Source organism: Carcharhinus amblyrhynchos, chromosome 3 (assembly GCF_965287045.1).
Source record: "Carcharhinus amblyrhynchos chromosome 3, sCarAmb.v2.hapA, whole genome shotgun sequence".
Classification (NCBI taxonomy): domain Eukaryota; kingdom Metazoa; phylum Chordata; class Chondrichthyes; order Carcharhiniformes; family Carcharhinidae; genus Carcharhinus; species Carcharhinus amblyrhynchos.
Genome location: NC_137326.1, coordinates 104,083,876 through 104,228,054, shown reverse-complemented (window position 1 = coordinate 104,228,054; position 144,179 = coordinate 104,083,876). Strand labels below are relative to the sequence as shown.

General features: G+C 41.5%; 1 protein-coding gene across 1 annotated transcript; it reads right to left on the bottom strand.

Annotated features, from left to right (window-relative positions):
• Positions 1-46,190: 46,190 nt before the first annotated feature.
• pde6d (phosphodiesterase 6D, cGMP-specific, rod, delta) lies at positions 46,191-104,250 on the bottom strand. Its single transcript, XM_080185635.1, has 5 exons — positions 104,045-104,250; positions 73,977-74,065; positions 66,005-66,130; positions 61,759-61,864; positions 46,191-48,781 (listed from the first exon to the last, which is right to left on the bottom strand). Exons 1-5 carry the CDS (start codon positions 104,092-104,094, stop codon positions 48,700-48,702), a joined length of 453 nt encoding a protein of 150 aa, XP_080041761.1. The 5' UTR covers positions 104,095-104,250; the 3' UTR covers positions 46,191-48,699.
• Positions 104,251-144,179: the final 39,929 nt, after the last annotated feature.

The window sequence follows — 144,179 nt, the reverse complement described above, 5'->3', positions numbered from 1 at the left end:
AGATGGCCTGCAGCATTCAAGAAAGCAGTTCACCGCCCTCACAAGGGCAATGAGGAAAAATTGACAAATGCTGGCCTTGCCAGTGACAGTCACATGCCATGAAAGAATAGAAATGATTGTTATTTCATTGAAAGCAATGAGAGCATCCAAGATCGAGTAATTTATACAATGCACTGTGACAGAAGGAAAAGGTGTGAGCACTGAGAGTATGTATAATTTGAAGGAAACTGAAAAATAGTCAATGCAATTATCAGCTGAAAGGCAGACAGAGTTGAATGACAAGTGGAAGCCATTGATATAAAGAAATGCATAGAGAAATCTATGTGTCAGTGGGAAAGGAGCCAGACGATAAATTATCAGCAGAGTCAAACAGCAGAGTTAGAAGTGAGTTAAAAGAAAACTAAGTTTTCAAATTAGTTTCTTTATTGTAATTTATTGAGCGATATTCTGTACCAGATGCTTTGGAGATGTCCAGAACATTGTTGATTTACCAGAATGTTTATAGCACAGTTCCAGAAGAATATAAAGAAACTAAATATGCATTCACGTGTGTCAGTGGAATATGAAAGAACCATATTAAAATGTTAAGGACTACAACTGATTTGTGTAATGGTTGGTTAGTAGTCAGTCTGTACATGTTACCAGAACAGTTTCACTCTGGATGTCAAGCGCAAAAATAATCATTTTTCCGCTGTATCCAGAATGCTTTGCTTGGATCTATTCAAGTTGCTGAAAATGACGCTGTTATTTTTCTTGACTGTTGTACCATTAGAAAGTTCTAAGGCACATTGTTAAAACATATTGACAGCATATTTTATTTACACTGGCAGATCAAAAGGATTATATTTTCTAACAGGCATGCATAGATACAAAATTTTAGCGACCACTACAGTGTAAATGGGGTTAGAACTACAATGTTGGCTTGATGTGGGTTTCTCACTACTTTCATGCCACATTACCCTGGTAAAGATGTTTGGGCAATGCGAAGGCAACATTAATGCAGAATTTGAATTTGATAGGAAAAGCAGCATTTCATCATGAAAGTTCATGATCTTGAACCTTTGTTTACCTGTCAAGAGAGCTATCCTATATCGTAAACAATACACTTATTTTATTATAGTAACTTACCCATTAATGAGTTTATAATGGAAGCTATGTTTCAGTAAATGTCTAATTGTTGATGTGCTTTTGGACACTCATTTAATATTGTATTAAATGGAATCACAGAATGGCATAGTGCAATTATGGATCCTGTAATCATTCCACATGTAAAATAACCTTGAAAAATAGGATCATGACCATTTAGTGCAGAAAAAGACTGAAGGCCATATTTTTGAAATGTTATAGTTGAAAGGATGTATGTCGCTACAACAATATTGTAGTGTTTCCTTAATTTGTTTCCATGGGACCATTATTGAGGACATAGATGAATGAGCAAACCTATTGTTCAGTAATATTTACTGAAAGCAATAAAAACTCATTTTTCCACAAAATGGTCAATGGCCATTTTAATATGTTATCGACTGGTTAGTTTGACTGAATTAGGGATGGCTGAATGTATATACACAAAGTATTACCAAAAATATTTATATACAGACAAAAATGGGAATAAAATGTATCTGAAAGTGAAAAGGGGAAATAACACAATGTTTAAATGTGCCATTTAGTGTGGCATGTACCGTACTGACTTGTAAGGTCCCATGACTGTGTGGCTGGGACAGGAAACAGAGAGTACTGTTGATTATCAAACTGGGGGAAGATATGTGGGATTCCCCAGGGGTCAGTATTAGATTCACTGCCTTTCTTGATCTATAGTAATGACCTAGTCTTGGGTATGCAGAGTACAATTTCAAAATTTGTGGATGACATAAAACTTGCATGTATTGTGAACTATGAGGAGGTTAGTAATAGACTTCAAGAGGGCATAGGTAGGCCAGTGGAATGGGTGGACACTTAGCAAATGAAATTCACTGCAGAAAAAGGTGAAGTTATACATTTTGGTAAAAAGAACTAAAAGAACCAATATAAAAAAAGGATACAATTCTAAAGGGAATGCAGAGGCAAAGGAGCTTGGAGGTTTATGCACCCAAACCTTTGAAGATGGTGAGGCAGGTTGGGAATGTGGTTAAACAGGCAAACGGGATCATAGTTTTTGCAAATAAAGGCATAGAATATCAAAACAAGAAAGTTATGCACAACCTCCCTAAAACACCTCAGCCTCATTTGGAGCATTGTGTTCCATTCTGGGCCCCACGTTTTAGGTAGGATTTGAAAGCATTACAGAAGGTGCAGGAAAGATTTACAAAAATGATTCCAGGGATGAGGGACCTCAGTTACATGGACAGATTGGAGAAATATGTAGTCTTCTTTTGAGACAATAGAAGATTCAGAGTAGATTTGACAGGGGTATCACTGACAAAGCTACTAGACTGGGACTGCAGCAGGTGGTGAGGGAACCAACAAGAGGGAAAAAAACATACCTGACTACATCCTCACCAAGCTGACTGCTGCAGACGTATCTGTCCATGATAATATTGATTGGAATGATCACCACATAGTCTTTGTGGAGTCAAAGGCCTGTCTTCACATTGAAGATACCCTCCATCATGCTGTGTGGCACTACCACCACGCTAAATGGGAAAGACTTCTAACAGATCTAGCACTGCAAGACTTGATTTCCATGAGGCGCTGAGGGCCATCAGCAGGAACAGAATTGTACTCAACCACAATCCATAACTTCATGACCTAGAATATCCATCACTCTACCATCAGCACTGATTCAGGGGATCAATCCTGGTTCCGTGAGAAGTGTAGAAGGGCATGCCAGGAGCAACGCCAGGTATATCAGAAAAAAATGAGATGCCAACCTGGTGAAGCCACAACACAGGACTACTTGCATGTCAAACAGCATAAGTGGCAAGTAATAGAGCTCAGCAATTCCACTGCCAATGGGTTAGATCTAACCTCTGCAGTCCTGTCATGTCCAGCCATAAATGGTGGTGGACAATTAAAAAACTCACTGGAGAGTAGGCTCCACAAATAACCTCAACCTCAATTTTGGAGGATCTGTGCAAAAGATACGGCTGAAGCATTCGCAACAACTTACATGGCGAAAAACTGCAGCATGCGACAGTGCAGAGGGACCTCGGGGTCCTTGTGCATGAGTCGCAAAAACCCAGCTTGCAGGTGCAGCAGGTGGTCAGGAAGGCGAATGGGATGCTGGCCTTCATAGCGAGGGGGATTGAATATAAAAGTAGGGAGGTCTTGCTGCAGCTGTATAGGGCACTGGTGAGGCCGCAGCTGGAGTACTGCGTGCAGTTTTGGTCGCCGTACTTACGCAAGGATATTTTGGCCTTGGAGGGAGTGCAGAGGAGGTTTACTAGGCTGATACCAGAGTTGAGGGGGTTGAACTATGAGGAGAGGCTGAATAAACTAGGCTTGTACTCGTTAGAGTTTAGAAGAATGAGGGGAGATCTCATTGAGACATATAAGATGATGAATGGGATGGATAGGATAGAGGTGGAGAGGCTTTTCCCGCTCAGAAAAGACAGTAGGACTAGAGGGCACAGCCTCAGGATAAGGGGGGGAGCGGTTTAGAATGGAGTTGAGGAGAAACTTCTTCACTCAAAGGGTGGTGAATCTCTGGAATTCTCTGCCCATTGAAGTGGTGGAGGCTGCCTCACTAAATATATTTAAGACGCGGGTTGATAGGTTTTTGATAGGCAAGGGGATTAAGGGTTATGGGGAGAGGGCGGGAATGTGGAACTGAGCAGCGACAGATCAGCCATAATCTTGTTGAATGGCGGGGCAGGCTCGAGGGGCTAGATGGCCTACTCCTGCTCCTATTTCTTATGTTCTTATTAACAACTTTAGTCAGAGGTGCCAAGCGGATGATTCATCTCGGCCTTCTCCAGAAATCCCTGGCATCGTAACTGTCAATCTTCAAAAGAACTGAATTCCAGAGGGAAGGTGAGAGTGAATGCAAGACTGCATTCAACCAAGTTGGCATCAAGGAGCCCTGGCAAAACTAGGAACAATGGGTATCAGGGACAAACTCTCCGCTGGCTGGAGTCATACATGGCACATAGGAAAGTGGTTGTGGTTGTTAAGCCGGGGTGTAGGGGGGTTGGGCTGGTGTGGGAGAGTGGGTAATAAATGCTGGCCAGCCAGTGACACCTATGTCCCACAACTGAAATCTTAAAAAAAAGTTTTGGTCTTATCTAAGGAAGGATATATTTACCCTAGAAGGAGTGCAATGAAGATTCACTGGACTAATGCCTGAAATGGCAGGATTGTCCAATGAAAAGAGATTGAGGAGACATGGCCTATATTCTTTCATGTTTACAAGAATAAGAGGTGATCAAGGCTTGACAGTGCAGATACAGAAAAGATGAGTCTGGAGTTGTCTAGAATCAAGGAACACGGTGTCAGAATTACGGTTAGAACATTTGGGACTGAGCTGAGGAGGAGTTTCTTCACTCAGAGGGTGATGAACCTTTGAATTCTCTGCCCCAGAAGTCTGTAGCAGCTCCTTCATCGTGTCTATTCAAGCTAAAGATCGAGAGATTTGAAAATTTTTTAAAAATTTGGTTAGCCAAGATCTCGCTGAATGGTTGGGCAGGGTCACAAGGCCAAATAGCTACTCCTGCTCTATGTTCCTAAGCCACTCAGTTAACTGGTAATTAATAATATGCAACAAATGCTGACCTTGCCAGTATTACCAACATCTCATGAAAGAATAACTAAAATATCCTGCTGTTGACTAATACATTTCTGCACTGTTCACCCACTGCAAGACTTCCTTCCAATTGCTCACATATTCAACTTTCACTCAGTCATTTTGACTGCTGCTAGACTTCCTTCCTGTTCCTAATCTTAGCAAAGGTTAACCGTGTGAGCAGTCATTTTGCCTGCTGTGCTACTGTATGATCTTGTTGGTTGCTATCCATCACAATGGTATAGAGTTCAGTAGGGTGGAAATAGAGATGTTTCCACATGCAGGGAGAGCAAAACCATGAGAGATCGATATACAGGAGGAACTTATTTAGCCAGAGAATGGTGTGAATGTGGAACTTATTTCCATCAGCAATTGAGGCAAGTAGGATAGATGCATTTAAGAAGGAAGAGGGAAAATGGAATATTAGACTGTCCTCATGTGGTCAAATGAAGATGAGAAAAGGTGCACAAGTAACAGCATTGACTAGTTGGGCTAAATGTCCTATTTCCATGTTATTTATTCTATTCTTTATAACCATCAGATATAGAATCCCTATAATATGGAAGGAGGCTATTCGGCTCATCGAGTTTGCACCAACTATAATCTCATCCAGGCTCTATTCCTGTAATCCCATATATTTAGCCTGCTAATCCCCCTATCACTAGGGTCACAATCAACCTAACCCACACATCTTTGGACTGTGGGAGGCAACCGGAGCACCCAGAGGAAACCCATGCAGACATGGGGAGCATGTGCAAACTCCACACAGTGACCTGAGGCTGGAATTGAACTAGGGTTCCTGGTGCTGTGAGACAGCAACGCTAACCACTGTGCTACGCCTAAGTGTACCGAAGGACTTGTCTTTCAAGCAATAAAGAGGAAACTTCTGTGTCCACAGTCATGAGATTAATCGGAACAAATTGTAAGTAAATTAAACGTGTCTTTGGAAATTAAACCATAAACTCTCAGATCAGTGTCAATGATTTCAAATCCTTTCATTATATTGACTCAGTATTGATTGATATTGTAAAAAAAAGTCAGTATTTATATACTATAAAGGGTAATATTCATGCAACAGCTCCTAATTCCTGCGACTAAGAATCGCTGGTCAATGACGCTCTTTTGTCTTCATCCCTTTAAAACGGTTGGTGAGAAATGTGAACTGCAAAGCAAGTACATAGGGAAGAATTAATAAGCAATAGTCAGCGCTTGCAAGTCCCAAGTTCAAAAAGAGTCTTTCTACCCCGCCCAAATGCTGGTTCATCGAAGACAAATGCTTATGATGAGACCAAAGTGAACACAATATGTACCAACACATTGAAAAAGAACATAGCGTTGCACCAGATAAAACTCGTTTGAACCCCCGGTGCAAAGGAGCGACTCTCAAAGGTTTCTCTGACTGAATGACACACAGAGGCCGTCATTTGTTCATCCTGAAGGGGGAAGGGGGAGGCGCAGATAGCAGTATTCATGCATGCGATTTTAACTCCCAATATAGTTATTTAATACACGGGAACACCAGGTCAAGTGGCTGCTAACTCGGCATTGAAAGCAAAAATTAAAAGGCTTTTGAAAAAAAATCACGTTGTAGCTATATTCCTGCATGTCCATTCAGCCATATAATCTCAGAGCTTCAACGTTAACATTTGAAAGGTTCTAGGAGATCAATGGGAGTCTGCGACGGACATGTCCTTTCAGTGTTAATACTGGATTGACTTTGTGCATTCAAGTGGCCGCCTTCGCATCTTGCAGCACTGGTGAATTTCTTGCCTCGCTTGACGTTTAAAGAAAGGTTAAATTACTGCTGTGGCTTTCTATAATGGTGTTTACTGTCTGGCTGCAATATGTATGGATACACAAGAGACATGAGGGTGTAATAACCGGAAGGTTTTACATTGATCGTGGGTGGGTGCGATTGCTCGGGAAATCAGCACGATTGTTACAACACGCTGCAATTTCAATAAATTATTAAACCACGCAGCTTTATATATATATTTTTTAATCCCGTCAATATAACGCAAAGTTACACTGTGAAACGTTGGTACTATCTTTCACCTAGAACATTGTAAAAAATGGTCCACTTCGAAAACGTAGGCAAGTGTCACCATTTTAACAAACTGCTACGAATCTAACAATGGAATCAAGTTATTTGAAAGACATGCATTCACCGAGAAAATAAAATCTGTTAACGTACATATGCATTACTCTGCAATTTACCAATATTTTCAAAATGAAAAACAGCCATTTCATCTTTTAAAAAAATGTTATTAATTCAGTTCCAGACTGGTTTATGGAGATCTGGACAAACAAAAAGCAAGTTTTTCATATAAGATCCTCGGCTGATGTAGAAAGGTTTTTAAGTTCCATTGTTTTTAAAAAAAAACTTTTGACTGCAGGTTTTTTTAAAAAAAGCTTTTCTTGTGTGGCAACATGTAATCACGTTGAGACCTTCTAGAATGTTCTCTCAAACTGCCAGCTCACACGGGCAGGAAATAAGTAGCCAATAAGTGTTCACGTCTGGCTGCTATTTGCAAAGAAAAAAGCTTCTCCCCGAATATTTGCATAACCAGCTCAGCTCGGGCTCCACCATTAGAGAAAGGGGACAGGAGGGAGGGAGAGACAGACAGGATTATCGTGTTAATGGTTAACCAGTTGCCTTTTCTATATATAAAAAAGATCAGACTTTACACTCAGAACTTCTCATAGCTAGGGATGGTCAGAGTGTGAACAGAGTGCACTTTTCTTGGTGCTAATGATAACTAGAACAGTCACTGGAACATCTGCAGCCGGTGACATTGTTCCTTTTGCGCGAACAAAGCGTCCCCCAGTCACCGCCTGCAGTGCAGCTGCTACAGAGAACCACCCATGAAGATAATCCGCATTATCTAAAACTACCGGCAGAAGCCATCTTGCCCCCATCTATTGCGAGCTGAAATGGTCTTGGTCTTTTATTAATCAATATGGAATGAAATAAGATGAGATTCGATATTTGGATGTTAAGAATGAGGGGGCACTGAGCTCTTTCACTGCGGAATAAAAGTGAGATTTTACCAAGAGATGTAACAATGCAGTTGTGTGAATTCTGTTTTTATGATGCGTATCGAAGGGAAAATGAATGCAGCTATCTGGTACTAAGAGGGGTATTTTAAAACGATGTTATAACTTGGAATAAAATTGATTCAAACTTAAACCCCGATGGGTGGTTAAGCAAGTTGCTATTTCCTCCAGCTATCCATAACATATGTCCTCATTTAATGTTCCCTCTTAACGTTCTTGGCAGCCCCAAATCGACGCATTTAATCTTCTAACCTCGCGAGAAACAGCAGCGATTTATTCCTTACCTTGCCCCCTGCACCTAACCCGAGACTCCTTTGTCTGCGGAATTACATTTACGACCCTCTCAGAAACAAAAGTTAAACGTATGTTACAATAGCAAACTTCATTTCTGGAGAGACTTTGTCCTTCACTGGACAGGACAAGATTTACTTCCAAGCCCCCCGCCCCCTTAAAAAAAAGACACAAAAGAGTTGGGAAAGAGACAATCGCATTTCTTCCCTCGTGTAGCGTCCCCACCACCGAATAAAACACAAGGAGTTGGGAAAGAAAGAGACACATTTCTTCCCTCGTGTAGCGTCCCCGCCACTCAAACTGAAATACAGGGGGTTTTAAGAAAGAGAATCACATCTCTTCCTTCATGTCGCATCCCCACCACTTAAAATCCCTGCATGTGTGCACAAATAATTGGGAGGAATATTGGTGCAAGAGAGGCATCTCAACATTCACTGCCTTATTGCCTGCGATCAGAGTAATGTACATTGGTTCTTCCATATAGAGGCTAGGGCGAGTTTACGCCCTGTTTTGTCAAGGTGAAAGAACCGGACAAGGAGGACGGCTTTGCCCCGGCGCCAGTGTTGTTTATTTGCTAAAGGAGTCAGTGTTGGGGAGAGGTGAGACAGACAGCATGAAGAGGACTGGAGTGAACAGCATTTGTCCTTCAGCTCCGCTCCGCCTAGCGCAACCTCTCCGCGATGTTGACTGCCGCAGAGACATTTAATAGCTGAAAAGTCAGGAGGTGGGCTGTCATGGTAACGGGTTGCAGGTTTTGATGTCACGGGCAGTTTCCATAGCAATGAGCCTGGATTTCATGTCACAGCATGAGGTCAATGTTTCCATGGAGATGTGCTGGGTGTGCGCTGATCCGACCCTTTCTGCATTGTGTGCATTTTGCGCGGAAGGGGGGAGGGTGAGGGAGGGAGGCGCATCATTAATATTTATCCTGTAAAAGCAGATGCCTTTTTTTGTGTGTGTGAAATTTAGCTTGTTTTAATGGAGGGAGAACCGAACTGCCCTCTGCGTGGAAGAGCCAGGTTTTCGTGAAGAAACACAGATTTTACTAAAGAAAGAGGTTCCAGCAAACAGTCATCATTTTGCACATGATGCCTGGCTTCCTCACCGCAAACAACAAAGTCCCCAAGCACTTCCCTTAGCTGATCCTTCTCACATCTGTTTACTCTTCAAATAAAACCGTTTACATGAAAACATTTCAGTATTGAGGCTTTAGGTGTATGTGTGCACATATCCTGCAATGAAGGAGTCATCCGGGCGGATGTCAGTGCGATCCTGCAAGTCTGTGTTGAAAGCACTAGTTGGCCAAAGCTATGTACACAAGGCGCTATCTCGTTGCTATCTTTGACTCTGAATGTAATCTGTGGAATGCAGATAATTTAACCTAGCCGAAAACACGAGGAAAACGTACAGAGCAGTGTTCTTTGTTTCGCTGAAGGAAGCTGCCAGCGTGTTTAAAACTGCCTGTATTTGCTGCCACCTGGTGTCTAAGACACTTGCATGGATTACATGCGTACCGACATTGGTTTAATTAATCGCATTTTTGAATGGGCGGGTTCCTGGGTTGCGACAAAGAATGATTTTACCAAAGGGCATTGCAGTCAATTAATTACTTTTGAAGTAGTTGCTTTTTTTTGGACAAAAATAGAAACTTGCTCATAGCATCAAGATAATTGGAATCAGATTCCCCTTTCAAATTTATACATTCTCGGCATGTCTGGCAAGGCAAGATCAGAATTCATTCCCCTTCCAAACTGACCCTTGAGGAGGTAATGTTGAGAAGCCTTTTTGAACTGTTGCACTACATATGGTGTCATTACACCACAATGATAGTAGGGAGGGAGTTACAGATTTTTGTCCCATGGACTATGAAGGAACAGAGATATATTTTCAAGTAGGGATAGTGTGTGATTCGGACAGGAAGCTACTAGCATGCCCGTGAGCCTACTACGCTGTCCACCTAAACATGATGTGGAGATCAGTGTTGGACTGGGATAAACACAGTAAGAAGTCTCACAACACCATAAGAACATAAGAAATAGGAGCAGGAGTAGGCCATCTAGCCCTTCGAGCCTGCCCCGTCATTCAATAAGATCATGGCTGATCTGTCGTGGCTCAGTTCCACATTCCCGCCCTCTCCCCATAACCCTTAATCCCCTCGCTTATCAAAAACCCATCAACCCGCATCTTAAAAATATTTAGCGAGGCAGCCTCCACCACCTCAACGGGCAGAGAATTCCAGAGATTCACCACCCTTTGAGTGAAGAAGTTCCTCCTCAACTCCGTTCTAAACCGCCCCCCCTTTATCTTGAGGCTGTGCCCCCTAGTCCTACTGTCCTTTCTGAGCGGGAAGAGTCTCTCCACCTCTATCCTATCCATCCCATTCATCATCTTATGTGTCTCAATGAGATCTCCCCTCATTCTTCTAAACTCTAACGAGTACAAGCCTAGTTTATTTAGCCTCTCCTCATAGCTCAAGCCCCTCAACTCCGGTATCAGCCTAGTAAACCTCCTCTGCACTCCCTCCAAGGCCAAAATATCCTTGCGTAGGTACGGCGAACAAAACTGCACACAGTACTCCAGCTGCGGCTGCACCAATGCCCTATACAGCCGCAGCAAGACCTCCCTACTTTTATATTCAACCCCCCTCGCTATGAAGGCCAGCATCCCATTTGCCTTCCTGACCACCTGCTGCACCTGCAGGCTGGGTTTTTGCGACTCATGCACAAGGACCCCGAGGTCCCTCTGCACCGTCGCCTGCTGCAGTTTTTCGCCACGTAAGTAATAGTCCTTCCTACCATTATTCCCACCAAAGTGGACCACCTCGCACTTGCCAACATTAAATTCCATTTGCCATTTCCTGGCCCATTCGCCCAGCCTATCTAGATCCTTCTGCAGACTCTCCACACCCTCCGCGCAATTTGCCGTTCCACCAATCTTGGTGTCATCAGCAAATTTCGACACCATACACTTGGTTCCCTCCTCCAGATCATCTATATAAATGGTAAATAGCTGAGGCCCCAGCACTGACCCCACTCCACCTGTCAAAGTCCAACCAATTTATTTGATAGTAAACTCACAAGCTTTCAGGGTTTGCTCCTTCGTCAAGTGAATGGTGAGTTCTGTCTAAGGCCAAAACTCTCCATTCACCTGTGAGCTTACTATCAAATAAATTGGTTGGACTTTAACCTGGTGTTGTGAGACTTCTTACTGTCCATCTATCCAGCAGTGTTGTTGGAACTATACTCATTCAGGCAACTTAAGAGTATTCCATCACATTTTTAAAAAATACTCTGTTCTTAAAGTTACAAAGTCAATGCTCAGAATGCACCAGGCAATCTCAAATCCATTTCTTGCTTTCTCCAAAACCAAGTTCAAAATTCAATTGAATCCAATTCATGGTTCTCACAGGAGAGACAAACAAGATCCAAGCTAACAAGGTAAAGCACTGCACCCCATCTTGGGCTTGATCTAAAATTTGATCCAAAAGGCCCAGGATCACATTCCTTGCTTATGCCTTGTAGATGATGGACAGGTTTTGGGGAGTCAGGACATGAACGACTGGCTGTTAGCCCATCTCTTTTATGTGATTTTAGCCACTATTTATGTGGATGCAGCAATTAGGTTTCAGGTCGATGTTAACACCTCGCCCCCATACTTCCCAGGATTTGGTTTGATGTATTATTATTGTCACATGTATACAGTGAAAAATATTGTTTCTTGCGTGCTATACAGACAAAGCATACCGATCTCAGAATACATAAGCAAGAAAGAGAGATGGTAGAATCTTAATCAGTTGTACTTAGGATGTAGAGAAAGATCAATTTAATATAAGGTGGATCCATTCAAAGGTTTGATAGCACAGGGAAGAAGCTATTCTTGAGTCAGTTGGTACATAGCCTCAGACTTTTGTATCTTTATCCAGATGTAAGAAGGTGGAAGACAGTATGCCCAGGGTGCATGGGATACTTGATTATGCCAGCTGCTTTTCTGAGGCAGCAAGAAGTGTAGACAGAGCCAATGGTTGGGAGGCTGGTTTGTGTGATGGACTGGGCTACGTTCACAACCCTTTGTAGTTTCTTGTGATCTTGGACAGAGCAGGAGCCATATCAAGCTGTGATACATCCAGAAAGGATGCTTCCTATGGTACATATATAAAAGTTGGTGAGAGTTGTAGCGGACATGCTGAATTTCTTTAGCCTCCTGAGAAAGTAGGATGGAGATGGTGGGAGATTCAACAATGGTAATGCCTTGAAAGGTTGGGGGAGGTGATTATGCTTACTGAAAGTTGTAGTTGCCAGGCACTTGTATGGCGTGAATGTTATTATCCCAATCTGCTGTCCAATCTGCAGATAGAATCTGCAACATTATCTGAAGAATTGTGAATGGAACTCAATATTGAAATCATCAGCTAACATTTCCACTACTGGCCTTATAAGAAAATAAGGCTTGGGGCAGAATTAGGCCACTCGGTCCATCAAGTCTGCTCCACCATTCAGTCATGGCTGATATTTTTCTAATCTCCATTCCCCGTAACCCTGGTCCCCTCTATTAATAAAGAACCTATGCGTCTCTGTCTTAAAGACACTCACTCAATGACCCGGCCTCTATAGCCTTCTGCGGCAAAGAGTTCCACAGATTCACCACTCTCTGGCTGAAGAAATTCCTCCTCATCTCTGTTTTAAAGAATCGTCCATTTAACCTGAGGTTGTACCCTCTGGTTCTAGTCTTTCCCATGAGTGAGAACATTCTCTCCACGTCCATTCTATCAAAGCTTTGCAATATCCTGTAAGTTTCAATAAGAACGCCCCCTCCTTCTAAACTCCAATGAGTACAGACCCAGAGTCCTCAACCATTCCTCGCACAATACAATCTTCATTCCAGGAATCATTCTTGTGAATCTGCTGTGGACCCTTTCCAAGGCCAGCACCTCCTTCCTTAGCTGCTCACAATACACCAAATGGGGTCTGACCAGAGCCTTATACAGCCTCAGAGGTACATCCCTGCTCTTGTATTCTAGCCCTCTCGACATGCATGCTAACATTGCATTTGCCTTCCTAACTGCCGACTGAACCTGCACATTAACCTTAAGAGAACCTTGAACTAGGACTCCCAAGTCCCTTAGTGTTTCTGATTTCCTATGTATTTCCCCATTTAGAAAATAATCTATGCCTCCACGCCTCCTTCCAAACACTTTTCCACATTGTATTCCATCTGCCACTTCTTTGCCCACTCTCCTAACCTGTCCAAGTCCTTCTGCAGCCCCCCACTTCCTCAATACTACTTGTCCCTCTACATATCTTTGTATCATCTGCAAACTTAGCAACAATGCCTTCAATTCCTTCTTCCAAATTGTTAGTGTAAATTGTGAAAAGTTGTGGTCCCAGCACTGACCACTGACACCACTAGTCACCACTGCCATTCTGGAAAAGACCCCTTTATCCCCACTCTGCCTTCTGCCTGTCAGCCAACCTCTATCCATGCCAGGATCCTACCCTTAACACCATGGGGTCTTAATTTATTTAATAGTCTCCTATGCAGCACCTTGTTAAAGGCCTTTTGGAAGTCTAAATAAATCATGTCATTGGTTCTCCTTTAGCTAACTTCCTTGTTACTTCCTCAAAGAACTCTAACAGATTTGTCAGACATGACCTCGCCTTGACAAAGCCCTGCTGACTCACTCCTATTTTGTCATGCACTTCCAAGTACTCTGCGATCTCATCTTTAATACTGGACTCTAAAATCTTGCCAGTGACTGAAGTCAGGCTAACTGGTCTATAATTTCCAGTCTGCTGCCTCCCTTCCTCCTTAAACAGCGGTGTTACATTAGCTACCTTCCAATCCTCTGGGACTCTCCCTGTCATGGAGATGCCAGCGTTGGACTGGGGTAATCACGGTAAGAAGTCTCACAACACCAGTTTAAAGTCCAACAGGTTTATTTGGTAGCAAAAGCCATTAGCTTTTGGAGCGCTGCTCCTTCATCAGGTATGTGGGAGTTCTGTTTACAAACGGGGATATAGAGACAGAAACTCAATTTACAAAATAATGGTTGGAATGCAAGTCTTTATAGGTAATCAAGTCTTAAAGGTACAGTCAATGTGAGTGGAGAGAGCATTCAGCACAGGTTAAAGAGATGTGTATTGTCTCTAGATAGGACAGTTAGTGAGATTTTGCAAGCCCAGGCATGTCATGGGGGTACTGATAGTGTGACATGAAGCCAAGATCCCTGTTGAGGCCATCCTCATGTGTGCAGAACTTGGCTATCAGTCTCTGCTCAGCGACTCTGTATTGTCGTGTGTCGTGAAGGCCACCTTGGAGAACACTTACCCGAAGATCAGAGGCTGAATGCCCATGACTGCTGGAGTGTTACCCAACAGGAAGAGAACAGTCTTGTCTGGCGATTGTCGAGCGATATTCATTCATCCATTGTCATAGCATCTGCATGGTCTCCCCAATGTACCATGCCTCAGGACATCCTTTCCTGCAACATATCAGATAGACAACGTTGGCCAAGTTGCAAGAGTATGTACCGTGTACCTGGTGGATGATGTTTTCACATAAGATGATGGCATTTGTGTCAATGATCCGGCATGTCTTGCAGAGGTTGCTGTGGCAAGGTTGAGTGGTGTCGTGGTCACTGTTCTCCTGAAGGCTGGGTAGTTTGCTGCGGACAATGGTCTGTTTGAGGTTGTGCAGTTGTTTGAAGGCAAGAAATGGGGGTATGGGGATGGCCTTGGTGAGATGTTCGTCTTCATCAATGACATGTTGAAGGCTCCAGAGAAGATGTTGTAGCTTCTCTGCTCTGGGGAAGTACTGGACGATGACGGGTATTCTGTCAGCCGTGTCCCATGTTTGTCTTCTGAGGAGGTCGGTGCGGTTTTTCACTGTGGCGCATTGGAACTGTCGATCGATGAGTCAAGCACCATTTCCTATTATGAGGATGTCTTTCAGTGTCTGGTGGTGTCTGTTGTGATCCTCCTCAACTGAGCAGATCCTGTGTATACGGAGGGCTTGTCCGTAGGGGATGGCTTCTTTAATGTGTTTAGTGTGGAAGCTGGAGAAGTGGAGCATCGTGAGGTTATCCGTGGGCTTGCGGTACAGTGAAGTGCTGATGTGATCATTCTTGATGGAGATGCGTGTGTCCAAGAATGCAACTGATTCCAGAGGGTAGTCCATGGTGAGTCTGATGGTGGGGTGGAATTTGTTGATGTCATCATATAGTTGTTTCAGTGATTGTTCACCATGAGTCCAAAAAAAGAAAATGTCATCGATGTATTTAGTGTATAGCGTCAGTTGAAGGTCCTGTGCAGTGAAGACGTCTTGTTCAAACCTGTGCATGATTCAGATGAAGACTGTCCCATCGGAACAGGTCCCTTCTTCCCCAATAATGATGCCAATGTCCCATGAATCTAAGCCCATTCCTCCCACACCAATCTGTGAGCCATGCATTTATCTCCTTAATCTTATTCACCCTGTGCCAATTAACTCGTGGCTCAGATAGTAATCCAGAGATTATTACCTTTTTGGTTCTGCTTTTTAATTTAGCTCCTACTTGTTCATACTTCCTTAGCAGAACCTTTGTTCCTGTTTTACCTATGTTATTGGTGCCTACATGGACCATGACAACTGGATCTTTACCCTCCCACTCCAAATTCCTCTGCAGTCCAGATGAGATATCTCAAACCTGAGCACCAGACAGGCAACACAACCTTCGGAATTCACGATCCTGATCACAGAGAACAGTGTCAATGCCCCTAACTATACTATCCCCAATTACAACTATATTTCTTTTTCCTCCCCACGGTACCGCGGTCAATTTGTTCCCTGCAGTACCTGTTCCCGTCAACACAAGGAGCAAGAATCTTGAACCTGTTGGACAAGTTCAGAGACTGAGGCTCCTGCAACCCTATCTCCTGGATCTCTCTACCTGCCTCACTTGCAGCCACATCCTCCTGTTCCTGACCACTGGCCAAATTCAAGGTATTTAATCTATGGGTGTGACTGCCTCCTGGAACATAGCGTCCAGGTATTTCTCCTCGTCCCTGATGTGTCACAATGTCAGAGGCTAAGAATCCAGCTCATCCACTCTGAGGCGGAGTTCCTCAAGCAAACAACATTAATGACAGACATGCTCACTGGGAACCACAATGGGGTCCACCAGTTCCCACATTATGCATGAACAACACATCACCTGACCCTCCATCTCTGTTTTATTTGATTAGTTTTTAATTTGAGTTTTAAATTCTTTATTTAAACTTTTAAAAAGTTATATATCTCCTTATTACCTCAGTCTCAACGCAATTTCTAATCAGTAATTTAAATGAATTTTCAAATTTAGCACAGCTCCCAGTTGGCCAATCAAATCACAGCCCTCCTGTGATATCATTTTTATGATGGATGCTGGTCACTGATGGAGTAGCTGGAAGTGTTTGGGTCTAGGACACTGCCTCTGGGAGACTTCACAGCAATGTCCTGAGATGAGATAACTGACTTCTAATAAAGATAACAATCTTCTTTTATGCTAAGCATGATTCTAGCCATGCTCAAACAATGTTTCACTTTCAAGTATTTATCCAATTCCCTTTTGAAAGTTATTACTGAGGTTCTTCCACCACCCTTTCAGGCAGTGCATTCCAGATCACATACAATCTCACATGTGTGAATAAAAATTTCCTCACTGCGCCTCTGGTTCTTTTGTCAGTGATCTGAAATCTGTATCACTCTTGTGTCACTGAGAGCAGTTTGTCCTTGTTTAAACACCTCAATTAACACTTCCATTAAACCTCTCTGCTCTCAAGAGAACAGTCTGGTTTCTGATCCACATAACTAAAGTCCAGCATTCCTTATACCATTCTAGTAAACCTCCTTTGCAAACCTACTAAGCTCTTGGAAGTCTTTCCTGAAGTGTGCTTCCATTCTCCGGTTAGGGCTTAGTGATTTATTAAGATTTGGTCCTTCTGCCCAATTCTCCTGACACCTGAATCATCAGGCCTCCTCCAATAGGCTCTATTAAAATCTATTCTATATCTGTTTATAAGGCCAAGTTTTAACTCATTCTGCTACCTTAAAATACTTGTGTAGTGCTATGGTTTCTTGCTGCTCCTTCCTCCCAAGAAGTTGTACCCTTATTTTATATCCCATTTCATCTTGTTCCTACTAAAACGCAGCACTTCACACTATCGTCTAATGGCTCTCACATCGATCATTATGAAGTACTTTGAAAGGTTAGTCATAGTACAAATTTCTGTCTACCAGACTGCCTGGATCCACTACAGTTCGCCTATCATCGCAACAGGCCATCTCCCTGGCCCCATAACACATAGATAACAAAGACACTTACGTCAGACTCCTAGTCATAGACTACAGCTCAGCCTTTAAAACCATTATTCCTATGAGACTCAGTTCCAAAGTTCATGGCCTGGGGCTCGGCTCCTCCTTCTGCAACTGGATCCTAGACTTCATAACCCACAGACCACAGTCAGTAAGGATAGGCAACAACAACTCCTCCACAATCATTCTCAACGCCGGTGCCCCACAAGACTGTGTCCTCAGCTCTTTACTAAACTCCTTATACACCTTTGACAGTATGATCAAATTACCCTCAAATTTGATTTTCAAGTTTGCTGATGACACCACAGTAGTGGATCGGATCTCAAACAATGACAGGACACAGCATAGGAAAGAGATAGAGAATCTGGTGTACTGGTGCGACGACAATAATCTCTCCCTCAATGTCAAAAAAAGGAGATAGTCCTCAACTTCAGGAAGTGTAGTGGAGGGCATGTCCCTGCCTACATCAATGGGGATGAAATAGAAATGGTCAAGAGCTTCAAGATTTTTGGTGTCCAGGTCACCAACAACCTGTTGTAGTTCCTCCAGCCAACGCTATAGTTAAGAAAGACCCCCAGTGCCTCTGCTTTCTCAGGAGACTAAAGAAATTTGGCATGTCCGCTACAATTATCACCAACTTCTACAGATGCAACATAAAAAGCATTCTTTCTGGTTGTATCACAGCTTGGTATGGCTCCTGCTCTGTCCAAGATTGCAATAAACTACAAAGGGTCACGAATGAAATCCAAACCATCACGCAAACCAGCCTCCCATCCATTGATTCTGTCAATACTTCCTACTGCCTCAGAAAAGGAGTCAGCATATTCAAGCCCACTACGCACCCCAGACATACTCTCTTCACCTTCTTCCATCAGGAAAATGGTACAAAAGTCTGAAGTCACATAGCAGCCGACTCAAAAACAGCTTCTTCCCTCATGCCATCATTTTGAATGGAGTACCTTGCATTAAGTTGATCTTTCTCTATGCCTTAGCTAAGACTGTAACACTACTTTCTGTACTCGCTCCTTTCCTTCTCTATGACAATAATAAATCAAATCAAATTTCTGCTGTAAATTTGATTTGATTTATTATTGTGACATGTATTAGTATACAGTTAAAAGCATACCAACCAACTTTTTCTCACCAACTTTTATAGATGCGCCATAGCAAGCATTCCTAAAAACGTTATGTGTTGTCTGTGTAGCTTGCAAGAAACAATATTTTTCACAGTATGTTAATACATGTGACAATAATAAATCAAATCAAATCATTGTTTCTTGCATGCTATACAAAGCATACCGCACATAGGGAAGGAAAGGAGAGAGTGCAGCATGTAGCGTTACAGTCAAAGCTACGGTGTAGAGAAAGATCAACTTCATATAAAGTAGGTCCATTCAAAAGGCTGATTGCAGCAGGAAAGAAGCTGTTCTTGAGTCAGTTGGTGTGTGTCTTCAGACTTATGTACTTCTTTCTGATGGAAGAAGGTGAAAGAAAGAGAGAATTTCCGGGGTGTGTGAGACCTTTGATTATGCTAGCTACTTTTCCAAGGCAGCAGGAAGTATAGACAGAGTCAATGGATGGGAGGCAGGTTTGCGTGATGCACTGGACTTCGTTCATGACCCTTTGTAGTCTCTTGCGTTCTTGGGCAGAGCAGGAGCTATACCAAGTTGTGATACAACCAGAAAGAATGCTTTCTATGGTATATCTGTAAACAGTGGTGAGAGTCATCAGCCATGCATCTGCCCATTTCTCCAGTCTATCAATGACCTCCTGAACTCTGTTACCATCAACCTGACTCTTTACTACATTTCCAAGTTTCACATCATCTGCAAACTCTGAAGTTATGCTCCAGATACCCAAGTTTATGCCATTAATATCAAATGCTGGAAAATCTCAGCAGGTCTGGTAGTATTAAGGAGCGAAAAGAGCTGACATTTCGAGTCCAGATGATCCTTTGTCAAAGCTTGTCAATTTGCTTTTATCTATTAATATCAACATTCCAGTCTGAAAAACCGCTATTCACCACTGATATATGTTTTCTGTTCCTGAGCCAGTTCCATATCCAAGCTGCCACTACCCCTTTAATTCCACAGGTTTCAATTTTACTGACAGGTCTGTTATGTGGTACTTTACTTGAAAGTCCTTATTCACAGTTTCAACTGCACTACTTTCACCAACCCTTTCCATGACTTTTTGCAAAGAATCAAGTTTGTCAAACATTATTGGAATACTGAAACTACCTCAAACCGTTTCAATTTTACATTTTTTCTTGAACTAGGAAAACTTTGGATTGGCTCATTTGTCTCTTCGCACCATAATTATTTCAATGATAATCTTTTCAATAGTGCTGGGGTCTCTGCTGTTTGTAGTGTATATAAATGACTTGGAAGAAAACGTAGCTGATTTGATTCGCAAATTTGCAAATGAGACTAAGATTGGCAGAGTTGCCGATTCTGATGAAGATTGTCTGAGAATACAGCAGGATATAGGTGGATTGGAAAATTGGGCGGAGAAATGGCAGATGGAATTTAATCTGTACAAATACAAGGTAATGTATTTTGGTAGATCCAATTCAAATGGGGGTTATAAAATAAATGGCAGAACCATCAAGAGTATCAACACACAGAGAAATCTGGGAGTAGAGGTCCACAGATCCTTAAAAGTGACAGCACAAGTGGAAAGGGTGGTAAAGAAATCATATGGCATGCTTGCCTTCATCAGATGAGACATCGAGTATAAAAATTGGCAAATTACGCAACAGTTGTATAAAACATTGGTTAGGCCAAATGTGGAATAGTGTGTCCAATCTGGTCACCACACTACCAGAAGGACGTAGAGGCTTTAGAGAGAGTGCAGAAAAGGTTTACCATGATGTCACCTGGTATGGGGCGGTATTAGCTATGAGGAGAGATTGAATAAACTGGGATGTTCTCCCTGGAAAGACGGGGGCTGAGGGGTGACCTGATAGAAGTTTAAAATGTTATGAGAGGTATAGTTGGAGTGAACAGTTGGAAGCTTTTTCCCAGGGCAGAAACGACACTTACAAGGGGGCACAAGATAAAGGACGAGGGGTTCAGTAGAGATATGTGAGGGCAGTTTTTTACATAGATGGTGGTGGGGGCCTGGAATGCTCTGCTAAGTGAGGTGGTTGAGGCAGTTACATTAGCCACATTTAGGACTTGATGGGCATATGAATAAATGGGGAATAGAGGGATATATGCAGTTGGTCTAGATAGGTAAACATGATTGGCACAGGCTTGGAGAGCTGAAGGGCCTGTAGCTGTGCTGTACTGTTCTTTTTTCTTTGTTATAAATCTTTTTGTTCCTCATAAGATACATTTGGGTCACTTGAAACCAAAGTCATTTGGTAGTATAAAACTTGAGGAATGCTGAGAAAGACATAGAACCATAGGACATTACAGCACAGAAACAGGCCTTTTGGCTCTTCTTGGCTGTGCCGAACCATTTTTCTGCCTAGTCCCACTGACCTGCACCTGGACCATATCCCTCCATACCCGTCTCATCCATGTACCTGTCCAAGTTTTTCTTAAATGTTAAAAGTGAGCCCGCATTTACCATTCATCTGGCAGCTTATTCCACACTCCCACCACTCTTTGTGTGAAGAAGCCCCCCCCACTAATATTCCCTTTAAACTTTTCCCCCTACACCCTTAACCCATGTCCTCTTTTTTTTCTCCCCTAGCGTCAGTGGAAAAAGCCTGGTTGCATTCACTCTATCTATACCCATCATAATTTTATACACATCTATCAAATCTCCTTTCATTCTTCTACGCTTCAGAGAATAAAGTCCTAACCTATTCAACCTTTTTCTGTAACTCAGTTTCTCAAGTCCCAGCAACATCCTTGTAAACATTCTCTGCACTCTTTTAACCTTATTAATATCCTTCCTGTAATTAGGTGACACATAATACTCTAAATTCAGCCTCACCAATGTCTTATACAACCTCACCATAACATTCCAACTGTTATACTCTTATACTCAATACTTTGATTTATAAAGGCCAATGTACCAAAAGCACTCTTTACAACCCTATCTACCTGTGACGCCACTTTTAGGGAATTATGTATCTGTACTCCCAGGTCCCTCTGTTCTACTGCACTCTTCAGTGTCCTACCATTTATCTTGTATATTCTACCTTTGTTTGTCCTTCCAAAGTGCAATACCTCACACCTGTCTGTATTAAACTCTATCTGTTTTTTTCAGCCCATTTTTCTTGCTGGTCCAAATCCCTCTACAAGCTTTGAAAACCTTCCTCACTGTCCACAGCACCTCGAATCTTTGTATCATCAGCAAATTTGCTGATCCAATTTACCACATGATCATCCAGATCATTGATATAGATGACAAAAAACAATGGACCCAACCCTAATCCCTGCGGCACTCCACTAGTCACAGGCCTCCACTCAGAGAAGCAATCCTCCACTACCACTCTGTGGCTTCTTTCATTGAGCCAATGTCTAATCCAATTTACTACCTCTCTATGTATATCTAGTGACTGAACCTTCCTAGCTAAGCTCCCATGCCTTACTGAAGTCCATGTAGACAACATCCACTGCCTTCCCTTCATCCACTTTCCTGGTAACCTCCTCGAAAAACTCTAATTGATTGGTTAAACATGACCTACCTACATTTTAAATATATCTGCCAGGGCCTCTGTAATTTCAACACTAGTCTCCTTCAAGGTCCGAGGGAATACCTTGTCCAGTCCTGGGGATTTATCTACTCTGATTTGCCTCAAGACAGCAAGCATCTCCTCCCTTTTAATCTGCATAGGTTCCATGACCTCCCTACTTGTTTGCCTTATTTCCATAGACTCCATGCCAGTTTCCTTAGTAAATACGAATGCAAAAAACTCATTTAATATCTCCCCCATTTCTTTTGGTTCCACACATAGTTGACCACTCTGATCTTCAAGAGGATCAATTTTATCCCTTACTATCCTTTTGCTCTTAATATACCTGTAGAAGCTCTTAGGATTATCCTTCACCTTGACTGCCAAAGCAACCTCATGTCTTCTTTTAGCCCTCCTGATTTCTTTCTTAAGTTGGACTTCAGTGAGAATAACAAGCTGCTAGGGAATATATATGATAGGATTTGCCCTCATGCATCTACGTGTGTATGGGCTATCCACAGCACACAAAAGTGAAGTCCCTTTAATATTTTAACTATGACTGGTTCTGCACAGCATGAATTGGCCAATTGGTTAGGCAAGTTGCTACAATCAGTTCTGAGCAATTTTTCCACGTACACAGTGAAGGACTTCTTCATCTTTGCAAAGACTATACAGGACTTGTATATTGATTGCAATGATATACCCATGTGCTTGTCTATTGACCAATATACCACTCAAGGAAGCATTTGCACCACATCAATATATCATTGCAATCTAGATGCACTACCAATATCTGAATCAGCATTCATTGTATTTACAAACTCAGCAACCCCTGCATTTAACAACACCATGTTTGCCCAAATAGATGATGTTGTCATGGGATCCCCTCTTGGCCCTGCTCTCACAAACAGCTTTGTCAATTCCCACAAGAAATGCATCTTCGATGGAATGACACCTAACTTCCTATCCTTTGTATATTTCCAATAAGTAGATGATAGGTTTTCGATATTTGAATCTGCAGCTGCCTTGCACACCTTAATGGGCCTCATCCTGTCCTAAAACTCACCTTCAAAGTGGAGCAGCCAGATGTGGTCCTTTTCCTCGACATGCTAGTTGAGAAATTTGTCAATGGGTTCTCCATTACTGTTTCCTGCAAGTCCACTCTCATTGATCAATATACAATGTTGGGATTCCTACAATTCCATGTATTGTAAGATTTGCCTTGTCAGCAACCTCATAAGTAGAACTCTGAGCCATTTGCTAACCAAGAAAGTTTGATGCCGTAATAAGATGCACCAAAGTAATCCTGTGGAGTAAGGACTATCCTAATCAGATCATTTCTTGCTGTATATTGTTTAAACCCATGACTGGGCCTCAGGCCACCACTTTCATCCCTGAACAATGCCCAATCTAGTTCGGATTACAAGGTTAAGGGGTCTCAAATGCTTGAGTGACAGGTCAAGACAGCTGTTTCGTATTGCTACTATGCAGTAGCAACATGAGTGATGTTTTCAACTGACAGAATGCTGTCACCAGGTAAAAAGGCATTCTGCCTGTCACACAAATGGGTAATACGGTACAGGTAGTCCTCAGACCCATGACACAATGGGTTCCTGGAAACCTTGTTGTAAGTCAAAATGTCATTGTTCCCTCAGGAACAATGTTAAAAATGGGGGAGGTATTCCATCAGTGGGACAAAGCAGCATTTTTGTGGGCAACTTGCAACTTCATTTCCTGTTTTCAAAAACAGGTTTCTGGGCTCTTGCTTGGTGGCAGGAGAATCCATGGGTGAACCAGCATCGATGGAAGAACTGCAATAAGGAGATGAAAAACAACAAAGCCGGTGCCCCTAATGGCATTCCAACTGAAGTCTTCAAAGTTGGCAAGCGTTCGTTCACATCAAGATTCTATGCACTCATCCTTTAGATTTGAAAGAAGAACAACCTCCCCTGATTTTAGGAATGCGACAATTGCAACTGTCTTCAAGAATGGAGATAAATGGAATTTATCGAGGTATTTCTCTCTTGTCCATTGCAGGGAAACAGCTGGCACACATTCTCCGGAAATGCCTACTTCCTGCGCCTGACAAAAGCAAACCAGTGATACATACTGGTTTTAGGCCTCCCATAAGAACCTGGAAGAAGAAAATCATGGTCTTGATTGCCAGACAAACACAAGAAAAATTTTGAGAACAGTATCAGGAACTTTTCATTGCTTCCACTGACCTGATTAAACCAATTGCCTCAATAAACTGTGAGGTTCTGTAGATTGTATACCAAAGATTTGGATGTTCAAGACACTTCATCAGCCTGCTGCAATTGCCTCATGATTGAAACTATCCTGAGTGGGAGATCTGAAACAGCCTTTAAAACTTGGACCAGGTTCAAGCAAACTGTGTGACAGCCACATACTATCTGCAGTCTATGTCAGAGTGGTGTGAAGATGCCAGCATTAGACTGGGGTGGGCACACTAAGAATTCTCACAACATCAGGTTAAAGTCCAACAGGTTTATTTGGAATCACGAGCTTTTAGAGCGCTGCTTCTTCATCAGGTGAGTGATGACTTAGACTCACCTGATGAAGGAGCAGTGCTCCAAAAGCTCGTGATTCCAAATAAACCTGTTGGACTTTACCCTGGTGTTGTGAGACTTCTTACTATGTCAGAGTGGCAATTCATCTCATCAAAGACCGACTGCCCTCTGGTGTGAGAATTAAAAACCCCTCGACCCCTCTTTAACTTCAGTTGCCTCCATGCCAAAACTAAGCTGACCACCATATGAGCTATAATTTGTAGGTGACTGCAGTGGCATTGCCGATTTTGCACCAGATTTGCTAACCACACTTTATCTCTTCAAATCTGCATGCAAGAAACTCAGCCTGCCCTTGAATGTTGCCAAAACAAAAGTCATATATCAACCCAATCTGATCTGCCAAATATTTAATCTTCCACTTATGCTGGAAGGGATGTCTCATTTTGAAAGGTTGGTTGGTTGTTGTGGAAACTTAATCATAGGATCTTTCCATATTGAAAAATCAATTTTTGCTCCGTCTCTCATTGGCTGTAAAATATCCTACAAAACACCTTTGACAAAAAGCCAAATTGATTGCAAGTAAAATAATTCTCCACAAGAGGTGGGAAATTGCTCAAGCAGTTTGATATTAACCCTTTGAATATAGAGAACTGTTGTAGATTTTACTTTAATAGTAAATGTAGTTTGTGTACACAGTACAAGGCTGGGATTTCAGAAGCCCTTAAAGGGAGATAGCATTCACTCTTCAAATATTTCTGTTATTTCACCCAAAAGAGATGATTGTGAGAAACAAACCAAATGCAAGTACTAAGTTCTCTGACACCTACCTGCAGACACTACTAGAAAAGGTGAGGGAAAAGAGGCAGGTTCTCTTTCCAGAAAATGGAAAAAGTATCAAACATGTCTGGAGAGACACATGGAAGAAGTTGAGTGAAAAGATCATCTGCAGAATTAAAAGATGAAATCCAGAAGTTTTTGTCAGTGATCCTATATTTCCCCAAAAGTTTGCTGTTGATGTCATCAGAGGCTACAATCAATTAGAAACTATCAAACTTATAAGAACACTGCAATATCACTGTTAACATCCCTGAAAGAGTTATGCCTTGTTAATGAGATGTGACTAGCTTTTAATAATATGCTAAGTCATAAGTACTGATGAAGAACCTCTCGGCATCTGGAAAACTATTTTCATATTTGTGTAATGTCATTTTTTCCATTCTTGTAAAAGTTACAAGTTTTAATTTTCCAGAAAAATGACGAAGTGTCACCTTGGGCAGGAAAGATGATGTGATTCCTGCCAGTTCGGGTGGCGTGATCCTGATTGCAACCTCCCAACATTTTGCCTTTTTTTTTGAAGAGGGGCATATTTTGCAGCATCATTGAGAGGGGAGGGGGCTCTAAGGATGCCTGTGAGTCTGGCTCCTCAGTGATTAGGGCATCATTATTAAAAGGGCACCCCAATCTCAGATTAATGTTAAGGATCTCACCCACCCCAATTGTCAGCATTATTGCACTTCCACATCCTCCCCCCACCCCCCACCCCGCCACACCCCGCCTTCCTCCCCTCCCACCATTGTCAGCATTATTGGACTCTCACCCCACTGCCGGCATCATCAGTCCCTCCCAAGATGAGAGAACCCTCACTATGGGATCACCTGTAGGCCCTGCCCCTTCTGGCTCCAGATCTGGTAGTGCCAACCTGCAAAGGGATATAAACAGGATAAATAACTGGATGAGGAAGCGGAAGATGTTTTATAAAGTGGGAAAGTGTAAAATTCAAGTCTAGGAAAGAATAAGAAAGTTTTCTAGAATTATATAGGGCTTTGCTGAGACCACAGCTGTACAGTTTTGGTGTCCTTATCTAAGGTAGGAAGGATACTCCTGTCTTGCAAGGGGTGCAAATACATTTTCTTAGATTGATCCTCAGGATGAGGGATTGACTAGAATAGGCTTTAATCTCAAGAGTTTAGAAGAATGAGAGGTGATAAGAACATAAGAACTAGGAGCAGGAGTAGACCATCTGGCCCTCCGAGCAGGCTCCGCCATTCAATAAAATCATGGCTGTTCTTTTTATGGGCTTAGCTCCACTTACCCACCCACTCACCATACCCTTAGTTCCTTTACTGTTCAAAAATTTATATCATAGATATAATCCCCTGAAAGAGTTATGCCTTGTTAATGAGATATGACTAGCTTTTAATAATATGCTAAGTCATAAGTACTGATGAAAAACCTCTCGGCATCTGGAAAACTATTTTCATATTTGTGTAATGTCATTTTTTCCATTTTTGTAAACGTTACAAGTTTCAATTTTCCAGAAAAATGACCAAGAGTTCCCTTGGGCAGAAAGGATGATGTGATTCCAGCCAGCTCATGTGGTGTGATCCTGATTGCGACCTCCCAACATTTTGCCTTTTGTTTTGAAGGGAGGCATATTTTGCAGCATCTTTGAGAGGGGAGGAGGTCTAAGGATGCCCGCGAGTCTGGCTTCTCAATGATTAGGGCATCATTATGAAAAGGGCACCTCAATCTCAGATTAATGCTAAGGATTGCTGCATTGCTGCCTCACAGCACCAGAGACCCGGGTTTGATCCCCAGCTCGCGTGACTGTCTGTGCAGAGTCTGCACATTCTCTCAATGTCTGCGTGGGTTTCCTCCGGCTGCTCCGGTTTCCGCCCACAGTCCGAAAGACACGCTGCTTAGGTGCATTGGCCACGCTAAATTTTCCCTCACTGTATCCAAACAGGCGCTGAAGTGTGGTGACTAGGGGATTTTCACAGTAACTTCATTGCAGTGTTAATGTAAGCATGTGACACTAATGAGTAAACTTAATATGTGCATGAGAAGTTAGTAAACACTGTTAAACTACACAAGACTCAGAACATCTTCATGATACCAACCAACACGGTAATGGTGTTGAATGGAACACCCAGAACCTCAGAAGCTGGCGAAGCAATTTAACACGTGGAGGTTTGGAAAGAGCAGCATTGTGACTTGACTAAAAGCATTAGAAATGAAGGCACAGAGGGAGAATGACAGTCAGAAGCTCTGAAGCAAGAACGGAAACTGAAGGCAAAAATAAAGCTCCACCCTCAACAGAAGACTCCACTGAATTCCCCGGAAATCCAACTTCAATACTGAAAGAGTGAAGTGTCAGAAGACTTCGAAGGGGTAAGCTAAGAAAATTTCTCCCTCAGTGTACCCAAGCGGGCACGGAGTGTGGCGACTAGGGGATTATCACAGTAACTTCAGTGCAGTGTTAATGTAAGCCTACTTGTGACACTAATGACTGAACTAAACTAAAAAAAGGATAGAAAACCCCAGTAAAGCTACAAAAGGAACAAGTATAATTCCCAAGCAAACCACACAACAATGCCAGGGAGGCAGTGAACATTGCAGAAATTACAAAAATAAGATTTTTAAGAAGTTCTCACAAACAGATAATGAAGAGTACCAGAAACTATTGGCAGAGGTGCAATTCCAGAATGTGAGGATGCACAGTGAGGATAGCACAGTGGAATGATGCTCCACTAAGGTATAACTTATCATTGCTGAGAACCAACTATCACGAAGGAAAGATGAGAAAGGAAAAAAAAACAAGAATTGAAGAGAACACTGGAATGTTGCTTACAGGAAGTAGAACACTTGAAAGAGGACTTGAAATATCTAAATAATAAACTTGTGGGAACAAGTTCAACAAAGGTAAATCTTCAATTAAAACTTGTTGAACTTCAAGCATCGGTAGTCTTGTAGAAGATGCTTGGCATAGGAAAGAGAGGTGTTAAATGAGCTCTACAGATGAGCAGAGAATTCCTTCTCCATGTAAGGAACGGGACAAACCAATGACCATCAAAACATCAGATGGAGTGTTGAGAAGGAGTGGATCAACTCCAAAGAATGAAAAAAGACAATTAAGATAAACCAACCCAAATGTCAGAAGGATCACATCCAAAACAGTACTTGAATCATTGAGTTTTATCCAGGCAGCACGGTGACAGAATAGTTAGCACTGCTGCCTCACAGTGCCAAGGACCCAGATTCAATTCTGGCCTCGGATCATTGTCTGTGTGGAGCTTGCACGTTCTCCCTGTGTCTCTGTGGGTTTCCTCCGGGTGCACCTGTTTACTCCCACAGTCTAAATATGTGCGGGATAGGGATAGATGCTAAGTTGCCCATTAATATCAGGAGGACAAGTACGGTAAATGTGTGGGGTTACAGGAATAGGGCCTTGGTGGAATTACTATCAGTACAGACTCAATGGGCCAAATGGCCTCTTTCTGCATTGTAGAGATTCTATGATTCCATGATAACAGAGTCTACCACTTCTCCAACTATTGTAAAGACAAGAAATCCAGAAGAATTATAAATCTTCCAGACAGCTTGTGCCAGTAAATATGAGGGGGGGGGGGGAGGGGCACTAGTATAAGTAATATAGATATGTGGGATAAACAGTTGGGGAGGTATAGCATATGGGTCTGGCATGGGAAGGATTAACATACATATAAGTGTCATGTATAGAAAGGGTTAATGTGGAACTGGGTGCAGTACTGCCCACAGTGTGATGTAAAGGAACACATGATCCTAGTTTTGTCCTGGACAGGGACGTGTATAGAAGCAAGCATGGAGATAGCTCCTAGCTTTGACCATATACTGCATCTATGTACATAGCTATGACCTGTTAATAAACAGTTACTGTTCAACTGAAGATTCAGAATCTCTTTGTGAGACCTACAAACTGCACAGGTCTTACAACAAACCTGGATTTTCCAAATAGCTTCATGCTAAGCTACATTATGAGATCTGTCAATTGTTACTGTTCAACCTCAAATGTTGAACCTGTAGAACCCATGGACTGGGTACCACAAAAGAATATTAGCAGGTATTGTTGCTAGCCTTGGGAGGTTACTGAACCTCTTCATACGCTGAAGCCAATTCCTTGGGGGCCACGAGTGGTGGTAGTGACCCGATCTTGATAGAGAACTGTGCTGGGGATACTCCTGCAGGTGCTGGGAAACAATAGTTCTCTTCTTGTCCTGACCTTCTTCACGAGAATCTCTGAGCAGGTAGCAGAAAATCACAACGGTGACAGCAATTGTGTCCACATGGTTGTAAAATAGATCTTTAGCAGGGAATTAAGTCTCACCTTATGAAGTGCTGTAGTAGTTAGCCCCTTTAAAGGGTGTAGATCGGAAGGGTCATGTGACTCAATCACCTCATGGGTAATGAGTGCAGGGATCTTGGGGCAGAGTGTGGGCGTTTGCAGCCGGATTGATCCCAAAGCTGAGAATGAACACATTGACTGTAGCACCCTGTATAGTTGTAAATACTAATAAACTTCTTTTTGTTTGTTAGCTAACTGGTGGTCTCCAATTCTTGCATTTGCTACATTGGTGATGAGGAAAACAAGAGCAACTTGGATTACAACAAAAAATTTGAAGGAAAGTTCATTTGCAAGAGTGGTAGAACAAGTCCAATTGAGTCCAACCTGCTAAAGAAGAAAAGTAGATCTTGATTTGATTTATTATTGTCACATGTATTAGTACACAGTGAAAAGTGTTGTTTCTTGTGCGCTATACAGACAAAACATACCCTTCATAAAGAAGGAAACAAGACAGTGCAGAATGTAGTTTTACAGTCATAGCTAGGATGTAGAGAAAGATCAGTTTAATGCAAGGTAGGTCCATTCAAAAGTCTGACAGCAACAGGAAAGAAGCTGTTCTTGAGTTGGTTGATACCTGACCTCAGACTTTTGTATCTTTTTCCTGATAGAAGAAGGTGGAAGAGAAAATGTCCAGGTGCGTGGGGTCTTTAATTATGTTGGCTGCTTTGCTGAGGCAGTGGGAAGTGTAGATAGAATCAATGGATGGGAAGCTGGTTTGCATGATGGATTGGACTACATTCACGACTTTTTGTAGTTTCTTGCAGTCTTGAACAGAACAAGATCCATACCAAGCTCTGATACAACCAGAAAGAATGCAGACAGAACTTATACCTGTCTTCAGAAAGCTGGAAGTTTTCGACGCTGCTACAGAAGACTGCGTAGAGTATGTGGCTTGTTTGTAGACTTCAGATAAAAAGAGAAGGCACAGTTGTTATCTTTGGCATCAGCAAATTTCATCAATACATTTACATGTAACATTTTACTTTCAGAGACCACAATCCACTTTTAGGGCTTTACAATGAAGACAAAGTGATTCCACCAATTGTTTCTGCTAGAATACAACTATGGGCACTGTTCTTGGTGGCATATGCATATACCTTTGAACATTGGCCAGGACCTCACATAGCCAAAGCAGATGCCTTAAGCCACTTTCTGTTACTAGAAAGTATGCCAGTGTTAAGCACAGGTTAAAGACTTTTTAAGTTTTAAGGTTTTAAGTCTTAAGGTTAAAGACTCTTTAACCTGTGCTTAACGCGGTCTCCATTCACATTGTCTGTACCTTTAACAGTTGATTTCCTCTAAAGATTCGCATTCCAACCATTATTTTGCAATTGAGCTTGTGTCTTTATATGCCCTGTTTGTGAACAGAGCTCCCACTTACCTGACGAAGGAGCAGCGCTCCTCCAACCATTATTTTGCAAATTGAGTTTGTCTTTATATGCCCTATTTGAGAACAGAACTCCCATTTACCTGAAGAAGGAGCAGCACTCTGAAAGCTAGTGGATTTTGCTAACAAATAAACCTACTGGACTTTAACCTGATGTTGTGAGATTTCTTACTGTGTTAAAAAGTGTACACAGATAACAAATAATTTAGAAAAACATACATCAACTATCAGTTTTTCTATAGTTCTACCTATGATGATATAGTACTTTGACCCACCAGATGCATTTAGTTACAGTGTTATAGTGCTGTGAGAAGATTCTCTTAATACACATGTTAAGTAATGGTGTGTTACTGGTCAGTACAATACTGATTTAACAACTATAGGTCAAACAAAGAGTTGAATTGGAACAATGGCTACAGTAACATCAAACCTACTGAAGTTTAGTCTTTCAGAACAAACAATGGAAATATAACTGCAGGAGTATGCTTATTTCTTATTTTTATTATTATAAATGGATTATACAGAACACAGTTGTTCACTACATGCTTTCAAGAATATAGAGGAAGATAAAGTGATATTTAAGTCCAATTTGCAGGTTTCACTATGGAATTTTGTTTTGTACAATTGTTGCATACTTTGTTGTGTCAAAACTGAGATCTGGAACATGAATCATCCAGAATAATAGTGAAACCATTTCTTTCAGTTCTTGGCAATTCAGCAGGAAATAGTTTACATTGTTACAAAACCAAATACAACTTATTTTAAGCAAAAGTAACATTTAGTTAGCAGCACACTGGCACAGTGATTAGCACTGCTGCCTCACAGCACCAATGATCCCAGGTTCAATTCTGGCCTCGGGTCCCTGTGAGGAGTTTGCACGTTCTCCCTGTGTCTGCGTGGGTTTCCTCCAGGTGCTCTGGTTTCTTCCCACACTCCAAAGATACGCGGGTTAGGTTCATTAGCCATGATAAATTGAGCCTTAGTATCAGTGGGATTAGCAGGGTAAATACATGGGGTTACTTGGATAGGGCCTGGGTGGGATTGTTGTTGGTGCAGGCTCAGTGGGCTGAATGGGCTCCTTCCACACAAGGGATTCTATGAATTATTGAAGATCGCTTTACTATATTTCTCTATTACTACTGTTTTATTTAAAGAACATTGGAATGAAGACATTTAAATGGAATTTTAATTTACTAAAGTAGCATAGCTAATGGATTTCATGCAAAATAATTAAATGCTAAGCAAAAACACCTGTTTCAAATCACCAGCTGCTTCAACACAATTAGTTCCCTCTTTTATAAAAGCAAAATACTGCGAATGCTGGACTATCAAACAAAAACAGAAAATGCTAGAAAATCTCAAAGTTCTGACAGCATCTGTGGAGAGAGAATAGAGCCAACATTTTCATCCAGACTCGAAATGTTGGCTCTATTCTCTCTACACAGATGCTGTCAGACCTGCTGAGATCATAGAATCATTACATTTGGCCATCGAGCCTGCACCGACCACAATTCCACCCAGGCTCCATCCCCATAACCCCATGTTTTTACCCTGCTAATCCCCCTGACGCTAACGGGTAATTTAACATGGCCAATCAACCTAACCCACACATCTTTGGACAATGGGAGGAATCCAGAGCACTCAGAGGAAACACACACAGACACGGGGGAAAATGTACAAACACCACACAGACATTGACCCAAAGCCGGAATTAAATCCAGGTTCCTGGCACTGTGCTAACCACTGTGCCACCGTGCAGCACTCTCTGGTTTAGTTCCCTCTTTTATTCTGACTGCTCATTTTAAAGGAGACAACCTTCATTCACAGATAAACTCATCCACGCATGGTTATTATTCTTCAATACATTTCATGTGTGAATTTCTAGAAGAAAAAGTGTTGTAACTTTTTTGCACTTGAACTTATTGAGTTATCACATACGTATGCACTAAATTTGGCAACTACACTCCTTGGTCCTTAAATAAATCTAGAAGCCTCAGTCTTGACACTGTTATAATATTGACAGCAGTGATATAATTGTTTGGGGAAAAGAACAAAAGAGTAAGTCGGTAACAGAATATTCTGTGATCCGCAGAGCATAACAGCATTTTACACAAAGCTGCTGACAAAAATGGACATATGGTTGGAATTTTGCTGCCCCGCCCACCGCCAGCACCACAGGAATCGGAGCGGGCGAGGGGAGGACCATGGAAAGATCTGTTGACCTTGGGCAGGATTTTACAGTTTCAGCATGAGTAAGGCTGTAAAATCCCACCCACACAGTGTGTTATTTTGTTAACCAGTAAAATGTAATATTTATTACTGGTTAAAAAAAAGCACAAACTTTGACCAGGCTAGTAAAGTTTGCACATTTTTAAAGGGGGGGGGGTGTTTCTTTTTTAATGTTAACTTCACTATAAGTTCTTCCCCACTGAAAGTTAACTAACTTTCTCTTTGAAAGTAAGTTGATTTTGCACAGGGCCTCTTCACTGTACTCATCTACTCTGGTACATTTGTAGTTATATTCTGGAGCCCTCTGCTGACTTGTGAACAAACTGCAGGTACTTTATAGACCATATTATTAAAGCTAAGCACAAATAAACATGGATTATTTTGATCAGGAGAAATAGAACAATGCCAGTCACAGTGGGTCAAATATAATACTACTTTAGCATGCACCCATTAAGCTCTTCCTTCAATAGAACAAAAGTAGACATTTACAGTAGGTTTATGGTGACCAAATAAACCAAATTTAATTTTTATTGCAGGACATTCTGGAGCTTTTACTGATGTTTTACCAATTAATTTCTGTAAGTCTGTGCAGTTTTTGATGAAACCTTTAAACAAGTATTCTTAAACATATATTGTTACCTGCTGAATTGCCTAGTTTCGTTACTATATGTTTGTTACATGTTTGCACTTCTTAAAATTTGATATTTAGTCTATATGTGAATTTTTTGATGTACGTCACCCTGCAATTTTCAATTTTCAGTCTGCAAACATGTTTCTTGAATACAATATCATTATTATTAGCTATGTACACGGTGTATGAAGTCACAGTGGGCTCAATGATATTGTGGCCATTGCTCCAATTAAAATCTCCGTGTGACTGATAGTCACTAAATTAGTATTGTGATTATATTTGGAGATCACTCCATTATCTTGTTAATTAAAACATGCATTATGAAAATAGTCTCACAGTACAATAACACTAAAGTTAAATGCATCAAATATGTCAAAGCAAGTGGTAGGCCGATTGTGCAACTGGCAGTGGCTGCATGTTTTTCATATTCACTCTGTAATCTCTAACAGTTTTTTTAAAAGCCCAAGGTACAAAAGAACATTGTAGGCAATATGTTCTATGTTCAGGATAGGTAGGTATTTAGCAGCACTTATCGGGAGAGCATAGAGCTTGGCGGCACTGGGGGAGGGAGGGATTTCTGGGATTGGATGGCACTGGGAGGGGTAATGCTGAAATCTGATGGTATCGAGGTGGTCGCTACTTGCATGGAGGTTGAAAAATCTAAAGCATGAACAAAAGGTTAAATTACATGCGATCAAGGGTGAACCAGCCAGGTGGATTCAGAAACAGCTTGGCCATAGAAACAGAGGATAGCGGTGTAAGGGTGTTTTTCTGAATGGAAGTCTGTGACTAGTGGTGTTCCACAGGGACCACTGCTGGGACCTCTGCTGTTTGTAATATGTATAAATAGCTTGGAAGAATATGTAGCTGGTCTGATTAGCAAGCTTGCAGATGGTACTAAGATTGCTGGAATTCAGACAGTGATGAAGATTGTCAAAGAATATAGCTGGATAAAGGTAGGCTGGAAAATTAGGCAGAGAAATGGCAGATAAAACTTAATCTGGACAAATGCAAGGTGATGCATTTTAGGAGCTATAAAATAAATGACAGAATCATCAGGCACACTGACTCACAGACAGCTCTGGGCATACAGGTCCACAGATCCTTAAAAGTAGCAGCACAGGTGGAAAAGATGGTGAAGAAAGCATTTGGCATTCTTGCCTTCATCGGATGGGACATTGAGTATAAAAGTTTGTAAGTTATGTTACAGTTACATATAACATTGATTAGGCCACATTTGGAATGCTGTGTCCAATTCTGCTGGCCACACTACCAGAAGGATGTGGTGGCTTTGGAGAGAGTACAGAAAAGGTTTACCAGGATGTTGCCTGGTAGGGAGAGTATTGGTAATGAGGAGAGATTGAATAAACTGGGATTGCCTCCCTGGAAAGGAGAATGAAGGACAACCTGATAGAAGTTTTAAAATTATGAGGGGCATAGATAAGGTCAACATTTGGATGCTTTTTCTCTGGGCAGAAATAACAATTAGAAGGGTGCACAAGTTCAAGGGAAGGGGGATGGGTTCCGTAGAGATGAGTGGAAGAAGTTTTTTACACCGAGGGTGGCGGGGGCCTGGAATGCATGGCCAAGTGAGGTGGCTGAGGCAGACAGTTAGTGACATTTAAGACTTATCTGGATAGACACATGAACAAGTGGGGAATAGAGGAATACAAGCAGTTGATTGAGATAAGACAACATGTTCAGTGCAGACTTAAGGGGCCGAAGGCCTTTTCCTGTGCTGTATTATACTATTCTTTGTTCTTTATTCTTGTTCAAATGGCTTAGCCTATTGATCAAACTCTTTTGTTTATCTTTTTAAGGAGTTAGTACAATTTCTACTACTTTGAAGAGTATAGAGGATGTTGGAGTAGAGTTAAGAGAGAAATCAGGAGGGCAAAAGAGATTGCTTTGGCCGATAAGGCAAAGGAGAATCCAAAAAGTTTCTACAAATACATAAAGGATAAAAAAGTAACTAGGGAGAATAGAGCCTCTTAAGGATCAACAAGGTCAGCTATGTGTGGTTCCACAACAGATGGGTGAGATTCTAAATAAATATTTCTCATCAGTATTCACTGTTGAGAAAGGCATGGATGTTAGAGAACTTGTGAAAATAAATAGTGATGTCTTGTGTATATTACAGAGAAGGAGGTACTGGAAGTCTTAAAGCACATCAAGGTAGATAAATGCTCAGGGCCTGATGAAATGTATCCCAGGACATTGAGGGAGGCTAGGGAGGAAATTGCAGGTCCCTCCACAGAGATATTTGAATCATCAACAACCACAGGCAAGGTACCTGAAGATTGAAGGGTGGCAAATGTTGTGCCTTTGTTTAAGAAGGGCTGCAGGGGAAAGCCTGGGAACTGCAGACCAGTAAGCCTCACATCTGTAGTAGGAAAGTTGTTGTAAGGTATTATGAGAAACAGGATCCACTGGCATTTAGAGAGGCAAGGACTGATCAGGGACAGTCAGCATGGCTTTGTGAGTGTAAAATCATGTCTCATGAACTTGATTGAGATTTTTGAAGGGGTAACCAAAATGATGAGGGCAGTGCTGTTGACGTTGTCTACATGGGCTTTCGCAAGAACTGTGACAGGGTACCGGGTGGTAGGTTGTTGCGTAAGGTTAAATCTCACAGGATCCAGAGTGAGATAGCCAATTGGATACAAAATTGGATTGAAGACAGAAGACAGAAGGTGGTTGTAGAGGGTTGTTTTTCAAATTGGAAGGCCTGTGACCAGTGGTGTGCGTCAGGGATCAGTGTTGGGTCCGCTGTTATCGAGTATTTATATTAATGATTTGAATGAGAATTTAGTAGGCATGGTTAATAAGTTTGCAGATGGCATCAAATTGGTGGCATAGTGGACAGTGAAGAAGGTTACGTAGGATTGCAATGGGATCTTGATCAATTGGGCCAGTGGGCCGATAAATACAGGTGGAGTTTAATTTAGATAAATGTGGGGTGATGCATTTTGGTAGATCGAATCAGGACAGGACTTATTCAGTTAATGGTAGGGTGTTGGGGACAGTTATAGAACAAAAAGATCTGGGTTCATAGCTCCTTGAAAGTGGAGTCGCAGGTAGACAGGCTGCTGAAGTCGCCGTACTAACGCAAGGATATTTTGGCCTTGGAGGGAGTGCAGAGGAGGTTTACTAGGCTGATACCGGAGTTGAGGGGCTTGAGCTATGAGGAGAGGCTGAATAAACTAGGCTTGTACTCGTTAGAGTTTAGAAGAATGAGGGGAGATCTCATTGAGACATATAAGATGATGAATGGGATGGATAGGATAAAGGTGGAGAGACTCTTCCCGCTCAGAAAGGACAGTAGGACTAGGGGGCACAGCCTCAAGATAAAGGGGGGGCGGTTTAGAATGGAGTTGAGGAGGAACTTCTTCACTCAAAGGCTGGTGAATCTCTGGAATTCTCTGCCCGTTGAGGTGGTGGAGGCTGCCTCGCTAAATATTTTTAAGATGCGGGTTGATGGGTTTTTGATAAGCGAGGGGATTAAGGGTTATGGGGAGAGGGCGGGAATGTGGAACTGAGCCACGACAGATCAGCCATGATCTTATTGAATGGCGGGGCAGGCTCGAAGGGCTAGATGGCCTACTCCTGCTCCTATTTCTTATGTTCGTATGTTCTTATGAAGAAGGTGTTCGGCATGCTTAGTTTCATTGGTCAGAATATTGAATACAGGAGCTGTGACGTCATGTTGACGTTGTACAAGACATTGGTAAGGCTACACATGGAATACTGTGTACAGTCCTGGTCACCCTATTATAGAAAAGATATTAAACTAGAAAGAATGGAGAAAAGATTTACTAGGATGCTACATGGACTTGATGGTTTGAGTTATAAGGATCAATAAGCTGGGACTTTTTTCCATGGAGTATAGGAGGCTTAGGGGTGAACTTACAGACGTATATAAAATAATGAGGGGCATAGATAAGCTTTACAGTCAACACCTTTTCCCAAAGATAGGGGAGTCTAAAACTAGAGGGCATAGGTTTAAGATGAGAGGGGATAGATACAAAACAGTTCTGAGGGGCATTTTTTTCACTCAGAGGATAGTGAGTGCCTGGAACGAGCTACCACAGCAGTAGTAGAGGCGGGTACGATTTTGTCTTTTATAAAGCATTTAGACAGTTACATGGATAAGATGGGTATAGAGCAATATGGGCCAAACGCGGCAACTGGGACTAGTTTAGTGGTAAAAACTGGATGGCATGGACAAGTTGGGCTGACGGGCCTGTTTCCATGATGTAAACCTCAATGATTCCATGACTCTAATACAGATATAAATTTTCCATTTTTACTTATTTGCCTGTTCATTTTTAATAATAAACAATATTAATTCGCACAATTACTTAATAGTTTAAATCTAGAATCAGGTCTGATATGGTGCTCTATTGCTTTTCCAGAACTGATGTAGAGGGACAAGATAATTCTGGCACCTAGACTGTGAAACTAGTGATGACATTGTCAAAGGTCTGGGAATTTGAGACTGCTCATTAAGAGTTAGTTCAGAGACAAAGGATGGAATTTTCTGGTCACCCTTGCACCAAAACTGGAAAAACCCACCCAAGGTCAACAGACCTTTGCATGGTCGTTTCCCCCCCACCCCTGCCTGCTACGATTCCCATGGCAAGCGGGACAGGAAAATAGGGCTGAAAAAAATCATGGTCAAGATTTACAGGAAAGATTAACAAATATCAGACCAGGAAGACCTAAGGAGCATTCAAAAATGAAACAGACTATGCTCTCACTAGGATTGACAAGCACACGCTGTCATTTTGTTGCAGATTGAAGAATGTTGTAAGACAAAAAAAATCCACATGTATGAATTTCAGCATTTTCTGTTCAGTTCAAAGTTAGAAGCTCATGCAACTCATGAAGAATCAGGAAACTATTGTTACAAATGTGAGGTTTTACAACATTGTTTTATTGCAAGACTGTGCTTTTAACTTAGGGTAAAATGAAGGAGCGAAGAGAGTCATGCGACCTGTTTGGATTTTGTCTAACAACAACTTGCGTGACTTGGTACAGGTTACAAGGGGGCCCAGGTTGATTCACTGAGAAGATGTAAGGTTTTCACACCTATGAACAATGGCCCAAGCAACTTTGTTGAAGGTGGACGACAGTCTGTAAGTCTCAGGGAGGTGTCAGGAAGGTCAGGTTTCATTAAAAAATATTTTTTAGACTGTCTTTTTAACTCCAAGACTCAATGAAGTTGGGGGATAATTAGTTATCATTTCTACCTTGTCACAGGTTATTTTCATTGGCATGGAGATTGGCTTTGAGAGGGGAGGAGTGCAAAGGAAATTATTGTACGATTGGGTAATAGGTTTTCCTAAAATATCATTGCACCTAACAGGCAGGGTTTGTCTGCACAAATCCCTGAGTGATGGGAAGAAAGTCAGAGATACAGGTAACAAGTCTTTATTATTCATCATGTAAAATCCATATAGAAGCTTATGTTCAGATTAAAATGACCACGATTGTGAAGATTCAGGTGAAGCTAGAAGATTCACCTAGCTTTAGCTAGGGGGTGAGATCTCCAGCGTGACTCAAAATCATTTTGGGAATGAGAAGTTATCAGGCTAGAAAAAGGGAGAAGGAACTAAGAGTCACGTTGGACTGGTTTCTGGAGAATCAAGGGTATGTAGAGTGTTGGGGGACATTCAAAAAGGAAATGGGGAGTGTACAAGCCCAGCAAGTTCCTTTTAAAGCGATAGGCAGGAGTAACAAACCCAGAGAACCATGGCTAACTGGGGATATTCAGGATACAATAATAAGTAAAACAAAGGCTTTAGCAGGTTCAAGGGAGCAAATCAGCAGAGGCATTAGTAAGAAAATCAACACAGGAAAGGAAAAGGTATTAGAGATGTTGGCAGGCTTTAAAGTGGACAAATCTCCAAGTCCATATGAATCGTTTCCCAGGCTGTTGTGGGAGGCGAGGAAGGAGATTGCAGGGGCTCTGATTCAAATGTTTAATTTCTCTCTGATCACAGGAGAAGTACAGTAAGTCTTACAATACCAGGTTAAAGTCTAACAGGTTTATTTAATAGCACAAGCTTTCGGTGCATTGCTCCTTTTTCAGGTGAAGGAGCAACACTCCGAAAGCTTTTGCTACCAAATAAACCTGTTGGACTTCAACCTAGCATTGTGAGGCTTCTTACTGTGCTTACCCCAGTCCAATGCCGGCATCTCCATGTCATGGCTACCACAGGGGAAGTGCCAGAGGACTAGCAAACAGCTAATGTGGTTCTATTATTTAAGAAGAGTTGTAGAAATAAGCCAGGGAATTACAGACCAGTGAGTCTCATGTCAGTGGGAGGGAAACTATTTGAGAAACTTCTGAAGAAGAGCACATATCTCCATTTGGAGAGGCACGGTTTGATTAGGGATAGTCAGCATGGCTTTGTTAGAGGGAGGTCATGCCTAACAAATTTGATTGAATTCTATGAGGAAATGACCAGGTTCATAGATGAGCACCGTGCAGCCAGTGTACTTTATGTGGATTTCAGCAAAGCCTTTGACAAGGTTTCACATGGGAGATTTATAAAGAAGGCAAATGCACCTGGTATACAGGATAATTTGATAAAGTGGATTCAAAAATGGCTCAGTTGTGGGAGACCAAAGGTGATGATAGGAGGCTGCTTTAGTGACAGGAAGCCAGTATTCAGTGGCATAGCACAGGGCTCTGTGCTGAGCCCCCTAATATTCCTCATTTATATAAACAATGTAGATGACTATGTTGACTATGGTGGTAGGATTAGTAAGTTTTGTGGATGACACAAAGATTGGCCAGGTGGTTAACAGTAAGGTTGTATCTTGGGCTACAAGATATAGGTGGGATGGTCAAACGGGCTGATAGGTGGCAGATTGAATTTAACCCTTGAAAGTGTGATGTGATAAACTTTGCAAAGAGTCAATTGACAAGTATTCAATGAACGGCATGACACTAGGAAGCTCTTTGGAACAAAGGGACCTTAGCATGTTTTTCCATAGATCTTTGAAGGCGGAAGGGCATGTTAGTAGGGTGGCGAAAAAGGCATATGGGACATGTCTTTTACAATTGAAACATAGGTTACAAAAGGGAAATCATGTTGGAGTTGTATAGAATATTGGCAAGGCCACAGCTAGAGTACTGTGTGCAGTTCTGGTCACCACATAATAGGAAGGATGTGATTGCACTGGAAGGGTGCAGAGGAGATTCACCAGGATCCTGCTGGAATGGAACATCTAACTTATGAAGACAGGTTGGATAGGCTTGGGTTTTCATTGGAGCAGAGAAGACTGAGGGGCCTCAGTTCTGGTCAAGGTGTGCAAGATTATGAGGAGCATGGACAGGGTGGATAAGGAGCAGCTGTTCTGCATTGTTGAAGAGTCAGTCACAAAGGGACAAGTTCAAGGTGTGGAGCAGGAAGTTTAGGGGGGATGTGAGGAAAAAGCTTTTTACCTAGATGGTGGTGATGGTCTGGAATGCACTATCTGGGAGGGTGGTACAGATGAGTTGCCTCACATCCTTTAAAAAGTACCTGGATGAGCACTTGGCACATCATAACATTGAATGCAATGGACCAAGTGTGGGTAAATGAGATTAGGTGAGAGGTCAGGTGTTTCTCGTGTTAGGTGCGAGGGTCAGGTGTTTCTCGTGTTAGGTGCAGTCTTGGTGGGCTGAAAGCACTGTATAATTCTACGAACATGATGCACACACTCGATGCAGCCATTTTCTAAATACGGCAGCAGCTTTCAGGCAGTCTTTCCAATACTTTATGTAACTGTCTATTTGCAAAATTCAACTTTCCTTAAAAGCTAAACTCTTCATATCAAGATCTGTAACCAGCTTAGCAAACAAGGAGTCAAGCTTTCCCTCCAGCAAGCACTTAATCAAATTGTCCCTTCTAGTAGTGCCTGCCCTTGCTCACTTGCAGGGGAAAATGAGGTGTGGGTTCCAACAGTGGAAGTGGAAGCCACATTGCATCTGGGAGAGAAAACGCATGGAATTAAAAGGTAAACTTAAAGGGCAAGTGGGGGGCATTTGGAGGTATGTGTCACATGACAAGTAGGATAGGAAGTACTCAAACCTGCTGATAGGTGACTAATAGCAACTCCATGTGGACAGTAGCAGAGCTCCCCCAGGTAAGCATGCAGGATCCGCTGACAGTGCCCCCGTTAAATGGAAGCTAAAGATTGCAGAGTTGAATGTATATTGTTTTAAAGCCAAGCTTTCATCCCTCTTTGGTGCTGTCACACTTCTATCCCCAGCATTTCCTCATTATATTTTTTATTTAAAGACATTCAATGCTCCTTCCTGCAATTCATTCATCTTCTGCAATCCCCGTCATCCTACTTCTGCCATTCAGCCCCCCTTCCCCCCCATGAAATGTCTGAGGCTAAGAAACAAAACTCCCCGTCCCCCTAACCCCACTTTAATGATGCACCCTGCAGGTTCACCTTCAGACCATCCACTCACTGATGGCAAGACCCAAGTTCTGCGTGACCCAGGCAGCCTTGACAGAGGTGATAGAGGAAGTGATGCAATACCACAATGGGCCAGGATCTAAAGTCTTCTCCAAAACAGCTTCAGTGACGTATGTCCAGTGTCCTTGGAGACAGTTGACTCATGATTGTGACAAACATCCACTCTTCTTGCCTGTCTAGGTGGTGGAGGACATGGGTTTAAATCCTGCTCCAAGGGGAGATCGACGAGATTGGCAACCATCCTAGCAGGTAATGGTTTGCAGGCATTAGGATGTTGATCAGTTAGGTATCTCCCTGGGAACCAAGCACAGGCTTGCAGAATTATTTTTTAAAAGAGATATACAACACAAAAAATGGCTTATCGTGTCTGCACCAGTCAAAGCAAACTACCCAAATATTCTAATCCCACTTTCCACCATTTGGTCCATGTATGCCTTGGAATTGCAAGTGCACATCCTAATACTTCTTAATTATTATGAGGGTCTCTACTTCTACCACCCTTTCACACAGTAAGTTCCAGACTCCCACCACCCTTTGGGTGAAAATGTTTTTCCTCACATCCCCATTAAACCTCCCCTAGCCCTTGCTTGAAATCTATGTCCCCGGTCATTGATTGCTCTACGAACAGGAAAAGTTTCTTTCAGTCTATTTATGTCCTTCATAATTTTACACATCTCAATCAATTCCTCCCTCAGTCTGCTCTGCTCCAAGAAAAACAACCCCCCCCAGTCTATCCAATCTCTCTTCATAACTCAATCTCTCCAGCCCAAACAACATCCTGTGAAATCTCCTCTGCACTCTCTCCAGTGCTATTACACTGCTCCTATAATGAGAGTTTCAGGAATACACACAATACTCAAGAGCTGTGGTCAAAACAAGGTTCCATATAGTTCCAGCACAACTTCCTTGAAATAAAGTCTATGCCTTGGCTATTAAAGGCAAGTATACTATACACCTTCATAACTGCTTTATCCACCTGTCCTGCTACCTTAAGGGAGCAGTGCACACCACATTCCCTCTGATCCTCGCTGTTCATCAATATTCCCTTATCTTGTTTGTCCTGCCCAAATGCATCCCTTCACTTACCCTGATTGATTTCCATTTGCCACTGATCAGCCCATCTGACACCCCATCTATATCTCTCTGTAATCTAAGGCTATCTTCCTCACTATTTACTCCCCGACCAATGTTTGTATCATCCATGAACTTACTGATCAAATTTCACACATTCACGTCTAAATCATTTATATCAATCATACACAGCAAGGGCCCCAACACTGATCCCTGCAACACCCCACTGGAACAATCTTCCAGTCTGAAAAACACACCTTGACCACCACCTGCTTCTTGCCACTCAGCCAATTCACCAAATTTCCTTGGATCCCACGAGCCCCTATCTTCATTATCAGTCTTCCAAGTGGGATTCTGCCAAAAGCCTTGAAGTTGTGTGTTGTCGCAGACCAGTTGCAGACCAAGGGAGTAAAGGCCCTTGTGATATGCTGCTGGCTGTTTCCAAGAAGCTCTAATGGCCACATACATGCAGTCAATCACCTCCTGGAGCTGAGTGAAGGTCCCAAACGCCACTGCCCTTTTTGCCTGGTTCTCTGCATCTGTTGAAAAACCTGATTGGTTCTTTGAAGCAGAACATTGGTGACTTTGTTAAGTTGCAGCCTGTGCTATGCCACACTAATTCCCTATGGATCCATGGAAATATCTGGAGGCATAGACTGCAGCCTCCTTGAGGGTGACTGGCATCAGGTTCTCTCCAAATCCATGATGTTGCAGCCTTGTTCAAGGAGAGCATTCAAGTCAATGACTGCTTCTTGGGATAGCCTCAGCTATCTCTATTCTGACAATGCCTCTGGAGGTATTGATACAACTTCAGAACATGCACTGATGCACCAATGTTCAACTAAGCCTTCCTTCTCACCAATCACGCCCCAGTGCTATCTGTTGATGGCCATGTGGCCTCTATTGTTTGTTTAGCTATGGCCTCCTCCTGCAAATCTCTTCCTCCACCTCCCAAGTTTGTAATAAAACTGGGTGTATTACACCCACTGGAAACGAAAGTGAGCTGTGGGAAGAGTGCAGGCAAAGACATGAGCACCTCAGTGTACGTGGCCTTCATCCATACAGCAGCTAATCAATGGAAATTACTAAGCCTCCTATGTACCACACCCAAGAGTCCTCCCATCCCACAGTTTCCTCCTCTCATTTAAATCTAGACTTCTACTTGCTAAACCTGTGTTTGGGGCAATAATGTAAGAAATGCCCAGGATAATCCTTTTCATGTCCACCATCACCTTCCAGCCTCTGCCATGGAAATTGACTCTCCCAACATCACCCTGCACTTTCCCTCCATTGCCATTACACCTCAATAACCCTTCACCTTGCATCTCTTACTCATGACCCTAATCCCCTCACCCTGCTTCTCTTGATTCTGGAGTCCCCATCCATCATCTTTGACTCACCCTCTGTCACTCTTCACTCGTCCTACGACATTATTAACTTGTCCTCTTTCAAGCTTCAATTCTTCCCTTTGAATGTGGACATTTCCTCTGCAGTACAGATACCTCGCTTAGAGATTCAAGACCCAAGCATCTGACAGGACTAAATTGCCCGAGATGTCAAATGCTTCTTTGAAACTGTTTCCCCCCAACTGCCAACATGCCAGTTCTTTTGTACTCTTTCATTTGCCAATTCTATTGTTGTAAGTTTTATAGTCGTGCACTTTCATGCCTTGACCCCACCTGCAAGAAAATTTCACCCTTACCACTACCACCAATCCAGGTTCTCTTTCCTCTTCTGTAGAGTTCAACAAAGACCCAACTCGCTTTCTAATCTAAATCAACTATGGTGCATGCCACTGTTAAGCAGTTATAAGTCAGGTGGCATGAGTTTCCCACTCGCTGCCTGCTCAATCTTAAAGGTCGGATCTAATTTGGAAACATTGCAATTTAATTAAGATCCATGGTAAAGTACAGAAGTTTTCACCACTAGACTGCATGAGTGCCAACTCACCACCTTAAGTGTCACTAGTGTAATCCCTTAAACTCAATCCGGCATTGGGAAACTGAAATTGTGGCTCCCGCCTGATTAAGTCACCCTGTCTGCCATGTTTCCTGCTCCCAGTGGCTCCTTTAAATTCTGCTCACAGTGTGTGAATCACCAACCAAAGGTCCCTCTATTACATTATCTACAGTGCTGATTTCTGTGCTGGTGCTTAGTTGGGATTGATACATTGCTCTTTCTCCTCTTAGTCCTCATCAGCAAACTCCAGAAACTGAGAAGGACCTGAAAGAGTAGAAATGGACAAAATTTGGTACTTAGTGGCAAGAATAAGCAGAGTAGCAGATAGTGCATTGTTCTGCACCCATCATATTGTGCTGGACTTAGATTATTTCCAGATAGAGCCTCCATGCACAAAATAGTGGTTTCTACTGTCTTGCCACATTAAATAGATTCAAAAGTATAAGTAATTTCATGTCAACTACACTCGAGTGCTGACTATTCTTCAAGCCAAACTTTCTCTATGCATTCGGTTGTCATATCACCTTGACAGCATCAAGCTTACGCAATCTACTTTAATCATTCAAAACATCAGTCAATTTAAAATATGCCACTTACCAAAACAGTCAATCAAACTCGTTCCCAGTCACCAGTAATTTTATCATCAGTAATTACACTTGATTAATACCTAGAGCATCAGTCAAACCAAAATGAACAGTTACAATTAACCCACAAATTACTAGTTGTTGTTTAATTAAACAGTTACACATATGGATTTTGCGATAAAAACAATAGTGATGCCATCAGCACTCCATTATTAAAGGGTAAATTGGACGCCAAGTTCTGCCAACCACACATGCACAGTTAAACAATGAAATCAGTAGCTGTCCGAAATACCCTGCTCCTCTAGAAGCTTTACTATAATAATATCTCACCAAGAGACTTACCATTGAAAGGAATGGAATGGAGTGAAATTGCACCCAATAGATACCTACTAAAAGTAGGGCTGGTCTATTCAAGTTTGAATTGTTAACAGAATGGCAAGTTAATTACTGCCAACCAACCTTTCTGGCACTGAAAATTAATTTTTACAAGTGTACAGTTTCATTCCTTTATATTTTAATTATTGTCAAAGATTTTAAAAATTAAAATTATGTAGATTTATTAAAACATTTATTCACCTCCTCTTTCTATTAACCCCTCTATTTAGTTTGCTGTGCTTTATTTGGCACTAAATTAACTGTTCTAACATATATTTTGCTGTTTAGAGTCTGCATGCCTCTGTAAGGATTCTTTAATCTGATTAGTTAAGGAAACAAATGGCTGCTTATCCAGTTCACACAGGATCTCAAATCCACTGTAGAGGACATCACATTGTTTTGTATTTCTAATAAACACAACTTAGAATGTGCAAAAGCTCTTTGGGCAAGTGTATTGAATTGCCAACACGATCCATTTACTGCTGACTGCAAAATATGAACCAATATTTATTTCTTGCCTACTCATTCCAGTTCGGGGCACAGCCACCCCATTGACTAGCCTCCCTTTTTACTTCACTGTTTGCTCACGTTAGTGTGAACATACACAGAAAGCAGGACTTTATAGGATTGTTCACCATCCTAAGAACATCAATGGTTTGTAGTCAGGGGATACGAGTGCAACACAGCAATAGGCCAATATTCAGTTGCAACAGGTAACTTGTGTGTGTCCCAACTACCTAAGGAGCAAATACAGAAATCAGATAGTTGGTGCATTTGCTAAAAATATAATGTTGTTTTAGTGAGGATCTTTTTCTAGCCAGATAGCTGTTGTGGATAGCAAGTTGTAGAGTTTTTGCAAATATTTAATTTACTATCTGTAGGAAGGGCAATCTGTGCAACACAGTTTGTTCATAGACAACTCAAGCCCAGCAAAGCAGCACCCACATTCAATGTACAGTGTTCAAAACTACGAGCAGGATAGTTTTAGACAGAACACAGCTATTAAAAATATCCAATCATTTTCTGAAGTGTGTGTGTGTGTGTATATGTGTGTATGTATATGGGGGGAGGGGGGAGTTAAGAAAGTACATCAAGCATTTGTCTGGGCTGTAATAATGGTGTCAAATTAAAAGATGTTACAATAAAATTACCCCAGAACTTGAAGAATTAATTGCTAATATCAGTTGTGTTGCTGGGCAAAGGCTAGGTATTTTTTTAAAGGAAGGAGAATCCACTGCCAGGCTAACAACAATGGACTGTGAGGATAACAAGGAACATAGATTAAGGCAAAAAAATTGTGGATAGATACAATAACAGTCCAACAATCGCTTTCCTGGTGAGAGAACACTTCTGCAAAAGAAAAGTATTTTATTATGTTTGGTCTGCCCAGTTGAAAACTGTATTGCTCATGCAAGTAAAATTGCCAGAAAAATTGTATAAATGGGTAGCTTACTTAAGGAATGCAGTGGCTGGCAGCAATCAATTTGTCACTGGATGAGTGACCTTTGACACTCTTCACTAACATATTGTACATATTTTATATTGCATCTCTGGTGGTACAGCAAAATTTGAGCTGTTAATAATCCTTTAGTTAATAAAAGAGGATTGAAATTCTCCAATTAATAGTTATTTTAAGCTAACCCATTTAATACTGAACCTTAAATTGTAAACAAAACATGCTATAAAATGATACTGCACCATTATGTACAGTACAAATTAACTACATTTGACTTTAAAATACAGAAGCAACAGCTTTTATTTCACTGAGACTGCAAAATTGCTCAGCCCTATCATTTACTTAATTATGCATAATAATCATATATAACATATAAGGAGTATTTTACACTTTGTTACAACTGAGGAATGTCACAAATTACAGCAGTTAATAAAAAGGAACTAAATAATTAACATGGACAAAATTCTAAAGTAACTTGAAGTGCAACAATGTACAGTACAAATTAAGGAAGTAAGGAAAGCAGTGTATACAGATTTAAAGCAAAACAAATAGCATTTAAAATAATGTACAACATTGGTCTCAAGAAAGTACAGTATTAAGTGTCACTGCCCACATTTCTTTTACAAAAGTCTTGTTCTTTTTTTTACTGAGAGTCTTGCTCATTTCAAATCTTCTAAATCAATTCTGAAGAACTTAATTTGCCAGTTGCCATCCAGGTACAGCTGGTCCATTGGTCACGTGACGCTGAAAAGTGTCTCATCCATCTGCCATCAGCAAGACATTTCATACTAAACAGTAGACAATTCACTTCAGACGTAGAAAAGTCTGACTTTGGAAGTACTTACAAGAAGGTCATCATCATAGAATTTGGTTTCTATGACTACATTACCACTGTTGGTTAAAAAAAAGCAAACTTAAAACAATTAGAATTACAATATTTAGAAGAAACATTTGTCAAAATCTCTAAATAATAGAATTAAAGCAAACAGCTAAATCTAAGAGCTGAAGTAAAGGGTTTTTCTATATACACAATTTATACTTTACCTTTCCACACTTAATCTACTGTCTGTGTCATTTATTAAATGAATATAATTCAATATATTGTTGATCTCTCAATGTGTTATTTCCCAAGCATCTTGAAACTTTTTATTCAGAATATTAGGTTGTATAATGGAATAGCATAAACAAACAGTACTCGACAGTGTGAGGATGTTGGTTCAATCTTCCACTAAACTTGTAGCTAAAGATCTAGCAGAACTGTCTTGAAACTTGCCTGCAGGTTTTTACCTTATCAACTGACAAAAATGCCACTCCTGATATAAAACTAACGAATATGCCTACTCTCAGGGGAAATTAGGGCCAAACATGTTAGTTTAACCAGTGACACCCACATACCATGAACAAATGAAAAATAAAATTCTGATAGCCCTAAGGAAGTGATTTTAAAAGGAGACCAAATTGATGGTTAGATAGCAGAACTCTTCACAAGCCACTGTAATTACTCAATCCTCCTAATAGATATTTGTGTCAACAATGTTCAGGTTAAAAGCTTGAGATCAAAGGACAATACTTGCTTAAATTGAGAACGTAGAAATTGATTAATGATCAGCTCCAAAGGATTTGGAAGGCTTAAAAAAAGTCATGGAATCTTGGTATTCCACAGTTCTAGACATATCCAACAGGCATAAGGTAGGCGTCAACATTTAAAGAGCCGAATAAGATACAAGGTTATTAACGTGTTAGGTGTTTGATCTTCAGATAATTCATCTTGAATTGATATTTGTTTGCTTTGAAAAACTGTTTGCTTGAAATGCTCATCAGTCTTTTTTGGATAGAATGGTGATCATATTTTTGACAAGACTATTTTGCGTAGCAGCAACTGATATAATTCCACTGTTAATCTAGTTATCTTTGTCCTCTTCTTTCCGCTTTCACAAATGTAATGATTAAAATATTCATATGGTCTCTTCAGAATTGGATCAACTAATCATATATAAAAGAGCGCAGAAGTGACGGGAATAAGCCTGCATCATGCCTGTAATTCATAATGTAAATGTCTATTTAAGACCAAGTAACCAAAAGTCTACCTATCCTGGACAATGTATTCAATGTATCTATAGTAGTAGCACGTTATACAGCCAACCACTGCTCATCAGCTGAATCCAGATTAAAAAAAAGTCATGGAATCTTGGTATTCCACAGTTCTCACTTTGGGACAGGTGCTTCTACATGTTGTAAAATTATTCAGGCTATCCTGCCTGAAATAATGATCTCATTTTCAGGAGGGATGTTCAATTCTGCAGACATTAGGTAGATTATTCAAAACTATGCTGTTAGGCAAAGTCTCAGCACTTGTACTCAGTCTGCTAGCACAGTAAAGTCTTCAGATTTTGATAGACCTGTTTTACTGGGAGAAGGAACGGAAAAAGAAATATGACAGGAATAACACTGCAGAGCAAACCTGATATCAATAACTACTGGATCATCAAAGTCCATACATTAGATCTAATACAAAAGTTGGTAGTCTGAAGGCAGAATTAGAGCTGGCTTAAGCATCAAGTTGCTTTAAATATGCTGTGGTGACAACACACCTGCAGCTTAATTTGGGTCACTCTGGGGGATATTCTCAGCTAGTGTGATTTAAAATCAGGGACCAGCACTGGTACAATCTTAAAAGTACAATGTGAAACTGGTAGACATGAAGTAATTATCAATCGATGGTGACTACATCCATGGCTCTTGGCAGATTGCATCATGGTCTTGAAAAAAATATGCAACCCAAAATATCCAACTACTGATTTGTTTGCCTGAGGATTCTAGGCCACAAAAGCCTGATTCTAATGACTCATCAATGCATGATTGTAGGATGTAAACCAAAGTATTTATAAACCTGGAGTGCTAGAGTGCACCAAAGGCATATACAGACAATGCACATTGTAGATTTAACATACTTTTAGTCAGATGAAACAAGGTTTCACATATCTAGGCAATAAACTTTAAACAAAAATATAAATTACATAAATTATTTTTAGAGCAGAATCTTGATGTTTATATCCATGACTAAGGCCACTGGTTTACCATGGTTGGTTAAGCAAAACTTTTGTCCGTGCACAGAATTCCAGGACTTCCATCTATGTCTTTGGGACAACATTTGTGGTGATGAATTCATTTTCCTTTGGTAATGAAAGGAATACACAAAAAAATTTTGCCAATCCTCAATCAAAGCTCACGAACTTTAAAGAATTGGGAGTTCCATTAAAGTAAGAGCAAGTCAATTTGGAAAAACTAATTTAATTGCTGAGCTCAGTTTTATCCAACTGGAATCAGTTACTAGAAGAATGCATCTCAGAAATCTGATCTTGAACAAGCATATATCAGGATTTAAACCCTATAGACACAAAAGTCAGTCCACCCAATGAGAGGAAAGTTCTTTGGAGTTTTATTCGGCACATGCTGCTACAGATCCAAGTTCTGATGTTCTCCCACTAACAGAAGCTCTCACAATTATGTTTGTGCCAATGTCAAGACCAAAGTTTTACCCAGTTTGGCACCGACAGCAAATAGAAACTGCTGTCATTCTGGATTTGTGCATCTTGGATGCAACTAGAGCAGAGTTAATCCATTTAACATTGAATACTTTTGATTTTACCTGAAGTGCAATTCTTCCCTTCACTTCAAAGCTAGCACTGGCAAATGTGAAAACTGAAGCTGATGTGAGATTTTAACATGCCATGACTCAGGCTTCCACTTGAAGCTGACAATACGGCTTAACCGCCAGTAAATGGGTGTCAAAATTGGTGATGGGTCAGGCTGCCATCATGGACCCACATTATGGCCGCTGGTAAGAATGGGGAGAGAGGGTATGGGGTTGCAGGAAGCTAGTTTGTCCACTATCAGGAGACAGTCTGAGGATGGGGACGGTCTTTTGGGTGTTCCGAACCAAAGGATGGGGAGAACCAAGGTGTCCTCTGTTCCTTCTAGTTTACAATGAATCTTTAAAAAAATTAACGGAGCCTCCTATAACCACATTCTTTGTCGTCACTTTTTCTGGTGGGTTCCACAGTTCAGCACTTTGTCCAAATGACATCACCAGAACAGGTAGAATTTCACCGAATAAAGCAGAAAAAGCTTTTCATCCAACAAACCCATTTTGGAATTTATGCTCCACTTGAACCTCCTCCCACCCTTGCTCATTGAACTCATCATCAGCTCAACCGTCTATTGCTTCTCCCTCAATGCTTATCTTGTCTAAATCAATTTATAAAATTCTCTGAATTGGATTTGATTTCATTGAATTGCAATTAAAAAAAAAATCAGTCACAGAGTCTCAACAAGTTGAGACATTCCCAATCCAAGCTGACAAGACAGGGCTGTCACATCCTGTCTTGGGCTTGATCTACATGATCCAAGATGACTGGAGTAGGCATTGCACTTCCTCCAAGGCTTGATCTCATTGCATCTTAGCCAAAAGGCCGAGATGCCGCTTTTAAAAATTGCTTCAAATGAAGCTAAAATGGAACCTAATGACTTCAACCAAGCACAACATGTCAATACTACACTTGATCTGACTGATTCCTGTAGTAGGAATTCAACTTTTCACCGCTTCCTGGTTAAAAGGAAGCTTCTTCTGAAGTAGCAACATTTTGTGTTTAGTCTTGCAGAAAATATTCATAACTGTAAAGACCTCTATCAAGTCACTTCTCAGATATCTCTTTTTAAAAGAAGATACCGAGGAAAGAAATGCATTCACATAACACTTTTCTAAAGGGGCTATGTACACTGTCAATTCCCCACTGTGGGATAATTAAATAATTCACCATTAAACATTAATAGCTTTGAAGGAAGCAAATGTAGTTATGAGTATTAACAGCTTTGAAAGAACAGTTATCTGAGCCCTTTCTGCAGGCGATTGGTGGGCAAGGAGGGGGCAAGGGGTCATGATCGGTCTGGATAGCCAGGGTGAGAGGGGGGTTTGATGGATAAGGGGGACAGTAATATCTGTGGGGGCCATCGCTCCCGCTTTTCGCTCCCAGCATTTTCTCCGCTTTCTGCGGGGCTCGGGAGCGATTTGACACGGGCGCACTTTTTCAAATTTTTTTTCTAACTGCATATACGCGATTCAGACTCATGATTTTTTTTCAGGCTAAGTGTATATGGGGGCACCTGAAAGCAGATTTCTAAGTCGGATCTGAAATGCGCCCAGATTCAGCATTTAGAATGAAAATGGTAAAGTCAGGCCCAAAGTCTCTGTTACTACAACTTAGACTTGAATGACTTCAATCTTTTACCAGCTGGCACAGTAAGCAGGAACCGTGCAATATTGGACAATGGCACCAGATTGAATGCTGATAGCAGAGGACTGGTGGGTATGCTCATTTACCATCATCAAGTAGGGCAGTCAGCATTTGGAACAGGAAGCCAGTGGATCAGTTTGAGGATCCCAACCAGCATGAGTGTGAGCGTAGCAACTAAAGATAGCATGGTGCCAAGAGCATGAGCTGGTTTCTTGGTTAAATAAGAAAGGGATTATTGTAATTGTTTCTCGGATAAATTAATGACAAAACCAATGTGGTAAAACCGTATCATCTATTTCCTTGTTTCCAGTGCAATGAAAAAACTGGTGTGGTAAAACAGTATTGAACACTTCTTAGTGTCAGGTAGAGTCTGGAAAAAATAACCTGGAACAGAGAGGGATCCAGCTCCTATTAAGAAGGCAATAATTTTGTGGTTAGACCAACAGCAGAACATTGGCCATGACAGAAAGAAATTTAGATTGGGAACCCAAAGGGTCACTCAATGGATATTTGGCGAATAAAATGATAAGTAAAATGACTAAGGAAGGTTGTATCCCAAACGAGCATTAGCAATGGTAGGATAAACAGATGAAAGGGATATTGAACCAATATCAGAGAGGGAACATGGGACAGACAGGGGGAAATCAGTCAGGTAAGATGCAAAGGGTTTGAAATGCAGTACAGAAAGCAGTTATGGCAGAAGCTTGTGAGCTTTGATCATTTTAATTGTCCCTGTAGATTGAAGTCTTGAAAATTACTCTCCTCCCCCACTGCAACTGAAGTTTTATTTAGAGTAGGAAAGTTTTAAGTTAAATGTTATAGGAATGGAAATATATAAATCTTTATGTGTGTGTGTGCTTGTGTGCAATGAAGACTGTGAACTTTAATGTGTTTTCTTCATTAAATTATCACTTGTCTGGAGTTTCAGCACTTTTGAATTAAATACCTCACAATGAGTTGGATTATAAGGACAATATAATGAAACAAACTGATGTTGATTCTAAGCCAAAAAAAAATCACAATTTGAATGTACTCTAAGGATACAACAGGTTTTTCTGTGTATAGAAGAATCAGTCTTTGCAACACCCTCTTGGAGACTAGCAGGGAGTTAACTCTTTCTGAAAGCAGCTTGAACTGTTAGAGTGATGAATTAATCCATTCCACCTCAAGCACAATAGACCCTTGTGCTTTATTAAGAATTTTTTGGCAGAGTTAAAGAAGGCAGCTCAATAACACTGAGGATAATTTTAATATTGAAAGAAGTCAGGCACAATAATTTACTGGGTTACCTTTGAGAAAATAAAAAAGTTGTTTAAGGGAAGGAAGACAGAGTCAAAACATGCTAATGCCTGGAATCAATTAGGAATGTTGGATTTCTGTTTTAAAGATATTGGGGGCGATTCTCCCAAAAAAATTCTGAACGTCAAATTCACGTGAAAACTGGAGTAAATAACGCTGTTTTTTTCAGTGGGAGTTCAAAAAAGAATCTCCTGCATCTATGCACTGGCGTAAATCATGTAAAAATCAGGGCAGGGCCATTCAGCTACTTATGTCCAAGAAGTGACCATTACAGCAGAATGGACAAATGTTCCCCCATTTATCTGGGGACTGGGATTAGAGGAGCAATACTGTTAAGAGTGTTGTATAGATGTAATTAATCAACTTGGTTGTAATAATACACTGTCCTAATTTGTGAATGTCCAGGTATCAGAAGCCCAATAGGTATCCAGCCACCATGTCACCGCATCCATATATATATAAATATATATATGATATTACATGATGTTACAATGGTTATGTTGGAGATGGCTTACAATTTCACCAACTTCATAAGAACATAAGAAATAGGAGCAGGAGTAGGCCATCTGGCCCTTCGAGCCTGCCCCGCCATTCAATAAGATCATGGCTGATCTGTCGTGGCTCAGTTCCACATTCCCGCCTTCTCCCCATAACCCTTAATCCCCTCGCTTATCAAAAACCCATCAACCCTCTTAAAAATATTTAGCGAGGTAGCCTCCACCACTTCAACAGGCAGAGAATTCCAGAGATTCACCACCCTTTGAGTGAAGAAGTTCTTCCTCAACTCCGTTCTAAACCGCCCCTCCCTTTATCTTGAGGCTGTGCCCCCTAGTCCTACTGTCCTTTCTGAGTGGGAAGAGTCTCTCCACCTCTATCCTATCCATCCCATTCATCATCTTATACGTCTCAATGAGATCTCCCCTCATTCTTCTAAATTCTAACGAGTACAAGCCTAGTTTATTCAGCCTCTCCTCATAGCTCAACCCCCTCAACTCCGGCATCAGCCTAGTAAACCTCCTCTGCACTCCCTCCAAGGCCAAAATATCCTTGCGTAAGTACGGCGCCCAAAACTGCACACAGTACTCCAGCTGCGGCCTCACCAATGCCCTATACAGCCGCAGCAAGACCTCCCTACTTTTATATTCAATCCCCCTCGCTATGAAGGCCAGCATCCCATTTGCCTTCCTGACCACCTGCAAGCTGGGTTTTTGCGACTCATGCACAACGACCCCGAGGTCCCTCTGCACCGCCGCCTGCTGCAGTTTTTCTCCACGTAAGTAATAATCCTTCCTACCATTATTCCTACCAAAGTGGACCACCTCGCACTTGCCAACATTAAATTCCATTTGCCATTTCCTGGCCCATTCGCCCAGCCTATCTAGATCCTTCTGCAGACTCTCCACACCCTCCGCACAATTTGCCTTTCCACCAACCTTGGTGTCATCAGCAAATTTCGATACCATACACTCGGTTCCCTCCTCCAGACCATCTATATAAACGGTAAATAGCTGAGGCCCCAGCACCGACCCCTGAGGCACTCCACTAGTCACCACTGGGCTCACTGGGCAAAACTTAAGTTACAGTGCTTATGCTTGCGAGGCAGCAAAAGTGACTGTAGATGGACTGTGATTCATTGCACAGGGAAACAAATAAATCTGCAGCTATGCAAGATTGGGGACGGTACACTGGAGGGGTTAAAATCATTCATGTGACTGGTTCACAGTCCGGTGGAGCACATATGGCATGTTGGCTCGGGACCTATGGAGGAAGACTTTCATCTTGCAGGCAGAGCCCTAAGTATTCAATTAATGGTGAGCTAATACATTAAAAAACTATGACGCCCATGTCAATTAGCTTGAGTAGCAGTGGAAAGAGCCCTGATCACGATCAGGAGGTCATTGGAACAAAGTTGTTAGGAATCATGAGGGGAAAGGGGCAGTTGAATCTGGCCATAGCTATGAGATTAGAGAACTCAGTGAATAATTGAGCCAAAATGCAGTATAACTGGTGGGAAGTAGGGAGAGTAACAGTAGCTATTGCATCTATTGTGGTCTTAATAAAAAATGCAGATGATAACTATTATCAGAGATAGATGATATTCCAAGGAGTTCAAAAAAAGGTATGCCTCTTAAGAAATACAATGTCAGGAACATCAATGAAGATTTTGCAATTTAATGAAATGATAGTTCCAAGCCTAGCAGAGGCCAACAGGACTTGAACAAAGTCAGAAGCCCACTGGTCGCTCGTGGATTCCCTAGAGTTTCTACTGGGTAAAGGATTTTGGGAATGGCCTACCTAAGCCAGATAGTGCCTGAAAAGGGGGGCCAAAAGGAGGGACTGGAATGAGGTAGTTGAAATAATTCTACATTAAACATTAACAGTTTTGCGGTAGGCAAATGTAGTTATAAGCATTAATAGCATTAAAATAATAGTTTTTAGAGTCTTTTCTCAGCATGATGATATGGAAAAGTAACAATCACAAACTTAATGACCTTCACAGGATGGATAAGCAGAAGTGAGATTAGAAGCACAAACTTGTGCTATCCCCCAAATCAGATAAGGAGACTAGCTGCAACCTATACAATTCAGTTCATTTAGTGAAATATGGCAACCAAAATATGATAATCAGCCTTTGTATAAGGGAGACACGCTTCAGAGGACTCTCGCATATTAGACAACAGCATTGGAATGAACACTGTCATCATTGGTTTCAACTCAGCGTTTGGTGATGGGACTCTCCATGCCGGGACCAAAGCATGCAAACTGCTGCCTAATCAAAGGACCTGGTGGGTAGGGCCAGCAGGAATCCATTCCTTAATGCAGACCCTCCCTCCCACGCCCTTCCTTTGTGAACCCACCACTCCAGGAAGTAGGCAAAATCACCTTTCACTTACATTAAATCCAGCTCATTGGGTTCAACAATTTCATATAACCCTTATCCCCATTTTAAAAAAAAAATTCTATATGGCAGCCGTTGGCCACCTACACTGCCTACCAATGTGGTAAAAGATTGAAATCATTCAGCATGTCACACTCCCGCCTGATTAAATGACGCTGTTTGGGATTGAGCAGGAGTCATAAGAGGTAATCACGGGAGCAACTCACTTTCTCAAACTATGATGCAACTCATCTTTTAACTTTTTCTTTTTTCCTAATGCATGACCTGTGATTAATATATATACATAATTTGTACAATGTTTCTGTAAAATCCTGGTTAACTTCTTTGACAGCAGGGAGCCAAATTAAGTCGAAAAAAATGCATTCAGAGCTGACTTGGATGGGGCCTGGTTCACAGTGGCGCCATCTCTGATGAGCAAGACCATGCTCAGCAGGTGTTGTTGGCACCAAGATGAAGACCATTTTAAATGAGTAAAAATGTGGAAGACGGATTCTGATCCCAATCCCCAGCAGATTATGGGGCAAATTTTCCTGTTCCACCTGCCGTGGGAATTGTAACGGGAGAGGGGTGGACCATGGAAAGGTCCATTGACTGTGGGTGGGATTTCCCTGTTTGGGGCGGTCAGAAAATCTTGCCCTATGAATGTTCACCAAGAGGAACTGTTGGATATTCTACAGAGAATGATTGGAGATGATAATCCTTTCAATCGAGGGGATGGTTTTTTTCAGGGAACGCTCACCTTTGATTGTTGGAAATTCTGCTGCAGGTTGTCTAACGTCCTATTTAAGTTGAGGGGTCATGACCAGACCAGGATTGTCTGTGACCGAGTTCCCCAGGAGGAGGAAGAGCTATGGTGATATTCCTGGCTGATTTTGAAAACTAGCTGCCATGATTTCACAATCTCGATTTGAGGGCTGGGTGTCCTGAGTTTGATGAAGTACAGTTCATTTGATTTGCAAGGCCTGGGGTCGGATGAGACCCTGACCACTGTTTTGTTTTTAAATCATCTTGACCTCTATGCTTAACAAAGGGGCTGATCACTCCCTGCCCAATGGACTCATCTACCATGATTGAGATGTGGAGATCTGATTAAATTCTAGAAGTTCCAGGGTGTTCCGCAATGATCTGGTAATGGCTTCTGCCTTTACTTATTCTGTGGTTGTCTTATAATCCTACAGCTTGTTATTAATCCTGAAATTTGGTCCCTTATGATTTTGCTCCTGATAACGTGATGTTGTATTTTATCTTGATAAGGATATGTGTTGAACTCAGAGGCTGAGGATTTCTTTTTCTTTTATCATGTAAATTCAAGACCATTATATTTAATATTCTTGTCGATGACTCTTCCACTGGTGTACTCTGGCAATGGGAGGAAGATGAGACCTTCCTTCTCTGGCAGGGGAGGGGGGGGTTTGCCACCTTCTTTCTTTTTCCTGTTGGGGGGTGGGGAGTTGTACATTTTAAAGATAGCACAATACATATTTCACTGTTTTTTCTTAATTTGTTGTAGTCTTTGCATTTGCACAGGAGTACATTCTTTTGCACGCACAGGAGTACATTCTTTTGCAGTATGCTTTGCTATAGAAAAGATGAGTAGTGCTGCAGCAGGGTGGTGAGTGGATGGATAGACGTAGACCTTAAATCCTCATTTTAGTTGAGAGAAGCCCCCCCATCAAAACTATTGGTGTTAATTTTTTTTTTGTTTTTTGCTAATTATTCTGGGTCTAAGTGATCCTGTGCTTATGGTAGTGCAGACAAACTAAATATCCTGGAGTGAACTGGACTTCTTTTCCTTCTGGTTCATTGGGAGCAAGGGAAAGTGCGTCATGGTGCACTCTGAACATAGTTGATAGGTCTTTGAGTTTCAAGTGTCCAGGGACTTTTTTTTTTAGGTTATTTGACTGGGTAGGCAGAGTTACTTGGGAGGGAAATCTTCTTGGTATGGGAGTCCCCTTTGTGTAGAGGGAGAACTGCTTTTAGGGGCATCCCCTGTCTCGATGTTACCTTCCAGTGTACTTTGTTCTGAGAGACACTCTATCTTGTTGCTTCCAGAAAGCATGTGCACTATACGGCCACATTTTTGTGGCCTCATCCTGTTGTCTTGATCCCCCAAACTCTTTCCTCTTGTCCTTTCAATATCTGTACAAAAGGAGGTACTGACCACAGCAGCAGAGATAATGTCTGATTCCTTTAATTATTTGTATTAATGTATGCATGTGAAATTATGATCATTCTGTACTGTGCTGAATTCTTGGAATTTGTTGCATTTCGTATTGAATATGAAGTTGAAAGTTCTCAATAAAAACGTTATTTAAAAAGAAACACTTTCCCCAATCCAAAGATGAAGTGACGTTTCTCAGTTTTTCTCTTCATGAAAATGCTGCCAAACCTGCTGAATACGTCCAGCATTTTCTGTTTTTTTATTTCACACGTCCAATTATTGGGCAGAAACCCAAAAGCAAGATTAAAAGTGAGACTTATTCTAAACAAGTATGAAGAAAATGCACACTTAAGGCAAATATATAACTGATGATACTTTATAGCAAGACAGAGTTATGAAGGATGATGACAGGATAAACTTCCTGAATAGCATTTTAAAACTATGTAACCAATTCTGATAACAGAAGAGAATGCCTTCATATAGTTGCCAATAGAAAAGGTTGTGCTTTGTTTTTTTTTAAAACAAACACTTCTCATTTACTTGTTCAGGTATAAGCTTACCTTTTGTTCAGGTATGAGTTTATCTTTTGTATATGGGAGGGCAGTTTGCCATGTCTTTGGTTTATTCTTTTATTTAGATTATGCAGGTGTGGAAAGTGAATTCTTCCTCACTAAGAGGCAAGAGGGATGTTTCATGTTGCCATGCTGATTATTACAAAAAGTACTGAATAAGATGAAAATTCTGGCCCTACACTGTAAATTTTCACTGCAAATTTTCACTGCAAAATCATGGTTCTGCATTATACCTTAACACTTTGTTCTAAGTAACGCAAAATGGTTCCCAATATCAAATATATATCTAACTTCAAATCAGAAATGTGGATGAGACAAAGATGAATCAAATAAAAAAAGTAGATATTTTTTACCAGTTATTAATATTCCATGTACACAGTAACTGCATACAACAGCAATTGATTATAATATTAGGCTTGCAACCTTGCTATGATATTTGACCCCAAGATGAGTTCCTGACTCCATATTATGCCACTGCTAAGCCCATCCATTTATACCTCCACAACAGCATGCGACTCATCCTGTCTCAGCTCATCCTCTGGTGAAACACTCAACCATGCTTTTGTAACCTCTGTACTTGATTATTCCAAAGCACTCCTGGCTGGCCTCCCACAGTGTACCATCCATAAATTTGAGGTCAAACTTCTGCAGTCCAAGTTTAATTTGCCTATCAGCACTATACTCGCTGTCCTAGATTGGCTCCCGGTCAAGCAATGCCTCAAGTCTAAAATTCTCATCCTTGTTTTCAAATCTCTCCATAGCCTTATTTCTTCCTATCTCTGCAATTTCCTCAAACGCTACAACCCCTGGTATCTACACTCAACTAATTCTGACAACTTAAGCCTCCCTGATTTTAATTACTTCAACTAGCTGGGCCTTCAACATTTGAATTCTCTCCCTAATCCTCTTTGCCTCTCTTTCTTCCTTTAAGATGCTCCTTAAAACCCAATACATTGGCCATTTGTCATAAGATTGCCTTGAATGAGTTGGTCTCAAATCTTGTTTTTTAATGTTCCTGTGAAGTGCCTTGGGACACTTAATTACATTAAACATGCTATACAAATACTAATAGTTATTGCTGTTTCAAGGACTTATGGAAAAAGATAAAATAAAACCAGATGTGAACAAACTCCACTGAGAGAGGGGCAAATTTTAACCAATGGAAAGATATTTGACGCAAATGGATTGGAATAAAATTTTTTTAAAAATGAACTGGATAAATACTTGAAATAGAAAAATTTGCTAGGAGTGGGACCAAGTCAAAGACTTTTTGAAAGAGTCAAACACAGGCACGGGGGAAAAGAACCTCATTTTATGTAGTATCATTCAAAGTCGCAGCTGAAGTACTGTATAAGACTGATCATAGTTACAAAAGGAGCACATGAACATCTAAATCATGCAATGAATTTGTACTATATGCTTTTAGAAAGGCAACTATCCAATGTTATCTGCCTTGGTTAATTTAGGAATTTTTTTTAGATGTGATAAGTGCAAGGATAGTGTGTATCAAGAATTTGGTAAAGAAATCAGGAATTCAAAAAAAAATGAGGTAGAAGTCTACTTTTCTTATGATCAACATAACCTTTTTACAACACAAATTCAATAACACACTAATAAAAAACATTGTATCACAGGTCACTTACGTTAACACATTAGCTGGCATCATCTGTGATTCTGGTGCTGCTTCTATTAGTGATTGCCAAGTGTTTGTGGAATTAGGGATGACAAAGCCAAATTCAAAAAACCATTCTAGAAAAAAAATAGAAATATGTTTTCATAAAGATTAAATATAACAAGTACCTGCTCATTAAATATTTACAATTATTTAATTTTACAGGGTGTCTTCTGGCATTTCTTATGGCTAATACAGATATGAAGCACAATTCCTGATGCTTTTGTGGCATCACTACGAAATTTTGGATGGACAATTTACCAGTGCTTAATACTTACCAAATGGAAGATCACATACGGCTTCAAAAAATCAGGAGTTCAATTGGTACAGTGCAAATTTGTAACTGTTCTCATCAATTCTCTAACTACACAAATGAGTCAAACAGGTGGATATTGACAATAAAGCTGTTCCCTAGTCTTTTCTCGTAAATGTGTTTTACATACTTTTCCCTGTCAGGAATTTATTCTGCCTGCGTGGCTTGCTCCTCTCTCCTCTTTTGTTTGCTTTAATCTGTACAATTTTGAGGATTGGAATATTTCTCTTCGGTTCGATTACCAAAACTGACGAGAATATTCAAAATGCAGTTTGACCAACATTGTACAGTTTTGGCAATGACATACTCTAACTCCATTTTAGCTACATGGATCAGCATTCTGTTTGTTCTATTTATAGCTGCTATGCAATGAACAAACATGTTAAATACCAAGTTTAATACACCTGTATTTCTTTCAACTTATTGTTACTGCAGCACTATTCATAAAGAGTGTATGTTGCTCAATGTTTAATCTAGCATGCATTCTCAATTTTATTTATCACAAATTCTTCCACATTTTTTAAACCAGTTCATTTTGTGGATAGTTTATTGCCTTAAGGGTTGACTACTCTCATAACCCATCTCTCCTTCCAGTATCTAAAAAAATTTCCATTACATTTATGAATCCAAACTGTTAGTGTAAATTAGAAACAGTCAATAATCAAAAAACAATCCTTTAGGTGCTGCACACTCCACATTACTCTCCCATTGCTTCCCCAAAGTTCCAGTTTACCATTCAGCAATTTTCTTATCCCAGATTCTAACTTAAAGCTTCAGTCACCTTATTCTTTGGTTGCCTTTCTGGAAGAACATTGTCAAACATTTTCTGGAACATTTATATGCCATAGAGTAAGAATTTTCATAGCCTTTCATAGTAAAGGATATCAATCCCTCTAAATGTCTAAGAATTCAATCAAGCAGAAATCTTTCCAGAAGTACAAAAGCAAAACTACTGCAGATACTGGAAATTGGAAATGAAGATGCTGGAAATACTCAGCAGGTTTGCAGCAGCTGTGGAGAGAGAAACAGGGTAAATATTTCAGATTAATGACCTTTCATGAGGACTGATGAAGTGCAAACCATGAGAACTTCTGGCATGTCAATTCCATTCTCCAGAAATAATTTTCGATCCAGTCTGGTTTTGTGAAGAAATAATTCTTGGAAAAGCTAGACGGCTGGTGATATCCACGATAGCCTATTTGTTCAAGTGCATAAAGTTGGTTGTTTTAAGAAGAATTGAGAATATTATTGCAATTAACTTAAAAAGCAGGAAAGATTATTGCAAAACCCAGATGAAGACTCCTTGCCCACATCCATGTAGAGAATAAAAAGAAAGAATAAAGCATTCTCATTGAAGTTTGAGAGAGTAGATTTGGGCACAAGTAAACTTTTGCAGGGCTCTGATTTTGAATCAATGCTACTAATCATCTTTACAGTTTGAAGGAAGGCATTAAATAGTACCATTCTCAAATTTGTAGATAAACATAAATCTGTACCAAAGTTCAATGCTTAGAAGGTGATTGAAATTACTAGGGATTTGAATTTTTTTTAATAGACTGATTCAATCAATTAAGGGAACTATACCAATGTATGACAGATTTCCTTTGCTATCAATAAGTACAGTGGGTTTGGAAAATTCCACCCATATGTATACAGCTGTCTGTTAAATGTTACAAAGCATGAGGGATTCCAAGTTATAATGCTATCAATACATACATTAAATATAAACCTAACAACATAATTAGGCAGCCCGCAACTTTAATGCAGCTGCACTTAGTAGCATTATCGCCAGTTACAAATTCCATACACTGCAGGGATACTAAGGTGCTAGAGAAGGGACAGAGGACAATAATCAAATGTTTTTGGGAGCTATTTATCAGGATAGGCCCAAGTGCTTTTGGGTATGTCCATTAGAGAAGTCTGGATTCGAAGGAATTGGCTGAGGTTTTAAAAACAAAAAAAAGATCCTGGACATTTAAGATAGGAATTGTGAGAATAGCAGAAAAGATGCGCATGCTCATGCACATGCGTGATCACTCTCAACTTTTAACTTTTCTCAAAGCATTACAACAAAGTCTGGGATGGAACAATAGACTGTGTCGTGTTACGATCTCAGTCGAGGCCAGTAACATTTTTTCAAACAAAGAAATCAGAAGCCCCAGTTATTGACAGGAAGATTGGAGTCACAAGATTTATTATACAAGAGTCAAACAAATCTATATTGAGTAATCACCTATACTTTAAAACCAAAAATCAACACAACTTAAACATGAATTAACAGGCAAATTGTGGTTGATTATAAATTATACATTAAATGTTAGATGCAATAAAGACCGATTTAATGAATTGGCTCAGCAATCAATTCCGCATACGTCATCAAGCTTAGTCAAAGCCATCTGTCTTGCTCACTCTCCTTCTAGAATTTAGCCTGATCCCCAGGTAATAGCAGTGCAGAACTAACCCAAGTTCCACGCACACAGTCTTCGCCAAAAATGGCATCCATCTGCAGAACCACCTCAACTCCACGATGGTCTGGATGGTGTAGATCCACCTATGTTATACTTAAGTAACAGAACGGCTGCAGCAACTGTATATTTGCCCATTCTCAGCATCTGGGTCTAATCTGTCTTCTTCAGCCTGCCTCTAATGCACTGCTGGGATCATCATCTGAACTCTGACGGCTTTTTTTTAATATGATTTCAACCAGTTTCAGTTTCCCCCACAAAGTTTTGGTTTTCAATCTGTTTCAGTCTTAAGTTTCCTTCGAAGCTGGAAGGGTCAGATTTCTTGCTTTGTTTCCCTTTTTAGTCAAAGTCTTCCAAAAACAATAGAAGCTTTGAAACAATGGATTCCATGAATGGGGTAAGCTGAGTCAAATGACATGTACCTATCCCTCACTTTGTATGTTTCTATGAGTGTTTACTAAAGTAGCAAAGCGAACAATGTTCATATAGCATCTGTAAAGCTTTGAAGACAGGTACAGGCTTGAAGCCTCATTACACCTTTCCTCTTTAGAGATGATTTGCCACGTATTTTCACTTATTTCAGATGGTTAGTGACCCAGTCTACTGTGACAAATGTGAAGAGCTAATGTGTAAGGAGAAAATTCCAAGACAGGTAAATAATAGGCAGAGAATATCAAATTTCTTTATTTTGTTTTGGCTCTTAAATGTCCTAACGTGAATAGCCACCAAAGCATTGAAATCCAGGACAAAAAGCATATCAGTGTAATTTTGATTTAGCATAGATTGAACATGATTAGTATAAACAGCCATCAAGTTAAGTCCTTTTGCATAGCAGTACAACTTTTAGATTTTCAATGCTATTTCCTCTTAAGTTGCAGTATAGTGTCAGCATATTAGAGTTTGCTGAGGATGTATCAAAAATTGTAATCCGCAGCACTGAGTTTAATAAGTTAACCCCCTAAATGACTGTGCACCGCTTCTCATTTTTTAATCTTGAAGTGAGGTCACCTATAGGAAAAATAATGCATTACTGAAGACGTAATATTTAAATATATTTTCACTCCATGGCAATAGCATATTAAAAAAAAATCAGTTTTAGTGTCCAATTGAATTTGCTCAATTTACTCAATTTATTAATATCAATCAGCAAAATATGACCATCTCCAAGGTTCCTCTGAAAGAGCTAAAGTATAGGAATATATATACTGGCATGTACTTTTGCTCCTCCAATACTATGCATGATTAAATAAGTAAAATATTGAAATTTTCACCATGAAAAGGTGTAAGAAAAGTGACTAAACACTAACATTTGTTTACTAATGTTCTTCTATAAATCATGCCTGGGACAAATTATGATTACTTCATAAATTACTGACTGTTTGCTTAATCTTGTCACGTAATATAATCTTAGTGAGACAATTAAAACACAAGGTAATCACCTTCTAAGCATTGTCCTTTGAAGAAAACCTTTTGTTCTAGCCTGAATTTTTCCATCTGTTCAGATGAGGAAAAGTTTAGTTCTCTGGAAACGGCTTTACATTTCAGGATCTTTTTAGGAACCCGAGCTGCAGAAAAATCAAAAAACAGAAATTTTCCATGATTTGCCATGCTAAACATTTAACAGTTGTAAACCCACAAGGAGTCCAAATCCTTCAATTTTGGTGGAGACAGGAAGCAAGAAATAAACAAGCACAGAAATCAAACTTCAAAGGTTACTAAATGAAACACCAAATCAAATATCTAAACAGACCAACTGTATATTGATGCTTCACAAATCTCTCAAAATGCTTTCTTGAGGAAAAAAAGCCACTTTTCCTCAATAAATGAAATTTCCAAAGCCTAAAGATTATCACAATAACACAACTAAGTTTATCCTTTTTTTTGTCATAAGACAACCTGTCTCAAAAGCCTGAGTTTGGACTTAATATTTTGCCCAAAGTTATAGATACATCAGATGATTTCAGTTTCCCACTCCAAACACATAGCGTAACTAATGCCAGGATGCACCAGTAAGGTGTGGGGAACAGTGAAATGTTAGTTTTGTTACAAGATCAGTAATCTCGAGATCTGGTAACAAGTTCTTTTTTTTTAATCTCTCTCTTCCAACTATCACATGGTACACTTCCTTGACTGATAACACCACGAAGAGTTGTGTAACCACATTGTTCCTTTCTGGAATCACTGAAAGATCACCCACAGCAGTGCTGATTACAAATCAGAAGTTTTATAAGAACAGGGGTATTACGCCAAGAAATATTATCAAAAATGCTGATTTATCAGAATGGTGGGGTTGAAGGAACCAAGATCCTGGAAGAAGGTCAATGGCTTGCCAGCACTGGAATGGGGTTTCAATGTAGCATTATGGCAACTCTGAATAGAAATAGGCCAGTAGTTTATTATGCAGCTATGCTGTCCTGATTTAGTGCTTTATCATTTAGAAGTGCTTTTGACAGTGAGTCACAAGGTTTAGCATTTGAAGGGAGTGGACCGGAATATTTTTGAAAAACTTCATGGAACACTAGGGCAGGACCAGAGGTCTGGGATAACTGAAGGGGACAATTAGGATTTGCAAGCACTGAGGACACAGACTAAGTGGTTTGTGAGAACTTGGTGCAAGTGGAAATTCTGGCTTCATCTCGCTCTCCCTTTCAAAAAAAAATTCTCCAGCCCGCCCTGGTGTTTCACAATGACTTTTTTTCTTTGCCTCCAGGTTCACTTCCAATTCTGCCACAGGTCCTGCTTCCTGAGCTTGAACCTCCTGCTACAGTGAGTATTGCCTGCCCCCTTTACCGCTGCTGTAAATCTTCCTGAGAGATGGACTGGAAATTCCTGTTGTTGATGTTTGCCCTTTCAAAAAAAAAACAAACTTTAATTTTCCACTCAGTTGTTGCTCCCTACTTCTACTGTTTAACTGCTTCATTCAGACGATCCTCTGCCTCCATTACTTCAATCTTGAATAATTTGCTATGGATCACTATAGAAAGTGTAAGCCAGTGTGCGAGTTACTTGCAAACTGCGAATTTGAACTCATATACTTTGTTACAGTCCAGTTTCAGCACCAGGAAGACCATAGATCCAAATTCTCATCTAGGTTCTAGCAAATCAATGGTTCACTCACAACTGTAGCATTGACTGGACCAAGTCTATTTTGACTACTTTCCTTTCAATTCACTGCCTCAGGATAGCATCAGTGAATGGGGTCCATGCTGCTATTTTAAGGTAATGCCAATTGTTTTTTGGCTTGATGTTGCTAGTCATTCTCATAAGTGGATCTTGCATCTCCTGCCATCTACCATGTACCACGTACCATGTACTTTTTTTGCCCTATATCTAAATTACCACTAGCGAACCCCGGAGCATAACTGAAAATATGCTTACGACTGGAATGTATCATAGACCGGGAACTGCGGTTGATACAATTCGTGCATCAAACATTCTAAAAGGTTTTTGTAGAAAGAGAACATTTTATCCCCCTATTGCAGAGTGACTGGCTGACTTTGGGTACACCACATTAGAATAGAATAAAAAACTAAAAACAGAAACATTTAATTATGTAACTGTGCTAGCTATTATTTGACTGCAATGGTTAAGGGAAAACAAAGGAACGGAAGAGAAGATGAATTTTGGGACCTTTTTGAACAAAAATGGTTCATAAGTAAACTATTACCAACCCACACAGCAATGCTGCTAAACCCCACAACATCCCTTCCCCTTCTGAAGCTGTTAAATAATATGTCTAAAGACAGTAAATCATATTTATTTGAAGGTAAAAATAAAGTTTGGATTTTTTGATATAAAGTATGCAAATTTTGCCCTTAGAGTGGCAATCACTGGTGAATTGCCACTCTGTAGTCACTTACCTTCACTGGAATTCCAAAATCCATATCGTCCAACCTTCCTCATGCAGGCTGGGTGAGACTGGAACCGGAAAGCAGCTCCAAGGCTCCAGCAGTGAGGTGTAAATAGAACACAGCAAAGGAGGACACCATTTTTAAAGCACTGAGACCATTTAAAAGGTAAATTTCAATGGTAAGTGAATGTGATTCAGGAGTGGAGGTTTCGGGGCTGGGGGGTGGGGGGGGGAAGGAGAACAGAGCTTGTGTGTCCTGTGCACAGCTCCATCTGGGTCTTTAGACTTTTTCAGAGTAACTGCAAGGGTAAAACTAGCAGAACCATTCAAAGCTTTGTTGAATGGCTCCCAGCCCAGTGCAACTGTCCAGGAGAAGTTAGCCCTTCTGGACAATTGTCAGGTAAACCCTAACACGGAAACTTCTAAGAGGGATTCCCAATGCACCTTTGAGTTATCCCTCAAATGCAATGCTGGTGATCCAGGATGTTATGGCCCACTATCTTTTCAATACTGTTTTTTTGTAAACAGGAAAAGAATGTCTCTTGTGGTTATCTCTTAATGCAATTTATAGATTTATTAAGCGGCCATATCTATACTTTTTTAAAATGCTATGCCCTAGACAAAGTGAACAAGATAAAGGAAAAGCTCTTCAACTTTTTCTAAGCTAGTTCACTCTAATAATCTGCCAAATTTAAAAATGGAAGCTTTTGGTTTTTGAGGTATACTAAATGGTTTCAGTTTCTAATTTGACTCATTTATTTGTTATTTTATTTAACTATCTGTAGCAGATAGAGAAAATATTGGCCATATCGTCCAGTTTCCAGATGGCCATACCCCAGATGATGTCCTGGGGGACCCTTAGAAGTCCCAATGCAGGAACTCTATAGGATTTGCTTGGGAAGTTTAATCCAATTCCTCTATGTCCAAAGCCCTTCAAAATGGTCTCCAACTGAGACTTTGTAGGCTTTTAACTCACTTACCAGAACAGTTGTCTAGGAAGTGTTAAGACAGGAAAAAAACGATACCTAATGTCCCCCCATGCCGACCCTCTGAACGCTTCTGAATCTCCTCCTGACCCTTTGATTCCACCCCTCAAACCGAGCTGGGAAGACATCTAGGATTAACCATCCTAGCTCCTATTTAGCTGGCACCCTAACACACTGCCACCTAAAACTCTGCCCAGCTGGCATTTTACACACAGTAACACCTCACCCACCCTGCTCCCTGCCAGCCTACCCACTTACCTCACTCACATTCATTCACTAACAAGTTAAATGTCTCAAAGCTTTTCACTGTTAGTGAGTGAAGACTTATCAAAATGCAACAGCTCGTGCTTCCCCTGATGATACTGTCCTATGAAGAAGGACTCCAAGAACAGGTACACACCATTTTTCTGAAGACACCCAGCTGGGAAGTCAGGGTGAGAAATGTGGAGCCCTGGAACTGTGTAAAAAAAATAGGAACAGCGTGGCAATCTGACAGTGATTTCCATTCCTGGGAAGATTCAGCACTGAATTTAGTTTCCAGGAGTTAATTAAAACACAACTTTAGGGTCACAAGATTCTTTTAAACAAAAATCCAAGGCCTTTCATTTGAGATACAGAGAAATTTAGGGGCATGGATTTGCAAAGTCATTAAAAATAGCAATGCAGGATAGCCAGGCCATAAAAAATGTAAACAAAGCACTGCATTTCTCTTCAGAGAAATAGAACTGAAAGTAGGGAAGTTATACTTATACAAAACTTTGGGAAGCCTCCACTGAGAATACTGTGTGTGGTTCATATTGCAAAAAGATTTGAGAGGCTTCAGAGAAAGTGCAAGAATTATACCAGAACTGAGGGGTAATAATTTTCAAGAAAGACTCAATAGCCTGAAGATCTTTTATCAGGAAACAGAAGAATGAGGGCTAACTTACTAGAGGTCTTTAAAGTTATGGATGAGGTTGTTAGGGTGAATATACTTGTACTTGTGGGAAGTTCAAAAATGAGGCAGCATAAATATAAGGAGCTTCAAATAAACCCAGTGAGAAATTCAAAAGAAACCCCTTTACTCAGAGTGTTAGAATGTGAATCTTGACACCACATGGAGTAGTTGTGCTGACTGGCAAAGTGCATTCAAAGGAAATCTAGACAAGTAAATAAGAGAGAAAGAATTAGAAGGGTATGCTCTTGGAGTAACAGCAAAGCAGAGTGGGAGAAGGCAGAAACACCAGTACAGACCAAGTGGGCTGAACGGCCTGTTTATATGCTGTAAATTCCCCATCCCTCAAAGACTGACTCAATGCAAACTACAAACGATTTGCTAGGTATCAACTGTTTGCAATCTCACCTCAAGAGTCTGGAGATTGTGGGTTCAAACACTACTGTGGCTTGACCACAAAATTCCAAGCTGACATTCCGACGCAGTACTGAGGGACTGCTGCAATGTCAGAGGTGCTTCTTTTAAATGAGACATTACACCATGCTATCTTGGAAGGGTCTTCAAAACAAGGCTTTGTGGGTAGAACTTAGGAACGTGAAGGGGTCAGTCACATTACTGAGAGTGTATTATAGGCCCCCAAAGAGTCAGTGGGAAATAGAGGAGCAAATATGTAGACAGTTCACAGAGGTGTGCAAGAGTAATAATCAGGAAATTATAGGGGCTTTCAACTTTGCCAACATAAATTGGGATAGTCATAGGATACACTTTTCCCGCACTGCTGTGCTGGTTGAGTAGCGTAGCAGGGTAGGAAATTTCAGCAGGAGGAAAAAAAATCCGAATTGTGCTTGGCTTCTGGCCGGTCATGATTCTCCCGGGACATATTTTAATGACTTGGTTCTCCGACCTCGCCGGTGAAGGTTCTCACTGGCAAAGATCACAGCTGTTCCATGCCAATAGGGACCAGATGTGATGGCCTCTACAGTAGGATCGGAGACTATTGAAGCTGCCTGGTGATGGGGCAAAGATGAGCCAGAAAATTACAGAACAGTAAATTTCACATCAGTGAAAGGGAAACTATTGGAGAAAATTCTGAAGGAGAGAATTAATATCCGCATGGAAAGACATGGGTTAATTAGGAATAGTCCACATGGCTTTGTCAGAGGGAGGTCATGCTACAAATCTGTTGGAAATTTTTTGAAAATTTTTTGAAAATGTGATCAAATGTGCAGATGAGAGAAGTTCAGTTGATGTAACTTATGTGGATTTTAGCAAAGCTTTTGACAAGGTCCCACATGGGAGACTGATTGAGAAGGTCAAAGAACTTGGAATTAGGGAAACTTGGCGAGATGGATCATAAATTGGCTTAGTTAAAGGGCACAAAGGGTAATTGTAGAATGCTGTTTGCGTGATTGGAAGCCAATGTTCAGAAGTGTTTCACAAGGATCAGTACTGGCACCCTTATTGTTATACATATAAATGATATAGATGAAAATATGGGGAGGAATGTTAAACAAATTTGCAGATGACATCAAGATTGGTAGGGTGGTAAATAATGAAAAAGGTGATTGTAGGTTACAAGAAGAAATAGGTGAGTTGGTTAGATGGGTAGAGCAGTAGCAAATGGTACTTAATCCTGATAAGTGCAAGGTGATGCACTTCTAAAACAAGATGGAGCATTTAATGAAAGGCAGGCACTGGGTGGCTCAGAGAAACAGGGGAATCTTGAGATAGTTATTCACAGATCCCTCAAGGCAGCAGAGCACATGAAGAGGGTAGTTAAGGCGGCATACGGGGCATTTGCTTTCATCAGTGGTGCTACAGAGTACAAGAGCAAGGAGGTAATGTTGGAGCTATACAGAACGTCGGTTAGAGGCCTCAGCTGGAGTACTGTGTGCAGTTCTGGTCACCTCACTATAGGAAGGATGTAATAGCACTAGAGTAGGTACAAAGTACATGCACCAGTATGTTGCCTGGGATGGAGCATTTGAGCTATAAGAGGAGATCGGATAGGTTTGGACTGTTTTCTTTAGAAGAGAGAAGGCTAAGGAGGACATGATTGAGGTGTATAAGTTTGAGGCGAATAAGTTTGAGGCGATTGGACAGCATGAGTAGAGAGTAGCATTTCCCCTTCATTGAGAGGTCAATCACGTGGGGGCATAGTTTTGGGGTAAGAGGTAGGAAATTCAGAGGGAATTTGAGAAAAATCATTTTTCCCTCAGAGGGTGGTAAGTATCTGAAATACACTGCTTGGGAAGGTAATGGAGGCTGGAAATCTTAAAATATTTGAAAAATATTTGTTTAAAGCTTATTTATTAGTGTCACAAGTAAGCTTACATTAATACTGCAATGAAGTTACTGTGAAAATCCCCGAGTCGCTACACTCCGGTGCCAGTTTGGGTACACTGAGGGAGAATTTAGCACAGCAAATGCACCTAACTAGCACATCCTTTGGACTGTGGGAGGCATCCAGAGGAAACCCACATGGACACAGGGAGAACATGCAGACCCCGCACAGATAGTGACGCAACCCAGGAATCAAACTTGGGTCCCTGGTGTTCTGAGACAGCAGCGCTAACCATTGTGCCACCGAACCGCCCTGATGGGCACTTGAAAGATCGTAACAGTGAAGGATATGGGACAAGTGCAGGAAAATGGTATTAGGGTGCTTTTAGTTATTGTCAGTGCAGACTCTACGCACTGAATTGATTTTCTGTGCTATATGACTCTGTGACCAAGTCCCTGCCTGCCCTCTTAAGTTAGTGTAAAAGGTCCAGTGGCATTATTTTGAAGAACAACAATTGGGAAGTTTTAGTGTTGGGTGTTGAAAATGTCTATAATGCCAGAAACCTTAATGACTGCTCCATGTGATGGGGTCATGAGTGCAGCCATAAAAGCTACCCATTTATAAGATCTAAAGGAAAGCAATCTCTCTGGAATCACTGAGCATCTGCTGCAATTATTTATACGGGTGGTATTTTCCGCCCCATTTCCAGTGGGCAGAGAATCAAGGGGCAAGTCTGAAAATGGCTTTTACGCCAGAGAGATCTGCTCATTGATCAACCCCCCCAACCTGGCAGTGACACAGCAGGGTTTCCGCCGTGCCATGACAAGAAGCCAATTTGAATACATTTGATATAATTAGCAGACCTCTCCGCTGCAACAATACATCCTCCCCACCACGATGTAATGTTGGCAGGGTTTACAACAGATTTTTTAAAAGTGGGAACTAGCAAACAGAATCCGCCCAGGTGCACTGGTCCAAGGAGGGAAAAGAGGGTCATGACCAGGTGGCATACTGGGGTGTGTGTGTGGGGAGGCGGTGCTGGGAGTACTGTGTCTGTTGGTGGAGGTGGGGGAGAACTCTGTGTGGGTGAGGATGTCCACTTTTCTATTTTTATCTTCTTTTCATTTTTGTCGTCAGGAACTGAGGTTGTTGGTGGGATGGGTTCATTCAGAGCCTGCCCTGCCAGTGTGATGTCTTAAGACCTGCATCATCATATCCTTTTGCTCGAAGTTTCAAAACTATCACAGGAAAAGCCAGCAGTGCAGCCAGATGAGAAAATTCCACCCATGGCATCAATTCCAATTGTAACACTAATGGTAATCTATTGAGCTGTTTATGAAATATATGATTCTAGTACCTTCATGCTCCACTCCAGGTAATGAGAGATCCTCTGTGCCTTGCCACAAAACTTTTCCTGTCTCTGCATCACGCAAATTCATCCAGTTACTGACGAATAAGATTTGTTAAGTAAATAATAATTGAGCATATCAAACATATGATTTCTCATAATTTCCACTGTCCTTACAACAAACTGGTTGTAGTAGAGTGGAAGCATCTTCCAGGTGTTTCAAACTGTTATTTTTAACACAATAGTTTCAAGACTCAAGTCTCATTCCCATACTCATCAAAACATAAATCACTTCAACAGTAAGTACATAATTGTGTTCACAATATAAACAATAGGATAAAAGTTTTACTTTAATTATTTTTGCAAAAATTGGATGTTAATGCATCACAAATAGAACACAATCAATTTTTACAGTGAAAAAAGTCACACATTGAGAACTTCAATACAGTTGTAGCTGGTTCATGCTACGATAAGAAAATGATATTTATTGAGCATATTCACTTCACTAATGTTGGGTTATATAGGAAAACACAACAGCCCAACTGCTTACAGAAGGATCCTGTAAATAGTCATGCGATAATTGAGTAGAAGTTCTATTTTTGTAATTGTTTGCAGAAGGAGGTGGAATTGTACTCTAAATTGGCAATAGACTACTTCAATGTTTTTAAAATTCTAAAATTGCATTTCTTTAAAGGTTCACTAATTGTAATATTTATTTGGAGAAGTTATACTTTCAACATGGCTCATTAAAAATTAAAACATTAAAAATACTTATTTAGTGAAACTAACTAAGTTCAGTCTCAAAACATAAACAAAATAACATATTTACGTGCCCTTGGAGGGAGAAACCATGAAGACATTGTTCCTGTTGTGACTTCACTTACAAAACTTAAAAGGTCGCAGGATAGGAGTAGTGAAGGGTTTTTCTTTAGTGAATTGGTGAAAACAGCTGTTATATGGGACCTGTGCTGCATAGGGCACTCGTGGGTAGCAACCATGTCTGGTAGAAGGGACATTATCCTAGCAAGATGGTGGTAATAGAGGGTAAGGTCACATGCTAATTTTGTACAGGGCTCAGACGATCAAGGAATCAATTTTGAGAAAGCTGTCCGATGGGTTGAGCAAACCAAATATCTGGTGCAATAGACAATCTGTATGGAAGTTTATGGATTGTGGCTGGGGTTGTATGAGCATGCACATCCTCTGTGTCTGTGTGGATTTCCTCCAGGTGTTCCGGTTTCTTCCCAAAGTCCAAAGATGTGCAGGTTAGGTGAATTGGCTGTGCTAAATTGACCCTTAGTGCCCAGAGATATCTACGTTAGAAAAATTAGCCATGGTGAATGCAAGGGGTTACAGGGATAGGGCTTGGGGAGGATATTCTGTCAGAGTCGGTGCAGACTCAGTGGGCCGAATAGCCTCCTTCAGCATTGTACAGATTCTATCATGTAGGTGTGCACCTCCACATTGGTCGGTGGTTCGATAGTGAGCCTACACCTATCTCTCCAGATTGGAAAGGCCATCAAATTCCAGACAGCAACCTGTGGAACCAGGTTGGAGCTTTCAATGCAGTCATTGCAATTTCCATGGAATAGTTGGGCTTGCTTGAACAAAAAAGGTACCAAGATAGTGCCATGAGAATCATGAAGCATGAACCTTGAACCTACTGACCACTGTTTGGATGCCAGTTTTACTTCTTCCACTGCTACTTCATCATTATCTTGTCATTTTCTGTCAGCTAGATGCCAATATTGTTCAAGCCCATGCTGAGATGGCAGAGTCAGAGGCTATCATGTTCACAACATTTCAAAAATATCCTAGAAGGACTTCTGAACTTCTCTTAGCAGTTAGATATTGTCCACATCTTGTTGCATTCGGACACAAGAGTGCTTCAATATCTGAGTCGCCACAAATGGTGCTGAACATTGTGCTATGAGCAATCCCACATCTGACCTTATCATGGAAGGAACGTCATCGATGAAGCAGCTAAATATGGTTGGACCTTGGACATTACCCTAAAAAACTCCTGCAGTGTTGTCCTGGAACTGAGGTGATTGATTCCAATCACAAGAGCCATCTTTCTTTGTGCCAGATATGACTCCAATCAGTGGTGAGTTTTCCTCCGATTCCTATTAACTTCTGTAATGCTGGGGCTTCTTGATGCCACACTTGGTCAATATGCAGCCTTGGTGTCAAAGACAGCCATTCTCACCTCACCTCTGGAATTGAGCTCTTTTGTCCATGTTTGATTCAAGAATGTAAAAAGATGAGGAGCTGAGTGGCCCTCAATGTACCCAAACTGAACATCACTGAGCAGGTTATTGCTAAATATGTGCTGCTTGATAGCAATACTAATGACCACTTCCATCACTTTACTAATGATCAAGGGTAAATTGATGAGATAGTAATTGGCCAGGTTCAATTTGTCCTGCTTTTTCTGTGTGGTCATGATGTGGAACATACCTGGGCCATTTTCCACATCGTCGGGTAGATGCCAGTATTTTAACTGTACTCGGACAACTTGACTATGAGTATGGCAGGTTCTAGAGCACAACTCTTGATACTATTGTTGGTATATTATCAGTGCCCAAGACTTTACAATATCTAGTTCCTTCAGCTGTTTCTTGATATCACATGGAGTGAAATCGAATTGGCTGAAGACTGTCAAGTGTCTCAGCCTCATCTTTTGCACTGATGTGTTGGGCTTCCCCATCATTGGGGTTATTTGTGGAGTTGTTTAAGTATCCACCACTATTTATGGCTGGATGCGGCAGTATTGCAGCGCTGAATTCTGATCCAATGGTTATGGAATCACTGAGCTCAGTTTAACACTTGCATGCATGTAGTCCTGTGTTTAGTTTCACCAGGTTGACACTTCATTTTTAGGTATGCCTGGTGTTGCACCCTTCATCGAAGCAAGGTTGATCCAATGGCTTGCTGTTAATAGTACAGTGGGGGATAGGCTATGGACAGAGATTGTGGTACAGTAAAATTCTGTTGTTGCTGATGGCCCTGAGTGACTCATGGCTGCCCAGTCTTGAGTTCGCAAAGCGGAAGTGGCATACAATATGATGGAAGGTATCAACGAGAAGATGGACTTTGACTCCACAAGGACTGTGCTGTTTACTCTCTTACTGATACCGTCACAGACAGATGCACCTATGGCTGTCAGGTTAATGAGGATGTTTTTCCCTTTTGTTGGTCCCCTCACCATATCCAACAGACCTGGTCAAATAGCGATCTCCTCTAGGACCTGGCCAGCTCAATCAACAGCAGTGTTACCGAGTCACTCTTAGTGATGGATGTTGAAGCCACAGAGTTCTGCGCCCATCATCAGCTGTAGGAGATCAGCAGGAGGTTTCATTGACCATGTTTAACCTGATTTCATGGGGTCCCGAGTCCAGTTACCAGTTAAGGACGACAGGTTTCCTCCCCGTCTCAAGAACATTAGTGAAGCAGATGGTTTTTTTTACAATAATCAGCACTGGTTTCATGACCATCATTAGGCTTTTAATTCCAGTATCTTTAATTGAATTCAAATTCCACCATCTGATGCAGGATGTGAACTTGGGTCCCTGAATTACTAGTCCAGCAACAATACCAGTCTGCCACCATTCCTCAGAGCTATGGTGGACACCACCACCACCACCCCCCCAAATGCAGTGGGATGTAGCATAACAATTAAGCGTTGTGACCTTATCTGCTACAGGCGACACAATCTTCCTGTGCTACAAGCTCTTACGCTTCATCCCACATGGTCACAGATCTTGTGATGATCTCCTTGGTAAAGTTCTGCCTGCTCATACACTGGTCTTAGATCATATGAGTGTACACAGTGTGTTCTCTGAGGTCAGGGGTGGACAGCCATTTTTGATGACAGCCTTTTTGTCCATCTTCCCAGCAGCAGTTGATGCTTGCTACTTGTCTTGGTCTCATCATCTCCCATTCCTCCGTAGTCCAAGAAGTCCCTTAGCAAAATGCCCATGACCAATAACTTTTTCTTCTGGTGAATCCTGTACATGTCCAAAAAGGTGTGGTAGAGTAGCACAGCACTCCCTCTTTTTAGGTGTATCCTGAGAATTTCTAGAAAAAAAACTGCTATTACTTGACCAATATGCTGTCAAATTGTCCAGAATGTCTCCCAATTTGTCTCAAAGGTTGCCTTCAAATATAATCACTTGATCTCCAGAGTCAAAAACTGGTCAAACAGCAAACGGCAGAATCTTATCAAAAAAAGACAAAGGGCGGGATCTTGAGCTAACTCATGGGGAGGCATGGTGGCGCAGCAGCAAGCACTGCTGCCTCACAGCGCCAGGGACCCAGACTGAATTCAGATCTTGGGTGACTATGTGGAGTTTGCACATTCTCCCCATGTCTGCCTGGGTTTCCTCTGGGCACAGTGGCTTCCTCCCACAGTAAGAAGTCTCACAACACCAGGTTAAAGTCCAACAGATTTATTTGGTAGTAAACACCACTAACTTTCAGGGTTTGCCCCTTCGTCAGGTCAGTGGGGGTTCTGATCACATACAGAGCACATAAAGGCCTCGTGGAGGATCACGTCAAAGTTTGGCTGCCCCCCCCCCCACCCCAACAAATTCATTCAGATGGTACGCCAGTTCCATGATGGCGAGAGTACTGGATGGCGGAGAATCCTCTGAGGCATTCCCAGTCACCAACAGCATCAAACAGGGCTGTGTGCTCGCACTCTCACTCTCACTGTTCAGCATAAGAACATAAGAAATAGGAGCAGGAGTAGGCCATCTAGCCCCTCGAGCCTGCCCCGCCATTCAATAAGATCATGGCTGATCTGTCGTGTCTCAGTTCCACATTCCTGCCCTCTCCCCATAACCCTTAATCCCCTTGCCTATCAAAAACCTATCAACCCGCGTCTTAAATATATTTAGCGAGGCAGCCTCCACCACTTCAATGGGCAGAGAATTCCAGAGATTCACCACCCTTTGAGTGAAGAAGTTTCTCCTCAACTCCATTCTAAACCGCTCCCCCCCTTATCCTGAGGCTGTGCCCTCTAGTCCTACTGTCCTTTCTGAGTGGGAAGAGCCTCTCCACCTCTATCCTATCCATCCCATTCATCATCTTATATGTCTCAATGAGATCTCCCCTCATTCTTCTAAACTCTAACGAGTATAAGCCCAGTTTATTCAGCCTCTCCTCATAGTTCAACCCCCTCAACTCCGGTATCAGCCTAGTAAACCTCCTCTGCACTCCCTCCAAGGCCAAAATATCCTTGCGTAAGTGCGGCGACCAAAACTGCACACAGTACTCCAGCTGCGGCCTCACCAGTGCCCTACACAGCTGCAGCAAGACCTCCCTACTATTATATTCAATCCCCCTCACTATGAAGGCCAGCATCCCATTCGCCTTCCTGAATGGGATGCATGATGTTTACTGCCATGCTGAATGCTGCCTTCCAGGGCAGTGTTGCTGGAATCAGCCTCAAGTACAGAGTGGATGGGAAGCTCTTCAACCCAAAAAGACTTCAAGCTATTACCAAAGTGAAGGAGACTGTTCTAAGAGACTTCCTCTTTGCCGACGACTGCGCCCTTATACTGGCTCAGAGCCAGAGATGCAAGTCAGTATGGACAAATTTTCCATGGCTTGTGACAACTTTGGACACACCATCAACATTAAGAAGACCGAAGTCATGCACCAGCCTGCTCCTCCTGCAGTGTACACAGAACCCATAATCACAATCAAAGGGCAGAAACTACTAACAGTGGACCAGTTCACTTATTATCTTGGCAGCATCCTCTCCCGAGCAGTGACTATTGACACAGAAGTTAACTGCAGAATAGCAAAGGCAAGTTCTGCTTTTGGTGGACTGCACTCCACTATATGGGAACGTCAAGGAATCGGTCTAGCGACAAAACTGAAGGTCTACAGCGCTGTGATACTCACTACTCTCCTGTTTGCCTGTGAAATGTGGACTGTGTATCAAAGGCATGCAAGACAGCTCAATCATTTCCACATGACTGGTCTTTGCCAAATATTACGCATCAGATGGCAAGACAAAGTACCAGACATTGAAGTTCTCTCTAGAGCAAGTCTACCATCAGTCCACACACTGCTGATGAGAGCGCAGACCAGGTGGGCAGGTCATGTCATCCATATGCCGGACAAGCATATGCAAGCAGCTCCTTTTTGGGGAACTCTATGCATGTAGACACTCGCATGGAAGGCAGAAGAAACGTTACAAATACACACTCAAGGCCTCCCTGAAGTCGCCTGACATAGACACAACCACCTGGAAAATGCTGGCACAAAACCGCCCTGCTGGCGCTGCCTCATCCACAAGGGCTGTCAAGCTTACAAAGCAAGGTGCATTGCTGAAGCACAACTTAAGCACGAGCTGCGCAAGTCCAGAGCCACCAGTGCAACAACTACAGTGTCTACACAAGTCTGTACAATATATGCCAGGACATTCCGTGCCCAAATTGGCTTGATCAGTCATCTTCGGACACACTGCATCCAGTCTCAAAATGACTAATGGTGTCGAGGTCCTCATCAACGTCAATGGACGAACAAACGAACTGCTCATCCCAGTCCAACACCAGCATCTCCACATCATGTCTGCCCACAGTCCAAAGATGTGTGGGTTAGGTTGATTGCCCATGCTAAATTGACCCTTACGTGTCAGTGGATTAGCAGGATATATACGTGAGGTTACGGGGTAGGGCCTGGGTGGGACTGTTGTCAGTGCAGGCTTGATGGGTCAAATGGCCTCCTTCTGCACTGTAGGGATTCTATTATGAAAAATGAGCATAGAAAACCGAGTATTGTTTTAAGCAGCATTCTAAATTCTCAAACATTTTCTCATTCCTGTTTACCTGGTTGCAATTATGAGAAAGGTTGTTTATTGAAGATCTACACACCAAAATATTATGTGACATCTTCCATGAGCACTCGCAAACAATCTAATTATCAATCAGCCGCTTAACCATCCTCTGGACAAATATTAATAGCACGTTTCAAATCCTCTGCCAAGATAGCATCTTACTCTAAATGCGTGCTAAATCAGTGTTGCTGCTTAAGACCTCATTTCAGCACATCATTGGCTCTTTAGCACAAAGAATCCAATGAAAATTATGACCCATTATCCACATTGGTAACAGTATGCGATGAAGAGAGGGGAAGAAATTTTCAAGTAAAAATGCTTCAAATGTCCAATGATTTCTTTTACCATGTGTAACATACATTAAAAATTCTATTAATAGAAACAAAAGGTTTAAATTAGCACTGCCTAGAATTCCAATGAAAAGGTAATGAGGAAATTGAACAAAAGATTTAAAACATAATTTGCCGAGAATAGAATGAAATGGATGATATTCAATTTTAATCTATTAGCTGCTACATTTACTTCAGGCTTGAAGAGGAGATGGCAACTCAGTTAGAAATTAGAAATATTTCAAGTAGGAATCATATTTTAAAGTAAAATGGAAAAAGCTGTAAATGATAAAAAAAATCTGAGTACACCAGAAGTACACAGCAGATCACCCAGTATCTGTAAAGTACAGCAGATTATGAAGAGCAATGGATCATGACTCTCAGGGAAGTTAATGATCTTACTGCAAACTAAATTCCAAAGGAAACTTCATGTGAAGAGTCTACAGAAGGACTCCTCGTCAAAGTTACAAAGCCAAAAGGAACAATGAGAAATTGCCCCAAGATTACTTTGCAGTTGGGCCCACTCTTTGAATCTTCCAACTCAGTATTGAAGGCCAGTTGGCAGCCAAGCAAAGCCTCAAAGTCCTTGCTGCTCAACATTCCATTGATATCATTTATCTGCAAGAAATCCACATTGGAACAGAAGAAGCAGGCTGCTATTCAAAGACTATGACCTCCTATGCTACCACCCTCATGTCAAACTTGGCCGCACCACCAGTGTACGAAATGACATTGCTCAAACAAATCATCTGGCAATGATATTTTCTCTAACGCCCTTGCGGTTAGTGGGTTCCACATAGCCAATGTCTACAAGCCCACAAGCATCAGCTGGGAGCAGCTGGTCTTACCCACCTTCCCCCTCCCAGCCATTAGTACGGGGGACTTCAACATCACCATACACACTGGGGATACCCAGTGGTTATCAATGATGGTGAAGCACGTGCAGAGTCGGCACCCAAAAGTGATCTGACACTCATACACAACCCCAGCGAGGAACGTTCATCCAGACGACGTAGCAATTACACCCGCGACCTGTGCTAGGTTAGTTCTCGTGATGGGACTCCCTACCCTGTATAGAGCCTCACCTTAGATGACATCCTGCACAACCAACAGTCCTCTACTCCTTCATATAGGCTGACATGTTCCACAAGATGTAACATAACTTTTGAAGAGCTAAACGGACAAAATACAGTGAAACCTTGGAACACAGCATCTCAACAATCCCACTAAGAAACATCACTGTTAACAAAGCATACAACTGTTTCTGTGGTGCCTTCTACAAAGCAGTTTGTATTGCAATTCCTTTAAGCTACCAGCTCATCTATATTCCATCCTCAGATGGAGAGTGCTGCCTTCCTAAAGGCACACAAGGCATCAAGGGACCCACAAGGCATCAAGGTAGGAGACCATCTGAATGAGTCCCTCAATGCTGTGCACCACACCAGGTGGGAGATAACCTTAGCAGAGCTAAATTTCACACAGGTGTTGGAGTCTAATCCGTCACCTTGGAGCACCCACTCAAAACTGTCCCTCAGTTATCCCAAGGATGTCTCCAGCCACCTACTTGCCAAAGCTAAGGCACCCCTGGACAAAACACCCAAAGAAACATCGAGGGTGAACAAAGACAACATCATCAGCACCCTGCAGAGCTAAAGAAAGTCCTACAGGGCCTGAAATGTGGCATGGTAGCAGGATATGACAAGATCATAACACAATTTATGAAAAAGCCGACATTCTGAGCTCTTGCCTGGCTGACCCAATTTTACATGATGGTCATAAATTCCAACATCATTCCAAAGAAGAGCAAAAGTCATTGCCATACCAAAACCCAGAAAGGACCCCATACCTGAAGCTAGCTACCATCCAATCACTTTCCCTCTCCTGTTGGTCCTATACAAAAATCCTTGAATGCCTCATCTTCAGCGCTTACCCCTAATCATACAGTCCTTAACATTGACCAAGCTGGGTTCCACAAGGACCACAACACAGGAGAACAGGCACTGGTCCTTTTCACTTGTACTGATAACAGCTTTCAGTAAAACAAATGCTGTGTTCCTCAACCTCACAACTGCCTACCACCCGATGGGCACACAGGCCTCCTGAAGGTGTCACAACCCTAATCAATTTACACACAAATGATCTTCCAAAAGATACCTCTCGAAAATTCATGTGTGCTGACGACTTCTGCCTCACAACTCAAGCCCCCGACTTCGGCATCTTGGGCTGGACGCTAAATGAAGGCTTATCAAAACTTGACTCAAGACAAACCCTACCAAAATGGTGTTGTTATAAAGCAGAGGTTTATTCTCCCCTCTGAGAACTAACACCAAAATACCCAAAAAAAGCATACCTTGCCCGGTAGCCTATAAAAAGTGTGTATGAAGTGGTGCAACCTGCTCTTCAGCAACTTCTAGTTGTTAAATAAAAATAAATCCCTGACACACACTTTCTGAAATCAACATGTAACAATGTATTTATCTAACTAACAGTGAGCAAATTAACTAAACTATTGACAAACCAAATAAATCCCTTCCAGCAGTTAACTATTCTCAAATAAAACATGATTCTAATGGTATGCTGCACAAATAAATACAATTCCACTCATTAACAAAATAGAATGTCGTCACCCTCTTAAGTTACCACCAGGTTTTGCATCTTCCAGAATATTCTGGGCCTTCTCTGTTGATGCCTCTATCTGGAACTTCTTTCTTCTTTGGTACCTTTGCTATCTCAATGGTGCTTTCTCTAAGGCATAGATGAAGCTATAAGAGCCAGCGATTCTCTCTCACTCTAAGTTCAGAGCTGAGAGCTGTCAGCTCTGACAGGTAACAGTTGCTTGGCCCTTTTTGTCCCACTGCCCCTTTCTTTTATACTTGTGACGACATATCAATATTTCCCACAATAGGATTGTCTCTAGATTGTCAAAGCCATCTGATTTAAATTTAATAGGTTTTTGGTATCCAAGTGCCCAATTCAAATTGATTGGCTAAATTCAAAAAATTCAAAATGTTGTTGTCTTGGTAAAACTGCTGCTTGGCCTTTCGGTACAAATGTTTCAGGTTGGGGCTCTCTATGACCTTGCATTTTTAAATCTCCACGCACAGAAAAGGCACCACCTTTCAATGGGACCATGCAATGCTTTCGCACCAGCACTTTACAATTTTACAAACACCAAATTTTAACTTTCTACCTCCCAACCTACAATTACTCTACCCAACTTCGCAACAGCATCCAGCTTATTCCATCTCAACAGTGCAAAAGCCAATAAACAGCTCAACATTCAGATGAATGGTTACAAGTTAAAACTCCAACATACCTCAGAGTGACCCTAGATAGAACACTGACTTTCTGGGAACACCTAAAAGCAACTGCAGCCAAGATGAAGTGCAGAAACAACTCGATTGTCAGACTAGCCAGCTCAACGTGGGGCAGTGCTACCACCACTCTCCAAACCTCAGCACTTGCATCTTACATGCAATAGCACAATACTTCGTCCCTGTTTGGTCAAGATCATTTCATGCATGCATATGCTCACGTACCCAATCTGGAAAATTCTCCACACAGGACTTTAAAACTGTGCAAGAGTGCGAGTGCTGAGGTTTGGAGGGTGGTGGTAGCAGCACCCCACATTGAGCTGGAAAGTCTGACATCAAGTTGTTTCTGCACTTCATCTTGGCTGCAGTTGCCAAGGTCAGTGTTCTATCTAGCGTCACTCTGAGGTATGCTGAAGTTGGAATGTGTTTTATTCCATCTGAACAAATGAATGGAAATAAAAGCAAATTACTGCAGATGCTGAAATATGAAACTAAAAGAGAAAATACTGGGAAATCTCAGCAAGTCTGGTGGCATCTGCTAGGAGAGAAAAGAGCTGATGTTTCAAGTCCAGATGAAAGTGAATGGAAATCTTTGGACACTACAAACTAGGACCTGGTCTCAAACCCAATCCAACAATTACCTGGTTGCAGCCTTTCAAAGGAAAAGTGGTCCACTCTCAACAGGTTCAGAACCGACCACTGCCCCTGCCTGGCCAAAGTCCACAAACGGGGCTTTAGTGCCAGACCGCTATGTTCTTGTGGGAGGAAGTAAGCTATGCATCACATTGTTAGTGTGTGGCCAATCCACAGGCTCAGTGGAGGCTATTTTGCACTCACACAGCAGGACAGGAAGAAACTGCTTGGTTTAGGGATTTTGCTTTCAGTATATAAAAATAAAGTTTCAGATGTGTATGAACTGAAAGAACATTGAACATTTTTCAGACTTTAAATAAAAAAATACATATCCAGAACTACATAATCTGTTTTCTCTCCTCAAACTTGGTCACTTAACCTTGCCCTTTTAACCGTGCTTCATCTAAAGACTACAGTCTAAATTCCTCATGTTGGCCAACACAGGGGATTTATTAGCAGCTTTAGTTCAATAAAAGTGTCCCAAAATGTTTGACACCAACAAAACTCGGGATGAATGAGGTTAAAGAGATAAGAAGAAGCAAGACCATGGAGGAACACATAAAAGGATGGTGGAACATGTGAAGAAGTTCTCAAAGACGACTTAAAATACCCCCCTTCTTCATTCCAAGACAATGTGTTTATTTTTTAAAACTGGGCTAAAATAAATATGCTTGAAAATGTTAAATGCATCAAAGTTTTAGCATTAAATATATTCACATCAACTCAAGTCTAATTACTGACAATCTGCAGTTTTAAACTGCAGTTGTACACAACAAAAGAAATGTAATCGAAGCACTTCTCTGCTTTCACAAAACATTAGTTCCTGACATTCTCCGATTCTCACCGTCTCCAGCAGCTGCTGGCAGTTCAGTGCACCATCTGGACATGTAATACCATCAAACCCTATCAGAAAGTTTCCATTATTACACAGGCACAAGATAACTGACCATGTGTCTTCTGTAAACTAATGACCTAATTTAAACATAAACTAGAACTCTGACTGAACTCTTTCCTACCTCTGTATAATTTATTGATTCTGGTCAGATAATGCTGAAGTCACTGACTATTTACAAGTTTATTAAGTGACTGGGATAAGAATCTATTTAGAGAACCAATAAAGTTTCAGTTATCAAAAAAAAGCAAGTAAATCAAATACTTGCAGAAGATTGGGTTTCAAATGGAACATTAAATACAAGGATACATTGCTCATAGCAATGATATAATGGCCCTCAAGGTGATCTCTAGCTTTCACAGAGCTGTTCAACAGGCTTGGGGATCCTTCCACCATTTTCCTCACTATTACTCAAAGAGTAAAACAGTGTGGGTGTGAAGATACGCTAAAAAAGAGGCGATCTCTGCCTTTTATCTGAATCTTCCTTCATCCTTCTCTGAACTCATCCTGCCCCAGTGACTCTCTTGACCCTGTCCCACTAACCTGCCGATCATCCAACTTTTCTTTGAGTCCATATGCTTGTTGACATTGTAAATGGTTTGCCACCTTAGGTACTGTCACCTTCCCTTTCAAAGCCACTGTAATCACTCTGCTCAAAACATCCACCCTCAAACCTTTCTATCCTTGAGCACCTCCCAAATTAATGCCCAAGCTTTCCACTACTCCATATTTAGATTGTTAAAACGAAGGCTTGCACAACACCACATGACTGTTACTGCACCCATTATGCAATATCCCTCTAGCTGCTAGATTGGGTCTGTGGCATGTGTCTTCCTCACCATCGGGATGGAAAAACACACTTGACTTTATCCTCATCAACCTGCAATTGTCCATGACAGCGTCGGCAAGACTGGCCACTGCACACTTCTTGGGGAGACAAAGTCCTATCTTTACATTGAAGATTCCCTTCATCGTGTTGTATGGCATTACCACCATGCTAAATGAAACAAATTACAAATAGATCTAGCAACTCAAGACTGGGCATCCATAAGACACTGCGAGGCCACCAGCAGCAGAAATGTACTCAACCACGATCTGTAACCTCACAGCCAGGCAGACCGTCTATTAGCCCAGCATATCTGTCATTACCTCCGAGCCAGGGGATCAACCCTAGTTCAGTGGAGTGCATGCCAGGAGCAGCACCAGGCATACCTGAAAAATGAGGTGTTAACCCGGTGAAGCTACAAGAATGCTTGAATTTCAAACAGCATAAGGAGCAAGTAACAGACAGAGCTATGTGACTCCACAACCAATGGATCAGATCCAAGCTCTGCAGCCCTACTACATCCAACCGTGAATGGTGAAGTACAATTAAACAACTCACTGGGGGGAGAAGGCTTTACAAATATCTCCATCTTCAATGATGGTGGAGCGCAGCACATCAGTGGAATAGATAAGGCTGAAGCATTTGTACCAATCTTTAGCCGAGTGGATGATTCACCTTGACATCCTCCAAAAGTCCCCAGCTTCTCAGATGCCAGTCTTCAGCCAAATTGATTCACTCCATGTAATATCAAGAAACAACTGAAGGCACTGGATACTGCAAAGGCCATGGGCCTTGACGATATTCTGGTAATAGTACTAAAGATTCGTGCTCTATTAGCCCTTAGCCAAGCTGTACTAGTACAGCTACAACACCTACAGGACAAATCCAACCCAATCACTGCCCCATCACTCTACGTAAAGTGATGGAAGTGGTCAACAACAGAGATATCAAGTTGCGCTTCTAAGTAATAACTTGCTCACTGACACTCTGTTTGGGTTCTGCCAGGGTCATTCAGCTCCTGACCTCTTTTCAGCCTTGGTTCAAACATGAACAAGAGAGCTGAATTCCAGAGGTGAGGTGAGCTGAGAATGATTGCCCTTGACATCTAGGCAGCATTTGAATGAGTGTGGCATCAAACAACCCAAGCAAAACTGAAGTCAGTAAGAATCAGGGAGAAAATTCTCTGCTGGTAGTGTCATACCTAGCACAAAGGAAGATGGTTGAGGTGACTGGAGTCAATCATCTCAGTTCCAAGACATCGCTGCAGAATTTTCTTAAGGTGGCGTCCAAGGCCCAAACATCTTCAGCTGCTTTATCAATAACCTTTCTTCCATCACAAGATCAGAAATGGGGAATGTTTGCTGATAACTGCACAATGTTCAGCACTATTCATGACTTCTCAAGTACCAAAGCAATCTATGTCCAAATTCAGCAGGACCTACACAATATCCAGGCTTGGACTCAGAACTGGCAAGTAACATCTGTGTCAAACAAGGCATTTCCAACAACAAAGAATCTAGCTACTGTGTCTTGACATTCAAATACACTACCATCACTGCATCACATATTATCAACATCCTGGTGGTTACCTTTGACCAGAAACGGAATTGAAACATCTGTATAAATAATGTGGATGTAAGAGCAGGTCAGAGGCTAGGAATCCTGCAGCAAGTAACTCACCTCCTGACTCTCCAAAGTCTACCTACAAGAAGCAAGTCAGGAGTATGTCAGAATATTCTACACTTGCCTAGTTGATGCAGCTCCAACAGCACTCAAGAAACTCAACAAAATCCAGGACAAATCAGCACGCTTGATTGGCATTCCCTCCACTACTAACAAACAGCGGTATAGTGTGTACCATCTACAAGGTGCACAAAAGTCCTTAGAAAGCACCTTCCAAAGATGGCTACCGTCTAGAAGGACAAGGGCAGCAGACACACTGAAACATTACCAACTGCAAGTTCCCCTCCAAGTCACTCACCATCCTGATCTGGAAATATATTTCTGTTCCCTCACTGTCACTGGGTCAAAATCCTAGAACTTCCTCCTCAGCAGCACAAGTGTGCTCCAACACCACAAGGACTGCAGCAGTTCAAGGTGGCAGTTCACCACCTTTTTCTCAAGGGCAATAAAGGATAGGCAATAAATGCAGGCCTTGCCGTTGATACTCACTTCCTATAATTTTAAATGGGTCTTTGATTTCCTTGCATAACAAGAATCGATTTATCTCCATTTAAAATATTCAAAGACCCCCATCACCACTAATTTCTGAGATAATGGGGTGGAATTTTCCCATCCTGCCCACCACGGGAATCGCAGACGGCAGGACACAGACCATGCAAAGGTCCATTGATCTCGGGCAGGATTTTCCAGTCTTGGGACAAGAGCAGCTGAAAAATCCCACCCAGAGTTCCAGAGTTGCATAATAGTCAGGAAGGATCTCTCCTAATCTCTGGAGACCCCTAATTTTAAACCATACCCCCATGGTTCTGGACCACCCACAAAAGGAAACATCCTTTCCACCTTGTCAAGATCGTTCAAGATCTTACAAACTTCAATCAACTCTCCCCTCACTCTTCTAAACTCCAGTGGAAACAAACCCAGTCTGTACAATCTTTCCTCATAAGACAAGGCACTCATTCCAACCTGGTAAACTCCCTCTGAATCATCTCCAATGCATTTACATCCTTCCTTAGATAAAGAGACTACACACAGTGTGTGAGATGAGATCCCACTGCTTCACTGAAGCATAGCATTCTTATATGTGAATTCTTCTGGTAATAAAGGACACAATTCCATTAGCCCTCTTAATTGTCCCTGCATACTAACTCTTTCTGATTCAGAACACCAAGATCCCCCTGCACTTCAGGCACATTTTCTCACATTATACTTCAACTGCCAGATTTTTGCCACTCAACCTTTCTATATTTATCTTATGTCCTCATCATAACATACTTCCCTGTCACGTCATCTGCAAATTTAGCTACCATGCCTTTGATCCCTTTGTCTAAGTCACTAATATAAATTGTAAAAAGTTTTGATGAGGCTCCAGCACAGAAACCTGTGGGACTATTCGTCACATCCTCCCAATAAGAAAATACCCATTTATGCATATTATCCAGCCTATCTTCCAGCCATAAATATATACTACTGCTACACTTACAGCTTTTGTTTTCCATAATAACCTTTGATGTGATCAAATGCCTTCTGGAAAGTGAAGTACAGTAGGTCTACAGACTCCCCTTTAACCACGGTGCATACAAATCCTTCAAAGAACTTCAATAAATAAATATAGCAACTTTAACTGTACACTGAAATTTTGGTTTACTTTTACAGCAAATAACCTAGTTGTAGGTTCAAATACAACGAGGTCTGGACAATATCCAGGCTTGGGCCAACAACTGGCAAGTAACATTCGCTCCATACAAATGCCAAGTAATGATCACCACCAATAAGTGTCCCTGTTGTCCCTCGACATTCAATGGTGTTACCGTCAGTAAATCTTCCACTGTCAACATCCTTGGGATTACCATTGACCAGAAACTCAATTGGACATGTCACACAAACACAGTGGCTACAAGACCAGGTCAGAGGCTAGTAATACTGCAACAAGTAACTCACCTTCTGACTCCCTAAAGCCTGTCCACCACCTACAAGGCATAAATCAGAAATGTCATGGAATACTTCCCACTTGCATGGATGGTGCAGCTCCAACAACCCTCAAGAAGCCTGACACCATCCAGGGCAAAGCCACCCACTTGATTGGCACCACATCCACAAACATCCATTCCCTCCACCACTGACACTCAGGTAGTACACACTACTGCTACTATCTACAAGATGCACTGCAGCAATTCACCAAAGATTGTTGGCTACCATCTTCCAAACCCATGGCCACTTTCATCTAGAAGGGCAGCAGATATATGGATATACCACCACCTGCAAGTTCCCCTCCAAGCGACTCACCATCCTGACTCAGCCATTTTTTTTCCCAGTCCTTTGTAGTCACTGGATCAAAATCCTGGAATTCCCTCTATAATGCCATTGTGGGTCTACCCATAGCACATTTACTACAGCAATTCAAGAAGACAGCTCACCACAATCTTCTCAAGGACAACTAGGGATGGGCAATAAGTGCTGGCCAGCAAGTGACGCCGGTGTCCTAATGAATCAATTAAAAAAAGTGAACAATACTAATACCCTTCACACCGCTGGAACTATGTTTTGTAATCATGCTGTTAATTCAGTAGAATTTTGTGGTGCAATTTACATAAAATAGCATTTTAGTTGTGATGCTGCGCAATCTAAGTTAAGTGGCATTAGTGTAAGCCCTTGATTTGAGTTATTGTTGCAGTCTCATTAACTCCAAAGTAATTCAAATCCAATCTGCTGTGTTGAGTTAACAGATCTCCAGGTTTATGATGCACTGCAATTGGCCTTATTTGGTGGCTCCCAGTGACTACTCCAACAGAAATGTAAATTTCAGGTATGCGTGGCACAGTGGTTAGCACTGCTGCTTCATAGTGCCAGGGGCTGGGGTTTGATTCCAGCCTTGGGCGATTTTTGTCCCCATGTCTGCATGGGTTGCCTTCGAGTGCTCCAGTTTCCTCCCACAGTGCAAAGATGTGCAGGTTAGGTGGACCAGCCACACTAAATTGCCCCTTAGTGTCTCATGACGTGTAGGTTCAAGAGATTAAATGTGTGGGATTATGGGGATAGGGTGGATTCGGGCTTGGGTAAGGTGCTCTGTCAGAGAATCAGTGCAGATTCGATGGGCCATTTGGTCTTTTTCTGCATTGTAAGAATTCTATGATTTTGCTGATGAGTTGCATTGCCTGTAGCACTGTGCTCAGCTAGGGCTAACTGTTGGGTGGGGATGGAAGACAAATGAGGGAAGCTTCTATCCTATTTCCTGTTACTCATATCTAGTTTGGGAGTGTGCCTCATATTAATTTAAGGGAGGGGGTGCCTGAAGTTCTTTTTGGATGCACTCTACTAGTTTTAAATAGCAAACAATGATTCTCCTTAGAAAAACAATTAGAAAAAAAGCTGCAAAGGGATGTAAGCTGGTATGGTGAGTGGGCAAGAACATGGCAAAAAGAATACAACATGGTGGAATTTAAAGATGTCCATTTCAGTAGGAGAACTAATAAAGCAGAATATTTTTTCAACCGAGAGATATTGGGAAATGCCTGCAGTCAGAAGGACGTGGATGTCCTAGTACAAAGGAAACAGGAGAAAGAATAGGCCATTCAGCCCCTCAATCCTGTCCCACTATTCAACTAGATCATGGCTGATTACCTCAGCAACATTTTCCCACACTGTCCCCATATCCCCAGACATCTTTAATATCCAGGAATCTACCGATCTGTCTTGAATATACTCAATTACCTAGTCCAATATCCATTTTCTGGGTAGAAAATTCCAGGTTCACCACCTGGGTGAAGACATTTCTCCTCAAAACAGTCCTAAATGCTTTACCTCTTATTTTAAGACTGTCATGCCAGCAAGGGAAAACATTTACTCTGACAAGCCTTATAAGAATTTTGTGTGTTTTAAAACGATCACCTCTCATTATTTTAAACTCTGAAGGATATAGGCTCAATCTCCCCAAACACACTCCTAGTACAAGCCTGTCATCCCAGGGATCAGTCTGGTGAACATTCATTGCACTTCTTCAATGGCAAGTATACCTTTCCTTGCGTATGCTGCCAAAAACTGTACCTAATATTCTTGAGTGGTCTCACCAAGGCTCTGTACAATTGCAACAATACTTCTTTACTCCTGTACTCAAATCCTCTTGCAATAAAAGACCAACATACCACTTACCTTCCTAATTGCTTGCTGCAGTGCATGTTAGTTCTCAGGAACTCTTGAACAATGACACCAAGGCCCCTTTGCCATCAATGTTTCCCCATCTCTCAATAGTCGAGAAATATTCTGCATTTCTGTTTTCCACAACAAAGTGGACAACTTCACATTTTTCCATATTTTATTTCACCTGTTTTGTTCTTGCCAATCACTTAGCCTGTGTAAATCCCCTTGAAGCCACGTCGCAGCCTCTTCAGAACTCACGTTCCTACCTAGTTGTGCATCATCAGCAAGCTTGGAAATATTATATTTGATCCCTACATTCAGGTCACTGATTAAGATTTTGTGTAGATGGGAATCAAAGCACTGATCCTTGCCATACCCACTTGTCACAGCCTTCCAACCCGAGAATGGCCTGTTTATTCGTACTCTCTGCTTTCTGTCCATTAACCAAATCTCAATCAATGCCAGTATATTACTTCCAAATCCCATATTCTCTAATTTTGTACAGTAACCTCACTGAAAACCTTCGGAAAACACCACATCCCCTTAATCTATTCTGCTAGTTATATTCTCAAAACACTCCAACAGGTTTGTTAAACAGATTTGCCTTTCATAAATCCTGCGCCTCTGCCAAATCCTACCATTATTTTCAAAGTGTCCAGTTATCATATCCTTCCATTAAAAAAAATAACATTTTCCCCACTGCTGAGATCAGGCAAACAGGTCTACAGTGCCCTCTTTTCTCTCTCCCTCCTTTATTAAATACTGGAGTTACATTTTCCATTTTTTAATCTGCAGGATCCATTCCAGAATTTTGGTTGATGACCATCAAGTTATCCACAATTTCTAGACAACTCTTCCAACATTCTGAGATGTGGATAATCAGGTCCAGAAGATTTACCAAATTTCAGTCCCATTGTCTTTTTTTTAAAAAAACTAATCTCTTTCAATTCCTCATTCTCATTTGTTCTTTGATGCTCTAGTATACCTGCAAGATTTTTTTTGTATCTTCCTCTGTGAAGACAGACAAAATATTTTAGTTTCTCTGCTACTTCCTTATGCCTCATGATAAATTCTCCCATCTCTGCTTACGGTGGACCCACATTTTACTTCGCTAATCTTTCTCTTTTCACATTCGCTAGAAACCTTTACAGTCCATTTTATGTCGCTTGATAGTTTACTTTCATATTCTTTATCAGTCTTTTCATCCCTCTTTGCTGAGGTCTAAAACTCTCCTAATCTTGGCAACTTTATAAGCCTCTTCTGATCTAATACAATCTTTAACTTCTTTTTTCAGCCATAGTTGGATCATCTTTCCTGCTGGATATTTGTACCTCAGAGGAATTTAAATTTATGGTAAACCATGCATCAATTCTTCAAATGCTAGCCATTGCCTTTCTACACTCATACTTGTCAATGTAGTTTCCCAATCTACCTGAGTCAATTTATCCTTCATAACTTTGTAGTTTCTTTATTTAGATTTAAAACCATAGTTACTGATAGAACTTTCAAACTTAATGTAAAATTCTATCATATTGTGGTCAATCTTCCTTAGATGCTCCTATACAACAGGATTATTACTTAGCCCTTTCTCATCGCACATTAGTTTTAAAATAGCCCATTCTCTGGATAGTACCATCCTAGAAAACTATTTCATTTTCATGAATCATATAAGACAAACTTGCAGATACAGCAATTAGGAAACAAATGCTATGTTAACTTTTGTTGCTAATATACCAGAGTTCAAGTAGAAAGAAGACAGTACAATTATACAGCACATTGGTGATGCCTCACTGGGAGTATGTGAACATTTCTGGTCTCCATATAGAGTTTTACAGCACAGAACATAGAACAGAAGGAGACCCTTCAGCCCATTGTATCAAATATAAGGAAAGACACACTTACCCAAGAGAGCATGCAACAAGTAGCATAGATTGAAGGCCATTGAGCTGTTGCCCAAAATGTTTTAGATACTTCTCGAACTGCGCATCGCACACACTTTCAAATAATCGTAGGGTCATCACTTTCAGACCTGAGAAGTGCTGAGTCGACCTCAAATTACCCTGAAAGGGCAAGGTATCTCAGAAATTTCAGTAACAGGTGAAGCCAGCATTTCACATTGCAACACAAGTAATATTTTCCACTACAGGATGCTACCATCAAGCCAAAAATACATTCTGAGTAACGGAGTATACACATTTCAGTGCAGGTGCACATAGGCTGTATATTCCAGTAATCGGCTAACCATATCATGTCCCTTCAGCTGTTCACAGTAGAGTACTGACCATACTCAACCAGCATGTGCTTACAAAGCTCAGATATAATGCCTAATGTTAGATGTGATTCTGTGATTATTCAGCACTTACTGAACAATCCTAAGTGTGCTAAAAAATTACTCTAACAATCAACTTAAGATTATCATTCAGGCTCACAATGTAGCTAGCTCACTTACATTTGCTAGAAGCTACTATACAGAGTGACCTGTCTTCTGCAGGCAAGGAATTCACCCAGGCATTACATTTTGTTTGAATTAAACAAAAGCATGGGGTCAATTAGCTCCCCGGTGGATTCACCATGGCAATGCCTTGATAAATAAGACCTGACTTAACATCCAACTAGCACTCTTTTCTCATGCTATATAAATTGCTTCCTTTGAAATTTGGCATTCTTGCAGCTGTCCTGATGAGTGCAAGAGGAAAAGCTTTGACAGCACGTCTTTTTTTCAGCAATATTCAAGTTCTGTTCTACCAAGACTGAGATTATCCAATCAACAGCCTTTCCCACTTCCCTCCCTTTCCCACCAGGCCAAACTTATTCTAAAGCTCCCCGTAACCTAGCCCCAAACTCTCATCTTTCTTTAGTATCTCCCCCATCTCCCCTTGTGGCCTCTCCAACCTCAGTTGCTCCAAGAAACTTATCTCCTGCTCTCTCAATCCGATTACCATTAAACTGCTGACCACATAACTTTTCTGTCTTTTCTCCACGGTATGTGATATTCTTAACTGCTCTCTCTTATCACATGACTGTGATAAAGTTAAACTGTCCTGCCTCCTCCTTCTTGACTTGTCTGCAGCCTATGACATAGTTGCTCACACCATCCTCCTCCTCCAACACTACTCCTCTGTACTCCAGCTAGATGGAACTGCACTAACCCGATTCCATTCTTCTCTGATTAAACATAGCCAGAGATCACTTGCAATGGCTTCTCTCCCCCTGCTCCTGTGTCACAACCTTTGATATCCACAAGGATCTATTTTTGGCCTCCTCCTATTTCTTATCTACAAGCTTAGTGACATCATTGCAAAATACAGGATTAGTTTTTACATGTATGTTGATGACACCCAGCTCTATCTTACCATCAGCTCTTTCAGCTCTTCTACTTTTGCCAAATTATCAGATTGCTTGTCTGATGTTGATGTAATTATCCACAAAATGCTAATGCATGGCAAGCAAACAGACATTCTGGAAAAAGATGCAGGAAGCAGCAGCAATAACTGTTAGGCTGTTGGAACCAAAAGGGTCAGCACAGGGAGAGCAAAGTGAGAAAGAAAGGAGACTGGCAGGTTTAACTCCAGCTTGCCCACTGGCCGGATGGTCAACGAAAAAGTGGAATGTGGCGATAGAAGCTGCAATTCATAGATGCAAATAGAAGCACAGAGAAAATTATAGACTCATCTAAGAGAGAATCAAGTTTAGAATGGCAGCAGTATAGTACAAAGGTCAAGCATTGGTCGAACTGAGTGACCAAGAGGAGAGAAATGAAAGGAGTTGTTGCAACAGAAGACAGGGACCTAGGAAGGGTAAAGAGAAAATAAGTTACTGCTGCAGCAGATCAACAATAGCATCAATATATTAAAAAGCAAAATACAGTGGATGCTGGAATCTGAAACAAAAATAGAAAATGCTGGAAAATCTCAGCAGGACTGACAGCATCTGTGAAAAGAGAATAGAGTCAACGATTCGACTCTGGATGGCCCTTCATTAGAGCTCTGAAATAAAAACAGAAAATGCTGGAAAATCTCAGCAAGTTTGACAGTATCTATGGAGAGAGAATAGAGCCAACATTTTGAGTCTGGATGACCCTTCATCAGAGCTGACAAAGGGTCATCCAGACTCAAAATGTTGGCTCTATTCTCTCTCCAGACTTGCTGAGATTTTCCAGCATTGATAGTGTTTTCTCTGAGAACAGGGACAGAATATCAACACAATTTTAGAAAATGTTCAAATTCTCACCAAATCAGATTAAGAGACTGCCTAAAGATAAAGATTGAGAGTTGTATTTTTCTAGTAAAACACTTTAAGCTAGAAAATGTCTGTTGAGTTTCAGATTTGATGGAACCAATTGGGAGATGTTCTCAGAAGTACTGTAGCTTTAATTCAGAGTGCAACACATACAAATATGCAACACAATATAAATCATGCTGAAATTTCATGGCATTTTATTGCTGTGCCAACAGCAACATCCTACTCCAGAAAACCAAGTAACCTAACTCTTCTCTCATTTCCTTGTAACAACCTAAACTTCTGCTATTAAATTATATATGGAGAGGAGGAACTATGTTGCCACACTACCACAAGGTTGTGGTGGCTTTGGATAGACTACAGAAAAGGTTTACCAGGATGTTGCCTGGTATATAGGGTATTAGCTATGAGAAGAGATTGAATAAACTGGCATTGTTTAATGTTTTATGTTGAATTTAATGTTGGCAAGTGTGAAGTGGTCCACTTTGGTAGGAAGAATGGTAGGAAGGACTATTACTTACGGGGCGAAAAACTGCAGCAGGCGACGGTGCAGAGGGACCTCGGGGTCCTTGTGCATGAGTCGCAAAAACCCAGCTTGCAGGTGCAGCAGGTGGTCAGGAAGGCAAATGGGATGCTGGCCTTCATAGCGAAGGGGATTGAATATAAAAGTAGGGAGGTCTTGCTGCAGCTGTATAGGGCATTGGTGAGGCCGCAGCTGGAGTACTGTGTGCAGTTTTGGGCGCCGCACCTGCGCAAAGATATTTTGGCCTTGGAGGGAGTGCAGAGGAGGTTTACTAGGCTGATACCGGAGTTGAGGGGGTTGAGCTATGAGGAGAGGCTGAATAAACTAGGCTTGTACTCGTTGGAGTTTAGAAGAATAAGGGGAGATCTCATTGAGACGTATAAGATGATGAATGGGATGGATAGGATAGAGGTGGAGAGACTCTTCCCGCTCAAAAAAGACAGTAGGACTAGGGGGCACAGCCTCAAGATAAAGGGGGGGCGTTTTAGAACGGAGTTGAGGAGGAACTTCTTCACTCAAAGGGTGGTGAATCTCTGGAATTGTCTACCCGTTGAAGTGGTGGAGGCTGCCTCGCTAAATATTTTCAAGAAGCGGGTTGATGGGTTTTTGATAAGAGAGGGGATTAAGGGTTATGGGGAGAGGGCCGGAAAGTGGAACTGAGCCACGACAGATCAGCAATGATCTTATTGAATGGCGGGGCAGGCTTGAAGGGCCAGATGGCCTACTCCTGCTCCTATTTCTTATGTTCTTATGTTCTTATTGTTCTCCCTGGAAAGATGGAGACTGAGTGACGCCCTGATAGAAGTTTATAAAATTATGAGGGGCATAGGTAAGGCAAGGTGAACAGGAAGCTTTTTCCCAGGGCAGAAATGACAATCACCAGGGGGTACAACTTCAAGGTGAGGGGGAAAAGGTTCAGTGGAGATGTGTGTGTGTGTGGGGGAGGTGGGGCGGGGGGTTGTTTTTATACAAAGGGTGGTGGAGGCCTGGAATGCACTGCCAAGTGAGGTAACTGAGGCAAATACATTAGGGACATTTAAGACTTATCTGGATAGGCAAATGAACAGGAGAGGTAAAGAGGGATACAGGCGGTTGGTCTAGATAGGACAACTTGATTGGCACAGGCTTGGTGGGCCAAAGGGCCTGCTCCTGTGCTGTACTATTCTTTTTCCTTTGTGTTAAACAACAGGCAAGGAGAAACAAGTGTTAGAGAAATAACATTTGCGACAGGGGCTTTATTCATAAAGGTCTGCAATTTGTGTAAATTTAGAAGTTTAAAAAGTTTCATTCTACAGGCACATTAATATACATTGAGAACAGACTCATTTTCATTTGCCTTATTATCAATTAGATTACATAAAAATCATGTAGGGCAACAGATCAATCAAACAATTGCAACTCTGTTCACATCCAACACAGGAATTGGTACAAACTCCATTCACTATCATTTATTTGCCGACAGACCAGAAAGAAGCATCCCTATGAGACTTTCTACCGAATGATCTAACTTGCTTTCAGTGAATAACCAAATCATTCCCTTTACACAACATTTTGTCAAAAGCTATAATTTATTTTGAAATATATTTGGAAAAAAGAGACAAAACATGTAGGGAAGTCTAAGCTATTGTTTTCCTAGACTGTAACATAAGAATTTAAGCACAATTAGGATTGGGTTATCTTGACTTCAAAAGCGCCATTGCCAGAGCTCATGCTCTTGAGCAGTTTTCTGGACTTGGGTCAACAGGTTGTTTCTCTATGGATTCAAATTTGGAATAGTATTTTCCTGTATGTCTCAGTGACGCGCACTTCTCCCATAAATCATCTTCCAAGTTCTATTCCAATTTTTGATTAATTTACATTGTGCCCATGTCTTCATGGATAGCTTTGTTTTAAATATTCTACTTTCTCACATACCTGGAATCATTTACAAATAATTCTGAATAGCAGGAATTTCAGAACTAATTCCTGGGCTAATATTCTGGTACAGTTTATCAAATAAAACTACTATGCTGACTGACACTACCCTTTAAATTCCATTCTTTATATAATTTATAGGCAATATATTGTTTCTACCTGATCCATAAGGTCTTCTTTTTCAGTCACAAGCTTCTTATCAAGTTTATCAATATCTCCTAAAAGTCTGCCTATCAAACTCAAAAATAATTTACCCACATGCCAAGTACAGACCCCATCTTCCTAGCGGTAAATCCCTTAAGTCCAGAGAACAGAGGCATGGGTGATGAAGCCAAAGCTCTGCAATTTCCCTCCCACTCTCAAGTGTGAAAAGATATACTGTTGGTGTTTAAACAGCAAAATCTATGCAGCTTAGTAATACCACTTATTTTTTGCCCAGCAAGTTCAATCAAACTGATTAAGGGTTTAGCTTGAAGAGTTACCTAGTTCCATTAGTGAGCCATGTTGCCTGGTTAATCTTGGCCTAACATTCTGGAGCACTGACCTAATGATCAGATAACTAAACACATCGCAAATAACTGACCTGGTTCTGAAATTCTAACAACAGACATGTCGGGTGGGATTCTCCAGCCATACTCAATCCAAAACCAGAAAATCCCACCCAAGGTCAATGAATCTTTGCATGATCAGCCTCCCATCTGCTACAATTCCTCTGGCAAGCAGAATGGGAGAATTCTTCAGGCATCTCAACTCAGAGACCCTATTAACAAACACTGTATGAAGTGATTTGTAATGTAGGCAGCAGTCATTTGCACCACTGTCCCGTAAGCAGCAATAAAATGATTAACCAGCTAATCCATTCTCTTTTGGTGTCAATGAGGGGAACATTGGTCAAGACACTGGTACAGCTTCCTGCTATGTTTTGAATAATGACAGAGTATCTTTAATTTCACTGGAAACATCTGAATAGGTGGATGCAATTTCAATTTAATACCCTAAAGAATGACATTCCCTCAGCAACACACTGATATATCAACTGTGAATACATGCTCAGGTCTTACAGACTGACTAAGAATATCAATGGCTAACATCTGCTGTGAAACTTACAAGGGACCCATAGGAAACAACAAGGCTATAAAATCAAATGATCCAACACTCACTCCAGAGCCACAAGACCATTCTCAATATTCAAGATTCACCATGAGTTTACTTCTGGGCAGGGCAAAGAGGTAGCCCCAAGCCTACTCAGCCAGAATAAGGATTGAACCACATTCTAGCCATCTGTGCCACTGAGCAACTCGGCCATTCCAAAAGCAATTAGCATTTGAAAATACAACTTACCCAGTATAACACGTGGTAGGCTTACAGAAGTAACTTTAATGTCAGTCCAAAATTATACTCCCTGATATTTTCTAAGGAATTGCTCTTGGATGCTCCCTATTGATAATGTCCCCACAGCCATCTAGAAGTGGGGGGGGGGGGGGAGGTTAATTTTAAAAAGTCAATTAAATTGTGTCCAGAGTCCATATTTTCTTCACTTTCCACTAAACATTGGATTTGGTCTTCCCAACCACTGTCCCTGGTCCACACCACAAGTTACTTTATGTCTCTCCCTGGCAACAATCTGAGGCTAAACCAAATTGTTTGCGACCTGGGTGCAATATCTGGCTCCAAGATGAGCTTCCGGCCACATACCCACATCATCTCTAAGACTGCCAATTTTCAATTCTAGATCATCAAACTTCACCCCTGCCTCAACTCATGTGATGCCAAAACTCCCATCCATCCATGTTACCTCTAGATTTAATTATTCCAACACACTTTTGATTGGCGTTCAATATTTAACTCTCTATAAAGTAAACGTTATCCAAAACCCTTCTCCTGGGTCCTTACTCACAACTATTTCCAGTCACCAATCATTTCTGTACTTGCTGATCTACATTTCTTCATGATCCAAAAAAGCTAAGGTTTTAAAATTCTTGGCCTGGTTTTCACGTCCTCCATCTCTACAATCTCCCCCAACACCACAACTCTCCAAGAATCTGCACCTCTAATTCTAGAGGGCTTGACTGTCCCTAGTTTAAACTGTTCCACCATTGGTAACCATGCCTTTAGCTGTCTGCTATAAACCTTGGGAATTCCCTGAACTTCTGTGTCTCTTTTAAAGTACTCTTTAAAATCTACCACTTTGAACAAGGTTTTGCCCAAAATATATCCTGATGTGACTCAGGGATGTATTTTGGTTGATAAAGCTTCTGTGAAGTGCTTTAACACACTATATAACTACAAGTTGTTATAGCCCTGTACATTTTTTCCTTCAAGTATTTATTCAATTTCCTTTTGAAAATTACTACTGAATCTACTTCCACCACCATTTCTGGCTCATAGTCATTGAGCTGGAGTGCAAGCTGGAAATACTCTGACACATAAAGGATGGGGTGCAGTGTCTAGACAGTTTGCTCTGTCTCAGACTTTGGTCAAACCATGTACAGAGGTGCTGGTCTATATTTTTATATTTACAGTTGTTTTTCACCTTTGCTGTTTCCACCATTTTCTCTAACATGTTCTCTCCTAAAGATGCTAAACCCTTAAAGGAATCGGTTTTCAGGTGCTAGTTACCATTCAGTATTGAGCCTTTGGCATTTAGTAGAGGCATATCTAGCAACTGGTGCTGATTCCTGTTATATCACTAGCATTTTAGTTAAGTCATGCATCCTTGTATCTTTTGTTGCAGCAAAGTAAAAGTATTCATCACATTGGAAGAATGATAACTCCATGAATGAACAGTAAACTCTTGTGTTATCCAGCACTCTATCGGCTGAATTCCCTTATAAACGGCTTTTATCAAGCTGCCACAAATTCCAATCACTTTCAGTATTTAGTGAAAGAATGCATTAAAAGCCAAATAATAGATTGTAAATCTGCACAAGTTGTTTTCAAGTTTTACTGAAATTATTAAATTCATTCCTCAAGCATGCCAAGTAACAAAGAATTAACTGGATCACTTAATTGTCAGACTATTCTCTGAAAGACTATCCAAATTGGCAAAGAATTTGTGATAAAAATATGTTAACAGCACTCATTATTAAAGTGCAAATCAGACAACAATTTCCAGTGATCACATCTGCAGAATGTTAAACGCAGAAATCAAAAAGCTACTGTCCAATGTGAGCTACTACTCTAGAAACTTCATTATAATAATACTCAACAATGAAACATGTGGAAGGGTGTGAAGTTAGGATGGACAAATAATACCCATTAAACTCACCAGATGAAGCTAGGGATCGTCCATTCCAGCATAAGTATTTTTTAAAATGGTATGATGTCTTAATTCCAAACAACCTCAGTGGCCATGAAAATTTACTTTTTGAAGTGTGAAGTCTCATTTCTTCAGACTGTAATCATTGTCGGGGATTTAAAAGAAAACATGTATTTTATTTTTTGCCACTTACCTGTCTCTCAATCTCACCCTTCTTTCCTCCTCTTTATGTTGCACACTATACATGATTTAGCACTTAATTAGCTATTCTAACTAATATTTCCTGGTTCAGACTACATGCTTCAGTGAGGTGCTTTCAATCCCATTGCTAAAATACACAATTGCTTGCCCAGCTTACACAAATCCCAAATCCCCTCTAGAGGGCAATGCACCAAAAGGGCTTTCTGAACACTGCAAGTTTCTGTACAATAGCCCTTATACAATCTGTCAGCTAGTGAAAATCTAGTGAAAGGCTAACACTGTTCGTTCATTGCTAATGACAAAATCCAGGCCATACATCATGTAAATCCAGCCATACATCATTCCTTCACACAAAAGTTTCAAATGTGTAGCTTCCAAGAGTTTAAAGTACATCACAAAGTACAATTTTTACCAGATTGTACATTATTTTAGATTTGCTCTTAAGTGGAGAATAGTAATTCCACAGCACTGTTAAATCATATAGCAGCTCACCATTACATTCTCAAGGTTTAATTAAGGATGGATAACAAATTATGACCTTGCCAGGGACACCAACATCCCATGAACAAATAAAAATCAGATTATTATACCACAAAATTATTGCCAAACTATTTATTTCATTCTTTGAATTGAGACAGTAAACTTGTCAAATTGTCATTAAGTGACTTTTTTTTACGATTTAATAAGCAATGCACATTAATTTGCAACCTGGATCATTTCCAATCATAAATATCAGTCCCAATAGCAGGGATCTTGACAGCTTTTAAACAGCAATTCAACAAAACTTGTGCAGAGTGTGATATACAGTTACTCAAATGGGGGAAAAGTATAAAGCAATCCTCTTGAACTGTGGTGAAATTCAGATGTTTTGTCACCAATGTTGCTCATGTTATGACTTGGGTTAACCTTTGGATATCTTGCCCCTGAAGGTGAGCATTTGCCCTGACATGAATGATATGTAACCCCACAGCCCTGCCTCCACTGACTTAGCACTTGCATTAAATCGCTCTCTTTGCAGGCAGCACAGGGTGGGATTTGGGAATTACCGAGTGCTTGGCCCTGTCCTATGGAGTCACCTTCAGCGCCCTGGGCCACTGCTAAACTCGGCGCCCTTCTCTCTGAACGGTGGAATTTAGATCTTTCCTGCCACACAGATGTACATATGTATGCGTGTGTATGTATATTCACACGCCCAGGCCCTGGATGCAGGGCCGCACTTACCCCGAACCAAGCGGCTCACACAGCGGGTAAAAGAGGCACATTCGGCCGGTAAAGGATACAGCTTAAAGCCCTTCAGGATCTCCTTCGCCCTGTCTTCCTTCGAAGACATTGCAATTCTCCCCAGTCCGTCTCTGATAAATCGGAACAAAGGGATTAAGAACGATTAATGTGACGGGGGGGGGGGAAGAAATAATATCCGTAATGTCAATAAATTTAAAATCGAGCAACAAGCTGATTATCGCCACAGCAACGCTCGGCTCATCGCCGCCGGACCCGCCCCACGCCTCCAGCAGCCAATCAGGAGTGGCCAGCCGCCGCCGCGGCCTGACTGACAGCCTTTCGACCAATAGAATATGGGAAGCGCCGCGAAGCAGCCAATCAGCGGAATGATCCCGCTTAGGGAGGCGGGAGCTTCCCGCCAGCGGCGATTCCCGTTGGCAGAGCCAGGCTTGGAGCCGATTGGCCAATCCCGCCGTCAATCAAGCTGGGTCCTCTCCTCCAGTCACTGCATTGTAACTAGGGCAAGGAGTCAGTTGCATCCTCCCAGACCCAGGAGCCATCGGTTGAAGCATCAACTCTGCACTGCTGCAGAGTTGGAATATGGCACTTTTGTTTCACCGGGGTATTGCAGTTACAGTCTAGATGCAACCTAAACCTAGAGCTAAAAAAAAGTAAGTTTTTATTAATAAAAGCAAATTACTGCGGATGCTGGAATCTGAAACGAAAAGAGAAAATGCTGGAAAATCTCAGCAGATCCGGCAGCATCTGTAAGGAGAGAAAAGAGCTGACATTTCGTATCGAGATGATCCTTTGTCAAAGCTGACGAAGGACCGTTTAGTCTCAAAGCATCTACTGCACGCCACTGCTGGGGGGGGCGGGGGTGCCGGTGACATGGACATCAGGGCACTCCGGTGGGGGCGGGGGTTCAGGACTGCCCTTGGAATTGCTGTGGGTGCCATGATCAGGTGTGGGGGAGGACTGGAGGGGCAACACTGCAGGGGTTTGCTGGTCAACAAATGGAGAGACTGATTGATCGGGACCACTGCGCATGTGCAGAGTTCCAGAATTCTCAGACTCTGGTGCAAATAGGCACCCCACCCATCCTCCCCCTCCTATTTTTTAATGAGATACCCAATTGTGACCTCTGCAGTGCACAGAGTGGGGAGATTCGAGTATGAAGTTGAACTGAGAAAAGAGTCATGATTTAGAACAGTTTTCCCACCAATTCAGCACTTTTGGGAGAATGGGCCCTGTTGGTTCTATTCTCTTCCACCAGATGCTGTCAGACTTGCTGAGATTTTCCAACATTTCCTGTTCTTGTTTCAGATTCCAGCATCCACAGTAATTTGCTTTTATCTAAATCTAGAGCTTTCAGATGAGCCACGGCATTAAATTCACCTGAAGAACGGGCAGTGCTCCGAAATCTTGTGTTACCAAATAAACCTGTTGGACTTTAACCTGGTGTTGTGAGACTTCTTACTGTGCTTACCCCACTCCAACACAGTCATCTCCACATCATTAAACTGAATCCCACTGCAGATTGAAGTAAAAGACTCCAAGCACTAATTGAAGGAGAGAAGGGGACTTTTGCTGGTATCCTAGCCAGTATCTATCCCTCAACCAGCATCACTAAAGCAGAAAAAGCTGGAACCCGATGAGAGGTCATTAATCTGAAATTTTTGCTAATGTAATGCGTAATTTTCAGGATTTCCTCTTTTTTCTTCAGGTTTCCAATGTCTGCAGTACCTTAGTGTCCATTACATCAGAAATCAGATCGTTTAGAAATCATAGAAATTTACAACACAGATGGAAGCCATTAAACCCATCCTGTCTGTGCTAACTAAAAAAAGGGCTATCCAGCCAAAATGTGCTTTCCAGCTCTTAGTCTAAACTTACATTTTAGAAAGTCTAATGAAGGCAAGGAAGTATATGATAAATGGCAGAACCCTTAGAAACATTAACACACTGGGTTCCTTGAAAGTGGCAACACAAGTGGATAAGGTGGTCAAGAAGGCATATGGTATGCTTGTCTTCATCAGTCAAGGCACAGAATATAAAAATTGGCAGGTCATGTTGCAGCTGTATAGGACTTTAGTTAGACCACATTTGGAATATTGTGTACAGTTCTGGTCACCACACTACCAGAAGGATATGGAAGCTTTGGAAAGGGTACAGAAAACGTTTACCATCATGTTGTATTGTTTTGGAGGATATTAGATTTGAGGAAAGATTGAACAAACTTGGCTTGTTTTCACTTGAATATCAGAGGCTGAGGGAGGAGCCTGATGGAAATTTACAAAATTATGAGAGGCATGGGTGGAATGGGTAATGGCAGTCTTTTTCCTGGGGTAGAAATGTCAATTACCAGGAGACATAGGTTTAAGATAAACGGGGATAGGTTTAAAGGAGATGTGAGAGGCAAGTTTTTTATACAAAGGATGGCAAGTGCCTGAAGTGCGCTGCTAGAGAAAGTGATGGAAGTAGATACAATAGCAACATTTAAGAGGCGTCTTGACAGATATACGAAGAAACAGGGAATAGAAGGATATGGATTGTGTAGAGGCAAAACATGTCATGTGTCGACGGAGGCATGGTGGGCCAAAGGACCTGTTCTTGTGCTGTACTGTTCTTTCCTTTTTCCCTATAAGGCTAAGAAACTTGAAGTATATTTCTGAGTACACTTTTACTGTGATGTGGTCTTCAGGCAAAGAGCTCCAGATCGACCCCCAATACCACTGGGTGGAAAGGTTTCTCTTCTCTCTAATCCTTGTACAAATTAATTTATATCAATACCCCAGTTATTAAACTCTATACTAAGGAATACAATCCCTTCCTATCTATTCTATCTAGACCTCTCATAATTTTACACACTTCAATTAAATCTCCCCTCAGTCTTTTTTCAAGAAAACAACCTCAGAGTAAGCTAACTTTCCTCATAGTTAAATCTTTCCATTCCTGCCAACATTCTCATAAATCTCCTCTGTAGCCTCTCCAGTACAATCTTCCCCAACTGGGACAGACAAAGATGCATGGAAAACAGGGGAATGAAAGAAAATGATTTGTTGATTTTTGTATGCAATATGGCATGGCTTGATCTATAAATTTTGTTTGGAATGCTTACTTTTTAGTGGATTTTATTTTAGCACTGTAAGCCTTTTTTTCAAATCCCTCCATAGCCTCGCTCTGCCACATCCCTGCCATCCCCTCCAGCTACCATTACAGTCCTATCTGTCCTCTTGAGCACCCCTATACATTTAATTTTGACTTTGCTTTCAGCCTGCTCAAACTTTAGGATTCACTCTCTATGAAACTCTTTAATTTGGGTCTCACTTGATGAGCACCACTCTTGCTAAGTTCCCTCAGTGTACTAAACTCTGGTTATTGCCTTTATTTACTTGCCTATTCCTGATGTCTCACAGGGCAGATTAGAGTTAACCACATTGCTCTGGGTTCCGGAGTCACATGTAGACCAGACCAGGAAAGAACGGCAGATATTCTTTCCTAAAGGACATTAGTGAACCAGATGGGTTTTTAACAACAATTGACAATTAATTGGTATTAAATTTAATAAATTTCACAGCAGTTTCTGAGGGCAGGATTCAAACCAATGTTTCTGGATGGATCCTAACTGATAACATTAACACTCCACCAGAGTAGGGGGTCAGCACAGCGGTAAGCACTGCTGCCTCATTGTGCCAGAGACCCAGATTCAATTCTCAGCTTTGGGCAACTTCTGTCTTGAGGCTGCACGTTCTCTCTGTGTATACTTGGGTTTTATCGGGTGCTCTGGTTTCCTCCCACAGCCCAAAGATGTGCAGGTTAGGTGGATTGGCCATGCTGAGTTAGTGTCTCAAGATGTGTAGGTTAGGCGGAATTAACGGTATAAATGCGTGGGTTTACAGGGATAGAGTGAACTGGGTAAGATGCTCTGTTGAAGAGTCAGTGCAAAGTCAATGGTCCGAATGGCTTCTTTTTGCATGGGAGGGATTCTATGAATATCCAAAGGGGCATTGTGATTGTCAGTAACAGAGAGAATATAATGTCTGAGACTCTTGGCAAATGTAGGATTGGGTTGCATTACTGGTGTGCAAAATGGTTGATGCATTTCTCAATGTTACAACAGTGCTTACAATTCAATAATACTTTACTGGTTGTGAAGCATTTTGGAATGTACTGAGGTCATGAAAGTCACTATACAAATGGAAATTGTTCAGAGTTGATCGAAAGCAATTTCACACTAATTTGCAATGTAAGTGCACCCTTAAATATTAATTGCTCAAAAATGGTTTAACATAATGCATCTGAATATAAACACTTGGCAATTCAATTTAAGTGTTAGAGCTTGTGATTATTTTTAAGAGAAGGATTTAAAAATACAGCAACGTCTGGGGCTACTCGGATTTGATCACCTAAAGTGAAAATAAATCATAGAAACCCTACTGTACAGAAAGAGACCATTTGGCCCATCGAGTCTGCACCGACCACAATCCCACCCAGGCTCAGGTTAAAGGTCTCCTGTATATATGACTTTGTTGTCTTCTGCCTGGAACCAGCATGGGTTCACAGACTGCTGAGCATTTGTGACCAGTCCAAACTGACCTCGGGAGCAAAAGTAAATTATGGTAAGAGCAAGGCCATATTCTTTGGGAACTGGATGATCAATTCTGTTATGACGGCCATGGGGGATTGTAAGTAGTTCTCCCTGTGGGGCCTCCTAAGTGGGGCTTCCCCACTAAGTGAACAGAGGCTCACCCAGTTGGAAAGGAACAGCGGGAGTTTAAACTTAGCTGCCTCTACTCGGGCCGACTGTCAAAGGACTCCTGGGCTTGACCAGTGTACTGTAGCCACAGAAGCAGCGCTTTATTCACTATGTAAATAAAAGATGTTGGTGACAGAAGATTGGCCTCAGCAAGATTATTACAAACCACTTGTCCACGTTACTGTCAGCTCAGAATACCTGAAGGTGCCAGGATGTGCACCAAAAATTGGTAGGAGGACAGAGCCACAATAAAACAGAAAATATGCATGTGGGAGTGATGCTTCCTCACCATTGTGGGTAAGCACTTGGTCACTGAATGTAAAATACTCTTGGTATTGTTGCATGTGGCGTGGAGTCTGGTCCATACCCTGCTCCTGTGCTGCAGTGGTCACCCAAGCCATCTTTTGTTTTATGGTGTCTACAGAGTGGATGGTGTCTACAGAAATACCATGTACAAATCTCCTTATAAAGGAAACAAAAACATCCCCAACGTCACCCTCATCCTGATGGCCACCTTTGTGTGTGGTTGCATCAAGCTGTGTGTAGACCCTTGGTATGCAAGCACGAAGTGTCACTTCATGCTGGGGTTCTGTAAAATCCTCATTGTTGCAAAGGATGATTCTGGCCAGGTTGCCATGGAGTGCTCCAAACATTTGAGCCATTTTGTACAACCTGTCCCCCTTGTAGAAATTTGTGCAACAAAAATCTTTGACCACCACTCAACAATGGTCCTTGAAGCCCTGCAGGCAAAAGTAATAAGTCTGACAACACCAGGTTTAAGTCCAACCGATTTATTTGACAGTACACTCACTAGCTTTCAGGGTTAGACTAATGAATGATAATTAGAATGAGGGGAGATCTCATTGAGACGTATAAGATGATGAATGGGATGGATAGGATAGAGGTGGAAAGACTCTTCCCGCTCAAAAAAGACAGTAGGACTAGGGGGCACAGCCTCAAGATAAAAGGGGGGGCGGTTTAGAACGGAGTTGAGGAGGAACTTCTTCACTCAAAGGGTGGTGAATCTCTGGAATTCTCTGCCCGTTGAAGTGGTGGAGGCTGCCTCGCTAAATATTTTTAAGACGTGGGTTGATGGGTTTTTGATAGGAGAGGGGATTAAGGGTTATGGGGAGAGGGCGGGAATGTGGAACTGAGCCACGACAGATCAGCCATGATCTTATTGAATGGCGGGGCAGGCTCAAAGGGCTAGATGGCCTACTCCTGCTCCTGTTTCTTATGTTCTTATGTTCTTATGTCCCTGATGCTGTGAGGCAGCAGTGCTAACCACTGTGCCACCGTGATACTGGGTGACCTCTGCAAAGGCTCTCTGAGGAGCTGTATGGAGTTGTATGGAGAATTTGAAAATCAAAGTTAAAGCACAGGGTAGAAGTGCAGGTTAATGGAGCTAAGGGCTCAGGAGAGATTAATAAAGTTTCCAGATCACATAATAGAACAGAGAGTATAGAAGGTGGCAGGAATCTAACCTCAAGTAGAGCAAAAAGGTGACAAGTATGAGAAGGGAGGTGGTCAATGCAGGACTGAGGGTGTTGTATCTAAATGTATGCAGTATATGGAACAAGGTAAATGAGCTTGCTGCACACATTGAAATTGGCCAGTTCAATGTTGTGGGCATCACAGAGACGTGGCTACAAGGGAACCAGGGCTGGGATCTAAATATCCAAGGATCTGTGTCCTATCGAAAGGACAGGCAGATGGGCAAAGGGGGCAGGGTTGCATTGTTCGTAAGGAATGAAGTTAAATCGATAGCAAAAAGTGATATAGGATCAAAAGGCACAGAATCTCTGTGGGTAAAGCTGAGGAATCGCAAAGGTAAAAAGACCCTGATAGGAATTATGTACGTGTCCCCAAGTAGTAGTCAGGATGTGGGACAGAAAATAAATCAGAAGATAGAAAAGGCATATAAAAAAGGCAATATTACAATAATCATGGGGGACTTCACTATGCAGGTTGTTCTGGAAAAATCAAGAAGGCAGTGGATCCCAAGAAAAGGAATTTGTGGAATGTCGAAGAGATGGTTTTTTGGAGCAGCTTGTGACAGACTCTAATAGGAAACAGGCAATTCTGGATTTGGTGATGTGCAATGAGGCAGACTTGATTAGGGAACTCAAGGTGAAGGAATCTTAGGGAGCAGTGACCACAATATGATAGAATTTACCCCACAATTTGATAGGGAGAAGCTGGAGTCAGATGTAACAGTATTACAATTAAATAAAGGTAACTACAAATTCAAGAGGGAGGAGCTGGCCAGAGCTGATTAGAAAGTGAGCCGAGCAGGGAAAACAGTGGAACAGCAATGGTAGGAATTTTTCAGAGTTATCCAGGAGGCACAACAGAAATTCATCCCAAGGAGGAGAAAACGTGCTAAGGAGAGGACGAGGCATCCGTGGCTGATGAGGGAAGTCAAGGACAGCATAAAGGCAAAAGAACAAAGAAAGAGCAAAGAACAAAGAAAATTACAGCACAGGAACAGGCCCTTCAGCCCTCCAAGCCTGCACCAACCAGGCTGCCCGACTGAACTAAAACCCCCTACCTTTCTGGGGACCATTCCCATCCTATTCATATATTTGTCAAGATGCCCCTCCAAAGTCACTATCGTACCTACTTCCACTACTTTCCCCGGCAGGGAGTTCCAGGTACCCAACATCCTCTGTGTAAAAAACTTGCTTCGTACATCTCCTTTAATCCTTGCCCCTTGCACCTTAAAGCTATGACCCCTGGGAATCTCTTCCACCATCGGAAAAAGCTTCTGACTGTCCACTCTATCCATGCCCCTCATAATCTTGTGGAGTTCTATCAGGTTGCTCCTCAACCTCCGTCCTTCTAGTGAGAACAAACAAAGTATCTCCAACTCTCCTCATAATCATTGTCTGCCATACCAGGCAACATCTTGATAAATCTTTTCTGTACTCTCTACAAAGCCTCCATATCCTTCTGGTAATGTGGCGACCAGAATTGAACACAAAATTCCAAGTGTAGCCCAGCTAAGGTTCTATAAAGCTGCAATATGACTTGCCAATTTTTAACCTCAATGCCCCAGCCGATGAAGGCAAGCATGCTGTATATCTTCTTGACTACCTTCTCCACTGCGTGGTAGGAGAACGTAATCTCCTACCATGCGGTTAACCTTATGCAACAACCTACCGCATGGTAGGTTGTTGCATAAGGTTAAATCTCACGCCATCGAGGGTGAGATGTCTAAATGGATACAAAATTGGCTTCTTGACAGAAGCCAGAGGGTAGTTGTAGAGAGCTGCTTTTCAAACTGGAGGCCTGTGACCAGCGGTGTGCCTCAGGGATCAGTGCTGGATCCACTGTTATTTGTCATTTATATTAAGGATTTGGATGAGAATATAGGAGGCATGGTTAGTAAGTTTGCAGATGACACTAAGATTGGTGGCGTAGTGGACAGTGAAGAAAGATATCTCCAATTGCAACATGAGCTTGATTAATTGGGCCAGTAGGCTGACGAATGACAGATGGAGCTTAATTTAGACAAATGCAAGGTGATGCATTTTGGTAGATTGAACCAGGCAGGACTTACTCAGTTAATGGTAGAACGTTGGGAAGATTTACAGAACAAAAAGATCTAGGGGTACATGTTTTCAGCCCACAGGTTGACAGAATGGTGAAGAAGGCATTCAGCATGCTTGGTTTCATTGGTCAGAACATTGAATACAGGAGTTGGAACGTCTTGTTGAAGTTGTATAAGACATTGGTAAGGCCACATGTGGAATACTGTTGCAATTCTGGTCACCCTATTATAGAAAGGATATTATTAAACTAGAAAGAGCGCAGAAAAGATTTACTAGGATGCTACTGGGACTTGATGGCTTGAATTATAAGGAGAGGCTTGATAGACTGGGACATTTTTCATCTGGGGTGTAGGAAGCTAAGGGGTGATCTTATAGAGGACTATAAAATAATGAGGGACACTGATCAGCTAGATAGTCAATATCTTTTCCCAAAGGTAGGGGCGTCTAAAACTAGAGGGCACAGGTTTAAGGTGAGAGGGGAGAGATACAAAAGTGTCCAGAGGGGCAATTTTTTCACACAGAGGGTGGTGAGTGTCTGGAACGAACTGCCAGAGGTAGTAGTATAGGCAGGTGTAATTTTGTCTTTTAAAAAGTGTTTAGATAGTTACATGAGTATGATGGGTATAGATGGAAATGGGCCAAATGCGGGCATAGAACATAGAACACTACAGCACAAACAGGCCCTTCGGCCCACAAGTTGCGCTGATCATATCCCTACCTACCAGGCCTATCTATAACCCTCAATCCCATTAAATCCCATGTACTCATCCAGAAGTCTCTTAAAAGACCCCAACGAGTTCATCTCCACCACCACCGACGGCAGCTGATTCCACTCACTCACCACCCTCTGAGTGAAAAACTTACCCCTGACATCTCCTCTGTACCTACTCCCCAGCACCTTAAACCTGTGTCCTCCCGTAGTGACCATTTCAGCCCTGGGAAATAGCCTCCGAGAATCCACCCTATTTATACCTCTCAACATCTTATAAACCTCTATTAGGTCGCCTCTCGACCTTCGTCTCTCCAGGGAGAAAAGACCTAGCTCCCTCAACCTATCAAAAACTTGCAATTGGGATTTGCTTAGGGGTTTCAAAAAAAAGGGCAGCATGAACAAGTTGGGCTGAAGGGCTGTTTCCATGCTGTAAACCTCTATGACTCTATGACCTGTGTTGCCACTTTCAGTGACCTGTGTACCTGTACATCCAGATTCCTCAGCCTATCAATACTCTCAAGGATTCTGCCATTTACTGTATATTTTCTGTCTGTATTAGACCTTCCCAAATGCATTACCTCACATTTGTCCAGATTAAACTCCATCTGCCATCTCTCCGCCCAAGTTTCCAACAGATTTGCATCCTGCTGTATCTCTGATGATCCTCATCGTTATCCACAAATCCACCAACCTTTGTGTCATCCGCAAACTTACTAATCAAATCATTTATGTATATTACAAACAGCAAAGGTCCCAGCAGCCGATCACTGAGGAATGCTACTTGTTACAGCCCTTCATTCAGAAACGCACCCTTGCACTACCACCCAAAAAAAAGCATACAAAGTGACAAGCATTAGTGGGAAGCCAGTGGATTGGGAAGCCTTCAAAAGTAAGCCGAGGATGACTAAAAAAGAAATAAGGAGGGAGAAGATGAAATATGAGTGTAAGTTAGCTGGCAATATAAAAGGAGATAGGAAGAGTTTTTTCAATATATAAAAGGTAAGAGAGAAGCAAAAATAACCATTGGACTATTGGAAAATGAGGTTAGAGAAATAATAATGGGAAACAAAGCAATGGCAGAGAAATAGTTACTTTGCATCAGTCTTCATGGTGGAAGACACCAGTGGGATGTCAGTGCTCCAGGAAAGTTAGGGGGCACAGGTGAGTGTAGCGGTCATCACTAAGGAGAAGGTTCGGGGAAACTGAAAAGTCTGAAGGTGGATAAATCACTTGGATGGATTACACCCCAGAGTTCTAAAAGAGATAGCTGAGGAAATTGTGGAAGCATTGGTGGTGATCTTTCAGGAAGCACTGGGGGCAGGGAGGGTGATGTGGAGATACCAGTGTTGGACAGGGGTAAGCACAGTAAGAAGTCTCACAACATCAGGTTAAAGTCCAAGGAGGGTACCAGAGAACTGGAAAGTAGCTAATGTAACACTTCTGTTTAAGAAGGGAAAGAGGGAGCAGACAGGAAACTATAGGTCATTGACAAGATTTTAGAGTCCATTATTAAAGATGAGATCACAAAGTACTTGGAAGTGTATGATAAAGTAGGACTGGTAAACTGTGGTCTTTCATAAGGTCATAAGACCATAAGACATAGGAGCAGAATTAGATCACTCAGCCCATTGAGTCCACTCCGCCTTTCAATCATGGCTGATATTTTTCTCATGCCCATTCTCCTGCCTTTTCCCTATAGCACCTGATCCCCATATTAATCAAGAACTAACTATCTCTGTCTTAAAGACACTCAATGACCTTGCCTCCATAGCCTTCTGTGGCAAAGAGTTCCACAGATTCACCACTCACTGAAGCAATTCCTCCTCATTTCTGTTTTAAAGGATTGTCCCTTTAGCCTAAGGTTGTGACCACTGTTTCTGGTTTTTCCTATTAGAGGAAACATCCTCCCATATCCATTCTATCTAAGCCTGAGGTGCTATGGGGAAAAGGCAGGAAAATGTCAAGGGGAGATCATGTCTGACAAATCTGTTAGAGTCCTTTGAGGAGGTAAACAAGGAAGTTAAATAAAGGAGAACCAGTGGACATGATTTATTTAGATTTCCAGTAGACCTTTGACAAGGTGCCGCATAGGAGACGGTTAAATAAGTGCCCATGGTGTTAGGATAAGATTTGAGCATGGATAGAGGATTGGCTGATTGCAAAAGGCAGAAAGTGGGGATAAAGGGATCTTTTTCAGGATGGCAGTCAGTGACTAGTGGTGTGCCTCAGGGGTCAGTGCTGGAACCGCAACTCACAATTTACGATTTGGAAGAAGGAACTGAAGGCATTGTTGCTAAGTTTGCAAATGATACAAAGAAATGTAGGGGGACAGGTAGTGTTGAGGAAGCAGCAAGATTGTAGAAGGACTTGGACAGGTCAAGAAAGTAGGCAAAGGAGTGGCAGATGGAATACAATGTGGAAAAGTGTGAGGTTATGCACTTTGGAAGGAGGAGTGGAGGCATAGACTATTTTCTAAATGAAAAATGCTTAGGAAATCAGAAACACAAAGGGACTTGGGAGCCATTGTTCAAGATTATCTTAAGGTTAACATGCAGGTTCGGTGGCAGTTAGGAAGGCAAATGCAATGCTCGCATTCATGTCGGGAGGGCTAGAATACAACAGCAGGGATGTTCTTCTGAGGTTGTATAGGGCTCTGGTCAGACCCTATTTGGAGTATTTTGAGCAGTTTTGGGCCCCATATCTAAGGAAGGATGTGCTGCCTTGGAAAGAGTCCAGAGGAGTTTCAAAAGAATGATCCCTGGAATGAAGAGCTTGTCATATGAGGAACGGCTGAGGACTCTGGGTCTGTACTCGTTGGAGTTTAGAAGGATGAGGGAGGAACTTATTGAAACTTACAGGATACTGCGAGGCCTAGATAGAATGGATGTGGGAGGATGTTTCCACTAGTAGGAAAAACCAGAAGCAGCGGGCACAACCTCAGGCTAAAGGGACAATCCTTTAAAACAGAGATGAGGAGGAATTTCTTCAGCCAGAGAACTCTTTGCCACAGAAGGCTGTGGAGATCAGGTCATTGAGTGTCTTTAAGACAGAGATAGACAGGTTCTTGATTAATATGGGTATCAGGTACTATCGGGAAAAGACAGGAGAATGGGGAATGAGAAAAATATCAGCCATGATTGAATGGCAGAGCAGACTCAATGGGCTGAGTGGTCTAATTCTGCTCCTATGTCTTATGGTCTTATGAAAGACCAAAGTCTACCAGAGCACAACTGAGGGACAGGAATCCACGTACAATCCTTCAGGCAGCGTGAAAAGAGAATGTTTGATTTGAAAAGTATGTGGTAGATATAACCTGGAACCGTAAGTATAATGAGACACAGTAGAGAGCCACATACTGTATTGGGAACAATGAACTGCATTGCATCCTATGTAATAGCAAACAGTAGTGTAAAGCATGGGCAAGTGGGACTAGCTTAGTAGATAAAATAAAGGGGCTACATGGACAAGTTGGGGCATAGGACCTGTTTTCATGCTGTAATCCTCTATGTCAAAGATTCTATGACTAAGGAGTTCTACAAAAAATTATAATTAAAGTATATTTTTGAGAAAATATTAACAATATTTAAATCAAAGTGATTGAGTCTGACTCAACAGCAAACGATGATGGCCTACACAGTAAGTCTCACATGCCATGACTCTGCCCTTGTGATATAATTTGTTTCAAGTTTTAAGGCAACCTGTATGAGTCCATAGTGCCCACCCCCCCTCTATTTGCTGCCACCTACTGAGTAGTATTTACATTACGCTGCTGATCTCTTTTCCCCTGCTGCCATGATTTTGAAGATCTGGGCACTTCGGAGTGAAATCAGAAAACACATTTTTACACAAAGGCTGGTGGAAATCCAGAACACTCATGCTGCACAAAGGTTGTGGGGATTCTGAGTAAATTGAAGTTTGCAAGAAAGATTTTTGTTATGTAAGGGCAGCATCAAGGTATATGGAATAATGGCAAGGAGGTACAAATTAGTCACGATCTTATGGAATGGCAGAACAGGCTTGAATGGCTTAAAAGAAATGAATTGTATATTTATTATATTTGCCTTTCATAACCTCAGGACACCCCGAGGTGCTTGATTTAGAGCTGATTAAATTGTTGTAAAACTTGAAATGGAGCAGCCAATTTATGGGCAGCAATATTCCACTATGAAATAACTAGTTTCAGGTGTTGATCGATGGATAAATGTTGGTCAAGGCACTTGGAGAATTCTCATGCCCTTTTTTCAATTGTACTGTAAATGGGATCTATAATATTCACCTGAGACAGCAGGCAGGGTCTCGGTTTAATGCCTCAGTTGAATGATGATTTCTCCAACAGGCCCTCAGTACTACACTTCAGACTAGATTGTGTGCTCAAGTCTCTGCTGCTTTTTCTAGAAAGTAAGAAGTCTCACAACACCAGGTCAAAGTCCAACAAGTTTATCTGATAGTAAACCCACAAGCTTTCAGGGTTTGCCTCTTCATCAGGTGAGTGGAGAGTTCTGGTCTCAAACAAAGCATATAAAGGCGCACACAGTTTTAAGGCAACCTGTATGAGACCATAGTGCCCACCCCCTCACTATTTGCTGCCACCTACTGAGTAGTATTTATATTACACTGCTGATCTCTTTTCCCCTGATGCCATGGTTTTGGAGAGCTGGGCAACTTCAGAGTGAAATCAGAAAGCACACTTTTACACAAAGGCTGGTGGAAATCTGGAACACTCACACAAAGGTGTAGACAATGTGAGTGGAAATAGCATTAAGCATAGGTTAAAAAGATGTGTATTGTCTCCAGACAGGACAGTAAGTGAGATGTTGCAAGCCCAGGCAAGTCATAGTGGTCACAGTTAGTGTGACATCTCATTTACTATCCTGACTGGAGACAATACACACCTCTTTAACCTATGTTTAATGCTATCTCCACTCACATTGTCTGCACCTTTAAGACTTGATTAGCTGTAAAGACTCGCATTCTAATCAGTATTCTGTAAACTGTGTGTGTCTTCATATGCTTTGTTTGAGACCAGAACTCTCCACTCACCTGATGAAGGGGCAAACCCCAAAAGCTTGTGGGTTTACTATCAAATAAACTTGTTGGACTTTAACCTCGTGTTGTGAGACTTCTTACTATGTTTACCCCAGTCCAACACCGGCATCTCCACATCATCGCTTTTGCAAGATGCAGAGATAAGCTTGAAACCACAACAATCTGATTCAGATGAAAGTGCTGCCACTGAGTTATGGCTGACATGCATTTATTTATTCATTCATGTCACAAGTAGGCTTACATTAACACGGCAATGAAGTTGTTGTGCAAATTCCCTAGTTGCCACACTCTGACACGTATTCGGCACACTGAGGGATAATTTAACATGGTCAATGTATCTAACCAGCAGATCTTTCGGACTGAGGGAGGAAACTGGGGCCCATGCAGACACAGGGAGAACTTGCAAAGTCCACACAGACAGTCACCCAAGGCCGGAATTGAGCCTGAGCCCCTGGTGCTATGAGGCAGCAGTGCTAACCACTATGCCACCATGTTGTCCATGATCTGATAGGCTACTTTTGTTCCCATCTACAGAAGTCCATTTTCTCCTGGGCCAAAGATAACTTCACAACTTCTGTTTGCTTCTGAACTTTAGTGATTCCACTGTTATCGGCAAGTTTTCATGGAGGCCACTTTCTGCTGAACTGTACTCTTGCATCCATTTATGTACGTCTACTGGAGATATTTAACTCTGCTCAAATTAAATCCTGATCTGCCAGTCTGCTCTGTATTCTGTTCTATTGTTGCTTAATGACCCACAATCGGTTCCTGCAGAAATTTCTTCCACTTAAATATTGGGAAAACTGAAGCCACTATTTTTGGTCCCTGTTCTTAGCCACAATTTGAGATTGTGCCTACCTTTCACAACTGTATTATCATGTTAGACCCTGAAATGAGCTCTCAAGCACATGTTCATGTCATCACTAAGACTGCTTATTTCCACCTCTGTAACATTGCCCTACATCACCCCCATCTCAGCACATCTGCTGCGAAAACCCTTGTTCATGTCTTTGTTACCTCTACCCCTGACTATAATACTTTTCGGACTGGTTTCCCACATCCTACCCTCTTTAAATTTGATGCCATCTGAACCTCGGTTGCCTATGTCTCAACTCGCATCAGTTTGTTCGCTGTTTACCCCTGCCCTTGCTGACCAATATTGGCATTAGATATGACTGGATTTTAAAGTTTTCATCCTTGTTTTCAAATTCATCCTTGGCCTCGTCTCTCTCCATCTCTATAATCTTATTCAGTCCCAAAACCTTCCAAGATCATAGAATCATAGATCCCTACAGTGCAGAAGGAGGCCATTTGGCCTATCGAACCTGCACTGACTCTCCGACACAGCATCTTACCCAAGCCCACTCCCACCCTATCCTCGTAACGCCTGTGCATTTACTCCGCTAATCCCCCTAACCTACACATCTTAGAACACCAAGTGGCAACTTAGCATGGCCAATCCACCTGACCTGAACATCGTTGGACTGCATTTTTCTAATCCAAGCCTCTTGAGCATACCTAATTTTAATCACTTCATTGCTGGTGGTCAGATCTTCAGCTTCCTAGATCCAGATCTCTGGAATTCTCTCCCTTTTCTGTCTCTCTAGCTTACTTTCCTTCTTCAAGGCACTGCTTAAAATGTACCTCTTTGACCAAGATTATGGTCATGTGATATCTCCTTATGTGGCATGTTTTATATTTTGATTTATTGTACTCCTGAGAAGCACCTTGGGATGCTTTATTATGTTAAAGGTGTTTTATATATAAGTTGTTGTTATTCCATTTTGCTACTTTAAGCTTGTTTTCCATCATCATTAACTTCATACTTAATTTCTCTATCAGAATTGCTGATTCACTATTCAGTAGACTTGTTCATCAAGTTACTTCTGATGCCTTTGATCTTATGTTCTCATTGCCTCTCGACTGATAACCCTTGGACCAGCTCCTTCACCTGCATGGATGTCATGAATTTACCTTTTACTGTATCCATCCTCTCCCTATCACCTAATCATTTTACTTTTAATTTTTCACCCATCAGGTATTTTGACCCCTCAATTCCCTATCCAGCCCATTGTTATCCTCTGTCTTCCTACTCAACTGCTACTGTCCAAGCTTGAATCCATCTCATATAAGCCCACAGCCATCCTCTGTTCTTCTCTCAGCATTCTCTGCAAAATCTATCAAGGCTCTTGTTGCTACATCCTTAGGATGGCTTGGCGGCACAATGGTTAGCACTGCTGCCTCACAACACCAGGGACCCAGATTCTCTTGGGTGACTGACTGTGTGGAGTCTGCATATTCATTCCGTGCCTGAATAGGTTTTCTCCAGGTGTTCCGGTTTCCTCCTACAGTCCAAAGATGTGCAGGTTAAGTGGTTTGGTGTTTCTATTTGATGCCAGTGCTCCTAATAAGACCTTTATTCTCTTCTACCACATCATTCCTCTTGTTGATTCAATCTTGGCTTCAAGCCAGGAACACAGACTTGAGCATACCTGGCATTAATTAGTCATCCACTGCCTAGTCTGCATTGAGAAATATCACTAAAGAGCAACACCATCCATTTAGCTGCCTCATCTCACCTTTCTCTTGCTCACCAAGTAAAACCTCCCCAAGTGTTCTCTGCTGGAATCCAAAATCTATATTTTTTTCTCGTTTCTCGCCTAGCTTTACTTTGTACCCAGTCTGAGCTTATTTTTAATTTGTAAAAAATTCATTCACGGTATGTGGGCTTTGCTGATAGGCTATCATTCATTGCCCATTCCTACTTGTCCTTGAGAAGTTGGAGATAAGCTGCCATGAACTGTTGTAATCCCTGTGGTACACCCACAGTGCTGTTAGGTAGGGAGTTCCAGGGTTTTGACCCAGCAACAGTGAAGGAGTGTTGATATATTTCCAAGTCAGGATGGGAATGACTTGGAGGGGAACTTGCAAGTGGTGATGTTCCATGTATCTGCTGCCCTTGTCCTTTTAAATGTTAGCAGTCATGGTTTGGAAGGTGCTGTCTAAGAAGCTTTGGTGAGTTTCTGCAGTGTATCTTGTAGATGGTGCACACTGTAGTGGTGGGGGGAGTGACTGTTCGTGGAAGGGATGCCAATCAAGCCGGCTGCTTTGTCATGAATGGTGTCAAGCTTCTTGAATGTTGTGGAAGCTGCACTCATCCAGGCGAGGGGAGAGTGTTCCATCACACTCCTGACTTGGAGATGTTGACAGGCTTTGGGGAATCACAAATTCACAGGAGCCAACCTCTGCTCTCATTGTGCTATTCTCATTAAACCTGACCACCTAACTTCCCTTTCCTGGCCCCCATGCTGGCTGACATTACAAATAGTGCCCTCTCCCTTTAAAAATCAGCATTAGACACCCCACTTCAGAGAACCCATCCTTAAGTTAAGTATTATCTCATTCTGGAGTCTTATGGTGCAGTGGTAGCATCCCTACCTCTGAGCCAGAAGCTCCGGTTCGAGTCCCACCCCATGAATTGATAGTCACGGAAGGTGCGTTCATAACCTTGAATGTGTCAACCTGCAAATCCTTCCAATATTCCAATGATTGGCAGAAGAGAGGAAGAGACTACAGGTCAGCCATGCTGATTATGGAGTGAAGCCCTTAAAGCTGTAACCCCTGGCAACAGACTAGCAACCTCTTCTGGGAATCATAAGGTATGGGAAGAGAATTGGAAAATCTTAGATTCATAGAACCCCTACAGTGCAGAAGGAGGCCATGAGGCTCATCGAGTCTGCACTGACAACAATCCCAACCAAGCCCTATCCCCGTAGCTCCACATATTTACATTGGTAATCTCCCTGACACTAGGGAGCAATTTAGCATGGCCAATCCACCTAATCCGCATGCAGACATGGGGAGGACATGCAAGCTCCACATAGCTAGTCACATAAGGCTGGAATCGAACCTGGCACTACGAGGCAGCAGTGCTGACCACTATGCCACCGTACCACCCTTATCTTATCCTAGGTGCCACACTTACTACTTTGACAAAACTTTTAATAACCCGCCGAATTAAGCTCCAGCAGAACCTGCATAACATTAAGGGCTGATAAGTGGTGGCAACATACCTGTCATGTAAGTACCTGGTAACGGTTATCTTGAACAAAAGGAGCTCTGCTACCTCTCCTAACCTTCATTACCTAATACCCCATTGTGATCAAGACAGATATCACTTTTCTTTCACCATAACAGGGTTAGAATGTTGTAATTCACCATGAAGAAGCACCATTAACACAAAGACTGCAGTTCAGAAATCAGGTCCACCCCAACATTCCCAGGGCAACTTAAGGACAGGCAATAAATGCAACTATATTCTTACGTGCAACATTTCGCAAATACATTTTTCAAAAAGCCAACAAAACTTTGAAATATGTAGCAATAAATTCTGGATCGAGTTGTTGCAATGCATAAAACATTTTGAAACTTAAAAATACATCACTCTTCAAATATATAAAAGAATATTTAAAGACAAATATAAATCGCAACTTCATCTGTGACTTTGAAATGGTTTCAAAACAAATTGCACCTTGTGCTGGTATTCTACTGCCTCACCCACCACAGGAATCAGAGCGGGCGAGAGGCAAACCATGGGAAGATACATTGATCTCGGGTGGGATTTTACAGTTTCGGGACAAGTGAGTCTGTAAAATCCAGATGGTCTTATCTGTTGAATTCAGAAACAGACCAAAGAATGGCTTTTAAAACTTTATATGCCCACTAGGTGGTGCCAGACTAAAGTAGATTTATAAAGCTAAAGGGACATACGCACAAACATGATATGAGAACAGAATAGAAAATATTGGTTTGCATTATACTTGATAAATTAGATGTTGGTGGAATGTTTATGTCCTGAGAGTAAAGCATGGGAGTCACCTTGCTCTATAATGTTCCAGTTACTGCCACCTGTAGAACAGCATTTTTATTATTTGACAATCCTCACAAGTATCTATACTTTGTGATGGGGGAAAAATGTGTGTAACATAATGAATGCACATCTAGTTGAGATGATATCATTCTGAAGGCAGAAGATCCTGGTCTAGGAATTTGACTGCGCTACTATGAAGCACATGCTAGGGCCACTCAGTTCCCACCTCATTAAAGCCTCGGTCCAAACATAGGCAAAAGAGCTGAACTCCAAAAGTGAGGTGAGAGTGACTGCCCTAGACAGGAACAGCCGGTTAACTTCCAGCAAGCAGTGTAAACAAATCCAGATTTGAAAACCAACTGCTGGTTAACCTCAGGAGCAACCACAACAAAAGTCAAAACACCATGTGGTAAAAGTCACTGGATGTTTATATATCTTAAAATCTGAAAAGTGTTGCTGAATAGATTGGGGAAGGTTAGACTTGAAGATAGTTAAATTAACATAGTTTAAAATATTGGTATGCCATGAAGCCATTGCCTTATTTTGAGTTCAATGCTAAAATAACTGCTTTTTTTGCTATATTTAAATGACTTGGATCTTGGAATATGAAAGAAAATGGCAATGTAGACTTAATGGCACAAGTCTAAAAAGTAAGCGGGACAGAAAACCTTGGGGTACATGTACATTGATCTTTGAAGGTGGCAGAACATATTGAGAGAGTGGTTAACAATCATCTAGCATTTTGGACTTCATGAACAGAAGCATTGAGACAAAATCAGGGAAGTTATGCTGAACCTATATAAAGCTTTCTTTAAGCTTAAATGACAATATTGCATTTAGTTTTGGGCACCACACTTTAGGAAGGATGTGAAGGCCCTTGAGAGGGTACTGAGGAGATTTATCAAATGGTTCCAGTGTTGAGTTGGAAACGCTAGGGTGTTTTCCCTTAGACCAAAGAAGACTGAGTGGAGGTTTGACAGAGGCGTACAAGATCATGGAAGGGTTAGATATGGTAGACAGAGAAAAGCTCTCCCATTAGTTGATTGCACAAGGGCTGAGAGGCATAGATTTAAGATTTTGGGCAAGGGATGCAGAGACAATGTGAGGAAGAAGTTTTTTAGGCAGCAAATGATATTGACCTGGGGATCTCTCTGCCTAAATATTCTTATTTTGCTACAAATAAACCTGTTTGGACTTTAAACTGGTGTTGTGGGATTTCTTTCTGTTAATATTCTTATTACAGCCTATTCAATGATTTGCAGAGATGGATCCCCCCAGTTTTAAAGATTTTTGTATCTGCATCAAAAGGTTTCTCTAGTTTTAAACTTCTGCGATTTTGTTTGATGAATGCCAACCATTTTTATTAATCACCAACGGGATGTTGTACAATAATGCTGATGTCTGAACTGAACACTTTGCTGCAGCAATACTGTAGAGAATTCTGTTAAAAAGGCAAATTGATTGATCATAGAGTACAGCAACTGTAATGCTTGATAGGAGAAAGTGGTGTGTGTTCAATAATGTTCTTGTATGCAGGTCTCTGGGGACTCCAATGAATAAATAGAAACTCTATTTGCAATGTTATGGGACCCAATTAATGGTTTCTTACTTTATATCAGGTAGAAGCTCAGAACAGAACACAGAATACTGTACAATCAACTTTTATTGTGATTTATTTTGTTCAAAAATAGCTGTACTCATTTTGTTTTCGGTTCAGTGCAGCTGCAGCTGAATGTGATGTAGCTGTGTTCCTATACATCAATCTAAATGATTGGCATTCAGTGGCTGACATCACATTTTCAGTAAATAAACCTATTTCAACACACAAGGATAGATTTTCACGTCAAGTGATTTTTAGTTGGATGCATCTTTGGGTTTTGTGCCCACAATCGCCATTATGCTCCTTATACCCACCCCACCCCTGCACCACCACCACCCCCCCTCCACCCCAGCCACTTATACTTTCATACCTACCTCTGTGTCATCAACAAATTTAAGAATCATACCTGCCCCCCCTCCATTCCTCCCCATAAATATCAGGCCTTAAATGTCAATGATCATAAATCCCAGGATATGCGATCAGTGTTACAAGCAGGTTGTCCACCTTACCAGAGGGTAAGGATTACATCTTGCCATCTCTTTTTGTCTGCGTTACACCCTGCTGCTGCACTTCCCGTCTCCCATCATTCGATGCACTTCACTCCCCCACTCCATGGGCAGAATTTTAATTGTGAGACACCTTCCTAAGGGTGGAACAGGAAGTCAGCGCCACCTCTGCTTTTTGCCGGTTCCTAGGGGATTAAGATTAAAATTTCAAGTGTTGACGATATGCGCAGGAGACATGTGCAATCACATGGCAGGGAAGCCTATCAGAGATAAGACTGGCTGTCAGCTGACAATGCAACAGATACAGTTGGACTGTAAATAACCTCTTGGACATACAGGGAGGCTCTGCCTCACTGCTACAATGTTCCTGCCCAACTCCATTTCCATTAATGTAAGACTGATTCAGAGCACAAAGTTGCCACGTGTGTATTTCAATACAAAAATCCACTTGTAAATATTTCACATTATTAGTACTTGTGTCATCATAAATTGTTGAGACTAAGCTTAGTCAGACAGCTCAATGCACTGGCTGACCTCATAGTTGGCACATTTTGATGTTCACAGGGGAGTTAAGGATATTTCTTTATCGTGAAAGAAGTGATGTTGTATTGTTGCTTTCAGTCCTTACTGAATGTTTATGTTAGTGTCGAATGTTATACTTATCACTCTGTGGGACATGGCTGAAGCTGCAGGCTCAGCTGGTCCTCCCTTACAAAGATATGAAGATATGAATTAGGAGCAGGTCTTGGCCATTCGGCCCTTTGAACCTGTTCTGCTATTCAATGATAATATTTTATAATCATCTGACAGTAATATAATATTTTATAATAATAGCTGACAGCTGTTCACTAATAATAATTCAATAATAATCTGCATTGCACAGGCAGGACAAAGGAGAGCCACTCATCTCAATGCAATTCCCTACCAGGTCATGGGAAAGGCATTGACCAGTTTATCTTTAAAAGCAAACTATTCCATAGTATGGGATATTACTTCTCCTGATAAGAATGAGGTGAAACAGATATGTACAACTACCACAGAAACAGTAGTTGCAACACTAAAAGAAACAGTCATGAGCTACCAATTCCAGATGAGATTGTGGCCAAGAACAGTCCACAATTTTCAAATATGTACTTCACACATTCAGCTGACATGTCCAGCTTCCACTACTGCAGCAGTTCCCCGAGATACCAACAAAAAACCACAGGGGAGGCTGAAAGAGGGTAAATAGTATAAAACTTGCCTTAAAAAGAACAAAGACCTGCCCCCAGAACTGCACAATGGAGCATTTTTCTTGAACACAACACTTTCCCATCCTGCTCACAATTGTTTCTCTCCCTCAACATACTAGTCATAAGCAAAACCCTTTCAGAGCAAAATATTAGCTTATTTTGATTCTTTCAGCAAGAGAAGTTGATGAACCACACAAGAGAGAAGTGTAGTACGTAGGAGGATGGGGCTCCTATGCCAATGAAGGAAAAAACATGTAGATTATTGGGGCAGGCAGTTTGAGAAGGATTAACAATACTGAGGCTGAAGCCACATTCAGCACAGTAATTGCTGATTACTGTAACCTTTTCTTAATCTACTCACACATAGAGGAAGCTTGCAACCTCAGACTGCAATGCATTGCCAGTTTACATGTACTGTCCCTTGCCACTTTTCCCTTTTTCTGGACCCATGACGTGACTTGTATACCACAGAACAAAACTCACACGGGGATAATCATCTAGACAAACAATTTACACTTGTTCCATTCTGCCAAGAACCAGAACAGAAATCAGCAACGGCTGCTAGGGATGGGCCTTTTGTTCCTATGCTGGTAAAACAGCAAGTCAAAGAAGACTGTACAGGATAAAACACAGAGAATAAGAGAAAAAGACCCAAATCTAATAGAAACAGCAATCCAAGAGATGGTTTGTCAGTGTCTTTCAGTTTTAGCTCTGATGAAAAGAACAGAGCTGCCAAATTTAGATGTGGAACCATCAAAAGAAAACACTGAAATCAACAATTGTTCAAGGTATTGGACAGGCTGCCTAGGAGGTGCCACACTATATCTGAGAGCAGTGACTCTTTACTTCCAGCTTGAGTGGCATTTTGGTTGGATACATGGCTTGTTTGGAGGTTTGTATTCTCCCACTGATGCATCAACAAAACACATTATAGCCAAAGTCTTTACAGAATTTCATGTCACTGGCTCATGAAGATTTGAGTAGACCTGAATCTGGAACCATTCAGGATCTTGGCTTCACCATCTCTAGTACTTTCAAAAGGATTTGGGAACACCCTCTTAGGCACCTCAATCACATCACAAGCCCCCTACAACCTATTCTCCTACAGGTCAGCGCTAATGATGAACCACAACCCTATCAGAGGCTTATATAGATTTCTTTCAGGAACAAAACAGTAAGGGAAAGCTCATGGTGTAGAGAGTCACACATTGGCATGGATAGAAGAGTGGCTAGCTAACTGGAGTAAAAAGTCTGACAACACCAGGTTTTAGTCCAACCGATTTATTTGATAATAGACGCACAAGCTTTCGAGGTTTCCCTCTTCGTCAGGTGAATGGAGAGTTCTGGCCTCAGACAGAGCATATAAAGCACAGACAGTTTAGAGATTACTGATTAGAATGCGAATCCTTACACCTAACCTGCTGTTCAAGACCTGAAGTGGCTGACAATGTGAGTGGAAGGAGCACTGATCACAGGTTACAGAGATGTGTATTGTCTCCAGACTGTACAGTAAGTGAGGTTTTGCAAACCCAGGCAAGTCACGGGGGTTACAGATAGTGCGACATGAACCCAAGATCCCTGTTGAGACCATCCTCATGTGTGCGGAACTTGGCTATCAGTCTCTGTTCAGCGACTCTGCGCTGTCGTGTGTCGTGAAGGCCGCCTTGGAGAATGCTTACCCGAAGGTCAGAGGCTGAATGCCCGTGACCGCTGAAGTGTTCGCCAACAGGAAGGGAACAGTCTTGCCTGGTGATTGTCGAGCGATGTTCATTCATCCGTTGTCGTAGCGTCTGCATGGTCTCCCCAATGTACCATGCCTCAGGACATCCTTTCTTGCAACGTATCAGGTAGACAATGTTGGCCGAGTTGCAAGAGTATTTACCATGTACCTGGTAGATGGTATTCTCACGTGTGATGATGGTATCCATGTCGATGATCCGGCATGTCTTGAAGAGGTTGCTGTGGCAGGGTTGTGTGGTATTGTGGTCACTGTTCTCCTGAAGGCTGGGTAGTTTGCTGCGAACAATGGTCTGTTTGAGGTTGTGTGGTTGTCTGAAAGCAAGAAGTGGGGGTGTGGGGATAGCCCTGGCGAGATGTTCGTCTTCATCAATGATATGTTGAAGACTCCGGAGAAGATGTCGTAGCTTCTCCGCTCCGGGGAAGTACTGGACGACGAAGGGTACTCTGTCCACTGTGTCCCGTGTTTGCCTTCTGAGGAGATCGGTGCGGTTCCTGTTGGCGAACACTTCAGCGGTCACGGGCATTCAGCCTCTGACCTTCGGGTAAGCATTCTCCAAGGCGGCCTTCACGACACACGACAGCGCAGAGTCGCTGAACAGAGACTGATAGCCAAGTTCCGCACACATGAGGATGGTCTCAACAGGGATCTTGGGTTCATGTCGCACTATCTGTAACCCCCGTGACTTGCCTGGGTTTGCAAAACCTCACTTACTGTACTGTCTGGAGACAATACACATCTCTGTAACCTGTGATCAGTGCTCCTTCCACTCACATTGTCAGCCATTTCAGGTCTTGAACAGCAGGTTAGGTGTAAGGATTCGCATTCTAATCAGTAATCTTTAAACTATCTGTGCTTTATATGCTCTGTCTGAGGCCAGAACTCTCCATTCACCTGACGAAGAGGGAAACCTCGAAAGCTTGTGAGTCTATTATCAAATAAATCGGTTGGACTAAAACCTGGTGTTGTCAGACTTTTTACTGTGTTTACGCCAGTCCAATGCCGGCATACCCACATCATAGCTAACTGGAAGCAGAGAGTAGCCATAAATGGATCTTCTGGTTGGTGGGATGTAACAAGTAGTGTGCCACAGAGATCAGTGCTAGGGCCTCAACTTTTTACCATTTGTATAAATGACTTGGAGGAAGGGACAGATGGTATGGTTGCTAAATTTTCTGATGACACAAAGATAAGTGGGAATGTAAATTGTGAAGAGGACATAAGGAGGCAACAAAGTGACATAGATAGGTTAAGTGAATGAGCAAAGTCCTGACAAATGAACTATCATGTGGGCAAATGTGAAATTGTCCATTTTGGCAGCATGAATAAATAGAAGCATATTTTCTAAATTGTGAGAGATTGCAAAACTCTGAAATTCAGAGAGATCAGGGTGTCCTAGTGCATGAATCACAAAACTTAGTCTGCAGATATGGCAAGAAATTATGAAAGTGAATAGAAAGTAATATTTCATTGTAAGGGGAATTGGTACAAAAGTAGGGAGATTAAGCTTCACTTGTATAGCGCACTGGTGAGACAACATCCAGGGTGCTGTGAACAGTATTGTTCTCCTTATTTAAGGAAAAATGTATATGCATTAGAAGCAGTCAGAGGAAGTTTACTAGACTAATATTAGGAACAGTAAGGTTTTCTTATGAGGAATGGCTGGAGTTTAAAAAAGAAAGAGGTGACTTGATTGAAATCTTTACGATCCTGAGGTCTTGAGATAGTGGATGTGGAAAGGATGGTTCTTCTTGTGGGAGAATCTAGAACTAGGGGTCGCAATTTAAAAATAAGGGGTTGTTCATTTGAGACAGAGATCAGGAGAATCTTTTTCTCTCAGAGAGGCACGAGTCTGTGGGACTCCCTTCCTGAAAAGGCAGTGGAAGCACTCTTTGAATATTTTTAAGACAGTGCTAGATAGATCCTTGATTATCAAGTGTGTGAAAGGTTTATTATGGGTAGGCATGAATGTGGGTTGAAGTTCAGTCAGATCAGCTATCAGCAAGTTTGAGGGTTGAGTGGCCAACTTCTGTTCCTAATTCATATGTTTATATATTTGCACGTCCAAAATTCCAATTAAGTGGAGGCAGTTAAAATTGGCCCACAACAAGCTTTAAAAATTAACTCTTCAATAATGTTCTTGCATAACAACTTTGCAAGTTTTTATTTCTATTGTTTTCTGGGTTTTGAAAATATTTACTACTGTAAGAGATTTATTGTAACTGCATCCGGATTGATCAAATCACTGTTCACCTTTTAAGAACATCCAATAAGGAAATTGCCCTTTGTGCATTCATTGCAAAAACCTTGTATTATTTAAGGAATTTGCATTTAAATTTTATATATTATTCTACCTTAAACATAAAGAGCAATTGATATACCATGGCAACTGGTGGAATTTAAATTCAATTAATAAATCTGGAATTAAAAGCTAGCCTCAGTAATGGTGACCATGAAATATTGCCAATTGTCATGAAAACCCATCTGGTTCACTAATGCCCCTTTCAGGCAGGAAATCCACTGTCCTTAATTGGATTTGCTGACATGTGATTCCAGACCCACATCAATGCAATTGACTCATAAATGCCCTCTGAAAAGGCCTAATGAGCCATTCGGTTGTATCAAACCACTACTGAAAAGTTGGTAAGACATTATCCTGACATTGACCTAGGTACTTGAAATGACAATGCCATACTCAAACCTGTCAATCAATCCCGCAGAATCCTCCTTCACAACATGTGGGGTGCTCATACCTGAGTTGGGAGAGCTGCCCCACAGACGAGTCAAGCGAAAGTCACAGAATCATACTTTATGAGACAATATCCTAGCTATCATCATCACCATCCCTGGGCATATCCTGTCCCACAGGCAGGATAGACCCAACCATTCTTTTCCAAATGCCTATTAATACAGAATGAAACATAATTCATTCAATGTTTGTGGAGGTGTGCAAGTAATTACCATGTTTAAGGTATTTACTTTCAAAGTCTTGCACTAACATGTCAGTGTAATTTCCATTCTGTTGTGGTAAACTTGAAAGTCATTCAGTGGCAAAACATATTGGGCAGGATTTTCTGGCCAGGCTCACCCCAAGGCTAGAAGATCCCGCACAAGGTCAAAAGACCTTTGCGTGATCCGTGTCCCACACATTACGATTCCCATGCCAGGCAGGATGAGAAAATTCCACCCATGAATGCAACTCAATATACTATTAAACATTTTCTCTGGCTAAACTGACGCTATTTTACTTTTAAAAATCTTTCCTTATCAAGACTGTTTTTTTCTGCGCGTAATGTTTAAGACATTTATTTACCAGAATGAACAATACAGCATTTATATTGCCATGGGACATTCCTAATTTATGCTGAAACAATGTGGTCTAATTAGATGAGTCCTAAAGGCAGCTAGCTATAAGTTTCAGTAAATTGATGTATTTAGTATTTTCATCATCATGAACCATTTTATTTTTAATGGGTTCAGTGATTTAGAGCTTGAGTTGTAATAAGAGACTTCCTCCATAAAATAATTTAATTTGTGAGATTGATGCACAATGCAAACTAAGCAGATCATTGCATTGTTGATGTTGTAACTTTATCTTTTCTAGTCACTCCAGTTCTTTCCAGAGCCTGAAATGAATGAATAATCCCTCTTTTTGTGGCAGAGTTTTGAGATGATGTGGATAAAGGAAGTATTATTTTTCCAAAAACGCTGACTAAGATTTGTAAAATACTCTATTACAAAAAAACTGTTTTTATTGGATAATTCCTAGCAAATTGATTTTAATTCTGGTAAATTCACTTTTGATTGGAAAGAGATCTTTTAGTCAACTGGCTGTCTGAAATGCAAAGAAGCTCATCACCAAACAGAGTACCAAACTAAATTACTGTGAAATCCACTAACCAGACTTCTTGCTTGTCTGGTTTGAACTGCACAGTCGCTCTCCATCAAAAGAATTTAACTAAGCCTAGAGATCTTGAACACAGGTTGGTTTGGCTGGCCAGCATTTATTGCCCATTCCTAGTTGCCCTTGAGAAGGTGGTAGTGAGCTGCCTTCTTAAATCGCTGCAGTCCACATGGGTTGACCCATGATGCCGTTAGGGAGGGAATTCCAGGATTTTGACCCAGCAACTGCATTTCCACATGCTGTGGGTTGATCCACAATGGGGGGGAGTTCCTGGATTTTGACCCAGTGACTATGTTTCCAAGTCAGGATGATGAGCAACCTAGAGGGGAACTTGCAGGTGGTGCTGTTCCCATGTGTCTGCTGCCCTTGTCTTTCTAGATGGAAGTTGCCATGGGTTTGGAAGGTGCTAAGGATCTTTGGTGAATTGCTGCAATGTATCTTGTAGATAGTACACACTACTGCTACTGACTGTCAGTGGTGGAGGGAGCAGATATTTGTGGGTGTGGTGCTAATCAAGCTGGATGTTGTCAAACTTCTTGAATGTTGTTGGAGTTGCACTGCCTTGTAGATGGTGAGCAGGCTTTGGGGAGTCAGAAGGTGAGATACTCACTGTAGTATTCCTAGCCTCTGACCTGTTCCTAAAGCCATTGTGTTAATGTGGCGAGTCCCATTGAGCTTCTTCTAAATGGTAACCCCAAGAATGTAGATAGTGGAGGATTCAGTGACGATAACGCCATTGAATGTCAAGGAACAGTGCTTAGAGTATCTTTATTGATGATGATCATTGCCTGGAATTTGTGTGGCACAAATGTTACTTGCCACTAAATCTGAAGTTCTTCCTCTTTTCAAACCATAGCCTTTTCTAAACAGGCTTTCTCCTTGATCTGAAGAATCTACTCATGTCAGAAGCTGCTGGTTCTAACCGCAGCATTTTTAAACAGGCTTGTTCTTTGTTCTGGAGACTTTGGCTGACTTTTCTTTCATAGCGGGTCTAATTCAACCTCTTATACTGAAATGGCATGCCTGCACTGGAGGTAGCTTTATGCCATGGAACAGAATGGCACCATTCCCCAGTCACCCCACACTGACATCCTGGCACTGACATTATCACAGTAATTCCCTGCCAGTGACACTGCCAGGTTGTCACTGTGACACTGTTGCTGCCAGTGGAGAGTCAAGATTAATTCCAGTATAACTACTATCACCTTACCATGAAACATTACTACTTTTAATAAGCATATTTGCCTCTCTTAAATGAAGATATACCATTGTGTGTTGTATCGTCATTGGTGCAATATATTGTTACTTAGAATAAAATGACCAGAAGCTACCAAATACTTTTGGTGCCCTCAGCTTTATGAAGAGATAAGTTGCCAGATTACAGTGATGCTGAGCAAGCACATTACAGAAATTGTTTATTACAACATGTGTCTGTTCCTGAAAAATCCATTAAAGCTGATGCAAGCTCGGCCTAAATTCTCAAAGAACCTTAAAAAAATGATTGCGTCGGAACAGATGAGGCTTAGCCATTAATCATTATGAAGCACAAGAGGAGTCAGCACATTCTGCTTGCATTATAAACTATTTCCAGCAGAGCACTGTAAAATATATAACTTCTTAAAGACCTGAATTGACATTACTATCATGTTTCTTTTTTAGCTATATTAATTATGGTTAATGAAAGTAAATATTACCTCGAGCTGGAGATAAAATGCTTTAAATTGTGCTATGTTCTATTATTCATGAATGCAGCTGCAATTTTAGCAAAGACATTTATGTGGACGAAGGAATTTTATACATGCACATTTGTTATTAATATTTCAAAGTATGATTTGAACTTCGAAATTAACTTAAATTTATTCTTATTCTTATTTATTCTTTTCTGAGGTGAAAGCAAGTCAAATGCTGGTAAAGTATTAGAAGTTTCCAGTGAGAATATATAGTATTTGTTTCATGATTGGTGTTTTCTATTTTCTTGGATTCAAACACCACATGTTTCTTACTCACGGTCATTCAATAAGATGGTTGAAAAATACTCGAAATTTGCTGCAGATTTGGAGAAAAATTTGCAACAATCTCCCTTTGGGAAGAAAAATAACATTTTCAGATAACTGATCTGGCCTGTAAAGGTTGTGACCTTCATACCATAATGCTTGGCTTCCCTCTATTAGTGCAGGACATACCAGAAGGTATGCAGGAGGGTATTTTATTGTTTTGGTTTTGTACTGCTTTGTGATAAGTTTCTTACAATTCAGCTTGTCACTGTTGCACAACCATGAGCCATCCGGACTAATGATCTAGAGACATGGGGCTGAATTACATTGGGTGCTGAGTGCCCCACCGCTCCCCCACTCAGCCATAGCTCCAGCTGGCTCTGCCAGGGCACTGCCTTGCCCTGCCCCTGACCATGTGGGGGGCTTCTATGACTCCAATCTCGCCGATGAGGCCATTCACATCTTGTTCCCATTGGTGGGGACTATGCCTGATTCTTGCCAGGGAGGGGAGGACCTCAGCAGGTGAGGTAAGGGAGCCCAATTGATAGCGTATGGAATCCATTAATAACATGCAAAGCGTGCTATTAATATCTAAATCGGCTTTGTGACCTTTCTGGCAATTTCACCGGCAATACAGTACCGGTGAAATCAAGGGAAGCGAAAAACCGGGCGCAAACCTAATACTTTGCCTCCCACCGCATCTTACCACCTCACCTCACCAAAAGCCAGGAGGCATGAGACCCTAAAATCCCGCCCACTATTTATGAATGTCTGGTGGTACTTTGTGAAACATACTGAAAATTTAAAGGGAGCTATGCACAGAGAAATTATGGATTTTCACCTGGATACTCGATTGTTCTTTGTTGTGGAGGATAACAATGAGAACATAAAGGAATACAACAGCATGCAGGAGGCAACAGTCACCATATGTGCCAATGGGCAGGAAATTATCAGCTTAACATGGTCTCTATCTGCACAGTAATCCCTCGTGATCCCTTACCATGCTTTCAGATGATCTTTTAGCTAATCTGTAACATCTCTAATATCTTCCGTGCAAGTTAAAACGTTAATCAGTGTACAAGAGAATAATAGGAGGGCTCCCTGGAAATAATACCCAAAACATATTGAAGTGGAAAAAATGTAACGTTTGCTATCATCTTGTCCTTTTGATACCTCATCACTCGACTGTTCCAATGTTCTCCTGGCTGGCTTCCCATTTTCTGCCCATCATAAATTTGAGCTCATCCAAAGTTTTTCTGCCATGAACCTAAATCACACCAAATCCCATTCACCCATACCATACACAACATTCTAAGTGCACTGTGGGATCACCAAGAAGACTAAAGCATGTCTTAGCATAAGTCTGCCTCGTAATTTATCATAAATGAGTCTACATTTTCCAAATTTATTTTTAAATTTAGTTACACTCCAAAGCAATTCAAGCATCATTTTCCATTAATTAGAGCTCTAATTGGAAAATGAAGAGCTGATATAGCTTCAAATAAAATGCTTGTTGTGAGAACTGTTGTTTTTTTTGCAGAGGTAGGATTTGTTAGGCAAACATTTTGGCTCTTAACCACTTTAAGAAACATTGCTTGGGGCAATTTTAGATAAATGCTCCGGTTCTTTATTTGCTCACAAAAACTGAACTAAACAAAGGACAATATGCAGCCTTACCTATTCAAACTGACATTGTCATAATTAATCTGTTGCATTGTTTTTGGCCTTTAAAATGTCTTAAAAATTGAATTGTTCCAAAATGGAAAATGTTCAACTTGACAATGCTAACATTTACACTTTTTTTCTCATCGTCTTTTTGGTGCTTAACAAACATCAGGCATTATCCTTTCTATTCTTTGAGGAGATGGCAGCTGCACCTGACATCAGTACATTGGGCCTAATCCACTCTGAAATCAGAATCCATGCAGTGTTGCATGACAGTGATGGGGCTGGGTGGGGGTTGTCACATCAGTCGTATATCTGGGATGGGTTCAGTGAGTGTTTGCTTCAGATCTTGGGGGAGGTTGGTGGGGTGGGGGGCGGCGGGTGGTGGTGGGGGATGCTGGTGGCTAGTCAGGTCAGGTTGGGTGGGTTGTCATTTCAGGTTGGGGGCGGGAGGGAGTACTTGTGTTAGGTTGGAGTGAGGTAGTTGGGTTGCCCATGGTGGATAGTTCCATCAGGTCAGGCAAGGGGGCGGTTAGGGAAGGGGGTTGCTAGTATGGTCAGATCGGTAGGGTAGTTGCACTGGGTAGATTGTCAGGTCAGGTTGGAGTAGTCTTGTCATGTTGAGTCCAGGTGGATAGTCGAGTTGGAGTGTATAGTCAGTTTGGGTTTGAGGGGGAGGGCTACTCAGGTTGGGGATGATAACAGGGTCAGGTTGGATGAATAGTTAGGTGGGAGGTAGTCATGTGAGAAGGGTTGATTGAGTTGGGGGTTGTGGTGAGTGAAAGAGTCAGGTCGGGTGAGTAGGTTATGGGAGGGGGCAGTCAGTGATGGTGCTTAGTTCTGTTGCGCTGGTTACTCTCTGAGTTACATCTGAGATTAAATTGTGCAACATTTCCTTGGTAAGTATTCTGTAAGTCCTGCGTATCTCACCCAAGCCTGCAACCTTGAGCTCAGGGCTGGAGACATTAGCAGATTGTCCCAGGCAGCACAAGTCAGCCATTTAGAAGTTTAAGTTTCCTGGACAATTACAGTGTATCTACATTCACCAGGACTTCTGCAGGGTGCCAATGGCCAGCACAGGCTTAGGCCAGGATATTTAGGTTTCTCTTCCTGCCATTGAAGTGTTGTAAACACAGTAAGAAGTCTTACGACACCAGGTTAAAGTCTAACAGGTTTATTTGGTAACAAATGCCGGTAGCTTTCGGAGCACTGCTCTTTTATCCACTCACCTGATGAAGGAGTAGCGCTCCAAAAGCTAGTGGTGTTTGCTACCAAATAAACCTGTTGGACTTTAACCTGGTGTTGTAAGACTTCTTACTGTGTTTACCCCAGTCCAACGCATCTGAAGTGTTGGCAGTGAATGCAACCTCATTGATATCAGATACCTTACTGCCATTTAACTTTTCAATGAGTGTTACTTGACTGGACATGGAACACCTGTCCCTTACTCAGGAGGAAATCCCACCTCAGAGAGCTGCTGGCCAATCTGACTGGCTGGCAGTGGCGCCAGAGGCTACAGTGACAGGGCTGAGACTGCAAGCAGTCCCCAGAGTCTAAGGGCAGAATCCTCCCATCCTCCTATCAGCAGAGAACCTGTGTGGAGGTCAGCATGATTTGTATCTGAATAATGTGACGCAGCTGAAGCCTCAACTGGAACATTCAACCCAGAACCAATTCTCTGCAATGCCAGCGATACTGAATATACTTGGAACTATATGGTTTGCAGAAGTCAGGAAGTCACCTGAACAATACCTGGGGCTGCCTCTGGAGTTCAGGATTGAGGCTGCAGCAATCCTGGACCTTGGAACACCACAGATGTGGAGGAAGCATCTACAGGTGGATCTTTCACATTGAGTTTCATCAACGAGATTCATCTTCTAGCCTCAGAATGTTCCTGAAGATCCATCTTTTTTTTCAAAAGGTCCATCTTGCAACCTCAGAATGTTCTTGGAAACCCATCTTGTTTTTCCTTCTTCAGTGGTGGTTCAGTGATGGTGGGCACCTTTTCAATATGGCACCCAGACATGATGGCAGGCTATGCACAATCAAGTCTGTCCTGTCACAGAGTACAGTGCTAAAACCCCAACTACATAATTAATGAGGTTGGGGATGGGAGATATGACATGGCTTCCTGTCAGCCTCCATAGCAGTAAACACAACCCATTCCTGCCTTGCCATGGGACATATTTCCAGACAGAAGAATTCCATCTTGGGCGACCACGACCAGGTAAGTGTGAAGGGTCTCAGGGCAAGGAGGCAAGAGGAGATTGGGGCTGTTGGTAGAGAGGTCAAGGGGAGAGGGAGGCCAGACATTTTGAGGGGGTTGGGGCAGGTGAGTATGTGTCCAGTGTTAAAATAAGGGTACTGATAGAGATCACATCGCACCTCAACTTGCTGCTCGAAGTCTGAGCATTGGCACTTTTCAGGCTTCCCCCGGTCCTTGAAAATCACCTACCAAGCTGAAAATTGAGGCTGGGTGGGAAACAGCCCTTAGCCGGTCAATAATTGGTTGGCCACTTGAGGCCCTCAACTGCTGCAAGAATGTGGGGGGTGGGCCGAGGACTTGCCTGTCCACCATAAAATTAGGGAGGGGTCATGGTACGCAGGAGCCTGGTGAGAAGCCCATCTGAGGAAATTATGCTACCCATCCCCTCAGCTTGCAAACCTGCTAGCTTAGAATGTAGAAATAAGTCCAGATTTCACTGTTCTTGACATTGGAAGATTTCAGCTACAGTTTTGATCTCCTTATTTAAGGAGTTTCATTGACAAATTTAAGGTTATCTTTTATTGCCTGTAATCAAATGTATTTGTATGTGGATACCTGTATTTTTTTTACCCTTGAAGTGATTCAGTCAATTTATAAAAACTCAGCAACAAGCTTTTGCATTTAAAAAGGAAGAGGTTAGTTTATTTCTCCACACTCTTCAGCCTGGAGGCTAACAAAATAATGACGTCTCGCTCACACTCTCAAACTTAAAAAATTAGTTTCACATGAGCACAAAAACAGTAATTATAAAAATGTAATTTAATATATACACCTTTCAGGCCCCCTTAGAATCTTATATATTTTAATAAGATCACCTCTCAGTCTAAACTCCGATGTGTAAGGTGTTGTGGAAGTGTGTTGATGTCAAATATTACATTTCAATTTCATCTGCTGGATTCACATATAGGACTTATATAAAAAAACAGTTTCAATTATTAAAACAAAGACGCTGAATTAAGATGCTGCCATAGGTCACAGGTCATATCTGCAACTGCAAGTTGTTCCAGTTTCTGGAAGTTTCCAATGTGGATTACAATTAGGACATGTCCAGGCAAACCTCCTGTGAAAGTTCACACCTGCTGATGTTAAGAATTACTTCAAACATGGAATGAAACTTAAAATAGCTGCCACCATTCACATCCCTAAACAAGCCATGTTCCATTCCATTAGATATTCCATTAGGTGGATGCTAAGAAAGTGTTTCCCCTTACTGGAGAATCTAGAATTAGTTTAAAAACAAGAATCTCCCACTTAAGATGGAGATGAGGAGGAATTGCTTCTCTCAGGGGGTTGTTAATCCTTGGAATTCTCTAATACAGAAAGCAGCAGTAGTTGGGACACTGAATGTATTCGAGGCTAAGTTAGACAAAGTTTTAAACAACAAAGGAGTCAAAGGATGTGAGGAGCTGGCAAGAAAGTGGAGTTAAGGCCACAGTAAGGTCAGCTATGATCTTGTTGACAGGCTTGATAGGCTGAATGGCCTCCGTCTGCTTTAAGTTTTGATATTTTGGAGTTCTTATATCCTTTATTGGAGGTTATGAAACATTAGAGAACCTAATTTTAACCATATGTGTAATCTCTTTATAATCTACTGTAAGCAATTTTTTGATAATGCAGCATCACTTACAAAATACTAAGACACTGGAACCATGCACAAGTTATTCCCTTGGTTTAGCATTTGTATGTTATAAAACTTAATACGTTTCAAATAGATTTCACTTATAGATACGTTCAATTCAGATCTGCTTTTGGGCTTGCTACTTTAACTCTTGTCCAATATACAACTTGCACACTTAAAAAATGATTTTCTCAATGCTTCACTAATATACAAAAACCAGAATTTTTCCATTTTTTAGAAGTTCCATGAAATGGATGACCAATTATCAAATATTAAATCACATTAGGTTATGTTATTACCATCTGAATAACTATTTAATGCAATTATAAAGCAATCACGTGATTACGTATTTTTAGTATCTGGATCAGGTCATCATCTTTATAGTTTGAAAAATATTAATGCAGCTGAGATCTATTCTGTTTCAGATGATAAAACATAAATAGACCTTCTGATCAATGAAATTCATATCGAAATGGAATACTGCATTTCTGGTGCACCATTTTACGCTGGCATTAACTCATTGGAAATCTATGTTTTACTTTTAAGGAATTTTCAAGGCATCCCTATCCTACAAACATGGTTTATTTAATTCTCTTGTAGGAACACATGGGTTTACTTATAGACAAGATTTAAGATAATCAAAAATTTGATGGCATTTGGAAACTGGCTTCAACAAGTTGACTTCCAAGTTTGACTGAACGCTTTTGGCTGCTTCAAGTAGCTCCCTATGGAGAGGTGGTTAGCTATTTAACTCGGTTAATTGGCAAACTCAAATAATATTTCAACTGGTATTTCAATTTAATGGCACATGAACAGTTACCTGGGCTTCCTGAAACTCCCCAAGAATACCCAGAGGCAGTTCATGGAGAACAGCTTCATGGAGATCAGTGATACATTGTAAGGCCAAGGCTCACATGACTGCCATCTTATTAAAGGAACCAAATTTGCCAGCATCCTGAATCTGCATAGCAATGATCAAGGCTGCCATGTACTTATCTGATTGCAGCAATTGATATTCCATAGAACTGGCCGTATTATATGAAAGAAGAGACCCTTGCAATGCCTCGTCAACCCAATCATGTTTGAACTGAACATACAAACCTGTGAACAAGGAATGTTATGGGGAATGTTAAAAGGGGAGTTTTGGACAATTAGAACAAATGCACCAACATCTTTTAAAATCCGTGGATGAATTCCATCAGGACCCAGGTTCATATCAGCCGCAGGTCAAATAAGTTACTCAGTTCCCGTTAGTTCTTTGGTGATTGTATTTCTTGGTATATAGCTGCTCCTGGAAAGTTACTTGTATCATTTATAGTGAAGACTGATGCAAAATACCTGTTCAATTTATCTGCTATCTCCTTGTTTTCCATCACCAATTTTCCAAACTCACATTCTGTTGGACCAATGTTCACTTTGTTAACTTTTTTCTTCTTGAAATACTTATTAAAAACTCTTAATATCTGTTTTTATATTTCTGGCTAGCTTTCCCTCATGCTCTATTTTTTCCTTCATTAATCTTTTAGTCACCCTTTGTTGTTGCTTATATTCTGACCTGTCACCTGTCTTTGCACAATTATATGCTTTTTCTTTATGTTATATACTATCTTTAACCTTTTCTAGTTAACTGTGGGTGTGGGTCCATCCCTTAGAATTTCTTTTATTCATAGGACTATATCTATCCCGCACATTCAGAAATATCCCCTTAAATATTTATCACTACATCTCTACTGACCTAACCTTATTAGGCTAATTAGCCAATTCACATTAGTCAGTTCAGCTTTCATTGCCCTTATTTAAGTTTAAAAACATTGGCTGGATTTTTTCTGACCATTTTGCTGGTGGCACTGCAAACCCCCATGGGTTTCAGGGAGTGGGGAAATGATGGGATGGGAAACCATGTTGACAGTGATGGGATCTTTCATTGGCAGGCCACCTCAGTGACTGTGGAACACACCACAAGGAGTGTGGAAAATCCCACCCATAGTCTCAGACCCAGTCTTCAAACTGAATGTAAAATTCAATCATATTATGGTTGTTGCTACAAAGGGAATGCCATCACAATGAGATAATTAATTACTCCCATATCATTGCACAATATCAGGTCCACTATAGCCTGTGCTCTTGTTGACTCCAGAACAGGTTCTTCCAAGAAACTATCCCAAAACCATTCATTAAGCCAGCTTGCCTATCAACCTATCCAATCTATAAGTAAATTAAAACTTCCCGTGATTATTACTGTACCTTTCTGAAAAGCTTCAATTATTTCTTCCTTCATTCTCAACCCTTCCATGTGAGTATTGTTAGTACATGACTCCCACAGGTGATTTCTTGTTTGAGGATTTGACTATAGGAATGTTATACTGCAACTGTATAGGGTGTTGGTGAGGCCACACCTCGAGTTTGTGTGCCAATCTGATGTCCTTATCTGAGGAAGGACGTCCTTGTTAAAGAGCGAGTGCAATTAAGGTTTACCAGACTGATTCCTGGGATGACAGGTCTGTCATAAAAGGAGAGATTAAGTCAGTTAGGATTATACTCACTGGAGTTTAGGAGAGTGAGAAGGGATCTCATTTTATAAAGTTATAAAATTCTAACAGGGTTAGACAAGGTAGATTCAGAAAGAATGTTCCCAATGATGGGGAGTCCAGAACTAGCAGTCATAGTTGAAGATAAGTTCACAGTTGGAACTGAGGTGAGGAGAAACTTCTTCACCCAGAGGATGGCGAATATGTGATATTCACTGCCACAGAATATAGTTGAAGCCAAAACGTCATCTGATTTCAAGAAGAAATTAAATATTATTCTAGGGGCTAAAGTGATCAAGGGATATGGGGGGAAGTGGGATCGGGATATTGCATTCGATGATCAACCACGATCAAAATGAAGGGCTGAATGGACTACTACTGCCTCTAGTTTCTCTGCTTCTTGCCTTTATCATTTTTCATCTTAACTCAAACTGTTTCCACATTATGATTTCCTAAACTTGGGTCATCCCTCTGTATTGTGCTAATATTATCATTAATTAACAGAGCTATCCCCATCTTTATTTCACTTCCAGTCCCTCATAAATATCTCATATCCTTCAATATTCAGGTCCCAATCCATATCCTTTTGCAGCACGGTTCCATAATCGCCATCAAATCATACTTATTTTATTTCTGTGTGTGCTGCCAGTCATCTGTTTTGTTTCGAATATAACATAAATTCAGGTACCAAATCATGAGTTTTATCTTTTATTCTTGTTATAACCTCCAGTCTCATTTGTTGATTTACTGTGAGACTTGTACTCTCTATCCCTTCCTGTCATGGTCTGTATTTCATTTCCTGTAATAATATCTATCTCTTTTGCCTTGTCTCTGCTGTTTGATTTAACACCATCTTCTCAAATCTGATTCTTTCCCTCAAGTATTAAGTTTAAAACCTTCTCTAATTCTCTAGTTTTGCAGTTCACAAGAACACCAACTCCTAGCAAGGTCCGGGTGTAGACCGCCCCAATGGTCCAGATACCACCTTCTCCATTATTGGTGCCAGTGCATCATGAACTGGAACACACTCCTCCCATACTAGTCTTTTGAGCCGTGCATTCATCTCTCTAATCTGATTGGTTGTATGTCACTTTGCAAATTCCTTGGATAATAATCCAGGAATTATGACCTTTGAGGTTCTGCTTCTTAATTTCATGCCGAGACCCTCATACTGATGATGCAGAATCTCCTTCTTTGTCCTGCCAATACTGTTGATACCTCAATGAACCACAACAACTGGGTCTTTCCCCTTCCCACTGCCAATTTCTTGCCACCCCTGAGCAGATGTCCCAAACTCTGGCACCTGGCAGGCAAAATAATCATCTGACCTCATGTTGTTTGCTTCAGAAAAGGGTGTCAATCCTTCTGACTATACCATTCCATCCTATCACTACATTCCTTTTTTCTTGCTTCACTTGAATGGCTTCCTGTACACGTTGCAGTGGTAGTCAGTTCATCCATCCTGCAGCTCCCACTTTCATCCAAGCTAAAAAAAATCCATAACTCTTGGACAATTGTAAAGGGTGAGGCTCCTGTTCTCCAGCATCTGAGTCCCCTTACCTGCCTCACTGGCAGTCACACTCTCCTGCCCCTGACACTGACCAAACCAACTGTTCTAAGATGTGTGACTGTCTCCTAATATGAAGAACCCATATAGCTTTCCTCTTCGCTGATGCATGATAGTGTCCGCAGTTCAGCCTCCAGCTCATAAGCTCTGAGTTTAAGCTGTTCTAATTTCAAACACATACCTTGGCAGTTTTTACCCTGAATCAAAATGGCATTCAGGAGCTCCCACATGCTGCAGTTGTGACACAATGCCTGCCCTGCCAGCTTTAATGTATTCTAATTAACTGTTTAGAATAGAATAGAATCCTACAGTGCAGACCACAATCTGCATCGACTACAATCCCACCCAGGTCCTTTCTCCATAACCACATGCATTTACCCTAGCTAGTTCCCCTGATACTAAGGGTCAACATAGCAAGGCCAATCCACCTAACCCCACACATCTTTAAACTGTGAGAGGAAACCAGAGCATCTGGAGTAAATGCACACAGACATGGGGAGAATATGAAAACACCACACGGACAGTGACTCAAGTGGAGAATTGAATCTGGATCCTTGGCATTATTAGGTAGCAGTGCTAATTACTGTGCCACCGTGCCACCCTAATTATGATATTCAATTATATCTTTTGCTTTT

Excerpts from the sequence above, each read along its gene's own strand:
- pde6d (XM_080185635.1), bottom strand. The coding sequence starts at position 104,094 with ATGTCTTCGAAGGAAGACAGGGCGAAGGAGATCCTGAAGGGCTTTAAG. Across the intron at positions 66,131-73,976 it reads ACCTGGAGTGGAGCATGAAG|CTCGGGTTCCTAAAAAGATC; the intron begins GTACTAGAATCA and ends ATTTTTCTGCAG. Across the intron at positions 61,865-66,004 it reads CAAAGGACAATGCTTAGAAG|AATGGTTTTTTGAATTTGGC; the intron begins GTGATTACCTTG and ends TTTTTTTTCTAG.